Source organism: Scyliorhinus torazame, chromosome 12, assembly GCF_047496885.1.
Source record: "Scyliorhinus torazame isolate Kashiwa2021f chromosome 12, sScyTor2.1, whole genome shotgun sequence".
Classification (NCBI taxonomy): Eukaryota; Metazoa; Chordata; class Chondrichthyes; order Carcharhiniformes; family Scyliorhinidae; genus Scyliorhinus; species Scyliorhinus torazame.
The window spans coordinates 4,669,391-4,813,569 of NC_092718.1; the positions used below are offsets into that span (position 1 = coordinate 4,669,391).

At 48.2% G+C, this 144,179-nt stretch overlaps 2 protein-coding genes across 4 annotated transcripts; one reads left to right on the forward strand and one right to left on the reverse strand.

Moving 5' to 3' along the window:
* Window positions 1-18,080: 18,080 nt before the first annotated feature.
* On the forward strand, window positions 18,081-65,828 carry LOC140387352 (very-long-chain (3R)-3-hydroxyacyl-CoA dehydratase-like). The gene is made up of 11 exons (XM_072470306.1): window positions 18,081-18,300; window positions 33,232-33,274; window positions 37,935-38,008; window positions 38,897-39,065; window positions 51,678-51,728; window positions 53,071-53,181; window positions 56,918-57,045; window positions 57,575-57,687; window positions 63,035-63,141; window positions 63,342-63,473; window positions 64,323-65,828. Exons 1-11 carry the CDS (start codon window positions 18,154-18,156, stop codon window positions 64,397-64,399), a joined length of 1,152 nt encoding a protein of 383 aa, XP_072326407.1. The 5' UTR covers window positions 18,081-18,153; the 3' UTR covers window positions 64,400-65,828.
* Window positions 65,829-68,658: 2,830 nt separating this feature from the next.
* On the reverse strand, window positions 68,659-105,539 carry LOC140387351 (integrator complex subunit 14-like). Of its 3 annotated transcripts, none has more exons than XM_072470303.1 (12): window positions 105,435-105,539; window positions 103,825-104,089; window positions 101,371-101,478; window positions 99,144-99,299; window positions 98,379-98,497; window positions 89,613-89,755; window positions 87,745-87,837; window positions 82,975-83,119; window positions 81,871-82,004; window positions 81,648-81,766; window positions 80,647-80,712; window positions 68,659-77,551 (listed from the first exon to the last, which is right to left on the reverse strand). In XM_072470303.1, exons 2-12 carry the CDS (start codon window positions 104,044-104,046, stop codon window positions 77,300-77,302), a joined length of 1,557 nt encoding a protein of 518 aa, XP_072326404.1. In that variant the 5' UTR covers window positions 104,047-104,089; window positions 105,435-105,539; the 3' UTR covers window positions 68,659-77,299. The 3 variants fall into 3 exon arrangements, with proteins under 3 accessions (XP_072326404.1, XP_072326406.1, XP_072326403.1); XM_072470305.1 differs by lacking the exon at window positions 105,435-105,539 and adding an exon at window positions 105,219-105,340 and having other exon boundaries at window positions 82,975-83,116; XM_072470302.1 differs by lacking the exon at window positions 105,435-105,539 and adding an exon at window positions 105,219-105,340.
* Window positions 105,540-144,179: the final 38,640 nt, after the last annotated feature.

Consider the following 144,179-nt stretch of genomic DNA (forward strand, 5'->3'; position numbering starts at 1 on the left):
CCAAACCCCCTCCCCCACTCACATCCCCCAAACCCCCTCCCCCCCAAACACCTCCCCCTTCCCCCAAACACCTCCCCCCTCCCCCCAAACACCTCCCCCCTCCCCCCAAACACCTCCCCCCCTCCCCCCAAACACCTCCCCCCAAACACCTCCCCCCCCTCCCCCCAAACCTCCCCCCCTCCCCCCAAACACCTCCCCCCCTCCCCCCAAACACCATCCCCCCCTCCCCCCAAACACCTCCCCCCCTCCCCCAAACCCCTCCCCCCCGCCCCCCAAACCACTCCCCCCAAACCCCTCCCCCCAAACCCCTCCCCCTCCCCCCAAACCCCTCCCCCCAAACCCCTCCCCCCCAAACCCCCCTCCCCCAACCCCCCCTCCCCCCAAACACCCCCTACCCTCCCCCCAAACACCCCCCCTCCCTCCCCCCAAACACCCCCCCTCCCCCCCAAACACCCCCACCCAAACACCCCCTCCCCCAACCCAAACACCTCCCCTCCCCAAACCCCAACACCTCCCCCCTCCCCCACACAAACACCCCCTCCCCCACCCAAACACCCCCCACCCCAAACCCCCCCTCCCCCACCCCAAAACCCCCCTCCCTCCCCCAACCCAAACCCCCCTCCCCCCAAACCCCCCCACCTCCCCCCAAACCCCCTCCCCCCAAACCCCCCTCCCCCCAAACCCCCCTCCCCAACCCAAACCCCCCCTCCCCCCAAACACTCCCCCCAACCCAAACCCCACCCAAACCCCCCACCCTCCCCCAACCCCCCCGCCCCCAAACACCTCCCCCACTCCAAACCCCCACCCAAACCCCCCTCCCCCAACCCCCTCCCTCCCCCCAAACACCCCCGCCCCCAAACACCTCCCCCCCAAACACCTCCCCCTCTCCCCCCAAACACCTCCCCCCTCCCCCCTCCCACAAATACCTCCACCCCCTCCCCCAAACACCTCCCCCCTCCCCCCAAACACCTCCCCCCCTCCCCCCAAACACCTCCCCCCCCTCCCCCAAACACCTCCCCCCAAACACCTCCCCCCTCCCCCAAACACCTCCCCCTCCCCCCAAACACCTCCCCCCCTCCCCCCTCCCACAAACACCTCCACCCCCCTCCCCAAACACCTCCCCCCAAACACCTCCCCCCCTCCCCCCAAACACCTCCCCCCCCCCCCAAACACCTCCCCCCTCCCCCAAACACCTCCCCCCTCCCCCAAACACCTCCCCCCCAAACACCTCCCCCTCCCCCCAAACACCTCCCCCCAAACCCCTCCACCCTCCCCCCAAACACCTCCCCCCTCCCCCAAACACCTCCCCCCCTCCCCCCAAATCCTCCCCCCAAACCCCTCCCCCCAAACCCCCCCCAAACACCCCCCTCCCTCCCCCCAAACACCCCCCCTCCCTCCCCCCAAACACCCCCCTCCCTCCCCCAAACACCCCCCTCCCCCACCCAAACACCCCCTCCCCCAACCCAAACACCTCCCCTCCCCAAACCCCAACACCTCCCCCCCCTCCCCCACACAAACACCCCCCTCCCCCACCCAAACACCCCCCTCCCCCACCCCAAACCCCCCCTCCCCCACCCCAAACCCCCCCTCCCTCCCCACCCCAACCCCCTCCCTCCCCCACCCCAAACCCCCCCTTCCTCCCCCACCCCAAACACCCAAACACCCCCCTCCCCAACCCAAACCCCCCCTCCCCACCCCAAACCCCCCCTCCCCACCCCAAACCCCCCTCCCCCACCCCAAACCCCCCCCTCCCCCACCCCAAACTCCCCCTCCCCCACCTAAAACGCCCCCCTCCCCCACCTAACCCCCCCCAACCCAAACCCCCCCTCCCCCAACCCAAACCCCCCTCCCTCCCCAAACCCCCCTTCCCCACCCAAACCCCCCCCTACCCCCCATCCAAACCCCCCTACCCCCCACCCAAACCCCCCCTCCCCCCACCCAAACCCCCCTCCCCAACCCAAACTCCCCCTCCCAACCCAAACACCACCCCCCCTCCCCAACCCAAACCCCCTCCCCCCCCACCCAAACCCCCTCCCCCACTCACATCCCCCAACCCCCCTCCCCAACTCACATCCCCCAACCCCCCTCCCCCCCACTCACATCCCCCAACCCCCCTCCCCCCACTCACATCCCCCAACCCCCCTTCTCCACTCACATCCCCCAACCCCCCCCTCCCCTCACTCACATCCCCCCAAAAAAAACCACTCACATCCCCCAAACCCCCTCCCCCCCACTCACATCCCCCAAACCCCCCTCCCCCAAACCCCCACTTACCCCCCCCAAACCCCCACTTACCCCCCCAAACCCCCACTTACCCCCCAAACCCCCTCTCCCCACTCCCAAACCCCCTCTCCCCACTCCCAAACCCCTCCCCCACTCACATCCCCCAAACCCTCTCCCCCACTCACATCCCCCAAACCCCCTCCCCCCAAACCCACTCACCCCCCCAAACCCCCTCCCCCCAAACCCCCCCTCTCCCAAACTCCCTCCCCCTCCCCCCAAACCCCCTCCCCTCCCCCCAAACCCCCTCCCCTCCCCTCCCCCAAACACCCTCCCCTCCCACCCAAACACCCCACTCACCCCCCAAACCCCCTCCCCCACTCACATCCCCCAAACCCCATCCCCCCCACTCACCACCCCACCCAAACCACCTCCCACACACCCCACTCATCCCCCCACCCAAACCCCCTCCTCCTCCCCCACCCAAACTCCCCACTCACCCCCCCAAACCCCCCTCCCCCCCACCCAAACTCCCTCCCACCACTCACATCCCCCAAACCCCATCCCCCCCAAACCCCCCACTCACCACCCCACCCAAACCCCCTCCCACTCCCCCCCAAGCCCCCCACTTACCCCCCAAACCCCCTCCCCCCCACCCAAACACCCTCACCCCCCACTCATATCCCCCAAACCCCATCCCCCCCAAACTCACCACCCCACCCAAACCCCCTCCCTCTCACCCCCCAAACCCCCTCCCTCTCACCCCCCCAAACCCCCTCCCACTCACCCCCCCAAACCACCTCCCACTCACCCCCCACAAACACCCCCACAAACCCCCTCCCCCCACCCAAACACCCCACTCACCCCTCAAACCCCCTCCCCCACCCAAACCCCCTCACCCCCCACTCACATCCCCCAAACACCATCCCCCCAAACCCCCCACTCACCACCCCACCCAAACCCCCTCCCACTCACCCCCCTCCCCCAAACCTCCTCCCCCCCAAATCCCCCACTTACTCCCCCCAAACCCCCTCCCAGACCCCCTCCCCAATCTCCCCCACAACCTCCCCCCCCCAATCTCCCCCCAAACTCACCCCCCCCAAACTCTGCCCAATCTCAACCCCAAACCTCACCCCCAAACTCACCCCCGAACTCACTCACCCCCCAAACCTCACCCCCCAAAGTCACCCCAACCTCCCCCAAACTCATGACCCCCAAACTCACCCAAACCCACCCAAACTCACCTCCCCCAAACTCACCCCCCCAAACTCAACACCAATCCATCATCGCGCCCCCAAACCCACACACCTCCACGCATAGTCACCTCCCTCCCCCAAAACAAAAAAGGTAATTTGGACATTCTGAATTCTCCCTCAGTGTATCCAAACAGGCGCCGGAATGTGGCGACTGGGGGATTTTCACAGTAACTTCATTGCAGTGTTAATGTAAGCCTGCTTGTGACGCTAATAAAGATTATTATTATTTTGTGCCCATGTTGCTATTGTTCCTTTTATTCCATGAACACTAACTTTGCTGTCATTTTCTAACTTTGTCTGTTGTGTGGCTCGGTATCAAACACTTTGGAAGTCCATTTGGGGCAGCACGGTAGCATTGTGGATAGCACAGTTGCTTCACAGCTCCAGGGTCCCAGGTTCGATTCTGGCTTGGGTTACTGTCTGTGCGGAGTCTGCACATCCTCCCCGTGTGTGCGTGGGTTTCCTCCGGGCGCTCCGGTTTCCTCCCACAGTCCAAAGATGTGCAGGTTAGGTGGATTGGCCATGATAGATTGCCCTTAATGTCCAAAATTGCCCTTAGTGTTGGGTGCGGTTACTGGGTTATGCGGATATGGTGGAGGTGTTGACCTTGGGTAGGGTGCTCTTTCCAAGAGCCGGTGCAGACTCGATGGGCCGAATGGCCTCCTTCTGCACTGTAAATTTTTTTTTTTTAATATTTTATTGAAAATTTTTGGCCAACCATCACAGTACATTGTGTATCCTTTACACAGTAATATAACAATATAAATAACAATAGCCAGTTTTATAAACAAGAAATAAATAATATATAAACAAAAACAAAACTAAATGGCAACTGCCTTGTCCCAGATAAATATTCTCCAAAAATATGTTTTAACAGTCCAATATACAATTATCTATAACAACAACCTATACATATTATACTTATATATTAACATCCCTGAGAATCCCTCTGGTTCCCCCCCGGGCTGCTGCTGCTGTCTTCTTCTTTTCCATTCCCTCTATCTTTCTGTGAGGTATTCGACGAACGGTTGCCACCGCCTGGTGAACCCTTGAGCCGATCCCCTTAGGACGAACTTAATCCGTTCCAGCTTTATAAACCCTGCCATGTCATTTATCCAGGTCTCCACACCCGGGGGCTTGGCTTCCTTCCACATCAACAGTATCCTGCGCCGGGCTACTAGGGATGCAAAGGCCAAAACATCAGCCTCTCTCGCCTCCTGCACTCCCGGCTCTTCTGCAACCCCAAATATAGCCAACCCCCAGCTTGGTTCGACCTGGACCCCCACTACCTTCGAAAGCACCTTTGTCACCCCCACCCAAAACCCCTGTAGTGCCGGACATGACCAGAACATGTGGGTGTGATTCGCTGGGCTTCTCGAGCATCTCGCACACCTATCCTCTATCCCAAAAAATTTACTGAGCCGTGCTCCAGTCATATGCGCCCTGTGTAACACCTTAAATTGTATCAGGCTTAGCCTGGCACACGAGGACGATGAGTTTACCCTACTTAGGCCATCAGCCCACAACCCCTCCTCAATCTCCTCCCCCAGCTCTTCTTCCCATTTCCCTTTCAGCTCGTCTACCATAATCTCCCCCTCGTCTCTCATCTCCCTATATATGTCTGACACCTTACCGTCCCCCACCCATGTCTTTGAGATCACTCTGTCCTGCACCTCCTGCGTCGGGAGCTGCGGGAATTCCCTCACCTGTTGCCTCGTAAAAGCCCTCAGTTGCATATACCGGAATGCATTCCCTTGGGGCAACCCATATTTTTTGGTCAGCGCTCCCAGACCTGCAAAGGTCCCATCTACAAACAGACCTCTCAATTGTGTTACTCCTGCTCTTTGCCATGTTCCAAATCCCCCATCCATTCTCCCCGGAGCAAACCTATGATTATTTCTTATCGGGGACCACACCGAGGCTCCTGTCTTTCCCCTATGCCGTCTCCATTGCCCCCAAATTTTCAGAGTAGCCACCACCACCGGGCTTGTGGTGTATTTCTTCAGTGAGAACGGCAACGGCGCCGTCACCATGGCTTGTAGGCAAGTCCCCCTCCAGGACGCCTTCTCCAATCTCTTCCACGCCGCTCCCTCCTCTTCTCCCATCCACTTACATACCATTGAGATGTTGGCGGCCCAGTAGTACTCGCTCAGGCTCGGTAGCGCCAGCCCCCCCTATCTCTACTACGCTGCAAAAATCCCTTCCTCACTCTCGGGGTCTTCCCGGCCCACACAAAACTCATGATACTCTTCTCAATCCTTTTGAAAAAAGCCTTCGTGATCACCACCGGGAGGCACTGAAACACAAAGAGGAATCTCGGGAGGACCACCATTTTAACCGCTTGTACCCTCCCTGCCAGTGACAGGGATACCATGTCCCATCTCTTGAAGTCCTCCTCCATCTGTTCCACCAACCGCGTTAAGTTTAACCTATGCAATGTACCCCAATTCTTGGCTATCTGGATCCCCAAGTAGCGAAAGTCCCTTGTTACCTTCCTCAGCGGTAAGTCCTCTATTTCTCTGCTCTGCTCCCCTGGATGCACCACAAAACGCTCACTTTTCCCCATGTTCAGCTTATATCCTGAAAATTCTCCAAACTCCCCAAGTATCCGCATTATCTTTGGCATCCCCTCCGCCGGGTCCACCACATACACCAATAAATCGTCCGCGTAAAGAGATACCCGGTGTTCCTCTCCTCCCCTGAGTACTCCCCTCCACTTCCTGGAACCCCTCAATGCTATTGCCAGGGGCTCAATCGCCAGTGCAAACAATAATGGGGACAGAGGACATCCCTGCCTCGTCCCTCTATGGAGCCGAAAATACGCAGACCCCCGTCCATTCGTGACCACGCTCGCCATCGGGGCCCTATACAGCAGCTGTACCCATCTAATATACTCCTCTCCAAAGCCAAATCTCCTCAACACTTCCCACAAATAATCCCACTCCACTCTATCAAATGCTTTCTCGGCATCCATCGCCACCACTATCTCCGCTTCCCCCTCTGGTGGGGGCATCATCGTTACCCCTAGAAGCCTCCGTATATTCGTATTCAGCTGTCTCCCCTTCACAAACCCAGTTTGGTCCTCATGGACTACCCCCGGGACACAATCCTCTATCCTCATTGCCATTACCTTGGCCAGAATCTTAGCGTCTACATTTAGGAGGGAAATAGGTCTATAGGACCCGCATTGCAGCGGGTCTTTTTCCTTCTTTAGGAGAAGCGATATCGTTGCCTCCGACATAGTCGGGGGCAGCTGTCCCCTTTCCTTCGCCTCATTAAAGGTTCTCATCAGTATCGGGGCCAGCAAGTCCATATATTTCCTATAAAATTCGACTGGAAATCCATCCGGTCCCGGAGCCTTCCCCGCCTGCATACTCCTAATTCCTTTCACTACTTCCTCTATCTCGATCTGTGCTCCCAGTCCCACCCTCTCCTGCTCCTCCACCTTAGGAAATTCCAGCCGGTCCAGGAAGCACATCATTCTCTCCTTCCCATCCGGGGGCCGAGCTTCGTATAATCTTTTATAGAATGCCTTGAACACTCCATTCACTCTCTCCGCTCCCCGCTCTATCTCTCCTTCCTCATCCCTCACTCCCCCTATTTCCCTCGCTGCTCCCCTTTTCCTCAATTGATGGGCCAGCAACCTGCTCGCCTTCTCCCCATACTCATACTGTACACCCTGTGCCTTCCTCCACTGTGCTTCTGCAGTACCCGTTGTCAGCAAGTCAAATTCTACGTGTAACCTTTGCCTTTCCCTGTACAGTCCCTTCTCCGGTGCCTCCGCATATTGCCTGTCCACCCTCAGAAGTTCTTGCAGCAACCGTTCCCGTTCCCTACTCTCCTGCTTTCCTTTATGTGCCCTTATTGATATCAGCTCCCCTCTAACCACTGCCTTCAGCGCCTCCCAGACCACTCCCACCTGGACCTCCCCGTTATCATTGAGTTCCAAGTATTTTTCAATGCACCCCCTCACCCTTAGACACACCCCCTCATCTGCCATTAGTCCCATGTCCATTCTCCAGGGTGGACGCCCTTCTGTTTCCTCCCCTATCTCCAAGTCTACCCAATGTGGAGCGTGATCCGAAATGGCTATAGCCGTATACTCCGTCCTCCTCACCTTCGGGATCAACGCCCTTCCCAAAACAAAAAAGTCTATTCGCGAATAAACTTTGTGGACATAGGAGAAAAACGAAAACTCCTTACTCCTAGGTCTGCTAAATCTCCACGGGTCTACTCCTCCCATCTGCTCCATAAAATCTTTAAGCACTTTGGCTGCAGCCGGCCTCCTTCCATTCCTGGACCTCGACCTGTTCAGCCCTGGCTCCAGCACCGTATTAAAATCTCCCCCCATTACCAACTTTCCCACCTCTAGGTCCGGGATGCGTCCTAGCATGCGCCTCATAAAATTGGCATCATCCCAGTTCGGGGCATATACGTTTACCAAGACCACCGCCTCCCCCTGTAATTTGCCACTCACCATCACGTATCTGCCACCGCTATCCGCCACTATGGTCTTTGCCTCAAACATAACCCGCTTCCCCACTAGTATAGCTACCCCCCTGTTTTTCGCATCTAGCCCCGAATGAAACACCTGCCCCACCCATCGTTTGCGTAGTCTAACCTGGTCTATAAGTTTCAAGTGCGTCTCTTGTAACATAACCACATCTGCCTTAAGTTTCTTAAGGTGTGCGAGTACTCGTGCCCTCTTTATCGGCCCGTTCAGCCCTCTCACATTCCACGTGATCAACCGGGTTGGGGGGCTTTTTAACCCCCCCACTTGTCAATTAGCCACCCCCTTTTTCCAGCTCCTCACCCGGTTCACACGCAGCTATGTCCCCCCCAGGCGGTGCCCACCCCACCCCATTCCGGCTCCCCCTCTCCCCAGCAGCAGCAACCCAGTAACTCCCCCCTCCCACCCCCCCCCACCCCCGCTAGATCCCCCACTAGCGTAGTTACACCCCCCATGTTGCTCCCAGAAGTCAGCAAACTCTGGCCGACCTCGGCTTCCCCCCGTGACCTCGGCTCGCACCGTGCGACGCCCCCTCCTTCCTGCTTCCCTATTCCCACCATGATTATCATAGCGCGGGAACAAAGCCCGCGCTTCCCTTTTGGCCCCGCCCCCCATGGCCAACGCCCCATCTCCTCCACCTCCCTTCCTCCCTCCACCACCACCTGTGGAAGAGAGAAAAGTTACCGCATCGCAGGATTAATAACATAAAACTCATCTTTCCCCCCCTTTTTCCCCCCTCTTCGCCCCCCATACTCGCCCCACCACTTTGTTTCAAACGTTCTTTTTTAATAACCCGCTTATTCCAGTTTTTCTTCCACAATAAAAGTCCACCCCTCATCCGCCGTCTCAAAGTAGTGGTGCCTCCCTTGATATGTGACCCACAGTCTTGCCGGTTGCAGCATTCCAAATTTTATCTTCTTTTTGTGAAGCACCGCCTTAGCCCGATTAAAGCTCACCCTCCTTCTCGCCACCTCCGCACTCCAGTCTTGATAAACGCGGATCACCGCGTTCTCCCACCTACTGCTCCGAGTTTTCTTTGCCCATCTAAGGACCATCTCTTTGTCCTTAAAACAGAGGAATCTCACCACTATGGCTCTGGGAATTTCTCCTGCTCTCGGTCCTCGCGCCATCACTCGGTATGCTCCCTCCACCTCCAACGGACCCGCCGGGGCCTCTGCTCCCATTAACGAGTGCAGCATCGTGCTCACATATGCCCCGACGTCCGCTCCCTCCGCACCTTCAGGAAGGCCAAGAATCCTTAGGTTGTTCCTCCTCGCGTTGTTCTCCAGCACCTCCAGTCTTTCCACACATCGTTTATGGTGTACCTCGTGCATCTCCGTCTTCACCACCAGGCCCTGTATATCGTCCTCGTTCTCAGCAGCCTTTGCCTTCACGACCCGAAGCTCCTGCTCCTGGGTCTTTTGCTCATCTTTTAGCCCTTCAATCGCCTGTAATATCGGGGCCAACAGCTCCTTCTTCATTTCCTTTTTAAGTTCTTCCACGCAACATTTCAAAAACTCTTGTTGTTCAGGGCCCCATGTTAAACTGCCACCTTCCGTCGCCATCTTGGTTCTTGCTTGCCTTCCTTGCCGCTGCTCCAAAGGATCCACTGCAATCTGGCCACTTCCCTCTCCTTTTTCCATCCGTTTCCAGGGGGGATTCCCTTCTGGTTTACCGCACAGTGCTTCTAGCCGTTAAAATTGCCGTTGGGGCTCTTATTAAGAGCCCAAAAGTCCGTTCCACCGGGAGCTGCCGAAACGTGCGACTTAGCTGGTCATCGCCGCACCCGGAAGTCCACTGTAAATTCTATGATACCACATCAGCAACATTGTCCTCATCAATCCTCTCTGTTACCTCATCAAAAAACTCCTGCAAGTTAGTTAAACACATCTTGCCCCAGGTCACTGTCCGTGTGGAGTTTGCACATTCTCTCTGTGTCAGCGAGGGTCTCACACCCACATCCCAAAGATGTTCAGGGTAGGCGGATTGTCCACCACTAAATTGCCCCTTAATTGGGAAAAAAAAAAGAATTGAAAAATGAAAATTGCTTATTGGCACAAGTAGGCTTCAAATGAAGTTACTGTGAAAAGCCCCTAGTCGCCACATTCCGGCGCCTGTTCGGGGAGGCTGGTACGGAAATTGAACCGTGCTGCTGGCCTGCCTTGGTCTGCTTTAAGAACCAGCTCTTTAGCCCTGTGCTAAACCAGCCCCTAATTGTGTACTTTAAATTAAAAAACACAACTTTCCTTTAACCAATCTGTGCTGACTGTCATGTGAGAGTACCTTTAAGACATGGATGTTTAAGCAATGTATCTTTAAGAAAACAGTGATGTCAGAGAGTGGGTGGAGCTGGGCTTTAGATCAACCATTTTGCAGTTTTTAGTTTCAATTTGAAAAAGAGCTTGCAGCGTCTGTGTTTGCAGTGAGCTGGATCTCTGCCATGAAAGACTATCTCTGGATCATTTGGGTGATTTAAACTCATAATAGTGAAGCCTTTAACCTGATGTGATTCTGTTTGAAGGTGTTAAGTCTCTTGGAAGTTTGAAGGAACATTTTGAGGAATTATTTTATATTTTTGGAGTTATGTTTGAAGTAAGGGGTGTTAAGAGATCCAATGTTCATTTAAGATGTTAAGTTGAGTTCATGGAATAAATAGTGTTTTGTGTTTAAAAACCCATGTGTCCATAATTGTAATCCCACCCCTAGGGAACAAGCCGTGTGCTAGGAAAAGCAACAGATACATTAAAGGGGAGGTTGGTTGAACTCCATGATACATTTTGGGGTTCTGAAAACGCCTCACTCATAACATGGCTTTCCATAATTAATCTCCATGTGACTATTAATTTTGTCCCAAATTATTGTTTCTAGAATTTTCCCCAGCCAGTGAAGTTAAGCTGACAGGCCTGTAGTTGGTCTTATCATTTTTTGAACAATGGTGTAACCTTTGCAACTCTCCAGTCCTCTGGCACCATTCCCAAGTGTAAGGAAGATCGGAAAATTATGGCCAGTGCCTCCACAATTTCTACTCTCGCTTCCCTCAGTATCTTTGGATACATCTCGCACCTGGTGCCTTGTCAACTTTAAGTATAGTCAGCCTATCTAATACCTCCAGGAGTCTTTATTAATTTTAAGCTCCTCTGGTAAATTGATTACCTTCTCTTCCACCATGACCTGGTTTGTATTTTCTTCTTTGGTAAAGACAGATGCAAGGTATTAATTTAAGATCTCAGCCATTCTGTCTGCCTCCGTGCGTAAATATCCTAATCAGCCCTATTCCAACTTTTACTATCATATTCCTATTTATATGCCTGTAAGAGACTTTGAGATTCTTGTTTTGTTATCTGCCAGTCTCATTCATACTTCCTATTTGCTTCTCTTATTTGCCTTTTCACCTCCCCTCTAAAATTTCTCTACAGCCTAGGTGTCAGTGGTATTATGCAGCTTACGTCAGTCACAATGTGGCAACTAGGGGCAGCACGGTAGCACAGTGGTTAACACTGTTATTTCACAGCTCTAGGGTCCCAGGTTCGATTCCCGGCTTGGGTCACTGTCTGTGCAGAGTCTTCACGTTCTCCCTCTGTTAGCGTGGGTTTCCTCCGGGTGCTCCGGTTTCCTCCCACAAGTCCCAAAAGACGTGCTGTTAGCTGTATTGGACATTCTGAATTCTCCCTCAGTGTACCTGAACAGGCGCCGGAATGTGGCGACTAGGGGATTTTCACATTAACTTCAGTGAAGTGTTAATGTAAGCCTACTTGTGACGCTAATAAAGATTATTATTTCACAGTAACATCATTGCAGTGTTATGTAAGCCTACTTTGACAATAAAGATTATTATTATAAGCACAGTTTATCTTAATGTCTATCTCTTCCATCATCCAGAGAGCTCTGGTTTGTTTGCCATCCCTTTCCTTTGAGGGAATATACTTTTACTGTGCCCAAACTATCTCTGAAGGTAGCCCATTGCTCAGCCACTGCCTTTCCTGCCAACTTTTAATTCCAATCTATTCGCCCCAGATCCATTTTTACCACACGGAAAAGTTGGCTTTCCCCCCATTAATTATTCTAACTCTTAAGTTCCTTTTTCATGGCCAACCTACACCTTATAATACAATGATCACCGTTCCCTAAATGTTCTTCCACTAGTGATCCACTTGGCCCAGGAACCAGCCCCATGCAGTGCCTCCTTTGGCATTGGACTGTAAGTATAATGCTGCAGAAACATTTACTGAACACACTATCTTGCTCCTCTCTGCCCTTAACACTACTACTATCCCAGTTTATATCCAGATAATTAAAGCTCTGCATTATAACTACTCTATAATTCTTGCACCTCACTAATTTCCTTGCAAATTTGTTCCTGTATATTCTTTCCACTAGTTGGTGGTCTGTAGGCTACACCGAGCAATTTGATTGCACCTTTTTTGTTCCTTAGCTCGAGCCACCGTGGGCCTCTCACACCCACAAGCCAAAATGATGTGCAGGGGAGGTGGATTGGCCACGCTAAATTGCCCCTTAATTGGAAAAAAAAATAATTGGGTACTCTGAATTTTTTAAAAACCTGATTTATTAGTTTCTCCCAACTCTGACCCAAACTAATAACTTACTAGTCCCTCCTGTAACACTATCTATCTGTCCCACCTTGGATTTCTTCTCTGGCATTTCCTCCTTGTTCTTACACCCCTGCCAAGTTAGTTTAAACCCTCCCTAACAGCACTAGCAAATCGCCCTGCAAAGAACTCCATCCTGGCACTATTCAAATGAAATCTGTTTGGCCAGCCCCAATGTCCCAGGAATCTAAAGCCCTCCCTCCTGCACCATCATTCCAGTAACATATTCACCTGCTTTATCCTCCTATTTTTATACTCAGCTGCACGTGGTGCTTGGAGTAATCTGGAGATTACGCCAGTAGTAGGTACCGAGTTGGAGAGAATTCTCAGGGACAGGATTTATACCCTGATGCACGATCAATGACCACTAAAGCAAGGTTGTAGTCCAACTGAAGGCTTTAAAAAGCTAGATGTTTCCCCAGCAGCTCAGGTACAGAATGAGGGCTGCTGGGGCAGCACGGGTTCTTATACCCCGCCTAGCAGGGCAAAGCTACCATACATCCTAACCAATAGAAAGCATACAGTTTCCAGCAATGATGCTTCAGCCTATCAGGTACCGTAATATCTATAATACCACATTCACCCCCTGTTAAAAAAAGAGTCCGGCGGGGGTGGTGGCCTGAAACTACAAAACATGGCAACGTGGTAGAATTAGTTATGGAGGTACCGTAATACCTCCGTACAGTGTTTAGTAACTATTTACAATCCTGATAGCTATGTACATTTGATGGTTTACATTTACAGTTTACAGTTTACAATTAAAAATGGAACAATTAGATTATAGTTTACAGTCTACAATTTAAAATGAAGCAATCAGTCGATCGGGGGCTCTGGTCGTCCTCTGTGATCGACAGAGCTTCGGTGGTGACTCCAGTGGAGGCACGGGCGTCTGTGACTCCGGGAGCGATGCTTCGATCTCCATGGCAGCTTCAGCACCCCTAGACGGCGCTGGTGGGGAAAACGGTTGACCTGGGAAGGGAGCGCCTGCGGGGAGCGTCGGTAGGTGGGGGGGGGGGCGGCGGAAGGACCGATCCTCCTCTAAGGTGCTGCGGTGGAGGGGAGGGTGGGACTGGTGGCTGGGATGTGCGTGGGGTTCCGGCGGGCGCCAGGTCCCGTAGGGAGACCGTATCTTGTCGGCCGTCGGGGTACGCCACGTAGGCGTACTGGGGGTTAGCGTGGAGCAGATGGACCCTCTCGACCAACGGGTCTGACTTGTGCGCCTGCACATATGTTCGGAGCAGGATGGGTCCGGGGGCTGCCAGCCAGGTCGGGAGCGAGGTCCTAGAGGAGGACTTCCTGGGGAAGACAAGGAGACGTTCGTGAGGTGTTTGGTTGGTTGTAATACAAAACAGTGACCGGATGGAGTGGGGGGCATCCGGGAGGACTTCCTGCCAGCGGGAGACTGGGAGATTCCTGGACCGTAGGGTCAGTAGGACAGTCTTCCAGACCGTTCCGTTCTCCCTCTCTACCTGTCCGTTACCCCGGGGGTTGTAACTGGTCGTCCTGCTCGAGGCGATGCCCTTGCTGAGCAGGAATTGACGCAGTTCGTCGCTCATAAAGGAAAACCCCCTGTCACTGTGTATGTACGCGGGGAAACCGAACAGTGCAAAGATGCTATGAAGGGCCTTGATGATGGTGGTTGCGGTCATGTCGGGGCAGGGGATGGGGAATGGGAACCGGGGAGAACTCGTCAATCACGTTCAGGAAGTACTTGTTGCGGTCGGTGGAGGGGAGGGGGCCTTTGAAGTCCATGCTGAGGCGTTCAAAGGGTCGGGAAGCCTTTATCAGGTGCGCTTTCTCTGTTGGTAGAAGTGCAGTTTGCACTACGCGTAGATTTGGCAGTCCCTGGTGGCTGTCCTGACCTCCTCGGTGGAGTAGGGCAGGTTGCGGGTCTTGACAAAATGGAAAAACGAGTGACCCCCGGGTGGCAGAGGTCCTCGTGGAGGGCTCGGAGGCGGTCCACTTGTGCGGTGGCACATGTGCCGCGGGATAGGGCATCAGGAGGCTCATTTAGCTTCCCGGGACGATACAAGACCTCGTAGTTATAGGTGGAGAGTTCGATCCTCCACCACAAGATCTTGTCGTTTTTTATCTTGCCCCGCTGTGCATTATCAAACATGAAAGCAACCGACCGTTGGTCCGTGAGGAGAGTGAATCTCCTGCCGGCCAGGTAATGCCTCCAATGTCGCACAGCTTCTACTATGGCCTGGGCCTCCTTTTCGACTGAGGAGTGGCGGATTTCGGAAGCATGGAGGGTACGGGAGAAGAAAGCCACGGGCCTGCCCGCTTGGTTGAGGGTGGCCGCCAGAGCTACGTCAGACGCATCGCTCTCGACCTGGAAGGGGAGGGACTCGTCGATGGCGTGCATCGTGGCCGTTGCAATGTCTGCTTTGATGCGGCTGAAGGCCTGGCGGGATTTAGATATTTCAGTAAGCTCAGGGAAGGTGGTAAAAGAGGGGGAGGGGTGGCATTGTTAGTCAAGGACAGTATTACGGTGGCAGAAAGGACGTTTGATGAGGACTCGTCTACTGAGGTAGTATGGGCTGAGGTTAGAAACAGGAAAGGAGAGGTCACCCTGTTAGGGGTTTTCTATAGGCCTCCGAAATGTTCCAGAGATGTAGAGGAGAGGATTGCAAAGATGATTCTGGATAGGAGCGAAAGCAACAGGGTAGTTGTTATGGGGGATTTTAACTTTCCAAATATTGACTTGGAAATGCTATAATTCGAGTACATTAGATGGGTCCATTTTTGTCCAATGTGTGCAGGAGGGTTTCCTGACACAGTATGTAGATAGGCCAACGAGAGGCGAGGCCATATTGGATTTGGTACTGGGTAATGAACCAGGACAGGTGTTAGATTTGGAGGTAGGTGAGCACTTTGGTGATAGTGACCACAGTTCGATTACGTTTACTTTAGTGATGGAAACGGATAGGTATATACAGCAGGGCAAGGGTTATATCTGGATTCAGTCACACCATCCTGGATTCCGGTTGGCAGCTGCGGAAACGTGTTGGAGCTTGTGAGAGAGTTTTAATGGGCGGCACAGTAGCACAGTGGTTGGAACTATGGCTTCATAGCACCAGGGACCCAGGTTCGATTCCCGGCTTGGGTCACTGTCTGTGCGGAGTCTGCACGTTCTTCCCGTGTCTGTGTTTCCTCCGGGCGCTCCGGTTTCCTCCCACAAGTCCCAAAAGATGTGCTTGTTAGGTGAATTGGATAAGTCCCCAGGGCCTGATGGGATCGACCCCAGAATACTGAAGGAGGCTGGAGAGGAAATTGCTGAGGCCTTGACCGAAATCTTTGGATCCTCACTGTCTTCAGGGGATGTCCTGGAGGACTGGAGAATAGCCAATGTTGTTCCTCTGTTTAAGAAAGGTAGCAAGGATAATCCAGGGAACTACAGGCCGGTGAGCCTTACTTCAGTGGTAGGGAAATTACTGGAGAGAATTCTTCTAGACAGGATCTACTCCCATTTGGAAGCAAATGGACGTATTAGTGAGAGGCAGCATGGTTTTGTGAAGGGGAGGTTGTGTCTCACTAACTTGTTAGAGTTTTTCGAGGAGGTTACTAAGATGATTGATGCAGGTAGGGCAGTGGATGTTGTCTATATGGACTTCAGTAAGGCCTTTGACAAGGTCCCTCATGGTAGACTAGTACAAAAGGTGAAGTCACATGGGATCAGGGGTGAGCTGGCAAGGTGGATACAGAACTGGCTAGGTCATAGAAGGCAGAGAGTAGCAATGGAAGGATGCTTTTCTAATTGGAGGGCTGTGACCAGTGGTGTTCCACAGGGATCAGTGCTGGGACCTTTGCTGTTTGTCGTATATATAAATGATTTGGAGGAAAATGTAACTGGTCTGATTAGTAAGTTTGCAGACGACGTTGGTGGAATTGCGGATAGCGATGAGGACTGTCAGAGGATACAGCAGGATTTAGATTGTTTGGAGACTTGGGCGGAGAGATGGCAGATGGAGTTTAATCCGGACAAATGTGAGGTAATGCATTTTGGAAGGTCTAATGCAGGTAGGGAATATACAGTGAATGGTAGAACCCTCAAGTGTATTGAAAGTCAGAGAGATCTAGGAGTACAGGTCCACAGGTCACTGAAAGGGGCAACACAGGTGGAGAAGGTAGTCAAGAAGGCATACGGCATGCTTGCCTTCATTGGCCGGGGCATTGAGTATCATAGAATTTACAGTGCAGAAGGAGGCCATTCGGCCCATTGAGTCTGCACCGGCTCTTGGAAAGAGCACCCTACCCAAGGACAACACTTACACCCTATCCCAGTAACCCCACCCAACACTAAGGGCAATTTTGGACACTAAGGGCAATTTATCATGGCCAATCCACCTAACCTGCACATCTTTGGACTGTGGGAGGAAACCGGAACACCCGGAGGAAACCCACGCACACTCCGCACAGACAGTGACCCAAGCCGGAATCGAACCTGGGATCCTGGAGCTGTGAAGCAATTGTGCTATCCACAATGCTACCGTGCTGCATTGTATAAGAATTGGCAAGTCATGTTGCAGCTGTATAGAACCTTAGTTAGGCCACACTTGGAGTATGGTGTTCAATTCTGGTCGCCACACTACTAGAAGGATGTGGAGGCTTTAGAGAGGGTGCAGAAGAGATTTACCAGAATGTTGCCTGGTATGGAGGGTATCAGCTATGAGGAGCGGTTGAATAAACTCGGTTTGTTCTCACTGCAACGAAGGAGGTTGAGGGGCGACCTGATAGAGGTCTACAAAATTATGAGGGGCATAGACAGAGTGGATAGTCAGAGGCTTTTCCCCGGGGTAGAGGGGTCAATTACTAGGGGGCATAGGTTTAAGGTGAGAGGGGCAAGGTTTAGAGTAGATGTACGAGGCACGATTTTTACACAGAGGGTAGTGGGTGCCTGGAACTCGCTGCCGGAGGAGGTGGTGGAAGCAGGGACGATAGTGACATTTAAGGGGCATCTTGACAAATATATGAATAGGATGGGAATAGAGGGATACGGACCCAGGAAGTGTAGAACATTGTAGTTTAGTCGGGCAGCATGGTCGGCGCAGGCTTGGAGGGCCGAAGGGCCTGTTCCTGAGCTGTTCATTTCTTTGTTCTTTGTTCTTATTCTGATTCTCCCTCTGTGTACCTGAACAGGCGCCGGAATGTGGCGACTAGGGGATTTTCACAGTAACTTCATTGCAGTGTGAATGTAAACCTACTTGTGACAATAATGAAGATTATAAACGCCGGGCTGTGTCCATGAGAGGATGATAAAGACATCATTCTGTTTATTTGCCAATAATGTTTCACTGGGATTTCCGGAAATGCAACTTTAAATCCGGGAGACTCCAGGGCAGTCCTGGAGGGTTGGGAACCACCCCGGCGTGTGCGCGAATCGCTTCGTGCGCGCGCCGCGGGAGGGGCGGCCCGGGTCACGCGCGCGCTCCGCGGGAGGGGCGGCGCGGGTCGCGCGCACGTCAGCGTGCAGATTGTTCCAGCAAAGGCGCCGAGCCGCCCGCCCGCCGGGAGCTCAGTGAGCGCGAGCCGCAGCTGAGGGAGGCCGGAGCCGGGGATGGAGCAGCAGGGCCGGGAGCAGGCTGAAGGCAGTCCGAGGCCGGGGCCTCCGCGCCGGGAGCCGGGCCGGAGCCTCACTCCCCATGTGTACTGGGCGCAGAGACACCGCGAACTGTACCTGAGGGTGGACCTGAGCGGAGTACAGGTGGGACCGGGATCACCGGGATCGGGGATTGGGAACACCGCGGAGTACAGGTGGGATCGGGAATACGGGGATTGGGAACACCGGGATTGGGAACACTGGGACCGGGAATACTAGAATGGCAACACGGGAACACTGGGACCGGGATCATCGGGAATACCGGGATCGGGAACACCGGGATTGGGAACACTGGGACCGGGATCATCGGGAATACCGGGATCGGGAACACTGGGATCGGGAACACCGGGATCGGGAAAACTGGGACCGGGATCATCGGGAATACCGGGATCGGGAACACTGGGACCGGGATCATCGGGAATACCGGGATCGCGAACACCGGGATTGGGAACACTGGGACCGGGAACACCAGGATTGGGAATGCCGGGATTGGGGGGACCGGGAATGCTTGGACCGGGACCACTGGGACCGGGAACCTCGGGACCACTGGGACCGGTAACCCCAGGATTGGGGGGGACTGGGAATTCTTGGACTGGGAACACCAGGACTGGGACCAGGAAGACCGGGATTGGGAATGCTGGGAATGGGGCTAGGGAATGGGAATGCAAGTATGTTTTTGTTTTTTCATGGAATGTGGATGCCCCTGGTTAGACGAGCATTTATTGCCCACACCCAGTGCCCTTCAGAAGGTGGTGGTGAGCTGCCTTCTGGAACCGCTGCAGCCTTGAGGTGTAGGTATACCCACTGTGCTGTTAGGGAGGGAGTTCCAGGATGTTGCCCCAGTGACAGTGAAGGTGACTTGGAGGGGAACCTCCAGGTGGTGGGGTTCCCAGGTATCTGCTGCGCTTGTCCTTCGAGACCGGAGTGGTCGTGGGTTTGGAAGGTGTTGTTTAAGCAACCTTGTTGAGTTCATAGATTATAGAACTTACAGTGCACAAGGAGGCCATTCAGCCAATCGAGTCTGCACCGGCCACCCTACCCAAGCCCACACCTCCACTCTATCTCCGTAACCCAGTAACCCCACCAAACCTGTTTGGACACTAAGGGCAATTTAGCATGGCCAATCCACCTAACCTGCAAGTCTTTGGACTGCGGGAGGAAACCAGAGCACCCGGAGGAAACCCACACAGACACAGGGAGAATGTCAGACAGTGACTCAAGCCGGGAATCAACCCGCGACCCTGGTGCTGTGAAGCAACAGTGCTACCCACTGTGCTGCCAGGCAAGTGGAGAGTGTTCCATTACACTCCTGACTTGTGCCACTAGATGGTGGGCATGCTTTGGGCAGTCAGAAGATAGTTATTCGCCATAGGATTCCCAGCTCTGACCTGGTCTTGAATCCGCAGTATTTATACGGCTGGTCCAGTTTCGGTGACCCCCAGGAAGCTGATAGTGGGGGATTCAGCAAAGGCTGGGAATGGGGGCTCAATGATTGGGAATGAAGTGTCAGGATTTGGGAATAGGAGCTGTTAGAAGAGGAGTGAGTGAGTTGTAAGGGATGACTTCGGAATGACATTGGAGCAGTTGAGTGGTAAGATTTGAAAAGAGCTGGATCCATCAGTGAACATTCTTGAACTGGTATTAGGTTCATACAGTTTTACAGTGCAAAAAGAGGCCCTTCGGCCCATTCTGTCTGTGCTGGCCGTCAAGCACCTATCTATTCTCATCCTATTTTTCAGCACTTGGTCCGTATTAAAATGAACTATTGGAATGGGGTTAGGAATGAGATGAGAAGTGTCAGAAATTGGGATTGAAAAGGTACCGGAACTGTCAGGTAGTGAATATGGTAAAGAAATGGGAACAATCAAGAATCGAAACATGGACTGGTTAGGATACAGAGGAGGCCATTCAGCTTTGTCTGCGTCACTCTCTGCAAGAGAAACTTGCTCATTCCCAATCTCCTACTTTTTCCCTGTGGAATTGTCAAGATTTGGACATTGTGTGAAGAATGCAAGCAGTCTGGAAATGGACATGCTTTGTAATCATCCTGGATGGTTTGACCGATGCGAATTAAATGATTGGGTTAGAGCTGGTGAGTTGGATTGAAGGAGGGGGCCGAGTTCTGAGGGGGCCGAGTTCTGAGGTGCGACGGGGTTGTATTACTGATAAAATAAAGGAGGCAATTATCCTTGCAGTGTCCGATAGAATTGCAGCTCCAGCTGCAGTTGATGAATAATATATTGTGTGTTGCACAGAGTAAAATAGCTTTACAAGTTGGCAATGTGCATGCCATTTCTGTAATGGTGTGGAGGTGGCTGATGTTTGGGACACTGAATTTGCTGATGACAGATACATTTTGCTTAATGTACAGATGACTAATTTAAGGAAGATTGATGGCATTAAATGGGATTTGGACCCGTTCAGTTGATGAGCTAAGGAATGGGAGATTAATTTTAATCTAAAGTTAATCTGATGCATTTTGGAATATAAAATATGGGACGTAGACAGTGAGAGCCTTCCATTAGTGAATGTGGGAAAAGAGGAAGAGTGACATTATTGAACATTTGCAGGAGGTATCCAGTGAAAAGTATTATTAACGATGCTATCAGACTGGGCTGGACTGGGATGTGTCACCAGGATGTTTGTCTACAAGTCCATTGTGTTTTGGTCCCTATGTTTATCTCTGCTCGTACCTAAATTGTGACCATACACATCATTGTTTGGTCTTCAAATTATTATGTCCAATTCCATACCCTCAAAATGATGCATGAAGAGGGTTTAGAGAACCGTGAGAAGGATTATTAGATATAAGCATCCATAATAATCTTTATTAGTGTCACAAGTAGGCTTACATTAACACTGCAATGAAGTTACTGTGAAAAGTGTCTAGTAATAATCGCTTATTGTCACAAGTAGGCTTCAACAAAGTTACTGTGAAAAGCCCCTAGTCGCCTGTCTGGGGAAGTCGGTACGGGAATTGAACCCGAGCTGCTGGCATTGTTCTGCATTACAAACCAGCTATTTAGCCCACTGCTAAACCAGCCACATTCCTGTGCCTGTTCGGGTACACAAGGGAGAATTTAGAATAACTAATTCACGTAACAGCACGTCTTTCAGGACTTGTGGGAGGAAATCGGAGCACCCGGAGGAAACGCGCGCAGAGACGAGGAGAACCTGCAGACTCCACACAGATAGTGACCCAATTCGGAAATCAAACCTGGGACCCTGGAGCTGTGAAGCCACAGTGCTAACCACTGTGCTACCATGCTGCCCATTATTTGGTTTATTTTAATGAGTTTTATATCCTCTGGTGACAATTGGTTCTTCCATTTAGTTTGGTTACATTTTGTTCCCCCAAAAACTCGAATATCTAGTTCATGAATAACAAATAACAGTCCTATCTGTTGGAAGAGTGAGTGGAAAGTTACATTAACACTGCAATGAAGTTACTGTGAAAAGCGTAACTGGAAGTGCAAATGAGGGTAAATGGGGTTTCATCAGTTCAGAAGCAAGAGCAGTTAGAATGAATTTTGTAAGTAATGTTCGGCATAAAAGTGTGAAAGTTGCTGGAAATTGATTCTAAGAGTTTTTCTACATTTTTAAGACCAGGATGGTTCATAACAAATAGAACTTTATATTAAATAGAACTTTATATTAAAATAAATAATACTGCCTGAGAAACTCAGCCGGTCAGGCGGAATCTGCGGAGAGAGAAACAGAGTTAATCTTTCGAGTCCACATGGCCCTTGAATTTTATATCGTTGCATTTGAATGAAGTCACTGATGGTTTTGTGAGTTCCCTCTGGTCAAACAAGCTGCAAGATGTTAGGGATGAAGCCCATTGTGTTGCTGGAGAGTTTAATCTTTTAACAGTGAAAATTATCCCAAGGTGCTTAACAGCTGTAATTGGACATAAATGCCAAGCCAATGAACGAAAATTACTCTGGTGACCAAAAGCTCGGTCAAAGAGAAAGGTGTAATATCCGGCATGGGACTTGAGGGGTGCCCCCCCCCTCCCCCTCATTTGCGCCTCAAGAAGCACCAGCCTTGGGAGTGGAGCAAGGCCCAGGATGAGACGTTTATTTAAAACAAAGTGAACAGTGGTTGTCGTCTTCGGGGGTGCTGCTGACACGTTTCGATCCTCTGAAGCCATTATTCGCCACGTGATGCATTGTCGTATGGGATTAGGGCAGTACTGCCTCACCGGAGGCGATGGCCGTGATCGTCTAATCGCCTTTGCCTCACGGATGCTGGCTGCGTCTGCGTGAAAAGACGCTCAAATAATCTTTAATAGAGTCACAAGTAGGCTTACATTGACACTGAAATGAAGTTACTGTAAAAATCCAGAAAAGGAAGATATGGTGGTCATGTTTGGAGTGAAGTGATTTAATCCGTGCATCTAATGGCCTCCATTTGTTTATTGTCACGGACCACAAGAAGTTGTTGGGCCTCTTCGTGAGGACAAGGTGATCCCACTGATTATTTCCGCAAGGATCCAGCGCTCTGCCGTCTTATTGGCTGGTTACTAATACTCTTTTGAGCAGTGCCATTGGGCCCAGATTGCGACTGCTGATGCATTGAGCCATAATCCTCTGCAGACCAAATTCGCAGATTCCCCTAACGGTGGATGAAATGGTCTCTGTCCTGAATTTCAAGGACTCCTTGCCTGTTGCGGCATTGCGTATTCGTAACTGGACACAAACCTGGCCGTACCAAGGTGTGGCATCTGGTGCTATATGGTGGCCAGCATTGACAGCTACCAGAGAGTCGAAGGCTTTCTCCTCTAAGTTCTCCGAGCTGACCATAGAAGTCAATATCCCAGGGTTTTTGTTCCGGCGAAGTACCTTCACAACGGACACGCCGGAGAGCCCAAAATGAAGATGCTGCTGACGCGCACGTCTTGTGGCCGAGTTTGGACATGGAAATCGAGACATTGCCTCCACAGTGCCACATCTGTCAATAGCACCAGGGCAGCATGGTAGCATAGTGGTTAGCACTATGGTTTCACAGCGCCAGGGTCCCGGGTTCGATTCCGGGCTTGGGTCACTGTCTGTGCGGAGTCTGCACGTTCTCCCTGTGTCTGCGTGGGTTTCCTCCGGGTGCTCCGGTTTCCTCCCACAAGTCCCGAAAGACGTGCTATTAGGTAATTTGGACATTCTGAATTCTCCCTCTTGTGTACCCGAACAGGCACCAGAATGTGGCGACTAGGGGATTTTCACAGTATCTTCATTATAGCGTTAATGTAAGCCTACCTGTGACAAAGATTATTATTCTACAATAATAGGATGGAGACGATCACCTCCCAGACGATCTTCGAATGAAATGAAATGAAAATTGCGTATTGTCACAAGTAGGCTTCAAATGAAGTTACTGTGAAAAGCCCACGTTCCTGCAGAGGCTGGTATGGGAATTGAACCCGCGCTGCTGGCCTACATGGGTCTGCTTTAAAAGCCAGCTATTTAGCCCTGTGCTAAACCAGCCCCAGAGCCCTGTGCTAAACCAGCCCCAGTCATTGCGCATTTCTTTTTCCAACTGCACTGGTAATTGGGAGATTTTATTTTTAACAGTATGCAAATGAGTATAGAAACTAGAAGCAGGAGGAGGCCATTCGGCCCCTCGAGCCTGCTCCCCCATTCATTGTGATCATGGCTGATCATCAAGTTCGACACCCTGATCTCACACCCCCCCCCCCCCCCCCCCCATATCCCTTGATCCCTTTAGCCCCAAGAGCGAGATCTAATTCCTTGAAATTACACAATGTTCTAACCTCAACTATTTTCTGTGGTAGCGAATTCCACTGATTCCCCGCTCTCTGGGTGAAGAAATTTCTCCTCACCTCAGTTTTAAAAAGTTTACCCTTTATCCTCAAACTATGACCCCTAGTTCTGGACACCCCCACCATCGGGAACATTCTTTCTGAATCTATTGAAACATTGAAATAGCAAAATAACAAAAATTAAAAGGGAAAAAAAAACAGGGATTGACAGGTGGGGGGCAAGTTAAAGTGGTGCATTCGGAATTCGATAAGTGAACCAGTTGCATTTGCTGCATATTTAATTATAGTTCTCGTTATAAATAAAAAGTCATTGTGTTTAAACTTATAAACCTGGTGACTAATTATTAGGCAGCCAAGGGCCAAAGACTTTGGTATTTTTCTAAGAATTAAATTCACTTGTGTCTGCTTCTCAAACACACTTTTTAATGAGTAACGGGAGAAAACATGATTGGTTAGATGAAGTTGGGTAGGAGGAGGATTGTGTGGAACATAATGATGGTGTAAACCATTGCTTCAGAATCCAAAACTGTGACATTGTGTTTCAATAAAAGCAAAACTATTTCTCTTGTGTCCTTACACTTTCAATCCACTTCCAGGACTTCCGACATAACATCTGCAAATCCCTGCCAGAATTCCCTCCGTTTCGGACATGCCCAAAACATATGAACATGGTTGGCCGGGCTACCCCCACACCGCCCACATCTGTCCTCCTCCTCCTCCTCGAAGAACCTACTCATTGGGGCTACCGTCATGTGGGCCCTGTGGACTACCTTGAACTGAAAGAAGCTAAGTCTAGCACAGGACGAGGATGCATTTGCCCTTTTCAAGGCTTTTTCCCACAGTTCAGATTCCAGCTCTCCTCCTAGCTCCTCTTCCCATTTCCTCTTCACCTCTCTGATAGGGGCCCCTTCCCACTCTAACAATTCCCTGTATATGTCCGAAACCTTCCCATCTCCAACCCCTGTTTTTTTTAATATAAATTTAGAGTACCCAATTCATTTTTTTCCAATTAAGGGGCAATTTAGCATGCTCAATCCACCTACCTTGCACATCTTTGGGTTGTGGGAGTGAAACCCACGCAAACACGGGGAGAATGTGCAAACTCCACACGGACAGTGACCCAGAGCCGGGATCGAACCTGGGACCTCGGTGCCGTGAGACTGCAGTGCTACCACTGCGCCACCGTGCTGCCCCAACCCCTGTTTTTGACAGTACTTTATCCTGTAGTCCCCTCGGGGAGGCGAGGAAAGCTTGGGGCCTGTCTCCGTACAAAGTCCCGCACTTGAAGATACCGAAACCTGTTCCCACCTGGCAAATCAAACTCCTCCTCTAATGTGTCCAAGAACGGAAATCCCTCCTGGATGAATAGATCCCCAAACCTCTCAATCCCTACCCCCTGCCGTACCTTAAAGCCCCCATCCAGCCCCCCCCCCCCCCCGACAAACCGGTGATTGTCACAGATCGGTGACCACACTGACTCGTATGCTGTCTCCATTGCCCCCACACCCTCGGGGCTGCCATCACCACAGGACTTGTGGAGTACCGAGCCGGCGAGAATGCCAGGGGTGCCATCAGTAAAGCCTTTGCAGGATGTTGCCTCCATCCGCTCCCAGACCGACCCCTCCCCCACTACCCACTTCCTGACCATCGATATGTTGGCAGCCCAGTAATAGTTAATAAAGCTCAGGAGAGCCAATCCCCCTTCCCCGCGGGCCCGTTCCAGGAGTGTCCTCTTTACTCTTGGGGTTTTACCCGCCCATAGAAATGAAATGAAATGATAATCGCTTATTGTCACAAGTAGGCTTCAAATGAAGTTACTGTGAAAAGCCCCTAGTCGCCACGTTCCGGCGCCTGTTCAGGGAGACTGGTACGGAAATTAAACCGTGCTGCTGGCCTGCCTGGGTCTGCATTAAAAGCCAGCTCTTTAGCTTTGTACCTCTATATCGCCACATTCATACTTCTGAAAAAAGCCTTTGGGACAAAGATCGGGAGAGACTAAAAAGAAAAGCAGTCTCGGAAGGACAGTCATCTTCACCGTCTGAACCCTCCCCACCAGCGTCAGTGGGAGCATGTCCCTTCTCATTTGATCCACTACTTTGCCCAAATGTAACTTGTGAAGCTGCCCCCAATCCTTGGCCACTTGAATCCCCAGATACCTAAAACTCTTCCCAACCACTTTAAAAGGTAGCTCCTTCAGCCTCCTTTCCTGCCCCCGTGCTTGAATCACAAACATCTAGCTTTTTTCCATATTTAACTTATAGCCTGAAAATCGCCCAAATTCTCCTAATACCTCCATGATTTCGGTCATCCCCCCCCTCCCAAGAATTATCTAATTAATCCCACTTTCCTGCTGTTTCCCACCAGTCCTGCAAATGTTTCCATAGAACCATAGAATAGAACCATAGAATACCTACAGTGCAGAAGGAAGCCATTCGGCATTTCAAGTCCGCACTGGCCCTGCACCCTACCAGGGCACACTCGACTGCCCTATCCTCGTAACCCCACCTAACCTACCGGTCAATTTTATCATGGCCAATCCATCTAACCTGCACATCTTTGGACTGTGGGAGGAAACCAGAGCACCCGGAGGAAACCCACACAGACACGGGGAGAAAGTGCAAACTCCACACAGACAGCCACCCGAGGCTGGAATTCAACCCGGGTCCCTGGCGCTGTGAGGCAGCAGTGCTAACCACTGTGCCACCATGTCGCCTGTTTCCATTTCAATTAATTTTGCTGTTTGTTCCCTTTTGAAAGTTACATTTGAATCTGTTTCTACCTCCCTTTCAGGCAACATATTCCACATCATAACAGTTCATACATTAATTGAAATGACAGCACAATTTCCTATATCTCCCTCATGACACATGGTTGTCCAATGCTAACCCTTTAGAAGTCAGCATGAGAAATGGGACTGTCACTACACTGATGGTGTTACGTACAACCCTGCCTCAGCCCCAAAACTTCATGTTTCACGCTGTCTCAGTGGGTGAATCGTATCAGCTACTGGGTACAAGAGTTTGGCTACTGAAAAGAGAGAGAGAGCAAAGTAATGTTCCACTTTGCAGGTAACTTTCAGTATTTGATTGCTGGTGTGCTATGTAAATTGTCTTTTTGCTCAGTATTTTACATTGTCATTGTGGGTGATGTTTTTGAGATACAAGAAGCCATAACCCTTTCGCACTCACGCCAAAAACCTCACAAGGCTGAAGCTGAGAGCTCTTGTTAATGCATAGTTTTCTGAAGCTCTTAAGATAGGAAAATGCGATTATTTTTGACCTGTTATAATATGGAATGTGTTGCCTGAAAGGGAGGTAGAAACCGATTCTAATGTAACTTTCAAAACGGAACAGGATAAAGAATTGAAAGGAAAACATTTGCAGGACTGTTGGGAAACAGCAGGAATTTGGGTTTAATTAGATCATTCTTTAACACAACCAGCACAGATTAAATGGACCAAATGGCCTTCTGTGCCAAATGATTCTTGTATGGATTAGTACTTCCAATGTAAAGAGGATCTTCTTGGTGAAAGACCTCCTGTTACTGGGAAAAATGTTGCATTGAATTCCTTGTCTTGAGCTCCACTAAAGGTTTGGAAACAGCCAGTTTCCAAACCTCAGCGACAGGTTCATCAGCAAAAGATCATTTATTTCCTTTGCGTCGTTCTGTTGTCAAACTTGTAACTGGTAGATTTTGAGTGTAACGAGTAGAAATAATCCTTTTCGTACCTCCAAAAATCCCTGACTTGAAAATAGAAAGTTCATCAGCGATAGTTAGCAGAGGTGTGGATACCTATACTTGTCAATCCTTTCAGTATTTGATGTTCAGTTCATTCAAAAGGAACATGAGTTGTGAAAATAATTTCACTCTCACAGTTGGAGGCAGGGTTTGCAAGTTATGGAAATCAGATCCTGCTCAGCAACACTTGCAGACAGTGCAAGTATTATATGTTTTTTCATTTGATTGCCATAGACTGAGCGTACAGTTATAGGAGTGGTGAAATATGCAAAGATAATTTTAATGGGAGACTGAACACTGGCAAAGAGTTTCGGCTTCGGGAAGAATTAGCGAACTGGCCTCCAACTGAACTCAAAATTGTGCTTGTTTTCAAGAGTTTCTGCTCCATTAGTATTAGTAAAGAAATGGTTTTGGGGAAATTACTGTGATTGAAGGTGGACAGAACTCCAGGGCCTGATAATCGTCATCTGAGAGTACTTATGGAAGTGGTCCTAGAAATAGTAGATCCATTGGTGGTAATTTTCCAAAATTCTTTGGACTCTGGAGTGGTTCCTACAGATTGGAGGGTAGCGAATGTGACCCAGCTCTTCAAAAAGGGAGGTAAGTAGAAAACGGGGAGTGCAGCAAAGATTTAGACCAGTGAGCCTAACGTCAGTAGTGGGAAGTTGCTGAAGTCCATTATCAAGGATTTCATAGCACAGCATTTGGAAAGCAGTGATATAATCAGGCAAAGTCAACATAAGAACTAGGAGCAGGAGTCGGCCATCTGGCCCCTCGAGCCTGCTCCACCATTCAATGAGATCATGGCTGATCTTTTTGTGGACTCAGCTCCACTTTCTGGCCCGAACACCGTAACCCTTAATCCCTTTATTCTTCAAAAAACTATCTATCTTTATCTTAAAATTAATGAAGGAGCCTGAAGTGCTTCACTGGGCAAGGAATTCCATAGATTCACAACCCTTCGGGTGAAGAAGTTTGGATTTACGAAAGGAAAATCATGCTTGACAAATCTACAAGAATTCTTTGAAGATGTAACTAGTAGGGTTGACCAGCGAGAACCGGTGGATGTGGTTTATTTAGACCTTCAGAAGGCCTTCGACAAGGTCTCACATAGCAGATTAATATGTAAAGTTAAAGCGCATGGGGTTGTTGGTAGTGACTTGGATATGGATAAAAAGCTGGTTAGCAGACAGGAAGCAAAAAGTTGAAATAAATGGGTCTTTGTCTGATTGGTAGGCAGTGACTACTGGGGTAACGCAGGGATCTTTGCTGGGACCCCAACTGTTCACATATATTAATGATTTGGACAAGGGAACTAAATGCATGATCTCCAAATTTGTGGGTGGGAGGGTGAGCTGTGAGGAGGATGCAGAGATGCTTCAGCGGGATTTGGACAGGCTGAGTGAGTGGGCATATGCATGGCAGACACAGTATAATGTGGATAGATGCGAGGTTATCCACTTTAGTAGCAAAAATAGGAAAGCTGATTATTATTTGAGTGGGTGTAAATTGAAAGAGGCGGATACTCAGCAAGACCTTGGCATCCTTGTGCATCAGGCACTGAAAGTAAGCGCGCAGGTACAGCAGTCAGTAAAGAAGGCAAATGATATGTTGGCCTTCATAGCGAGAGGATTTGAGTCTAGGAATAGGGATGTTTTACGGCAATTGTATCGGGCATTGGTGAGGCCACACCTGGAGTATTGTGTGCAGCTTTGGTGTCCTTACCTGAGGAAGGATGTTCTTGCTGTGGAGGGAGTGCAGCGAAGGTTTACCAGGCTGATTCCTGGGATGGCGAGACTGTCATACAAGGAGAGACTAAATCAGTTAGGATTATATTCATTGGAATTTAGAAGCGTGAGAGGGGATCTCATAGAAATGTATAAAATTCTAACAGGATTAGACATGGTAGATACAGAAAGAATGTTCCGGGGAGAGGGGGGGGGGTGCGGAGAATCAGATCATGGATGATCAGCCATGATCATAAAGGGACGAATGGCCTCCTCCTATTTTTATGTTTCTATACTCTGTTTAGATAATTTTTTGTTCTAATTAAGGGGTAATTTAGTGTGGCCAATCCACCTACCCTGCACATCTTTGGGTTGTGGGGATGTGACCCACGTATGTTCAGATCATTAATGTACACCTCAAACAGCAAGGACCCAGCACCAATCCCTGTGGTATCCCACTGGACAAGTGTTTCCAGACAGAAAAACAATCTTCGACCATTACCCTCCGCCTCCTGCCACAAAGCCAATTTTGGATCCAATTTGGAAAATTGCCCTGGATCCCATGGGCTCTTACCACCTTGACCAGTTTCCCAGGAAAGACCTTACGTTTAATATTAAGAGCCTCATTGAAGGACTGCAAAGGAGGGCAATTTTAGCAGAAAGTCATGGTAATCATTTTGAACTGAGGGTGTGGCCAGTTTTATTATATACTATCCTTTTTAAACCAACATAAAAGATAAAACAGGGACGCAATTCGCACGGACATAACCGGTGCATGAAATTCCCTGATGTCGGCGCTAATTTGACCAATTTTGGACCAATTGCTCTGGAAATATCAGCGTATTCCGATGGAAACTGAGCCCCCCGTGTTTAAAATAATGCAATGTATTATAGTAAATGCATATATTCAGGGCTGACAGAAGGACAGTTTTGTGGATTAAAGTAAGGATAGGCATATTCCATAGACTGGAAATCTGGACAGTGGGGAGAAACTAGGTACTTCCCATCGGAAAAGGAGGAACAAGCAGGAAAAGTCACCCAGGCTCATACTTGCGTTGCTGTGAAATGGGGTGAATTTTTATTATATTTCATATAAATTTAGATAGTGGAATTTATTAAAGTTGGGTTCAGCTGAATGACTTTATCTCTGTGCATGATCCACATACTAGGCTGGATCCTCCATCTAGCTAGGGGATTTTCACAGTAACTTCATTGCGGTGTTAATGTAAGCCTACTTGTGACAATAATAAAAGTTATTATAGCTCCAATGTGTCACTAAATTCTCTGGAAACGATTGATGTGTGGGTGGCTGATCTTCGAAATTTCAAAGTGTGAATTGCGAAGGTGAAGGATAAGCAGGCTAATTCATTATCTACGATGGTTAAATAACGGAAGGGTGTTTCAGAGAACAGACTTGAGTCTCAACGTCAACATCTGTGACATGAAAGATTAATTTTTGGTCGAAAGGTCTGCCCTAGCTGCTCAGTTTTAGTTTAGCATTTACAGATTCTCTGTCTGGATTCAGTCCAGTAATTGATCTAAAATTGTTTTACCCAAATATTTATTCTGAAACTAATTGTATAAGAAAAATATTTTAATTGCTTGCAGACAAATTCTACCTTTATTGTTTTACATGCCATTTCAATTTTTTGTCTTAGATCTTATGCTCCCCACTCACCTTTGTCCCCCTCCAAGATGAGCAGGAATGCAGACACCTTGTAATGGCATTGTAAACCTTATTGAGTAGCATTGGCATGTTGCTGGTCCTGATCTGATTTACAGAAATATTGCTTTAAATGTTTTTGTTTGTTGCTTGTACATTTGTAATTTATTTATTTTTTCTGTTAAAGAACATCAATTGATTTTGAGACTAAACTTGCTCAGAATATAAAAACAGACAGTAAAAGTTTCTACAAATATTTAAAACAAAAAACAGTGGCTAAGGTAAATATTGGTTCTTTAGAGGATGAGAAGGGAGATTTAATAATGGGAGATGAGGAAATGGCTGAGGAACTGAACAGGTTTTTTGGGTCGGTTTTCACAGTGGAAGACACAAATAACATGCCAGTGACTGATGGAAATGAGGCTATGCCAGCTGAGGACCTTGAGAGGATTGTTATCACTAAGGAAGTGGTGATGGGCAAGCTAATGAGGCGAAAGGTAGACAAGTCTCCTGGCCCTGATGGAATGCATCCCAGAGTGCTAAAAGAGATGGCTAGGGATATTGCAAATGCACTAGTGATAATTTATCAAAATTCACTAGACTCTGGGGTCTTGGATTGGAAATTAGCAAAGGTGACACCACTGTTTAAAAAAGGAGGTCGGCAGAAAGGGGGTAATTATAGGCCAGTTAGCTTAACTTCGGTAGTAGGGAAGATGCTGGAATCTATCATCAAGGAAGAAATAGCGAGGCATCTGGGTGGAAATTGTCCCATTGGGCAGACGCAGTTGTGGGTTCATAAAGGGCAGGTCATGCCTAACTAATTTAGTGGAATTTTTTGAGGGCATTACCAGTGCGGTAGATAACGGGGAGCCAATGGATGTGGTATATCTGGATTTCCAGAAAGCTTTTGACAAGGTGCCACACAAAAAATTGCTGCATAAGATAAAGATGCATGGCATTAAGGGTAAAGTAGTAGCACGAATAGAGGATTGGTTAATTAATAGAAAGCAAAGAGTGGGGATTAATGGGTGTTTCTCTGGTTGGCAATCAGTAGCTAGTGGTGTCCCTCAGGGATCAGTGTTGGGCCCACAATTGTTCACAATTTACAGAGATGATTTGGAGTTGGGGTCCAAGGGCAATGTGTCCAAGTTTGCAGACGACACTAAGATGAGTGGTAAAGCAAAAAGTGCAAATACTGGAAGTCTGCAGAGGGATTTGGATAGGTTAAGTGAATGGGCTAGGGTCTGGCAGATGGAATACAATGTTGACAAATGTGAGGTTATCCATTTTGGTAGGAATAATAGCAAAAGGAATTATTATTTAAATGATAAAATATTAAAACATGCCGCTGTGCAGAGAGACCTGGGTGTGCTAGTGCATGAGTCGCAAAAAGTTGGTTAACAGGTGATTAAGAAGGCAAATGGAATTCATTGCTAGAGGGATGGAGTTTAAGACTGGGGAGGTTATGCTGCAATTGTATAAGGTGTTAGTGAGGCCACACCTGGAGTATTGTGTTCAGTTTTGGTCTCCTTACCTGAGAAAGGACGTACTGGCGCTGGAGGATGTGCAGAGGAGGTTCACTAGGTTAATCCCAGAGTTGAAGGGGTTGGATTACGAGGAGAGGTTGAGTAGACTGGGACTGTACTCATTGGAATTTAGAAGGATGCGGGGGGATCTTATAGAGACGTATACAATTATGAAGGGAATAGATAGGATAGATGCGGGCAGGTTGTTTCCACTGGCGGGTGAAAGCAGAACTACGGGGCATAGCCTCAAAATAAGGGGAATTAGATTTAGGACTGAGCTTAGGAGGAACTTCTTCACCCAAAGGGTTGTGAATCTATGGAATTCCTTGCCCAGTGAAGCACTTGAGGCTCCTTCATTAAATGTTTTCAAGATAAAGATAGATAGTTTTTTGAAGAATAAAGGGATTAAGGGTTATGGTTTTCGGGCCGGAAAGTGGAGCTGAGTCCAAAAAAGTTCAGCCATGATCTCATTGAATGGCGGAGCAGGCTCGAGGGGCCAGATGGCCGACTCCTGCTCCTCGTTCTTATGTTCTTATGAATTGCAAGCAGAGTAGACCTGAGAAAATCCTGTCCGTTTAACTGGTGACTTGTTCTCTCTTTCAACAGAAACCTGATATCAAGATCACTGAAAACACCCTCTCATTCAGAGGTAAGATTGTAATGCTCATCTTTTTCTGTTGTGTAAACAGAAGTCAAAACTCAAATGGTTGGATTATAAACTAATTTGTTTCCTGATCAAAGAAAAACAATGGCACTGTTTTGTAACATTTCCGATGGGTGCTGGTGTTTAGCTGCTGACAGGATCTTGTTGTAAACAAATTGTTCTGATAAACTGAGATCAAACTCGGGTCCTCAATGCCGTAGACAGCAGTGCTAACCACCGTGCCGCCCCAACATCGTGTACAACTGTAGCGTAGCTTGCCTGCTTTTAGATTCCATTCTGCTTTTAATAAATGACAACATTCCATTTATCTTCCAAATCAGCTGCAAAAGATCGAATATAGTCTTCAGGTGAAGTGAGATTAGAGGATCAGGTTGAGTGTGGAGTAGATGTCACATTCTGTCCTTATTTTCGTGTAATATACTTTTGTTTGAAATTAGTTAAATTGCAAAGTTTAGTGCAACAGGCTGAGAAACTGAAATGCAAATAGTCAGGGGGGGATCAGGCCTTTACAAGAGGGCAGCAGAGTGGAGCTGCTGATTGGCTGTTGCGGGAAAATTTGCATCAGTGCATTGCGGTCACTGTATCCAGAACGTGTACCTGAGCAAGACACCCTCCGTGTTCAAGTGAAGGCAAGCATCCAGCAGAGGGCAGCAGAGTGGAGCTGCTGATTGGCTGTTGCGGGGATAATTTGCATCAGTGCATTGCGATCACTGTATCTAGAATGTGGTTTGTGGAGGAGCTGTTGTCAAGTGACAGTTAAACCCCAAACAGTTCTTCAGTGTTTCCCTCCCTACCTCCTCTAACCAAAAAAACCCCAATCACTGTAAGGATCCCGACCCAGTAAAGATCAAGAGGGAGACTCGAGGGCAGGTAGAAGTGGAAAGAAGTTGAAACGTGACGTCACAACCTGCAGGTAAGTGATTGGCTGGTGACTGGTAAATAGTTTTTCTTTTCCCTGAGGTGATCTCGTGTGGGGTGCAGTTGTTGCTGAGTGAGTGCTTGCTGAGAAGGGGAGTAAATTAAAAAAAAAAACTTATTGTTGGGAGTTTCCAGCTGAATCCGGTCAGAGTGAGGACAGAGTGACTGCTGGGTAAGTCGTAAAGATGTAAATTGTTTGCGCGTGTTTTCAGAATCCTTAAGGGGGAGGGGGAACAGTCACAAGTCGTGGTACACGTCGGTACCAACGACATAGGTAAGCGAAGGGATGGGGATTTAAAACCGGAATTTAGGGAGCTAGGGTGGAAGCTGAGAGCCAGGACAAACCATGTTGTCATCTTTGTTTTTTTGCCGGTGTCATGTGCTAGCGAGGTGAGGAACAGGGAGAGAGTGCAGATAAACACGTGGCTGCAGGGATGGTGTAGGAGGGAGTGTTTCAGTTACGTGGATAATTGGAGCACATTCTGGGGAAGGTGGGACCTGTACAGACAGGACGGTTTGCACCTGAACCAGAGGGGCACCAATATCCTGGGAGGGAAATTTGCTACGGCTCTTCGGCGGGGGGTGGGGGTGTTTAAACTAATTTGTAATGGGGATGGGAAAACGAGCTGTCGTCCAGAAGCCAGTGTTGAGAGTAGTGAGGTACTGAGGGTATCAAGGTCGCAGGAGTGTACCGGCAGACAGAAAGGTGGGTTGAAGTGTGTCTACTTCAATGCAAGGAGCATCCGGAATAAGGTAGGTGAACTTGGAGCGTGGATTGGTACTTGGGACTACGATGTTGTGGCTGTTACGGAGACATGGTTAGAACAGGGACAGGAATGGTTGTTGGAAGTTCCGGGGTATAGATGTTTCAGTAAGAGTAGGGAAGGTGGTAAAAGAGGTGGAGGAGTAGCATTGTTAATCAAGGATAGTTTAACGGCTGCAGAAAGGCGGTTCGAAGGGGATCTGCCTACTGAGGTAATATGGGCCGAAGTTAGAAATAGGAAAGGAGCGGTCACGTTGTTAGGAGTTTTCTATTGGCCCCCAAATAGTAATAGAGATGTGGAGGAAGAAATTGCAAAACAGATTATGGATAGGTGTGGAGGTCACAGGGTAGTTGTCTTGGATGACTTTAACTTTCCAAATATTGATTGGAACCTCTATAGGTCGAACAGTTCGGATGGGGTGGTTTTTGTACAGTGTGTGCAGGATGGTTCCTGACACAATATGTGGGAAGGCCGACAAGAGGAGGGGCCACATTGGATTTGGTACTGGGTAATGAACTAGGCCAAGTGTTAGATTTGTTTGTGGGAGACCACAATTCGGTGTCTTTCACTATTACAATGGAGAGGGATAGGGCCATACGGCAGGCAAGGTTTATAATTGGGAGAGGGGTAATTATGATGCGATTAGGCAAGAATTAGGGAGCATAAGATGGGAACAGAAACTATCAGGGAAAGGCACAAATGAAAAATGGAGCTTGTTCAAGGAACAAATACTGCGTGTCCTTGATAGGTATGTCCCTGTCAGGCAGGGAGGAAATGGCCGTGTGAGGGAACCATGGTTCACAAAAGAGGTTGAATGTCTTGTCAAGAGGAAAAAGGAAGAGTATGTAAGGATGAGAAAACAAGGTTCAGTAGGGTCGCTTGAGGGTTACAAGGTAGCAAGGAATGAGCTGAAAAAAGGGTTTAGGAGAGCTCGGAGAGGGCATGAGAAGTCCTTGGCGGGTCGGATCAAGGAAAACCCCAAGGCTTTTTACTCTTATGTGAGAAATAACAGAATAACCAGGGTGAGGTTAGGGCCGGTGAAGGACAGTAGTGGGAACTTGTGCATGGAGTCAGAAGAAATAGGAGAGGCGTTGAATGAATACTTTTCTTCAGTGTTCACCAAGGAGAGGGGCCATGTTTTTGAGGATGAGCGTGTGATACATGCGGGTAGGCTGGAGGAAGTAGATGTTCTGAGGACGGATGTATTAGCAATTTTGAAAAACCTTAGGGGCGACAAGTCCCCTGGGCCAGATGGGATATATCCAAGGATTCTTTGGGAGGCAAGGGATGAGATTGCAGAGCCTTGGCTTTGATCTTTGGGTCCTCACTGTCCACGGGGATAGTGCCAGAGGACTGGAGAGTGGCGAATGTTGTTCCTCTGTTCAAGAAAGGGAATAGGAATAACCCTGGTAATTATAGGCCGGTTAGTCTTACTTCGGTGGTCGGTAAGTTAATGGAAAAGGTCCTGAAGGATAGGATTTATGACCATTTGGAAAGATGCAGCTTAATCCGGGATAGTCAACACGGATTCATGAAGGGTAAGTCTTGCCTCACAAATTTGATTGAATTCTTTGAGGAGGTAACTAAGTGTGTAGATGAAGGTAGAGCAGTTGAGGTCGTATACATGGATTTTAGTAAGGCGTTTTATAAGGTTCCCCATGGTCGGCTTATGAAGAAAGTAAGGTGGTGTGGGATAGAGGGAAATTTGGCCAATTGGGTAAGTATCTGGCTATCACATAGAAGACAGAGGGTGGTGGTTGTGGATGGAAAATTTTCAGACTGGAGACCAGTTACCAGCGGTGTACCACAGGGATCAGTGCTGGGTCCTCTGCTATTTGTGATTTTTATCAATGACTTGGAGGAGGGGGTTGAAGGGTGGGTCAGTAAATGGATGAGGTGGAGGGCTGTTGTAGGCTGCAAAGAGACATTGATAGGATGCAGAGCTGGGCTGAAAAGTGGCAGATGGAGTTTAACCCTGATAAGTGCGAGGTGATTCATTTTGGTAGAAAAAATTTGAATGCGGATTACAGGGTCAACGGCAGGGTTCTGAGGAATGTGGAGGAACAGGGAGATCTTGGGTTCATGTCCACAGATCTCTTAAGATTGCCACTCAAGTGGATAGAGCCGTGAAGAAGGCCTATAGTGTGTTAGCGTTTATTAACGGGGTATGAGTTTAAGAGCTGCGGGGTTATGCTGCAACTGTACATGACCCTGCGGAGACCAGATTTGGAGTATTGTGTGCAGTTTTGGTCACCTCATTATAGGAAGGATGTGGAAGCATTGGAAAGGGTGCAAAGGAGATTTACCAGGATGCTGCCTGGTTTGCAGGATAGGTCTTATCAGGAAAGGTTGAGGGAGCTAGGGCTTTTCTCTTTGGAGCGGAGGAGGATGAGAGGTGACTTAATAATAGTTTATAAGATAATGAGGGGGATAGATAGAGTGGACGTTCAGAGACTGTTTCCTCAGGTGGATGTAGCTGTTACAAGGGGGCATAACTATAAGGTTCGGGGTAGGAGATATAGGAGGGATGTCCGAGGTAGGTTCTTTACTCAGAGAGTGGTTAGGGTGTGGAATGGACTGCCTGCTGTGATAGTGGAGTCGGACACTTTAGGAACTTTCAAGCAGTTATTGGATAGGCACATGGAGCACACCAGAATGACAGGGAGTGGGATAGCTTGATCTTGGTTTTGGACAATGCTCGGTACAACATCGAGGGCCGAAGGGTCTGTTCTGTGCTGTACTGTTCTATGTTGTATGTATACAAATTTAAGCCAGCAGCATATAGGTACCTCTTTAGATTCACTGATAACAGCATAGACAGTGCCCAGTATAGTAATTTCTACTGATCCAAGACTGAAATATATAATTTCTCGACCCTGACAAAGGTATTTGAATACAGGTGTGATGTCTAATGTGTTATATAATGTCAGATATTTTCTAATGTGCTTCGTATCCACCTTCAGCACATGGCCATGGTGCAAAAGGGGACAATGCATACGAATTCCGCCTTACATTTTTGGAACCAGTAGATCCTGAGGTATGTCACTAATTTCTGATACTTTACCACTAACTGTGATTGCATTTCAGTGACAAATCAAATGAAAGTTGACTATTTCCAATTGATTTTAACTGTTACAGCAGGGAGACATTTAAGACCTTTAGAAAATTATTTCCTCCTCCTAGTTGTAGCCAGAAATGCATGCTACCATTCTAGTGTCCAGAGCTGGGGCTCCACGGAAGCTCATTGCTAGACCTGTTGATCTGCTGCTTATTGTGGAGGACCTACTCCAGAGCGGAAGATCATGTAGTCATGAGATTTATAGGCAACCTTTCAGAAATGATGGCCTTATTCACAGTTGCCATTATCCAACCTGGATTGTAATGTAGTCAGTATAAACATCACGATTCGTGTTTGGAACTGTTAAAATATTGCTAATAATCTAGATCTAGTTCAGTACATGTTTTTGCTCATGGATCATTGCACAAACCTAGTTCCCGAGGTTAAGTCAGAATGTGAACTGGAATTACATAAAAGACAGTTGATGTCGTGGTAACGGACTGCCAACCCTGAAGGAAATTAGTGAACCAGCTTTCAAAACAGTTATCGAGACTTTTTGTTTGTTCTGTTTTGTGAAACCCCACAAATTAATAGTTGCTGGATATGCGATGACTGACCAATCGCTGTGCATTACAAATTCACATTCAGGACGCTGTGGTGATTCTCAAACGGCACAATCGTTGTGGTTTCTGTAATCGGTTTATCCTATCAGGGACAGTTAAGCTCTTTTTTGCTATTTTCTTTCTTTCTTTTGCTTCTGCTGTATAAATGTATTTCAATAAATATATCTTGTAGTTTTAACTCAAAAATGAAGCAAATAGACTTGCTGGCAGGAAATTTACACCAAAACTTGTTGTGTGTTTATAGCCCGTGTTCAGGGCCACGGAAAGACAGGTAACTATCACAGTGAAGAAATCGGAGAACAGATGGTGGGACAGGCTTACCAAACAAGAAAAGAAGCCAATATTCTTGGTTCCTGATTTTGACCGTTGGCAGGACGAGTCTGACGCTGAAATGGAACTCCAGGCAAAGGCAAGTTCAGTGAGGAGGCTCTACCAGTGGTATTGGGTTAAAGAATTGCCCTTTCCTTTCTCTACTTCTGCTTCAAAACCACTCGCTGTTTGAGAATTCATTTTTTTTTTTTTGTTAAATATTTTATTGAAAATTTTTGGTCAACCAACACAGTACATTGTGCATCCTTTACACAATATTATAACAACACAAATAACAATGACCTATTTTATAAACAAAAAATGAATAAATAATAAATAACAAAAATGAAAACTAGCCCTAATTGGCAACTGCCTTGTCACAAGTAACACTCTCCAAAAATATAATTTAACAGTCCAATATATAATTATCTGTAGCAACGATCTATACATACTATACAGTATATGTTAACAACCCTGAGAGTCCTTCTGGTTCCTCCTCCCCCCCCCCCCCGATCCTGGGCTGCTGCTGCTGCCTTCTTTTTCCCATTCCGTCTATCTTTCTGCGAGGTATTCGACGAACGGTTGCCACCGCCTGGTGAACCCTTGAGCCGACCCCCTTAGGACGAACTTAATCCGCTCTAGCTTTATAAACCCCGCCATGTCATTTATCCAGGTCTCCACCCCCGGGGGCTTGGCTTCTTTCCACATTAGCAATATCCTGCGCCGGGCTACTAGGGACGCAAAGGCCAAAACATCGGCCTCTCTCGCCTCCTGCACTCCCGGCTCTTGTGCAACCCCAAATATAGCCAACCCCCAGCTTGGTTCGACCCGGACTCCTACTACTTTTGAAAGCACCTTTGTCACCCCCATCCAAAACCCCTGTAGTGCCGGGCATGGCCAAAACATATGGGTATGATTCGCTGGGCTTCTCGAGCACCTCGCACACCTATCCTCCACCCCAAAAAATTTACTGAGCCGTGCTCCAGTCATATGTGCCCTGTGTAATACCTTAAACTGAATCAGGCTTAGCCTGGCACACGAGGACGACGAGTTTACCCTGCTTAGGGCATCTGCCCACAGCCCCTCCTCGATCTCCTCCCCCAGCTCTTCTTCCCATTTCCCTTTTAGTTCATCTACCATAGTCTCCCCTTCGTCCCTCATTTCCCTATATATATCTGACACCTTACCATCCCCCACCCATGTCTTTGAGATCACTCTGTCCTGCACCTCTTGTGTCGGGAGCTGCGGGAATTCCCTCACCTGTTGCCTCGCAAAAGCCCTCAGTTGCATATACCTGAATGCATTCCCTTGGGGCAACCCATATTTCTCGGTCAGCGCTCCCAGACTCGCGAACTTCCCATCCACAAACAGATCTTTCAGTTGCGTTATTCCTGCTCTTTGCCACATTCCATATCCCCCATCCATTCCCCCCGGGGCAAACCTATGGTTGTTTCTTATCGGGGACCCCCCCAAGGCTCCAGTCTTTCCCCTATGCCGTCTCCACTGTCCCCAAATCTTCAGTGTAGCCACCACCACCGGGCTTGTGGTGTAGTTCCTCGGTGAGAACGGCAATGGGGCTGTCACCATAGCCTGTAGGCTAGTCCCCCTACAGGACGCCCTCTCTAATCTCTTCCACGCCGCTCCCTCCTCCTCTCCCATCCACTTACTCACCATTGAAATATTAGCGGCCCAATAATACTCACTTAGGCTCGGTAGTGCCAGCCCCCCCCTATCCCTGCTACGCTGTAAGAATCCCTTCCTCACTCTCGGGGTCTTCCCGGCCCACACAAAACCCATGATGCTCTTTTCAATCCTTTTAAAAAAAGCCTTCGTAATCACCACCGGGAGGCACTGAAACACAAAGAGGAATCTCGGGAGGACCACCATCTTAACCGCCTGCACCCTCCCTGCCATTGACAGGGATACCATATCCCATCTCTTGAAATCCTCCTCCATCTGTTCCACCAACCGCGTTAAATTTAACCTATGCAATGTGCCCCAATTCTTAGCTATCTGGATCCCCAGGTAACGAAAGTCCCTTGTTACCTTCCTCAACGGTAGGTCCTCTATTTCTCTACTCTGCTCCCCTGGATGCATCACAAACAACTCACTTTTCCCCATGTTCAATTTATACCCTGAAAAATCCCCAAACTCCCCAAGTATCCGCATTATTTCTGGCATCCCCTCCGCCGGGTCCGCCACGTATAGTAGCAAATCGTCCGCATACAAAGATACCCGGTGCTCTTCTCCTCCCCTAAGTACTCCCCTCCACTTCTTGGAACCCCTCAACGCTATCGCCAGGGGCTCAATCGCCAGTGCAAACAATAATGGGGACAGAGGGCATCCCTGCCTTGTCCCTCTATGGAGCCGAAAATATGCAGATCCCCGTCCATTCGTGACCACGCTCGCCACTGGGGCCCTATACAACAGCTGCACCCATCTAACATACCCCTCTCCAAAACCAAATCTCCTCAACACCTCCCACAAATAATCCCACTCCACTCTATCAAATGCTTTCTCGGCATCCATCGCCACTACTATCTCCGTTTCTCCCTCTGGTGGGGCCATCATCATTACCCCTAACAACCTCCGTATATTCGTGTTCAGCTGTCTCCCCTTCACAAACCCAGTTTGGTCCTCGTGGACCACCCCCGGGACACATTCCTCTATTCTCATTGCCATTACCTTGGCCAGGACCTTGGCATCTACATTTAGGAGGGAAATAGGTCTATAGGACCCGCATTGTAGCGGGTCCTTATCCTTCTTTAAGAGAAGCGATATCGTTGCTTCAGACATAGTCGGGGGCAGTTGTCCCCTTTCCTTTGCCTCATTAAAGGTCCTCGTCAGTACCGGGGCGAGCAAGTCCACATATTTTCTATAGAATTCGACTGGGAATCCATCCGGTCCCGGGGCCTTTCCCGCCTGCATGCTCCTAATTCCTTTCACCACTTCTTCTACCTCAATCTGTGCTCCCAGTCCCACCCTTTCCTGCTCTTCCACCTTGGGAAATTCCAGCCGATCCAAGAAGCCCATCATTCTCTCCCTCCCATCCGGGGGTTGAGCTTCATATAATTTTTTATAAAATGTCTTGAACACTCCATTCACTCTCTCCGCTCCCTGCTCCATCTCTCCTTCCTCATCCCTCACTCCCCCTATTTCCCTCGCTGCTCCCCTTTTCCTCAATTGGTGTGCCAGCAACCTGCTCGCCCTCTCCCCATATTCGTACTGTACACCCTGTGCCTTCCTCCATTGTGCCTCTGCAGTGCCTGTAGTCAGCAAGTCAAATTCTACATGTAGCCTTTGCCTTTCCCTGTACAGTCCCTCCCCCGGTGCTTCCGCATATTGTCTGTCCACCCTCAAAAGTTCTTGCAGCAACCGCTCCCGTTCCTTACTCGCCTGCTTCCCTTTATGTGCCCTTATTGATATCAGCTCCCCTCTAACCACCGCCTTCAACGCCTCCCAGACCACTCCCACCTGGACCTCCCCATTATCATTGAGTTCCAAGTACTTTTCAATGCACCCCCTCACCCTTAGACACACCCCCTCATCTGCCATTAGTCCCATGTCCATTCTCCAGGGTGGGCGCCCTCCTGTTTCCTCCCCTATCTCCAAGTCCACCCAGTGTGGAGCGTGATCCGAAATGGCTATAGCCGTATACTCCGTTCCCCTCACCTTCGGGATCAATGCCCTACCCAGCACAAAAAAGTCTATTCGCGAGTAGACTTTATGGACATAGGAGAAAAACGAGAACTCCTTACTCCTAGGTCTGCTAAATCTCCACGGGTCTACACCTCCCATCTGCTCCATAAAATCTTTAAGTACCTTGGCTGCTGCCGGCCTCCTTCCAGTCCTGGACTTCGACCTATCCAGCCCTGGTTCCAACACCGTATTAAAATCTCCCCCCATTATCAGCTTTCCCATCTCTAGGTCCGGAATGCGTCCTAGCATCCGCCTCATAAAATTGGCATCATCCCAGTTCGGGCATATACGTTTACCAAAACCACCGTCTCCCCCTGTAGTTTGCCACTCACCATCACGTATCTGCCCCCGTTATCCGCCACTATAGTCTTTGCCTCGAACATTACCCGCTTCCCCACTAATATAGCCACCCCCCTGTTTTTCGCATCTAGCCCCGAATGGAACACCTGCCCCACCCATCCTTTGCGTAGCTCTAACCTGGTCTATCAGTTTCAGGTGCGTTTCCTGTAACATAACCACATCTGCCTTAAGTTTCTTAAGGTGTGCGAGTACCCGTGCCCTCTTTATCGGCCCGTTCAGCCCTCTCACGTTCCACGTGATCAGCCGAGTTGGGGGGCTTCCTACCCCCCCCTTGTCGATTAGCCATCACCTTTTTCCAGCTCCTCACCCGGTTCCCACGCAGCTGTATCTCCCCCAGGCGGTGCCCCCCGGCCCATCCTCTCCCATACCAGCTCCCCCCTCTCCCCAGTAGCAGCAACCCAGTAATTCCCCCCTCCCACCCCGCCCGCTAGATCCCCCGCTAGCGTAATTACTCCCCCCATGTTGCTCCCAGAAGTCAGCAAACTCTGGCTGACCTCGGCTTCCCCCCGTGACCTCGGCTCGCACCGTGCGACGCCCCCTCCTTCCTGCTTCTCTATTCCCGCCATGATTATCATAGCGCGGGAACCAAGCCCGCGCTTCTCCCTTGGCCCCGCCCCCAATGGCCAACGCCCCATCTCCTCCACCTCCCCTCCTCCCCCCATCCCCACCTGTGGGAGAGAGAAAAGTTACCACATCGCAGGATTAGCACATAAAACCCCTCTTTGCCCCCCACATTCGCCCCACCACTTTGTTCGAACGTTCTTTTTAATAACCCGCTCATTCCAGTTTTTCTTCCACAATAAAAGTCCACGCTTCATCCGCCGTCTCAAAGTAGTGGTGCCTCTCTCGATATGTGACCCACAGTCTTGCCGGTTGCAGCATTCCAAATTTTATCTTCTTTTTATGAAGCACCGCCTTGGCCCGATTAAAGCTCGCCCTCCTTCTCGCCACCTCCGCACTCCAGTCTTGATAAACGCGGATCACCGCGTTCTCCCATTTACTACTCCGAGTTTTCTTCGCCCATCTAAGGACCATTTCTCTATCCTTAAAACGGAGGAATCTCACCACTATGGCTCTAGGAATTTCTCCTGCTCTCGGTCCTCGCGCCATCACTCGGTATGCTCCCTCCACCTCCAACGGACCTGCCGGGGCCTCCGCTCCCATTAACGAGTGCAGCATCGTGCTCACATATGCCCCGACGTCCGCTCCCTCCACACCTTCAGGAAGACCAAGAATCCTCAGGTTGTTCCTCCTTGCGTTGTTTTCCAGTGCCTCCAACCTTTCCACACATCGTTTCTGATGTGCCTCCTGCGTCTCCGTCTTCACCACCAGGCCCTGTATATCGTCCTCATTCTCGGCTGCCTTTGCCTTCACGACCTGAAGCTCCCGCTCCTGGGTCTTTTGTTCCTCCTTTAGCCCTTCGATCGCCTGTATTATCGGGGCCAACAGCTCTTTCTTCATTTCCTTTTTGATCTCTTCCACACAGCATTTCAAGAACTCTTGTTGTTCAGGGCCCCATGTTAAACTGCCACCTTCCGACGCCATCTTGGTTTTTGCTTGCCTGCCTTGCCGCTGTTCTAAAGGATCCACTGCAATCTGGCCACTTCCCTCTCCTTTTTCCATCCGTATCCAGGGGGGATTCCCTTCTGGTTTACCGCACAGTGTTTTTAGCCGTCAAAATTGCCGTTGGGGCTCCTATCAAGAGCCCAAAAGTACGTTTCACAGGGAGCTGCCGAAACGTGCGACTCAGCTGGTCATCGCCGCACCCGGAAGTCCCTGTTTGAGAATTCATGTTGAACATTCTCTATCAAACCTAGTTTTCGTCCATAGCGCAAAGGGAGGCATGATGGCACAGCGGTTAGCACTGCTGCCTCACAGCGCCAGGGCCCCAGGTCGATTCTGACCTTGGGTCACTGTCTGTGTGGAGTCTGCACGTTCTCCCCGTGTCTGTGTGAGTTTCCACCGGGTTCTCCGGTTTCCTCCCACAGTTCAAAAATGCATAGGTTAGGTGGATTGGCTGTGCTAAATTGCCCTTTGTGTCCAAAAGGTTAGGTGGGGTTACGGGGATAGGGCGGGGAACTGGGCCTAGGTTAGAGGGTTCTTTTGGAGGGCCAGTGCAGACTCAATGGGCCAAATGGCTTCTTTCTGCACTGTAGAATTCAATGATTCTAAACCTGATTACATTATTGCCAAGTAACCACCAAATTGACATTGTTAATAAAACACGCCATCTGGACAACGGATGTGAAACTGGCAATAGTCTGATGTAGTTCACAGAATTATAGTGCAGAAGAGGCCCTTCAGCCAATCGAGTCTGCACCGCTGCATGAAAGACACCTGACCTGTCCGCCTATAGCCAAGTTCAGTACAACACTTAAATAAAATCATACAACACAATTAACCAACATTACACAATGGGAGAAAGAGACTAACAAGCAAAATGCACAGATTAACTTTAACCCCAAAAACTAAACTCAATCCCCGATGAGCTGACGGTAACTAGCTCCTTAAAAAGTAAATCAACGGCTGCCATCTTAGGTCAAACCCTGCTACCGACCTTCTAATAGTGAACTTAACCTTCTCCAAATGTAAAAAAGACATGAGGTCACCCAACCAGGCTGAGGCACGAGGCGGATTAGGAGATCTCCACCCAAGTAGATCTTGCCTCCAGGTTATCAAAGAGATGAAGGAGAACATCTGCGTTCACCCAGAGTCTGATACCCCAGAAATGACCACCAGCGGACATGGATCCAAATCGGCATTGCGTATCTTCGACAAGGTGTTGAAGAAAGAGACCCAGAATCTGTCCAACTTGGGGCCAGACCAGGGCATACGAGTGTGGTTAGCCAGCCCCCGAGGGCAGCTCTCACACTTGTCCTCCACCCCAGAGAAAAATCCACTCGGCCTCGCTTTTGCCAGATGCGCTCTATGGACCACCTTGAACTGAGTCAAACTTAGCCGAGCACCGAAGACGTGTGATTGACCCTGCGAAGGACCTCGCTCCACATCTCACCATCCAGAATGGGACTCAGTTGACCCTCCCATTTCATCCTCACCTCACTCAATGGAGCTGACTCCGCTGAGTGGGTATGGTCATATATGTCAGAAATAGTCCCCCCTCCCTCCCAGTCAGACCCGGACAAAGATAAAATCCCCTTGAACAGGGAAGAGCGTGGTGCCGAGGGAAAGCCTTGCACAAACAATCGTGAATCTGAAAATACCTGAAAAGACTGGAACCAGACAATTGGAATTTCTCCACTAACTGCTTAAAACTGACAAACCTCCCCTCCACAAACAGGACTCGAAACCCTTCCCCTCCCATGACTTAAAGATTGGGTCCAAACCAGCTGGCAGGAAAAGGTGGTTGTTGCAGATGGGGGCTAGCCAATACAGGAACAGAGCTTAAAATGCTGCCTGAACTGCTTCCAAATTCTCAGAATGGACACCACCTCTGGAATCAGGGAACAGAGAGTCATAAATGTTTACAGCAAGGAAACAGGCCCTTCGGCCCAGCTTGTCCATGCGCCCAGTTTCTATCACTAAGCTAGTCCCATTTGCCCGCATTTGGCCCATATCCCCCTATACCCACCCTGCCCATGTAACTGGCTTACTGCTTTTTAAAAGACAAAATTGTACCCGCCTCTACCACTGCCTCTGGCAGCTCATTCCAGATGTTCATCACCCTCTGTGTCAAGAGATTTCCCCTCTGGTCTCTTTTGTATCTCTCCCCTCTCACCTTAAACCTATGCCCTCTAGTTCTAGACTCCTCTACCTTTGGGAAAATATGTTGACTATCTATCTTATCTACACTTATTATTTTATAGCTTTGACAAAGAGTCATCAGACTCGAAACGTTAGCTCTTTTTTCTCCCTACAGATGCTGCCAGACTTGCTGAGATTTTCCAGCATTTTCTTTTTCATTATTTTATAGACCTCTATAAGATCAACCCTAAGCCTCCTACGCTCCAGGGGAAAATGTCCCAGCCTCTCCTTATAACTCAGACCATCAAGTCCTGGTAGCATCCTGGTAAATCCCTTCTGTACTTTTTTCAGTTTAACAATATCCTTCCGATAATAGGGTGACCAGAACTGAACATAGTATTCCATGTGTGGTCTTTCACATGGAATATGTGGCTTCACAAATGCCTCCGTCTCTTCCACCATCTCAAAATAAAAGTCTTTGGAGTTGTAGGTCACCCTCAACTTAGCTGGGTACACTATGCCGAACCACACCCCGCTGTTATACAGTGCCGCCTTCACTTGGCCGAAGGCCACCCGTCTCCTCGCCAGCTCCACAGCAAAGTCCTGGTAAATACGTATACCAGCTCCAGGCCACTGCACCTCCCCCTTCTGCTTTGCCCAACTCAGGACCTTCTCCTTCACGCAGTACCTACGGAAACAAATAATCACTGCTCTTGGTGGCTCATTCGCCTTTGGTATAGCCCTCCACGCCTTATGATCCAGTTCATACCAAGGGGAATCTTCTCCCTCCCCCAACAGCTCCTCCAACATCCTGGCAAAATACTCCGTCGGCCTGGGGAGCTCCACCCCTCCGGGCAGGCCCACGATCCTCAGATTTTGCCGCCTAGATCTGTTTTCCAGGTCCTCCACTTTGGCTCACAGACCCTTGTTGGCATCCATCACGCTCTGCAGCACCTCACCCATCGAGGTGACTTGATCACTGTGTTATGACAAGGCCTCTTCCACTTCCTTCAGTGCCTCACCCTGCTCCCGCACCTCAGCCGATGCTCTCGATACCACCGCCCTCACGGGGGCAATCGCCCCCTCCACCTGCACTTTCAACGCTAACATCATCTCTTTCCTCATCACCTCCACGTGCTTTGCGAACTGTTGTTCAAGTTCCCCAACCATCACCTTGGTCAGCTTTTCTGCCGTGAACAGTGTGGCCCCGCCCAGCCTCTGTCTTCCTTCTAGTTGCTGAGCCGACCCTTCCACTCAACGGCGAACCTTTGGGTTTTGGACATCGTTCTTCCTGCCCCTGGGACCGGGCATTTAATTCTAAAAAAATCAAGCCTCGAGCAGCAGCCGTCCAACATGCGCCCTCCTCCAACATGCTGCCACCGGAAGAAATTAATTGTGGTTAATACATATTGTTTTGCAAGTGTTTATTCCATCTTTCATCTTGCTTTAAATGATCCAACACTGCTGACCCAAGTGAGTAACTTGTTTCGGGAGGTAAATGATCCAACACTGCTGACCAAAGTGGGTAACCTGTTTTGGGAGGTAATCCAGTGTGAGAAGATAATTTAAAAAAACCATTTAGAGTACCCAATTGATTTTTCCCAATTAAGGGACAATTTAGCGTGGCCAATCCACCTACCCTGCACATTTGTGGGTTGTGGGGGTAAGACCCACACAGACACGGGTAGAATGTGCAAATTCCACACAGACAGTGACCTGGAACCTTAGTGCTGTGAGGCAGCCGTGCTAACCACTGCGCCACCATGCCTCCCAGTACTGGCTGCCTTTGCTAACCTGTCCAGGTGGCCATTCTTTGGTCGGCTATTTGATTATTGGATGTACCAGTACTTTGTGTTTAAGCACAGATTTTAATGTTTTTTTATGATTGACGTTAGCTGACAGTGCAGGTCACACAGCGAGCCTGGTCTGTGCCACTCAGTACTACACTCCTATTGTGTAGCCTTAGAAGTATTTATCTTTTATTTAAATTAAAAGGCTGATGACCTTTATTCCATGATTGTCTGACAAAGATTCTGCTGAGGTGCAGGAGAGCACTCGGTGAGGTTCCTGTAATATCACCCTTCTTTCCATACTGCTTATTCCATGGACATTTCTCCAAATTGTACCTTTTAACCATTTTACAGAGTCCCAGATTTGTTGCATTGCAGAGGAAGGCCAATCGGCCCATCATCTCTGCACTGGCTCTCCGAATGAGCATCACCTAGAACCCTTTCCCCTGCACCCTCTCAGTCCTCCACATACATCCTATTGAGATAAGTCTAAATCCCTTTTGCAGTACATTCCAGACCCTAACCACTTGCTGCATGAAAATGTCCAGACCTCGCATGGTTACCTCTATCAAATCTCCTCAGCCGCCTTCTCTGCAAGGAGAACAGTCCCAACCTCTCCAATCTATCCTCATAACTGAAGTTCCTCATCACTGGAACCATTCTTGTAAATCTTTCTGTACTCTCTCCAATGCCTTTACATCCAGTGCGACATCCAGAACTCAACACACTACTCCAACTGAGGCTGAACTAATGACTCATTAAGTTCAGCATAACCTCCTCGCTCTTGTGCTCTATGCCCCTATTAATAAAGCCCGGGATACTGTTTGCCATATTAACTGCTCTCTCCACCTGTGCTGCCACCTTCAATATCGATGCACAGATACACCCAGGTCCCTCTGCCCCTGCCGCCCATTTAGAATTGTACTCTTGATTTTATATTCTTGCCACATTCTTCCTACAATGTTTCTTCACATTGAACTTCATCTGCCACCTGTGGCCCACTCCACCAACTTGTCAATGTCCTTTTGAAGTTCGGCACAATCATCCTCAGTTCACAATGCTTCCAAGTTTTGCATCATCTGCAAACTTTGAAATTGTGCCCTGCACTCCAATGTTTAGGTGATTAATATATATATCAGGAAAAGCAAGGGCTCCAACACTGACCCCCTGGGTAACTCCAGCAAGAAAAACATCCCGCAATCAGCGCTACTTGTTTCCTGTTGCTGATCTATTTCTGTATCCATGTTGCTTATTCCAGGAACCATATCTGAGTTTGCAAGTCTGTTATGTGGCACTGTTGGAAGTCCATGTATACCACATCAACAGCATTGCCTTCATAAACCCACTCTGTTACCCTTTCAAAAAACTCCAGCAAATTAATTAATCATGAATTTCTTTTAAGAAATCCACACTGGCTTTCAAAAGACCAAAGAAAAGTACAGCACAGGAACAGGCCCTTCTGCCCCCCAAGCCCGTGCCGACCATGCTGCCCGACTAAACTAAAATCTTCTACACTTCCGGGGTCTATATCCCTCTATTCCCACCCTATTCATGTATTTGTCAAGATGCCCCTTAAACGTCACTATTGTCCCTGCTTCCACCACCTCCTCCGGCAGCGGGTTCCAGGCATCCACTATCCTCTGTGTAAAAAAACTTGCCTCTAAACCTTGCCCCTCACAACGTAAACCAATGTCCCCTAGTAATTGACCCCTCTACCCCGGGGAAAAGTCTCTGACTATCCACCCTGCCTATGCCCCTCATCATTTTGTAGACCTCTATCAGGTCGCCCCTCAACCTCCTTCGTTCCAGTGAGAACAAACCTAGTTTATTCAACCTCTCCTCGTAGCTACTGCCCTCCATACCAGGTAACATCCTGGTAAATCTTTTCTGCACCCTCTCTAAAGCCTCCACATCCTTCTGGTCGTATGGCGACCAGAATTGAACACTATACTCCAAGTGTGGCCTAACTAAGGTTCTATACAGCTGCAACATGACTTGCCAATTCTTATACTCAATGCTCCGACCAATGAAGGCAAGCATACCGTATGCCTTCTTGACTACCTTCTCCACCTGTGTTGCCCCTTTCAGTGATTTGTGGACCTGTACACCTAGATCTCTCTGACTATCAATACTCTGGAGGGTTCTACCATTCACTGTATATTCCCTACCTGTATTAGACCTTCCAAAATGCATTACCTCACATTTGTCCGGATTAAACTCCATCTGCCATCTCTCTGCCCAAGTCTCCAAACGATCTAAATCCTGCTGTATCCTCTGACAGTCCTCATCGCTATTCGCAATTCCACCAACCTTTGTGTTGTCCGTTTCCTTAATTAACCCACGTTTGTCCGTGTGATTAATAACTTTGTTCTGGATCACTGTTTCTAGAAATTTCCCCACCTTGACGTTAAACTGACTGACCTGTAATGGCTGATCTTTTACACCCTTTTTTGAACAGGCGTGTAATGTTGCAATTCTCCCGTCCTCTAGGACCTCGCCAAGTCTAAGGGAGACTGAACAATTATGGCCAGTACCTCTGGAATTTCCACTCTCTTTCAGCACCCTTGGGTGCCTCTTATCCGACCTGCTGCCTGATCAACTTTAAATACAGATAATCTATCCAATACCTCCTCCTGTTCAATGTTCAATCCATCTAGTGTCTGACTTACTTTCTCTTTTACCATGGCTTGGATTGCATCATCTTCCTTGGTAAGGCAGATGCAATGTATTCATTCATTCAATATCTCAGTCATGTCCTCTACCTCCATATGTAAATCTCCTTTTAGGTCCCTTATTGGCCCTACTCATATAGACATATCAATAGTAAAGGCGTGATAAAAAGAAGACTTTGGCATTTCCTTTTATGCTGACTGCCAGTCTCTTTTCATACTCCCTCTTTGCTTCTTTTTTTTGCCTCTTCATTTCTCCTCTGAACCTCCTATGGTCAGCTTGCTTTTCAATTATATTGTCTACCTGACACCTGTCAGAAACACACTTTTTCTTATTTACCTTAATTTCTATCTCTTTTGTCATCCAGGGAGCTCTGGATTTGTTTGCGCTATCTTTCCCTGAACGAACAGGAGTAGTATCTTCGAATAAACTGGATGATATTTTGGGACTATAACTATAGTAATTCTACACTTGCTCTGCTTCATTGGTAGGAAGAAGAGAAAGAAATTAATAGAATAAGTTTGGAATCAAGAATTCAGGAGAATTGTAAGTACAGGGATTCCATTGTAATGCTAGATAGTCAAATAAAACCAGAGACCACAAGAAGTGTCAATAAACAACGTTCTTGGACAGTCTGTGAACATCAGACCCTGTTATATAAAAGTAGTGTTAAACTATTTTCAATATTTTTGTGTGTTTTTCTGTTGGCAACAACGTTGTAACATATCACTGTTTGAATTGAGATGGAGGGGTGGGACTCACTCCAGATGAGGACTAAGCAATGTTTTATAAAGATTTGGCATAACTTCCTTCCTTTTGTATTAATAAGGATCATGTATGCTTAACAATGACAGTGGTGCTGGTGCTGTGATTGTGACAGCAACAGAGTGCCATGTGCCTCTGCATATTTTTATATTTTTCTAAACTGAGTGAGTAGATTCCTGACTTTGCTTCCTGGTTAGTGGAGGGTTTCTTGTGCCACACAAGACTGGCTCATTTTCTGTATTTTCCACTTTACATGGCCCAGGGTTGGATGGTGGAAAATGGGACTGGTTTGATTAAAGGATTGAAATTAACCGTAATTATTCTGAAGTCCTTTTAGCTTGTGTGGGATCAGATAATTACAGTGAATTGTTTCTAAGTGAGATAATTTAGGCTCAATTTAAGTACAATTACACAGGGCCTGTTTTAGCACCCAGTATCGTAGAATTCCGACAGTGCAGAAGGAGGCCATTCGGCCCATCGAGTGCACCAACCCTCTGAAAGAGAAATATTGTGTGATATGTACCAATGATGCACCTTTGTGCCTATAATTCCCTACGTGTTGATCCCGCTAGCTCCAATGGGGGAGAGTGCCTGCCTGGAAAGAGAACCTGAGAATGAATGACCCTGGAGTCACTCTTCAAAGTGACTTGGAAGAGAGCTTCATGGTCAGGGAAGAGGGTAGCCATTGTCCTCTTGGGAATGCACCAAGGCACAGAGGGACCGACTTAGAAAATAACCTAAAGGAGAGTGGGAGGAAAGTAATCCATTTGATTAAAATTGCCAAATGCTTTGAAGTACACAAGCATAACCCACATCATCAAATCCAGTTTGTTCAAAATGATGACGCTGCAATTACGCCCAGAATAGGTGTTCCTCATTGTGTCGTACAGCATGACTAGTTGGCAGAATGAGCCTTAGCAATCTGGCCAGAGAGACCAGCCCTATTTATTTGCGTATTTATTCACTGCTTTGTTCTGATTATATTTAATGGACCTGAAGGTTTGGGAAAGCTTGTTTTTAATACTGTTGTATGTTTCATATCTCATGTTCTTAACTGAGGTAATTAAAATGGGGACAATTTTCTTTCCAGCAGCATTAACTTTTTTTTTTTCCTTCACAAAAGCGTATGTCACCATGAGGAAAGGTTATTTATTTATGTACAACCTGGTACAATTCCTGGGTTTCTCCTGGATCTTTGTCAATATGACAGTGCGACTCTTTGTGTTGGGACAAGGTAAGTGACTAAGTAATCTGTAAAGTAGTGTGAAATGTGGCAGCCTGCCTCTGTCACTCTCAATTCCTTCTTATAATGAATCTTCTTTTGCTGTTAGGAGACAGTTGATTGTTAGATTAATTTCTTAGGATTGCGAATGTATCCGATGCAAGGTAGCACACGTGGATAGCACTGTGGCTTCACAGCGCCAGGGTCCCAGGTTCGATTCCCCGCTGGGTCACTGTGCGAAGTCTACACGTTCTCCCCGTGTCTGCGTGGGTTTCCTCCGGGTGCTACGGTTTCCTCCCACAGTCCAAAGACGTGCAGGTTAGGTCGATTGGCCATGAAGAGCTCTTGCGTGACTGCTTAGAGACAGTGGACTGGTCCATATTTAAGAACTCAGCGACCAACTTAAATGAGTATGCCACCACCGTCACAGACTTCATCAGCAAATGTGTGGATGACTGCGTGCCAAAGAAAGCAGTACGTGCGTTCCCCAACCGGAAACCATGGCTCAATCGTGAGATTGACTCCCTACTGAAGGATAGATCTGAGGCGTTCAAGGCAGATGACCCTGACCTATACAAGAAATCCAGGTACGACCTCCGCAAAGCCATCCGGAATGCCAAGAGAGAATATCAAACCAAGCTAGAGTCACAGACAGACTCTCGGCGGTTGTGGCAAGGACTAAACAACATAACGGGCTACAAAGCGAAGCCGAACAGTATCTCTGGCAGCAGCGCACCCCTCCCCGATGAACTCAATGCATTCTATGCTCGGTTCGAGCAGGTAACCAACAATCTGCTGGCGAGTGCCCCAGCAGCCCATAATTCACCCATACCCACCATCACAGCTTCCGAAGTCAGATTGGCCTTCCTGAAAGTGAACCCTCGGAAGGCGACGGGCCCAGACGGGGATCCCTGGTCGTGCACTCCGAGCCTGTGCGGACCAGCTGGCAGAGGTATTCACGGACATCTTTAACCTGTCCCTACTCCACTCCGAGGTCCCCACCTGCTTCAAGAAGACCACCATCATACCGGTACCAAAGAAGAACCAGGCAACATGCCTCAATGACTACCGACCAGTGGCCCTGACTTCAGTCGTAATGAAGTGCTTCGAGAGGTTGATCATGAAGCGCATCTCCTCCATACTCCCAGAACGCCTTGATCCACTGCAATTCGCATACCACTGCAACCGGTCCACATCAGACACCATTTCCCTGGCCCTAAACTCATCCCTAGAGCATCTCGAAAACAAGGACTCCTACATTAGACTCCTATTTATTGACTACAGCTCTGCCTTCAACACCATAATCCCAGCCAAGCTCATATCAAAGCTCCAAAACCTAGGACTTGGCTCCCCACTCTGCAACTGGATCCTCGATTTTCTGACCAACCGACCACAATCAGTAAGAATGAACAATATTCCTCCACAATAGTCCTCAACACCGGTGCCCCGCAAGGCTGCGTACTTAGCCCCCTACTCTACTCCCTGTACACATACGACTGCGTGGCAAAACTTGGTTCCAACTCCATCTACAAGTTTGCTGACGATACGACCATAGTGGGCCGGATCTAACGATGAGTCGGAATACAGGAGGGAGATAGAGAACCTAGTGGAGTGGTGTAGCGACAACAATCTCTCCCTCAATGCCAGCAATACTAAAGAGCTGGTCATTGACTTCAGGAAGCAAAGTACTGTCCACACCCCTGTCAGCATCAACGGGGCCGAGGTGGAGATGGTTAGCAGTTTCAAATTCCTAGGGGTGCACATCTCCAAACATCTGTCCTGATCCACCCACGTCGACGCTACCACCAAGAAAGCACAACAGCGCCTACATTTCCTCAGGAAGCTAAGGAAATTCGGCATGTCCACATTGACTCTTACCAACTTTTACAGATGCACCATAGAAAGCATCCTATCGGGCTGCATCACAGCCTGGTATGGCAACTGCTCGGCCCAGGACCGCAATCAAACAAACCTGCCTCCCATCCATTGACTCCATCTACACCTCCCGCTGCCTGGGGAAAGCGGGCAGTATAATCAAAGAACCCTCCCACCCGGCTTACTCACTCTTCCAACTTCTTGCATCGGGCAGGAGATACAGAAGTCTGAGAACACGCACGAAGAGACTCAAAAACAGCTTCTTCCCCACTGTCACCAGACTCCTAAATGACCCTCTTATGGACTGACCTCATTAACACTATACCCTGTATGCTTCATCCGATGCCGGTGCTTATGTAGTTACATTGTATATGTTGTGTTGCCCTATTATGTATTTTCTTTTATTCCCTTTTCTTCTCATGTACTTAATGATCTGTTGAGCTGCTCGCAGAGAAATATTTTTCACTGTACCTCGGTACACGTGACAATAAACAAATCCAATCCAATCCAATGCTCAATTGCCCTTAGTGTCCAAAAAGGTTAGATGGGGTTATTGGGTTACGGGGATTGGGTGGAAGTGAGGGCTTAAGTGGGTCGATGCAAACTCGATGGGCTGAATGGCCTCCTTCTGCACTGTATGTTCTGTGTTCTATGTGATTCTGAAGACAATTCAAATCTGCCACTTCATGGTTAGACCAGTGTTACAGTGTCAGTCCCTGACCAGTGTTGTGGGTTTGAACATTGGGACTTTTTTTAAAAAAGCAGAACGTGTCGTTGTAAAAACAAAATCTCCACAATTTCTGCAGTGTCAAAGAACCTGAATGTAGAGATGCCTGAGGAAGGAGCTGCGCGCCGAAAGCTAGTGATTCGGTACACACCTGTTGGCCTTTAACCTGGTGTAAGACTTCTTACTGTCAGTACCTGAAAACAGCTGGCTTTCCAGCTTGGAAATCTTATTCAGTAACTTGACCAAGAAAATAATATAACAAAACTTGCCTCGAAGTGGAGCGGTTATAAAAGGGCTGGGAAACTTGCATGTTGAATGTTAAAAACAAGATCATTTGGAAATGTTGATAGATCAACTCCTGAATGTAAGGGTAGCACGGTGGCGGAATTGGTTAGTCCTGCTGCTTCACGGTGCCGAGGCCCCAGGTTCGATCCCGGTTGTGGGGTCACTGTCCGTGTGGAGTTTGCACATTCTCCCCGTGTTTGCGTGGGTTCCACAACCCAAAGATGTGCAGGGTGGGTGGATTGGCCACGCTAAATTACCCCTCAATTGGAAAAAATTAATTGGGTACTTTAAATTTTAAAAAACAAACTCCTGAATATGGCTACATTCCTCCAGGCAAGTGGTGCACATTTCATTCATCACAGTCCTGGCTGGAACTGTAGAAATTGTGGAGAGACATTACTGAATCAAGAGGCGAGCTTCTCATTGTAGAAAACCCAGCAGCTGACTGGCTCTTCTAGCCACAGTGTAAATCAATTTGAGCAGATCCTCTTTTAGCTGGTGGTGATTCCTGGATGTTGCTTGTGCAATTTGTTCCTGACGTAAGGCAGCAGCTAAAATGAAGGGGCTCCACAACACTGAAAATATATGAAATTTGTGACTCCTTGCACTCCACCCCCTCCACCTTTTGCTTAGACAAGGTTTAAGTATCACTACACTCTGCAGCACAAATCCATCTCATCATACCAAATCCTTCTGGGGATTTTGTGCAGTAGTATGGTGGAATGGGTTTGCTTAATCCATTTTTACATGGATTGGATGTGCATTTAAGCTGCAGTGTGGGTATGTTTAATGTGAAGTTGTCAGAACTGGCATTACAGTTGCCCTTGCTAATGATTATATTTCATTTGTGTCTATCTACAGATTCTTTATTTGATACTTTCCATGCCGTTGGTGATGTGATAAATTTTTGTCAGATGTTTGCTATTTTGGAGGTTATAAATCCATTGCTGGGTTTGGTGAAGACAGGACTGGTGCCAGCAGTAATCCAGGTACAGTACTGTCCTCGAGTCAGCACAGGTTGAGTGGGTAAAGGGGAAGGAGTGTAAAGGCAAGGCAAATCACACACCTTTTTTGATTGGAGAATGTTTTTTTGTGAAAAAATATAGCCCTAGTCCTGTTCTTGTATAGCCTGTATGACATTGTCTTTGTGTTCTGAGAAACTGGGATGTAAATAAAACTGAGCTTGGGTATTGCTGAAAATAGAGACGTGCTGTTGAAGCTTTTCATCTTGCACTCCTCAGGACAGACACAAGAATAGCGAAAGGGAGCAACAATTTATACTGCATGAGAAAAAGGTGCTGATTGGCTGCAAGTTGGCAACAATCCCAAGTGTGGAAAGAGTGACAATAACAATTTAAGATGATCAATTAAGCTTGCAATGTGGCTCACCTTATGTTTGCTAGCTGCTAATTATATTCATATTCAGGGTTTAGCTCAGTTGGCTGGACAGCTGCTTCGTGATGCAGAGACAAGGCCGGCACGCTGCTACTTATGATGTGGATATATTTGTTTTAACAGGTAATTGGGAGGAATATGATTCTGTTTGTGGTGATTGGAAGCCAGGAGGAAATGCAGAGTAAGGCAGCAGTGTTCGTTGTTTTTTACCTGTGGAGCATCATTGACATTTTCCGGTTTGTAGCTCTTTCTATCTTGAGTTTGATTTTCAGTGTGTTGGTCATCTAAAAAACCTGGTTTTCGGATCATTCCCAGTGTCAACTTAACACAAGCAAAACACTCTGCTAGCAGACTCCGAGAGGAACATTATGGGCAAAAGATCAGACCACTAATTCAATCGGATCAATAAGATCCAAAAAATAAATCATTTCGTTGAACACCTTATTAAAATGTCATTAGATGTCATACAATGAATTACTTTTAGAATACATTACAGCTCGGGTTGCCATTCTGCCCAATTTTGGCTGTGCCCGCTATTCCACTGGAGCTTTCTTTTCTAATCCCATTCTCCTGGACCCTTTTATGTTCTCGCTCTTCAACGAAACCTTTATAATTTGTGTCAGAGCCTCAATAGCCACTTTTGGTGAAGCATCTTAGTGCCTTAACCAGCTACTAAAATGTGTGAGACCAGGTGGTGCAGTGGTTAGCACTGCTGCCTCACGGCGCTGAGGTCCCAGGTTTGATCCCGGGTCACTGTCCGTGTGGAGTTTGCACATTCTCCCCGTGTCTGCGTGGGTCTCACCCCACAACTCAAAGATGTGCAGGGTAGGTGGATTGGACACGATAAATTGCCCCTCAATTGGCAAAAAAAAAGAAATTGGTACTCTAAAATGTTTTAAAATTGTGCGAGACCAACCTGCTGCAATAATTCAGTATCACTCCTCTTTCCCCCATGTTAGCCTTGATTAGGGACTTGAGTGAAGAGCGTGAAGTGAAATGTTGCACTTGTACCTACCACTGGATAAAACAACATAAAACACATTCAAATGGGTCATATCGGCTTCAATACTTTTTGAACTGCAATCACTGGTAAAGGGGTGGCACAGTGGTTAGCACTGCTGCCTCACAGTGCCAGGGACTCTGGTTCAATTCCGGCTTTGGGTGACTGGAGTTTGCACGTTCTCCCCGTGTCTGCGTGGGTTTCCTCTGGATGCTCCGGTTTTCTCCCACAGTCCAAGGATGTGCAGGTTAGGTGGATTGGCCATGCTTGAATGCCCTTTAAGAGTGCAGGTTTTGGTTGGGTTACAGGGTTAGGGCAAGGGAGTGGGCTTAGGTCGGGTCAATGCAGACTTGATAGGTCGAATTGCCTCCTTCTGCACTGCAGAGATTGTATGTGTAAACTGATACTTGGCCACCTCTAGGGTATTTCGGTCATGTAACCTTTTAGTTTATGAGTGGGTCTTACAGCTCTTACAGCAGCACTAAATGCAAACTAAAATAGTTTGGCAAAAAGGATAAATCCATTCCAACCTTTTTTTTCATGGTGGTGGCTCTCACTTTGCCTAATTCACATTTTAGCAACCATGTAAACTAGGCTACTTCGCTCTACTGATGATTTTCTGCCAACCCTTAACTGCACAGTAACCACCAGGTGAAGGAACTTTGAACATAAGAATGAGGAGCAGGAGTAAGCCATTCAGCCATTATGGCTAATCTCCTCTTGGCCTCATCTCCACCTTCACATCCGCTCTCCATAACCCTTCATCCTCGCTCTCCATAACCCTTCATCCTCGCTCTCCAAAACCCTTCATCCTCGCTCTCCATAATCCTTCATCCTCGCTCTCCATGACCCTTCATCCTCGCTCTCCATGACCCTTCATCCACGCTCTCCATAACCCTTCATCCCTGCTCTCCATAACCCTTCATCCCCGCTCTCCATAACCCTTCATCCTCGCTCTCCATGACCCTTCATCCACGCTCTCCATAACCCTTCATCCCTGCTCTCCATAATCCTTCATCCCCGCTCTCCATAACCCTTCATCCTCGCTCTCCATAATCCTTCATCCTCGCTCTCCATAATCCTTCATCCTCGCTCTCCATAATCCTTCATCCTCGCTCTCCATGACCCTTCATCCTCGCTCTCCATGACCCTTCATCCACGCTCTCCATAACCCTTCATCCCTGCTCTCCATAACCCTTCATCCCCGCTCTCCATAACCCTTCATCCTCGCTCTCCATAATCCTTCATCCTCGCTCTCTATGACCCTTCATCCTCGCTCTCCATGACCCTTCATCCACGCTCTCCATAACCCTTCATCCCTGCTCTCCATAACCCTTCATCCCCGCTCTCCATAACCCTTCATCCTCGCTCTCCATAACCCTTCATCCTCGCTCTCCATGACCCTTCATCCCCACTCTCCATGACCCTTCATCCACGCTCTCCATAACCCTTCATCCCTGCTCTCCATAACCCTCCATCCCCGCTCTCCATAACCCTTCATCCCCGCTCTCCATAACCCTTCATCCTCGCTCTCCATGACCCTTCATCCTCGCTCTCCATGACCCTTCATCCTCGCTCTCCATGACCCTTCATCCCCACTCTCCATAACCCTTCATCCCCGCTCTCCATAACCCTTCATCCTCGCTCTCCATGACCCTTCATCCACGCTCTCCATAACCCTTCATCCCTGCTCTCCATAATCCTTCATCCCCGCTCTCCATAACCCTTCATCCTCGCTCTCCATAATCCTTCATCCTCGCTCTCCATAACCCTTCATCCTCGCTCTCCATAACCCTTCATCCTCGCTCTCCATAACCCTTCATCCTCGCTCTCCATAACCCTCCATCCCCGCTCTCCATAACCCTCCATCCCCGCTCTCCATAACCCTTCATCCTCGCTCTCCATAACCCTTCATCCTCGCTCTCCATAACCCTTCATCCTCGCTCTCCATAACCCTTCATCCTCGCTCTCCATGACCCTTCATCCTCGCTCTCCATGACCCTTCATCCTCGCTCTCCATGACCCTTCATCCTCGCTCTCCATGACCCTTCACTCCATGACCCTTCATCCCGATATTAATTAAAAACCTATACATCTCCTTAAATGTATTTAGTGTTCCGGAGTCTGCTGCACTCTGCGGTAGAGAATTCCACAGATTCATGACACTTTGAGTGAAGTAATTATCCTCATTTATCCCCACTCTCTGCTTTCTATAGGTTAGCCAATCTTTCTCAGCTAATATATTGCCCCCAATCCCATGGGATATTATCTATTGTGTGGCACCTCCAGATATACTACAGGATCCCCATTATCCACTGTGCATGTTACACCTTCAAAGAATTCGAGCAAATTCATCGAACACTATTTTGCCTTCATAAAACAATGCTGACTCTGATAGATTGCATTTTGACTTTCCAAATGTCCAGTGACTACTTCCTTAATAATGGATTTCAACAGTTTTCCAACGACAGGTGTTAAACTAATTGGTCTATAATTTACTGCTTTTTGCCTTTCTCCTTTTTTGAACAAGGACATTACATTAGCCTTTTCCCAACTAGAATCCTTCCAGAATCCAGAGAATTTTGGAATATTATAACCAATGCCTTCACTATCTCTGTTGCCATTTCCTTTAAGATCCCAGGATGTAGGCTATCCGACCCTGGGGACTTGTCTTCCTTTAATCCCAATACCTGGCTCAGTACCTTTTCCCTAGTGATGATTGTTTTAAGTTCCTCCTTTTCAACAACCTCTACATTATCTGTTACTATTGGAATGGTTCTAGTGTCCTCCACTGTGAAAACAGGCAAAATATTGTCATTTCTGTGTTACAAAGAACAAAGAACAAAGAAATGTACAGCACAGGAACAGGCCCTTCGGCCCTCCAAGCCCGTGCTGACCATACTGCCCGACTAAACTACAATCTTCTACACTTCCTGGGTCCGTATCCTTCTATTCCCATCCTATTCATATATTTGTCAAGATGCCCCTTAAATGTCCCTATCGTCCCTGCCTCCACTACCTCCTCCGGTAGTGAGTTCCAGGCACCCACTACCCTCTGCGTAAAAAACTTGCCTCGTACATCTACTCTAAACTTTGCCCCTCTCACCTTAAACCTATGCCCCCTAGTAATTGACCCCTCTACCCTGGGGAAAAGCCTCTGACTATCCACTCTGTCTATGCCCCTCATAATTTTGTATACCTCTATCAGGTCGCCCCTCAACCTCCTTCGTTCCAGTGAAGTTCCCCATTATTCACTCCCCAGTCTTATTGCTTCTCGGCCTTCTGGCTAAGATCAAGCCCAAGAGTTGCAGTGTTAATGTAAGCCAACTTATGACAGATATATTTTTAAAAATATGAGATGCAGTCCCTGTTCTTGACAGCTTGGATCTTATATGCCTCTTTTGTGGAGACCATGAATTGGCTTCAATTTGAATTGGTTTTTGGAGCAAGCAATGAGATGGATTAAGGGTTTGCCCTGTCCACTCTGCACATAGGCAAAAAAATTATACTCCCAGTCTTGTCCTCTAAGGGACCAATGTTGACTTTAGCTGCTACTCTTCCTTTTTATATACTTGTGGAATCTTTTACTATCCGTTTTTATATTTTGGGGTAGATTTCTTTGATAATTTATTTTTATTGCTTTTTTTAGTAACACTTTATTGATCTTTAATAGTTTCCCAATCCTCCAGGCTGCCACTGACCTTTGCGATATGATATGCCTTAGATTTTGCCTTGAATTCCTTGCTTAGCCACAGATGCATTTTCCCCCTCTTACAATCTATCTTTTTTTTCTTCCTCTCTGGAATATATTTTAGTTGGGAGGAATTGACTATCTCTTTACGTGTCTGCCACTGATCATCAACTGTCCTATCTTTTGGTCTTTTTCCCAGTCCACTAGGCCCAAGTCTGTCGTCATGCCTATGGAATTACCTTGGTTTAACACCAAAACACAAATGTGGGACTCAAGTTTATTGCCCCCAAACTGAGTTTCAAATTCAAGCATGCAATGATCACTCTTCCATAGAGTATCCTTTACTACAAGATCATTAATTAATCCCATCACATTACACAATACTAAATGAAACAGCCTGCTTCCTGATTGGTTCGACAACATATTGTTCCAAGAAACAATCTCTAATACAGCCTATGAACTCTCCCTCGAGCCTACCCGTGCCAATTTGATTAATCCAGCCTATGTGCAAATTAAAATCGCCAATGATTACCGTTGTTCCTTTCTTACAAGCCCCCAGTATTTCCTGGTTTATACTGTGCCTTACTGTGGAGCTATTATTAGGGGACCTATAGATTACTCCCACCCGGGACTACTTTCCCTTGCTATTTCTTACTTCTACCCGGACTGATTCTACATCTTGATCTCCTGTGCTAATATAATTTCTCACTATGGCACTGACCCCCTCCTTTACTAACAAATGACGGAGCACTTACTGTAAGAATGGGACACATTTCACTGACTGATGGAGCAGCATTTAGCTTTAAAATCTGTATTGTCGTTGGACTGTATATTAATGGTATCTGCTACGTTGAGGAAATGTACATAAAGCATTGTTTTGTTATTGAAATAGGTACCCATATTACATGCTGTCCTGTATAGACACAGAGTGGAGAATGCTGACCTGGATCAGATATACCATTTGGATTCCTCTCTATCCACTCGGAGTCATTGCTGAAGGTTGGTTCTGAAATTTGTACATACTTTACATTATTGACAGAATCTGAAACCACTAGAATAACAGTTTGTACATATATCATGCTCTTTGGGAGAAATGTGAAGTTGGTTTATCTTGCCGAATTCCTCTATATATCTAGCAGTTTGTGTTTCTTCATAGCTTCACATGTACTAACTACAACTCGTATTCCTCTCCTTCACAGCGGTGTGTGTGGTTCAGTCTATTGCTTATTTTGATGAAACTGGAAGATTTAGTATTCTACTGCCCAACCCGTTCAACATTTCATTCAGTTTCTCCTACTTCTTGCGAGGTTACCTTATTGTTATGTTCTTAGGTGAGTTCCATCTCTCGTCTCTGGAGCACTCTGGTCTAATGGTCTAATTGCTCTAATTTTTGTTCAGTCTCTTCCTTATTATCAACACAGGGAATATGCTGCTGTAAAAGTTTTGTGTGTCAGATAAACTCAGGGACTAAAGGAGACTAATGGCTAAGAGTCAGAGTGTCGAGGTGCAATGACCTCCCTCACTGGAACTCTGTTCTCTACACACATTGTTACATCACCAGGGCTCAATGGAGGGCAGTTTTAGAATAACCCGTAGAGACAAAATATTATAGGAAGTGATTTAAAGCTGATAGTGATTGTAAGACAGCAATGTTATTGCAGTTGTTTAGTGATTTTTAAAATAAATTTACAGTACCCAATTCATTTTTCCAATTAAGGGGAAATTTAGCGCGGCCAATCCTCCTAACCTGCACATCTTTGGGTTGTGGGGGCGAAACCCACGCAGACACGGGGAGAATGTGCAAACTCCACACGGACAGTGACCCAGGGTCAAGATCGAACCTGGGACCTTGGTGCTGTGAGGCAGCAGTGCTAACCACTGTGCCACCTGCACTTGTTTAGTGTTATTGAAAGATTTGGTGATGTCCCAAATGGTATCAGACCCATGTTCTTTGGTTGAAATGGTGTGGGGATTATTCTGTTTGCCTTTTGTTGAAACAATTGTCGAGTCATTCTCGCATGTGCTTTCAAGTTTCCCTTCTGGCATTTGAACAACTCTGCATTTGCCAACAGCCGTGCCCTTAACACAGGTTAGACACAGAGAGGTTGTTTTCCCTGGCTGCGGAATCTAGACATCTGAATCCGATATGATTATGATGGGATTCTCTCTTTTTTTTCTAGGTTTGTTCATTAATTTCCGACACCTCTACAAACAAAGTAACAAGCGCCTCCGCCCAAAGAAACGCAAGCTGCGCTAGAAGGGATGTGTCTTTATTTCTTGAGTTGGAGAACCACCTCAAATATTTTAATTAAATGTAAACTTACTGCCTTTATATAAACACTGTACTTTTTTGGAGGTGAGAAAAGTCAACGGCAAAGTGTCAATAAACCTTCACTAATCTCCTACCGTATCCCACCGTCGCAAGTGTAGCCATTTGCACCTCATCGGTCAGCCTTGCTGAGGAGAATTTCGCAATAACCAAGCACACTCCTGGGTACCGATGGAAATATTCACTTTGTCTTTTCCCCTCATAAATGTACATGTTTGAAGAAATGCACACTCTTGTGGAAGGAAAATTGATGCATAACAAGTTATCCAGCACCCTTGGTAAAAGTGTATTTTTTTCCAATTCAGCAGAGTAATTTTATAAAGTGAAATTGGTTTTATGTTGCGATATAACTTTGATTTATCCAACGTGACTGAGCAATGAATGGGCGTCTCCAAACAATCAGTGGGCATTATTTTTTTTAAAATTTAGAGTACCCAATTCATTTTTTCCAGTTAAGGGGCAACTTAGTGTGGCCAATCCACCTACGCTGCACATCTTTGGGTTGTGGGGGCGAAACCCACGCAAACACGGGGAGAATGTGCAAACTCCACACAGACAGTGACCCAGAGCCGGGATCGAACCTGGGACCTCAGTGCCGTGAGGCAGCAGGGCTAACTCACTGTGCCACCGTGCCGCCCTATCAGTGGACATTATTAGACAGATTAATAATGTTGCTGTTTCTCAGGCTTTCTGGAATTAAGAAAATTATTTTTAAATTGGGTAGTTTAAGCTCCATTACCCTCCACCATGTATTATTTTGTGTGAGAGCAGGAGCAATGTTTCAGCACTCTGCTGCTTTCTTATAACCAGCACAAGGTGGACATTCCATCCATTAGACCCCTTCTCCAATGGAGAATTGCAATACAGACTCCGAGGCGAGTTCCTTGGTTCAGTTACACCCACTGAACCACCCTGCAGTCATGCTCATGAATGTTAATGTAACAAAGATGACGACCAAACACATTTAATGAGAATGGGGTACTTTAATGTAAATTATGAAGCTTTAATCCAGTGTGAGATGGTCAGCGATAACTGCAAGAGTGAAGCTGTTGGGCTGGGTTGTCTCGCTGTGTTAAACCTCCCAAGGTTGGATCATTGCCATTCACACCAAGATATCTGATCACTTAAATATATGCAAGCTGTTGAATTTTCATTCTTTTTGTGTTTTTTAATGTAGACAATTGCAATGAATTTGGAAGAACCAAGTGGCTTAGATCAGAATATTCCCAGTTTTGTTCAAGGTTTTAAAGTGTAATGGAATGAACAGGCTTTCCTGAGACAGTTAGAGATGGGGAGCTGCTGTTTTCATTAGAAAGGACTCACTGTGATTTGAATAAATTGTGAACATTAGTGAAAACCGGTGGTCATAATTTAGTTTATCTCCATATGAGGTTTAAATGTCCTGTAAGACTTGGTTGTTGCAACTTCTCTCAGTGTCCATGTGTCCCCACCTAATGTCCCCATCCGGTGCTCTAATGTTCCACTTTTACAAATTGTAAATCCCATGCCATTTAAGGTGAATTGAAATGTGATAAATTGCACTGTTCCTTGGCGGGGGAGGGTACTCTCTGGTGTAGATTATTTGGGCAATAATGGACAAGTTTAAACAAATTCAAATAATGTCACAAACAAGATCAACAGTTTGTTTAAATGCATAAATTAATCTACTGCATTCACATTGGATTCCAGAGCTTTAACCAGTGTTTTAAGGATCACAAACCGTAATTTCAACCATTTAAGTTAAAACCATCCAAGTTAATGGAAAATTGGTGCCTTGTTTGTCAATTTTGTGTTTCGTTGCATTGTCACTGAGATTTCTGTCTGCACACTTTAATTATTTTTACATATAGTAAGATTATTAAAAACAATACACCGAACTGTAAAATATCAGGAGAATAATGGGCACTGTTGGGATGATTTCAAGCTTCTGTTTGATCCAACGGTTCAGGTAAGGGGCTGTTTAGCATAGGGCTAAATCGCTGGCTTTGAAAGCAGACCAAGGCAGGCCAGCAGCACGGTTCAATTCCCGTACCAGCCTCCCCGAACAGGTGCCGGAATGTGGCAACTAGGGGCTTTTCACGGTAACTTCATTTGAAGCCTACTTGTGACAATAAGCGATTTTCAAAGGCGTGAGATCAACACCTCTAAATCAGCCTGTGTGGCTGGGATCATCGAGTCATGATGGCTGAATGTCCTTGTGTGCTGTGCTGGCTCTGTAGAGGATACAGGCAGTGCCATCCCCTTTCCCTGCTTCTATCCCTTGAGCTCTGCAAGTTTGTTTCTCCCAGGTGCCTATCCAATTTCCTCTTCATTGATCATCTCAACTACTGTCATGGGCAGCACGTTCCAGGTCATTAAGAAAGGGTAAAGCAGTTCTTCCTTCCTTTGCCCAAAACCTAGTATCTGTTTCTAATTCTCGTACTATTAGCTAATCTACATCTTTTTGTGTACTCTATCTAAACCGGTCATACTCTTTTATCATAGAATTTACAGTGCAGAAGGAGGCCATTCGGCCCATCAAGTTTGCACCGGCTCTTGGAAAGAGCACCCTACCCAAGGTCAACACCTCCACCCTATCCCCATAACCCAGTAACCCCACCCAACACTAAGGGCAATTTTGGACACCAAGGGCAACTTATCATGGCCAATCCACCTAACCTGCACATCTTTGGACTGTGGGAGGAAACCGGAGCACCCGGAGGAAACCCACGCAGACACGGGGAGGATGTGCAGACTCCGCACAGACAGTGACCCAGCGGGGAATCGAACCTGGGACCCTGGAGCTGTGAAGCAATTGTGCTATACACGATGCTACCATGCTGCCCTATCCGATTTTACATCTCTATCCGATCTCCTCGATTTCCTTTGCTCCAAGGAGAACAATCCCAGCTTCTCCAACCCTAACCTTGTAACTAAAATCCTTCAACTTTGAAACCATTCCGGTAAATTTCTGCTGCATCCTCAAGAGCCTTCATCTCCTTCATCAGTATGGTCACCAAAACTGGATGCAATACTTCACAATTTGGTCGAACCAGAGCTTTATAAAAGGTTCAGCACATCTATCCTGCCTTTGTATTCAATACCTCTCTTTAGAAGACCAGGATTCCATATACTTTGTTAACTACTCTCTCTGTATATCCTACCACATTCAAAGATCTATGAACATGAATCCCATGTCCCTCTGGCCTTGCACACTCTCTTTAGAACTGTCCCATTAAGTCTATATTGCCTCTCCCTATCCCTTTTGCCAAAACGTATTACCCACTCTTAAGTTGCATCTGCCACTTCTTTGCCCATTCTGCTAGTCTATCTGTGCTGTTACAGTCAATTTATTGATTGATTAATATCATCAATTTATATCAGTCAATTGGTATCATCCTTGCTGTTAGCCACACCTCCAGTTTCATATTTTCAGCAAATTTTACTCCCTTTTCCAATATGCTCACACAAACCCTTGGAAAACACTCTTGTCATCCTCCAGTCTGTAAGGCAACCATTTACAAGCACTCACTGTTCTGCCCTTGAACTGGATTTTTTAAATCCAGCCTGATAACTCGTTGTACATCTTTCTGGCAAAGGCAGAAGCTGGAGCCAGTCTGCCTTCAACATAGGTTTCAGGTTTATTCACAAAACCCTGGATAACAAACATAGACTACTTTTCCTTCCAGTTTCTCTTCTCTTTCCCCCCCCACCAGGTGGAAACTGGTTGATATATATGTTACCTAACGTTTCTCCAACTAGTATCAGCTACTCTTAATCACAACTAGAGCATGCATTCATTTGGTACAGTATTTACAAAGTTAACAGCTGATATTGACCCTCCCCATTCCACAAAGCTTTTAAGAGTTACGATGGTTTATTGGTGTATATTAGAACTTATGCTTTGATTATATTATTGAATCACATGAACTGAACTGCCACTGTATAACATCACTTGAACTGAACTGATAATCAATTTTATATATTAAAATTATAATTCAATTGAATATAAAGGAGTGCCAGAAATTCTGATACCCATGAACTCTTTGCACAATGTCCTTAAACCGGGATTGAATAACTAGTTTAAATTCCATCCAGTTAGTCATTCTTTGTAAGTGGCTGCTTTTGTCTTTACTTATTGTTACATGATGGGTTGGAGGAAACTGTGTGAGTAGGATAAAGAAAGAATTAGTCCAAAGATAAATGTCATTGAGTAACAGGTCATTTAATATTGCAGTTTAGAATAGATTTCTAATATTACAAAGTATTTACAGAACAGAAACTGACCCTTTGGCCCAATAGATCTAGTCAGGCCAAATTCCTTTCACCGTACTTCATCTTGACCTATCAAATCCTTTTATTCCTTTCTCCTGTTTAGCTAACTTCTGCTTAAATGCATCTACATCTCGACTACTTCCTGTGGGAATGAGTTCCACATTCTGACCCAGTTCTGGGTAAAGAAGTTTCTCCTGAATTCCCTATTGGATTTATTAGTCACTATCTTGCATCAGTTGAAACATGTGTATGCCCACTGTCTATCCCAGCATGATCTGTCACCACGCAGTCTTCTGCTTTTCTAGAGGAAATAGCCCCAGTGTATTTACTCCTTTCTGATGAGTATAACCCCTCAGTTCAGATCATTGTAGAAAATCTTTATTGCATCTTCTCCAGTGCATTTATATCTTTTAATTACAGACACTACAACTAATCGTAGCACTCCAACAGTCTAACCAAGGACCTATATGAATTGAGTGTAACTGTTGTGCTTTTCAATTCTTTGCCTTGAGAAATTAACTCCAGTACCGTGCTTAATTTAGAGCCTTATTACGTTTTAGCAATTTGGTAAAATGAATGGTCGACATACAAGAGTAATTTGCATTTCTGTAAGTGCCTTTAAAGAAAGAAAATGCTCCAAGGCACTTACAGAAATTGATAATGACCAAAGAAACTAGGCCACGTGACTAAAGGCTCGATCAGAAAAGTAGATTTTAGGAAACATTAAGCCAGGAAAGATTGAGAGGTTTAGGAAAGTTAGAGCGATGGGAAAAGGACAAGGCAATGGAGCAAAGTGAACTCGAGAATGAGAATTTTAAAGTTAAGGTGTTGGTAAACTGGAAGTCTGTGTTGATCAGCAGACATGGGTGTGGATTGAACAGGACCTGGATTAGGATACAGGTAACAGACTGGAGCTCACTCAAAACTATGTATTCTGCACAAATGTAGATTATAGATACAATTTTTAATTGGATAAAGTGCAATACCGATTTCACTAAAAGTTACACATGGTACAGAATCTGGCACCAAGAGTGTCATTTCCAACACTGCTCCAAACATCAGTGGCTCAACTTGAGTGAGTATAAAACACATAGAAAGGCCCTCCTAGATTTTTCCCCCTACACAGGTACCATAACCTTTTTGGAAGGCATGTCCATGTACACTAGAACTCAATGTAGGCCTGTTGGTAGTGATGCTCTGTAATGATCTGAAGACTAGCAAATTCTACCTTGCTCCTTGTATTCTCTGTATTGACTGACAATTGTAAAGCAGAGATTGATATGATAGGAGAGCTGCATCTAGCTGCTTGGTACATTACTGGAATGTTATTTTGGTTTTACATGGTTGAACTTTCATAAATGATTCGACAAAATTTGTTTTAAATGAGAAATATTATAGCATGCTGAAGAGGAACAGATGACTGGGTCTATAGTTTCCATTGTTGCTCACCATGTCTGAGTCTATTGTAGGCAAATTAATTGGCAGAAGCATTATGTAGTCTGATATCCATCTCAGATAATAGAGGCAGATTGGACGCTCAAAGGCAGTTTAAACCTTGGCCCTGAATTTGCTGTAAAATTTTAATTTAGAAAGGCAATGGGTAAAGGACAATTGTACTTAACTAACTGAACATTTTGCAGAAATTGCAAGAGGGCTGCTCTTACATATGTATATAGATATGATTTAGATGTGCACAGGAGTAGTTTGCTGATGATGCTAAATGAAGGAGCAGAGCAAACACCGAAAGTGCCTGGAGGTTAGAGAAATGGGCTCATTGGTGCAGGTCTATAAAAGACTGGCAAAATAAACAGGAAAGAAATGATGCACCAAATGATAAAATTAACAATGTAGATACAGACAGCAGTAAGGATGGAGAAATAAACTTTCCGAAAGAAGGAAGATTATTCAGGGAGGTTATTGAAAAGGCAAATTAAACTCTGGCCTTTTTATGTCAGAATTATTGATGATAAAAAGCAGGGACTGTTGGATTGGTGGAGGATCGTGGTTCAGGCCCAGCTGAATGTGTTCTGTACAACTCTTCACCCGATTCCAGGAATATGATAGAACAAAGTTTCACTAAAAATTAGAGATTAATTTGTTTTTCTGAATCATTGGGTCGTTTCCATCACTGCTAAGGACAGATTCATTTTCTGGTGCTATTTCTTGGGAGAAGACAGAAGTGTAGTCCTTCCCCACAGTGTTGAAGAGTGTTGATGCTACTACAATGGGAGACTGACCCAGCACACCTAAGGAATAGCAAGAGGTACGTATCCAAGTTAGAATGGTGTCCATGTTGGAGGTGAAAGCTAGATTGGGTTACTTTGCTCAAATAAAGGTTGGGAATTGATGAGTTTATCAAGATTAGGCGGGGAGGAAATATGGCAGTTTAGTGATTGTTACTGGATTAGTAATCCAGAGGTGTGGAGTACTGATCCAGACATTCACTTTCAAATCCTACCATGGCAGCTGGGAATTTGAATTATTAAATAAAATATGGCATAAATAGCAAGTATGGTGACCATAGAACTACCAAAAAGGACGTTTAGGGGAGCTCGGTGAACAGGACCAAGAATACTAAAAGGAATAAAACGGGAAGTAAAAACATTAATGGTAAGCGACGCGGCAGGTTGTTACATGAAGATATGGGTTCAACGACGAGGAAAATTAGGAGAAAAGTTAAGAGGAAATATAACTTGGGAGAGGTTAACGATCGAGGTGTTAAGATTCAGAACAGAGGTTAAAAAAAAAAGCCAACATAAGTGTACTTTACCTGAATGCTCGTAGTATTCGGAATAAGATAAATTAGTTGATGGCGCAAATCATCGTGAATGACTATGATTTAGTGGCCATTACTGAAACATGGTTAAAGGATGGTCACGACTGGGAGTTAAATATCCGAGGGTATCAAACTATTCGGAAGGACAGAGTGGATGGTAAGGGAGGTGGTGGAGCTCTGTTATTTAAGGATGACATCGGTGCTATGGAGGATAAGGTTGAATCCATTTGGGTGGAAATCAGGAATAGTAAGGCGAAAAAGTCACTGATAGGAGTAGTCTATTGGCCACCAAATAGTAACATTATGGTGGGGCAGGCAATAAACAAAGAAATAACTGATGCATGTAGAAATGGTACAGCAGTTATCATGGGGGATTTTAATCTACATGTCGATTGGTTTAACCAGGTGGGTCAAGGCAGCCTTGAGGAGGAGTTTATAGAACAGTATGTAATGGAACCTACGAGGAACCAAGTGGTCCTAGACCTGGTCCTGTGTAATGAGACAGGATTGATTCAGGATCTCATAGTTAGGGATCCTCTCGAAAGGAGTGATCACAATATGGTGGAATTTAAAATACAGATGGAGGGTGAGAAGGTAAAATCAAACACTAGTGTTTTGTGCTTAAACAAAGGAGATTACAATGGGATGAGAGAAGAACTAGCTAAGGTAGACTGGGAGCAAAAACTTTATGGTGGAACAGTGGAGAACCCTCAAAGCGATTTTTCACAGTACTCAGCAAAGGTTTATACCAACAAAAAGGAAGGACGGTAGAAAGAGGGAAAATCGACCGTGGATATCTAAGGAAATAAAGGAGAGTATCAAATTGAAAGAAAAAGTGTACAAAGTAGCAAAAATGAGTGGGAGACTAGAGGACTGGGAAATCTTTAGGGGGCAACAGAAAGCTACTAAAAAAGCTATAAAGAAGAGTAAGATAGATTGAGAGTAAATTTGCTCAGAATATAAAAACAGTAAAAGTTTCTACAAATATATAAAACAAAAAAAGTGTGGCTAAGGTAAATATTGGTCCTTTAGAGGATGAGAAGGGAGATTTAATAATGGGAGATGAGGAAATGGCTGAGGAACTGAACAGGTTTTTTCGGTCGGTCTTCACAGTGGAAGACACAAATAACATGCCAGTGACTGATGGAAATGAGGCTATGACAGGTGAGGACCTTGAGAGATTGTTATCACTAAGGAGGTAGTGATGGGCATGCTAATGGGGCTAAAGGTAGACAAGTCTCCTGGCCCTGATGGAATGCATCCCAGAGTGCTAAAAGAGATGGCTAGGGAAATTGCAAATGCACTAGTGATAATTTACCAAACTTCACTGGACTCTGGGGTGGTCCCGGTGGATTGGAAATTAGCAAACGTGACACCACTGTTTAAAAAAGGAGGTAGGCAGAAAGCGGGTAATTATAGGCCAGTGAGCTTAACTTCGGTAGTAGTGAAGATGCTGGAATCTATCAAGGAAGAAATAGCGAGGCATCTGGATGGAAATTGTCCCATTGGGCAGACGCAGCATGGGTTCATAAAGGGCAGGTCGTGCCTAACTAATTTAGTGGAATTTTTTGAGGACCTTACCAGTGCGGTAGATAATGGGGAACCAATGGATGTGGTATATCTGGATTTCCAGAAAGCCTTTGACAAGGTGCCACACAAAAGGTTTCTGCATAAGATAAAGATGCATGGCATTAAGGGGAAAGTAGCATGGACAGAGGATTGGTTAATTAATAGAAAGCAAAGAGTGGGGATTAATGGGTGTTTCTCTGGTTGGCAATCAGTAGCTAGTGGTGTCCCTCAGGGATCAGTGTTGGGCCCACAATTGTTCACAATTTACATAGATGATTTGGAGTTGGGGACCAAGGGCAATGTGGCTAAGTCTGCAGACGGCACTAAGATGAGCGGTAAAGCAAAAAGTGCAGAGGATACTGGAAGTCTTCAGAGGGATTTGGATAGGCTAGGGTCTGGCAGATGGAATACAATGTTGACAAATGTGAGGTTATCCAATTTGGTTTGAATAACAGCAGAAGGGATTATTTAAATGAGAAAATATTAAAACATGCTGCTGTGCAGAGACCTGGGTGTGCTAGTGCATGAGTCGCAAAAAGTTGGTTTACAGGTGCATCAGGTGATTAAGAAGGCAAATGACATTTTGTCCTTCATTGCTAGAGGGATGGAGTTTAAGACTAGGGAGGTTATGCTGCAATTGTATAAGGTGTTAGTGAGGCCACACCTGGAGTATTCTGTTCAGTGTTGGTCTCCTTACTTGAGAAAGGACGTACTGGCACTGGAGGGTGTGCAGAGGAGATTCACTAGGTTAATCCCAGAGCTGAAGGGGTTGGATTACGAGGAGAGGTTGAGTAGACGGACTGTACTCGTTAGAATTTAGAAGGATGGGGGGGGGATCTTATAGAAACATATGAAATTATGAAGGGATTAGATAGGATAGATGCGGGCAGGTTGTTTCCACTGGCGGGTGAAAGCAGAACTAGGGGGCATAGTCTCAAAATAAGGGGAAGTAGATTTAGGACTGAGTTTAGGAGGAACTTCTTCACCCAAAGGGTTGTGAATCTATGGAATTCCTTGCCCAGTGAAGCACTTGAGGCTCCTTCATTAAATGTTTTTAAGATAAAGATAGTTTTTTGAAGAATAAAGGGATTAAGGGTTGTGGTGTTCGGGCCGGAAAGTAGAGCTGAGTCCACAAAAGATCAGCCATGATCTCATTGAATGGTGGAGCAGGCCCGAGGGGCCAGGTGGCCGACTCCTGCTCCTCGTTCTTATGTTAGTGAACCTGGTTCACTATGTACCTTTAGGGAAGGAAATCTGTCATCCTTACCCGGTCTGACCTACATGTGACTCCAGATTCTCAGCAATGTGGCTGATTTTTAACTGTCCTCTGAAATGGCTACACAGTTGTTTCCAAGAAGGAAGTTAAGAACCAACAAAGGATAATAATCCAAATACCAAAGGAATTAAAAATGATGAAAGTTTGGTTCAGGGGTTAATAAGATAAACATCCAACAGTATCATAGAATGGAGTGGGGAAGTTGGAAGAATTTCCCCCCTCCAGAGGGTTAGTGGGATACGGAATATGGTACTATTCATCAAAGTTTTCGAAGTGTGGTGGTGGGAGGGTTGTGGAGCGATTGGTCGTGGTGGTCCTGATTGTGGGAGAAATGCACAAAGGCTGCTACTGGCATTTTTATTGAGAATTGTAAATTAAAAAATGAGGCGGTGTGCAGTCCTCTGGCCTTAAGCAGCAGCTGTGAGCAGGTCACGTGCCCTGCACGTACTTTGCGTCAAGCACCCCGTATGCAAGTGCTTTTGCTGCCAAATCACACAGGAGAGCTTCTTCCTTTTTCTAGCTTCTGGCAAGGCGAGGACTGAAACGGAATCATTTTATTTCAAGAAAGAGACGGCCAAAGACACAAATAGGCAGTAAACCGACCGGCCAGGATCTCTCTGAATCTGGAGAGAGCTGCTCAGGAGAGTCCAGCGTAGGGCTAGTGTTAGCTCTGTACAAGAGCTCCAAGGCCTCTGGTTAACAGCCTACAAAGAAGAAACTTAACTTGGGAACAAAGCAGTTTAAAGATGATTTCTTGAGGTGTGGTTCTGTCAACTGTGCCAATGCAAATAAGGATGCAAAGCCCACGTGCGTTATATGCAGAGAAGTTCTGGCAAATGAGAGGAGACGGTTTAGTTTGTGAAAGATGAGTGGTGGGTGAAAAATTCCATTTGAGGTTGAGACCCCAGTTGAGTCCAACAAAGAGACTAAGCTGCTGTACCTGACCTGCAACAGCACATGTAAAAACATGCCAAAAGCCTACAAGACTGTCAGCATTCTGGAGTAGCATCTCACAGGAGAATCCAGTACGGAGTAAAACAAGCATTTTGTTGCTATTACCCTTCATGATGGCCTACATGGGAGGTTGGATTTTCTGTTTGCACAAAAATGAAGACTGCACAAAGGATGCAAAGCCCATGCGTGTTATATGCAGAGATGTACTGGCAAATGCGAGATGGTTTATAATTTGAAAGATAAGCGGTGGGTGAAAAATTCCTTTTGAGGTTGAAGTCTGCACCTGGTATGCACAATGCCCTCCTGTGAAGCTGATTGGAGAATGTGAGGACCAAGCAGGCTGCCTTTTGCATGAAAAGTAAGCAAACATGGCGTGGGACACGAAGGCCAGCTGGCTGGCAAAGTGGGTCCCACGAAAAACTTTGAAAAACACTAAATGACAAAGCATAGATTGTGTCATTCTAAAGGGTGCTGCCTCAGTGTTTGAAACATGTCACAGCTTGACAGGGAAGGAAACTGCAAAGGTTTTTGTTGTTGATGGTGATAAGATAGCAATCAAAAATGACAGTTTGATTAGTCAGCAAGAACATGTTTCCGTAAACTTAATCAGAGTTAACATCTACAAGATACTTACTCTGTAACTGGCAATGAAATCAACCCCAACAAAATTGCAACTGTCAGCAAGCAGTTTAAAAATAGTTCACTTTTTTAAAACCTTCAGTTACTGAAGCCGTTGTAAATTAAAAGAAACTAACCACCACTGGAATAGCAATGGTCTAGATTTCAAACACATCCCCAATATACCTGTCATGCTTCCGCCGAAGTTGATCACAGGTTTATCTTTGCTATTGCAGCTTTGGGTATGATCCAATGCAGCATGATAGCACTATGGCTTCACAGCGGTAGGGTCCCAGGTTCGATTCCCGGCTTGGGTCACTGTGTGTGTCGAGTCTGCACGTTCTCCCCGTGTCTGCGTGGGTTTCCTCCCGGGTGCTCCGGTTTCCTCCCACAAGTCCCGAAAGACGTGCTGTTAGGTAATTTGGACATTTTGAATTCTCCGTGTACCTGAACAGGCGCTGGAGTGTGGCAACTAGGGGCTTTTCACAGTAACTTCATTACAGTGTTAATGTAAGCCTACTTCTGACAATAAAGATTATTATTAATTAGTTTCCTGCTCTACAGTCTACATTACTAAGAGATTGCAGAGTTCTGGATCGTAGTCTGCTCCACAAATATTTCCTGAATTAATTCAAATTTAGAATTTTAAGTGCCTGCTTAACTTTGGATGCATTCTTGTAAATGCTATTTTAATAACTTGAGGCTTTTATTTTTTTTACTCCCTTTCGACACAAATGAGAAGATACTTTCAGATATGTAATGAATATTGTAATATTCATAAGTCTACACATAACTGAAAATGGTTGAGTTTTTGTAACAGCTGTGGACAAGTCAACACTCAAACTAGTTGCCTAGTGAATCACATTAGGGATTAGGTATCGCTCCTGTATGATTTTCACATCTTTCTCTTTATTCTGCCTAAGTTAAGAGTTGGGTTAAGTAGCTACACACACAGTGCTAAATGGTGGCAGTTTCAATCCCAAATGTGAACGGTCAGAGTCACACCTGGACCCAAACACGGACTCCTCTACAACCAGGTACAACACCCGGACATGAGCCAACGCAGGATTGGTCTGGACTGTAACTGGAGAAGGATTAGTTGAGAAAGTACAAGAACTGCACCATACCACATCCTTATGTGCAGTGAAAAGGCAAAGAAATGGAGATTTTAATCTTCACTAAGAGTAACCAAAAAGCCAGAGCTTATTAAAAAATAGATCATGTAAAAAAGATTTTCTTTTGGTGCAGGTAGATTTTGTAGCATTTGTTTTTTAACAGCCTCATGTCCCTTGCTGTAACCTTGTGCACAGCACTTCCAGCAGAACAATGGTTTTAAAAAGCAAGGTCCTCAAAAGTGAACCAAATATAGTCTCGGTTGTAATCATAGCCTGTCAGCACTACTGCTGGAGAAGTCTGTCTGCAGAGGGGCAATGTTGTGCTCGTATGCTGCATACTCTGAGTTGCCAGTACTGGCTAACTTTAGTTGCTGGGCGGCATGGGAGAGTTGAAATGCAGCATCGGGATGGGCTGTGTCTGGAAGGAGTGTGCATTCACGGTCCAGCATATCCGCCACACCTTTCAGTAGGTCCAGAAATCCAAACGCGAGGGCTGCCTTTCTCAGCCGATTCAGTTCCTGCGGAAGGGAAAAGGCGCAGGGTGAAGGATAGTTTGCTTTTAGAATGTGAAACATGTTCATCAATGTGAATGCTAAGAAATAGAGTGTCAGAAACCCTCAGGCAAAGGGCAGCACAGGACATGGCATGCTGCTCCTATCTGCCTTAATGTGACTAAACCCTTTAATGTAAGACAATTTCCACTCCTCATATCAGTCTCGCAACAAAGCTGTAAATTATTGGCATTTGCCAGTGGTGTTTGGTGCTGTGCTCCATCATTTAATAGAAACTGGATTAAAATGCTTCTAATCATATTTCACAAAGACCCTTTCATCCCTTAGAAAGAGGAAATGCTAATTCCAATTGACTTCAGCTTCAATTTGGATCCCAGACACGAAAGAAGAGGGAGCTAAGCCGGCACTTTCCCCCAGGTCCCAGAGATGGTTTTCATCAAAAAGCTCCTAACAGGGAGGGAGGTACCAAGGGTGGAGACTGGAGGTTACAGGTGGGGGAATTCACTCCGTCAAGATTAGAGGAGGCGGAGGGGAACTGAAAATGAGGACAAAGACCCGATGTCTAAATAATCTAGATGTCTTTAGGATGGCAACACTCTGATAACCGGCGATATTAGAATTTCCAGATGCTGCAGGATGAGCTAGAAAGATAACCGTGGCAATACTGGGCGTGGCTGCAGACTGTGTCAGCAACTGCTGGACCTTCTGTGTATACCCAATGGTTTCGCTTTTAGTATTCATTCAAGAATGTGGGCAGCATGGTAGCCTTGTGGATAGCACAATTGCTTCACAGCTCCAGGGTCCCAGGTTCGATTCCGGCTTGGGTCACTGTCTGTGCGGAGTCTGCACATCCTCCCCGTGTGTGCGTGGGTTTCCTCCGGATGCTCCGGTTTCCTCCCACAGTCCAAAGATGTGCGGGTTAGGTGGATTGGCCATGATAAATTGCCCTTAGTGTCGGGTGGGGTTACTGGGTTATGGGGATAGGGTGGCGGTGTTGACCTTGGGTAGGGTGCTCTTTCCAAGAGCCGGTGCAGACTAGATGGGCCGAATGGCCTCCTTCTGCACTGTAAATTCTATGAAAAAATCTATGAAATCAATGTGGGTGTCGTTGACCCAGCATTTGTTGTCCGTCCGTAGACAAGGCGGTGGTGAGCTGCCTTCTTGAATCGCTACAAACACAGTGCTGTTGGGGAGGAAATTCCAGGATTTTGAACAAGCGACAGTGAAGGAACAGCAATGTATTTTCAAGTCAGGGCTGTGAGTGGTAAATTTATTTAGGAAGAGCATAGGAAAGTTCGGCGATAACTGTTCAAAATTTCAATTACTCTTTTGACATTTTAATCATTTCAAGAGGAGTAAAATTTGTCCTAAGTGCGGAACTGTTTCATTACTGAATCCATTACTGAAAGGATGCAAACTGCCTTTATATCATGTCAGCTGCTTAAAGATTGTCTCTCCAATGTCACACTTTGTCAAGGATCACGAGCCAAATGGTATATTCCAGATTAGTCAGGTAAAAAATTAACCATCATATTTTCCCCATTTGGTTGCAACTGAGCAGCACAGTTGCTTCACAGCTCCAGGGTGCCGGGTTTGAATCCCGGCTTGGAGTTTGCACATTCTCCCCGTGTGTGCGTGGGTTTCCTCCGGGTGCTCCGGTTTCCTCCCACAGTCCAAAGATGTGCGGGTTAGATCAGGCATTGTCAAACTCGGGGGCGCGACCCGCGGGTGGGTCGCAGAGCTCCCGATCGCGCAAATCTGCGCGCAACAGCCGGCTGCAAGCGGCCTTCAAAATGGCCACCATCATGTAAAACAAATACGGCCGCACTGCGCACGCGTGTCCGATCATCAGTGCGCAGGCGCAGTGCGGCCGCTTTTTTAAAAAAAACGGTTGCAGCTTTTTGTTTTACAGGTTCGGGAGGGGGATTTATTTGATAAAATTTTACAGGAAAAAAATGCAGAACTTTGGACAGATGGAGACTCCATACTTTCCGACACCGGAAGGCTTCACCTTCATCCAACAGGTTCCATTGGAGGAATGTGTACGAGGGCCAAAGGGACACAAAACCATTTCCTCCATTTTTGTCAGCAGCAAACAAGGTAAGGGAAAATGGTGGGTCGCGCAGGTCGGCCGGAGTGGGTCGCGAAGGTCGGCCGGCGTGGGTCGCGAAGGTCGGCCGGCGTGGGTCGCGAAGGTCGGCCGGCGTGGGTCGCGAAGGTCGGCCGGCGTGGGGCGCGAAGGTCGGCCGGCGTGGGGCGCGAAGGTCGGCCGGCGTGGGGCGCGAAGGTCGGCCGGCGTGGGGCGCGAAGGTCGGCCGGCGTGGGGCGCGAAGGTCGGCCGGCGTGGGGCGCGAAGGTCGGCCGGCGTGGGGCGCGAAGGTCGGCCGGCGTGGGGCGCGAAGGTCGGCCGGCGTGGGGCGCGCAGGTCGGCCGGCGTGGGGCGCGCAGGTCGGCCGGCGTGGGGCGCGCAGGTCGGCCGGCGTGGGGCGGGCAGGTCGGCCGGCGTGGGTCGCGCAGGTCGGCCGGCGTGGGGCGCGCAGGTCGGCCGGCGTGGGGCGCGCAGGTCGGCCGGCGTGGGGCGCGCAGGTCGGCCGGCGTGGGGCGCGCAGGTCGGCCGGCGTGGGGCGCGCAGGTCGGCCGGCGTGGGGCGCGCAGGTCGGCCGGCGTGGGGCGCGCAGGTCGGCCGGCGTGGGGCGCGCAGGTCGGCCGGCGTGGGGCGCGCAGGTCGGCCGGCGTGGGGCGCGCAGGTCGGCCGGCGTGGGGCGCGCAGGTCGGCCGGCGTGGGGCGCGCAGGTTGGTAAAAATGAGTCCCCGGAAAAAAAGTTTGAAGAACTCTGGGTTAGATGGATTGACCAGGCTAAATTGCCCTTAAGAGTCCATCAAGGTTAGGTGGGGTTACTGGGATAGGGTGTTCTTTACAAGGGCCGGTGCAGACTCGATGGGTCGAATGGCCTCCTTCTGCACAGTAAATTTTATGGCTCTATGATCAATAACATTGTACAAAGAACACACTCTCTTTAATCTCCGATTTGATTGCCTACACACTGCTTTTTATTTCATTCATTTGCTGATGCAAATTCACCGAGGATCAATGCATTTACCTTGTAGAATGTCTGTGTTTTTTCTGGAAGTTTCCGAGCATTTCTTAAAATCTTCTGAACATCGGTCTAAAGTCAAAAGAGAAACCATTAGATGGTCTTTAAAGGCTACATTCTCCTTTGAATATGTTAAGAACTTATTTGGTCGACGAAAGTATCCACCATCCAGCTGCTGAATGCTGTCATTTCACTGTGTGGTCCTGTAAAGGTTAGAAATGACAGCAACACTACAAACATCAGCCACTCCTTCGTTTATGCTGCAAAGTACAGAACCACAAAGTGAGACAGACCATCTTAGGGTAATTAGTGTCGGGACAGATATTTACTATTTAATTCTGATGCATGGATGAAGCAGCATGTTTCAAACACACTGAGCAGGAAGTAAAATAAACCGGGCAGCACAGTGGTTAGCACTGCTGCCTCACGGCGCTGAGGTCCCAGGTTCGATCCCAGGTCCGGGTCACTGTCCGTGTGGAGTTTGCACATTCTCCCCGTGTCTGCGTGGGTCTCACCCCCACAACCCAAAGATGTGCAGGCTAGATGGATTGGCCACACTAAATTGCCACTTAATTGGAAAAAATTAATTGGGTACACTAAATTTAAAAAAAGTAAAATAAACCACCTATACAATTAATAAAAATGTCGGGGGAGGTGGTGGAAGCAGGGACGATAGTGACGTTTTAAGGGCTTCTTGACACCTACATGAACAAGATGGGAATAGAGGGATACGGGCCCCGGAAGTGTAGAAAGTTTTAGGTTAGATGGGCAGCATGGTTGGCGCAGGCTTGGAGGGCCGAAGGGCCTGTTCCTGTGCTGTATTTTTCTTTGTTTTTGTTCTTAATTCATTCTGCTCTAAGGGGCAACTTATGGTACTGATCGGATTGACTGAAATTCTTAAAATGAGCTTCTGTCCGTTCTCCACACTGTCCAGTTATCAATCGGTGCAGTGAGACAAGGAGCTTGAACAGTCAGGCTAACATCACAATGCTTAGTAGCTGCCATACCTGCAATCCACTGGGTTTAATCCACACAGTCACATTCTGAGCATAACTGCGCTTTGTCCTTGGCTGGAGGGGAAAGGGGCTTTTGCTGTCATCCTCACCATAGGGATTTTCCTCAGCGTCTGAAATTAACCAAAATGGAATTTTACAGTTAGAAACAAACATGGTGGTTGGGTACAAGATGTGTTGAAAACCATTTTCACAGAAAATCCAAGTTCAAACTCACCCAAGATGGGCCCTAATTGCGACATCTTTCCAAGCCAAGGAAGCGGCTCTGGACCAGGCTCAAACAAGGACATCATCAGATTAGATTTCTTTTTGCTGTCAGCCTGGGAGTACAGCATTCCGTACCAGTCTGGTCTGATCAAAGCAGCAAGTATATTACAAACATTACCATGAAACCAGCAGATTAATGAACCGCATTTCCCAGCTTCAACACCGTATATAGAGGATGGGGAAATTGAGACAAAACGGGTGGAGGGTTCGGTGCGCAAAGCTTTCCATTTTAGACACTCAATTTCTTATTACATTGCCCAGCAACTCAACAATGATACAACCACTGAGCTTCTCGCGAGGAAGTTGTACTGACCTTTCAGCTTTATAAAGTGAGGAATGTCAATTTTCAGAATCGATCCCTTTGTTTATGGAAAGTAGACGGGAACAGTCAGTGTAAGGTGTGAAGTGGAGCTGGAAAACATTAGTATCCCCAAACTATTCAGCTTTTTACCGAGGGTATTTGTGCACTCGGATCTTACAGGTGCTCAGGTGTCTAGTCTGGAAACAATTCTCAGGCTTTCCTGAGGCTGTTGCTGATCGATCGGCCAATTGGCTCGAGTTGCTGAAAGGAGGCCAAACTCTCTCCGTATTAAGCAAGAACGGAAAGCAGCTCAGTGTAGGCAGGATACAAGACTGATTAACACAGTGTCATCCTCTACACCTTACCCAGCACCCAGAGAAGGGAAGGAATTACCAATGTGACATCCTTCCATGACACTGGAGGACAGGGTGGAGGTGCACACAGCTTTGACAGAAGGTCATCTGGACTCGAAACGTGAGCTCTTTTCTCGCCCTACAGATGCTGCCAGACCTGCTGTGATTTTCCAGCATTTTCTTTTTGGTTTCAGATTGCAGCATCTGCAGTAATTTGCCATTATCCTGAACGTGGCCTTTGAATGTATGAAGCGTCATTATGGTTTGTGAATAATAATTTGTTACTAATGTTTCGGATTTTTTTTGCCAATCCTTCTCAGTATGAATTAGAGACAGAGAGCGGGTGTTTTACAAAAGACACTTGGCTAATTTCAGAGCTGGTTAGTGTACAGCTTCTCACCCGAGTAGCACGATAGCCACCATCCCTTCCACTTTGAGGCTTCCATGCAGCAAGACACAAAACGATGGCATCTTTCCAGCAATTTGAGAAGCAGAGGTCTCATCTTCGGTTTCTTCAGGTAACCCGCTCCCCAGGTCATCACCTTCTACCAAAAGAAAACAAACGTTTAGTGTCAGCACATTCACCCTCTGCTCCCCATCAGCAGCAACACCACACTCTCACCCTCACACAAGGACACTTCAATCTTGCAGGACATCACCTTCTATAAACCTCTCCTGTTACATTCCCACCTTCACAAAACTGGCAGAAGGCAAATCCTGGGTTCATATAGGGATGCAGTGAGATGGAAGCTAACTTCATTGAAGCCTACTTGTGACAATAAGTGATTATTTTTATCTGCGGTGCAATGAGTGGGATACTATCCGCTGTCTGCCTCGTGTGGCCAAATCGATTTCTTTCCCAAATGCTGCACTTAACCAAATCAGAAATAGCTGCCTCTCATTCTGTCTTCTTGATGCTTTTGAAATCATCCAGCCAGTAATGAACAGCCAGAACAATCGAACATCAAATCACCCGGGAATGAAAGGCTGACCCATCAGCCCAATGTCAGCAGGTTCAGCTTCACACAACTCGCCTTTGTCACATAGAAGAGAAACAGTTTGTATTTATCACATTTTTCACACCAAGGTGTCCAAAAGCACTTTGCAGCCAGTTACATTTTTATATGAAGAGGCAGCACGGTGACGCAGTGGTTAGCACTGCTGCCTCAAGGCGCCGAGGACCCGGGTTCGATCCCGGCCCACTGTCGGTGTGGAGTTTGCACATCCTCCCAGTGTCTGCCTGGGTCTCACCCCCACAACCCAATGATGCGCAGGGTACAAAGAACAAAAAAATGTACAGCACAGGAACAGGCCCTTCGGCCCTCCAAGCCCGTGCCGACCATACTGCCCGACTAAACTACAATCTTCTACACTTCCTGGGTCCGTATCCTTCTATTCCCATCCTATTCATATATTTGTCAAGATGCCCCTTAAATGTCCCTATCGTCCCTGCTTCCACCACCTCCTCCGGTAGTGAGTTCCAGGTACCCACTACCCTCTGCGTAAAAAACTTGCCTCGTACATCTACTCTAAACCTTGCCCCTCTCACCTTAAACCTATGCCCCCTAGTAATTGACCCCTCTACCCTGGGGAAAAGCCTCTGACTATCCACTCTGTCTATGCCCCTCATAATTTTGTATACCTCTATCAGGTCGCCCCTCAACCTCCTTCGTTCCAGTGAGAACAAACCGAGTTTATTCAACCGCTCCTCATAGCTTATGCCCTCCATACCAGGCAACATTCTGGTAAATCTCTTCTGCACCCTCTCTAAAGCCTCCACATCCTTCTGGTAGTGTGGCGACCAGAATTGAACACTATACTCCAAGTGTGGCCTAACTAAGGTTCTATACAGCTGCAGCATGACTTGCCAATTCTTATACTCAATGCCCCGGCCAATGAAGGCAAGCATGCCGTATGCCTTCTTGACTACCTTCTCCACCTGTGTTGCCCCTTTCAATGACCTGTGGACCTGTACTCCTAGATCTCTTTGACTTTCAATACTCTTGAGGGTTCTACCATTCACTGTATATTCCCTACCTGCATTAGACCTTCCAAAATGCATTACCTCACATTTGTCCGGATTAAACTCCATCTGCCATCTCTCCGCCCAAGTCTCCAGACAATCTAAATCCTGCTGTATCCTCAGACAGTCCTCATCGCTATCCGCAATTCCACCAACCTTTGTGTCATCTGCAAACTTACTAATCAGACCAGTTACATTTTCCTCCAAATCATTTATATATACTACAAAGAGCAAAGGTCCCAGCACTGATCCCTGTGGAACACCACTGGTCACAGCCCTCCAATTAGAAAAGCATCCCTCCATTGCTACCCTCTGCCTTCTATGGCCTAGCCAGTTCTGTATCCACCTTGCCAGTTCACCCCTGATCCCGTGTGACTTCACCTTTTGTACTAGTCTACCATGAGGGACCTTGTCAAAGGCCTTACTGAAGTCCATATAGACAACATCTACTGCCCTACCTGCATCAATCATCTTAGTGACCTCCTCGAAAAACTCTATCAAGTTAGTGAGACACGACCTCCCCTTCACAAAACCGTGCTGCCTCTCACTAATACGTCCATTTGCTTCCAAATGGGAGTAGATCCTGTCTCTAAGAATTCTCTCCAGTAATTTCCCTACCACTGACGTAAGGCTCACCGGCCTGTAGTTCCCGGGATTATCCTTGCTACCCTTCTTAAACAGAGGAACAACATTGGCTATTCTCCAGTCCTCCGGGACATCCCCTGAAGACAGCGAGGATCCAAAGATTTCTGTCAAGGCCTCAGCAATTTCCTCTCCAGCCTCCTTCAGTATTCTGGGGTAGATCCCATCAGGCCCTGGGGACTTATCTACCTTAATATTTTTTAAGACACCCAACACCTCGTCTTTTTGGATCACAATGTGACCCAGGCTATCTACAGCCCCTTCTCCAGACTCAACATCTACCAATTCCTTCTTTTTGGTGAATACTGATGCAAAGTATTCATTTAGTACCTTGCCCATTTCCTCTGGCTCCACACATAGATTCCCTTGCCTATCCTTCAGTGGGCCAACCCTTTCCCTGGCTACCCTCTTGCTTTTTATGTACGTGTAAAAAGCCTTGGGATTTTCCTTAACCCTATTTGCTAATGACTTTTCGTGACCCCTTCTAGCCCTCCTGACTCCTTGCTTAAGTTCCTTCCTACTTTCCTTATATGCCACACAGGCTTTGTCTGTTCCCAGCCTTTCAGCCCTGACAAATGCCTCCTTTTTCTTTTTGACGAGGCCTACAATATCACTCGTCATCCAAGGTTCCCGAAAATTGCCGTATTTATCTTTCTTCCTCACAGGAACATGCCGGTCCTGTATTCCTTTCAACTGACACTTGAAAGCCTCCCACATGTCAGATGTTGATTTGCCCTCAAACATCCGCCCCCAATCTATGTTCTTCAGTTCCCGCCTAATATTGTTATAATTAGCCTTCCCCCAATTTAGCACATTCATCCTCGGACCACTCTTATCCTTGTCCACCAGTACTTTAAAACTTACTGAATTGTGGTCACTGTTACCGAAATGCTCCCCTACTGAAACATCTACCACCTGGCCGGGCTCATTCCCCAATACCAGGTCCAGTACCGCCCCTTCCCTAGTTGGACTGTTTACATATTGTTTTAAGAAGCCCTCCTGGATGCTCCTTACAAACTCCGCCCCGTCTAAGCCCCTGGCACTAAGTGAGTCCCAGTCAATATTGGGGAAGTTGAAGTCTCCCATCACCACAACCCTGTTGTTTTTACTCTTTTCCAAAATCTGTCTACCTATCTGCTCCTCTATCTCCCGCTGGCTGTTGGGAGGCCTGTAGTATACCCCCAACATTGTGACTGCACCCTTCTTATTCCTGATCTCTACCCATATAGCCTCACTGCCCTCTGAGGTGTCCTCTCGCAGTATAGCTGTGATATTCTCCCGAACAAGTTGCGCAACTCCACCTCCCCTTTTACATCCCCCTCTATCCCGCCTGAAACATCTAAATCCTGGAACGTTTAGCTGCCAATCCTGCCCTTCCCTCAACCAGGTCTCTGTAATGGAAAATATATATTTAAGAGTGATCAATTCATTTTTTCCAATTAAGGAGCAATTTAGTGTAGCCAATCCACCTACCCTGTACATCTTTGGGTTGTGGGGGTGAAATCCGCGCAAACGCGGGGAGAATGTGCAAACTGCACACGGACAATGACCCAGAGCTGGGATTGAACCTGGCACCTCGGCGCCGTGAGGCATCAGTGCTAACCTACTGCGCTACCCATGGACCCCATGGGTAGGTGGATTGGCCACGTTAAATTGTCCGTTAATTGGAAAATAAAGACTAGAATACTGTAAATTTAAAAAAAAACATTTTTATATGAATGGAGTCACTCTTGGAGTGTAGTAAACACAGCAACCAAGTTGTGCACAGCAAGATCCCAGAACCAGCAATGTGATCATGGCCAGAAGCTTTAGTGATGTTGATTGAGGGATAAATATTGGCTAGGATACCAGAACTCACTGCTCTTTTCTGTAAAGTGACGTGGGATCTTTTATATTCCTCTGAAAGGGCAGATGCCTCATTTGAAAGATGGGTGAAATGAAAATCGCTGATTGTCACAAGTAGGCCTCAAATAAAGTTACTGTGAAAAGCCCCTAGTCGCCACATTCCGGCGCCTGTTTGGGGAGGCTGTTACGGGAATCGAACCGTGCTGCTGGCCTGCCTGGGTCTGCTTTCAAAGCCAGCGATTTAGCCCCGTGCTAAACAGCCCTGTTGGTGCCACCAACAGTGCAGCATTCCCCCAGTGCTTCACTGGGGTGTCAACCCAAACCTTCTGCCTCAGGTGCAAGGGGGCTGGCTGACACTTTGAATGGACTCCAGGCAGAGTAATGTCTCTTTGTCAAAGCTTTGGCAAAGAGTCATTGGACTCGAAACGTTCGCTTTTTTCTCTCCCTACAGATGCTGCCAGACCTGCTGAGATTTTCCAGCATTTTCTCTTTCGTTTCAGATTGCAGCATCCGCAGTAATTTGCTTTTATCCAGAGTAATGTCTCACAGTGCGAACTCTACTGGCCCCATTCACAGTGCCCACAGCTCACTGATAGTCAGGTACTGTGTGACTGACACTCGCAAGATGCCAAGTAATATCCAAAAGGATCGGGGTCTCACCTTTATTCAACGCTATGGGTAAAACCAAGTGACGAGAAAGCACAGGCGGACTGGCGATATCAGCAATCTTTATAAATCCCACTATATCCAGTTCTGCGAAAGAAAAACACAATCAAATCAAAGATAAAATCACATCAGGTTCTCCCCCTGCCTCCCAAACCTGGACTATAACCTGCAGCATAAAGTTCATTGGTGCAGAGCTAAGACTGGTTTGTTAACAGGAGTTTGTAACTGGGTTAGTCAGAAAATAAACAGGTCTTGCTGGTGCATGTCCCCAACAATCACCAACCGAAGCAACACTCCCCTGCCTGGAGTGTGACCAGCCTCCCAACAATCACCAGGTCGAAGCAACACTCCCCTGCCTGGAGTGTGACCAGCCTCCCAACAATCACCAGGTCGAAGCAACACTCCCCTGCCTGGAGTATGACTAATCTCAATGCAGTGATGCATTTTCTGTTTGCAACAAGGAGCATATAGTGTGAGAACATTTCATCCTAAGCACCTGCTGGAGGTTCCCAATTATCAACACACAGTATCAACATGTTCACCCTGCCAGTTATAAGGCCAACTGGGAATTCAGGAGAAACATTTTTACCCAGAGAGTGGTAGAGAATACAGCAGGGTGTGGTTGAGAAGAATAGCAGAGGTGCAGTGAAAGCTGGATAAGCACGAGGGAGACCGGAATTGAAGGGTATATAGGCAGGATGAGATGAAGTAGGGTTGGAGTAAACGCCCATGTAGCATAAACACCAGCATTGGCCACTTGGCTCAAACAGCCAGTGTCTGTGCTGTGGAATCCCACGTCACTCTGTGACGCAACCTCATGTACCCTCCCCACCCCACCACTAAATCCAAGAGGCCAAAAAAAGCAACAGTCATTTTCAGCAAGAACTCTGGGAAAATCCTTTCTAAAACAAACACACGCATCTTATGATGTGACAGGAGCAGACATAAAGCCCTCGCTTTCCATATTTCCCAAGAATATCAGAGGAGGCCATTAAGCCTATGCCCCATTCGGTGGAAAATTTCCAACCAGCCCCATTCCCCGGCTCCTTCCCCACAGTCCTGCAAGTTTCAACCCGTCAAATATTCATCCAATATTCTTTTGAAAGATGGTGTCAAGCATGATCTGGACCAGGTGAGGACATCAGACCTCCTTCCCTCAAGGACATTTCGTCATATTTCTAGATTTAAAAGCCAATTTCAAATTCTCACCAGTCTTGTTGGGATTTGAGCTCACATTCTCTAGGTAACACAAGGCTAACACTCGATACGACAGAGTGGTGGCAACCCAGTCCTCAGTGAATATAAACTGAATGGTTCACAGTGACACACTCTCGTGACACCAACTTAAATGTATCACTCAGACATTCCAAGATGTGGAGAAGCTCGTGCTGGACTGGGGTGGGCACAGCAAGAAGTCTCCCAACACCAAATCAAAGGCCAACAGGTTTGTTTGAAATCACTAGCTTTCGGAGCACTGCTCCTTCCTCAGGTTACCATTGGCCAGAAACCAGAAACTGAAGTCTTCACCTGATGAAGGAACAACACTCCGATAGCTTATGATTTCAAATAAACCTGTTGGACCTTAACCTGGTGTTGTGAGACTTCTTACTGTGCTCAGACATACTAGGCAGAGAGCTGGTTCCACATCAATCACATATTCTTTCAGAACAGGGTTAGGGAAAAGGAAGCTGTGCTCTGCTCATACCATGACTAAACTTCAGAATCCTGGCACTAACATGTAAAGTAGCAAGGTTTTTGATTCCCTCTTATCAATATTCTGCAAAGATTCACACAAAGAATCAAAAGCTAAACCAAGGGAAGAGTCTGCCCAGCAACAGGCAGATTTACCTGAACACACTCACCTGTGTTGATAGTTTTTGGAACAGGCTCCAATTCTTCGTCAATAATAACAGGTTCTGGTCTTGGAAACATTTGCATGTCAGACACCAGGTGACCACATTTTAACACAGCGTGGAAAGGAGAGTATGCTTGGTCAATCAGCTTGCTGCAACGCCAAAGAAAGTCACAACAATGAAATCGGAGGTGTATACTGGAGATGTTCTACTCATCAAAACCTACCTGGATATTTAATATTCTCTAATATCTATCCTGGATATTTAATACTGTCTACTATCTCCACCTTTATTTCTTTAAAAAAAAAATTCCAATTAAGGGGCAATTTAGTGGCCAACCCATCTACCCTGCCCATCTTTGGGTTGTGGGGGTGAGACCCACAGAGACATGGGGAGAATGTACAAATACCGCACGGACAGTGACCCGGGGCTGGGATCGAACCCGGGTCCTCAGCTCCACAGGCAGCAGTGCTAACCACTGTGCCGCCAGGGTCCTCGGCGGCGTGAGGCAGCAGTGTTAACCACTGTGCCGCCAGGGTCCTCAGCGCCATGAAGCAGCAGTGCTAACCACTGTGCCGCCCGGGTCCTCGGCGGCGTGAGGCAGCAGTGCTAACCACCGTGCCACCCCACCATTAATTATGTTTCATTCTCCCATGAATTCTCCGGAATTGCCAACTTCCTATTGCTGAGGAAATCCTCCCAAAGACACAATGTGGCTTTAGACCTTCCAGAGGAACATCTGACATGGGTCTTTTTGCCAGAACATCAGGAACTGCTCATTGTATTCATCATCCTGACCAAAGCACCTGACTGAGGAAATTGCAAGGCTCTGTGGATTGAGCTCCAAGAAACTTCACTACAATTCTGCAGCTGCTTCATGATGATGTGACAGCAACTGTCTGGAGTGTGAGATCTGAAACAGCTGCCATCAAAATCGGGGCCGGTATGGAGCTGGCCTGAGAGGCAGCCCCCATACCATTCACAATCGACCAGACAGTGGCTATTCATAGAACCATAGAATTTACAGTGCAGAAGGTTCATCTCATCAAAGGTCAACTGCGAGGCTTTTCCCCAGGGTAGAGGGGTCAATTACTAGGGGGCATAGGTTTAAGGTGAGAGGGGCAAGGTTTAGAGTAGATGTACGAGGCAAGTTTTTTTACGCAGAGGGTAGTGGGTGCCTGGAACCCGCTACCGGAGGAGGTGGTGGAAGCAGGGACGATAGTGACATTTAAGGGGCATCTTGACAAATATATGAATAGGATGGGAATAGAGGGATACGGACCCAGGAAGTGTAGGAGATTGTAGTTTAGTCGGGCAGCATGGTCGGCACGGGCTTGGAGGGCCGAAGGGCCTGTTCCTGTGCTGTACATTTCTTTGTTCTTTGCCCTCTGGTGTCAGTATTAAATCCCAACTGGATGGAAAATTCTATAATCTCAGTCAAACCTAAACTGACTACCATAGATATATGTGATGTACAGTTTGTGGATGGCTGCAGTGTCATTGCCCACTCTGCACCACATTTGCAAGCCACCCTCGATCGCTTCAAGAAACTCGGCCTGTCCTTGAATGCTGCCAAAACAATCTGGCCAACCAAATCTTCTAGCTCCAATATACGTTGAAGGAGACACTCTGGAATATATTGAACACGTCCCGTACCTCAACACCCACCATTGAAGAGGAGATCCAACATCAGATCTGCTGTGCAAGTTCAGCTTTCTCAAACAACCCAGCAAGTTCTCAAACAAAGTGCTGGTGCACAGAGCAGGTGTCGTCACTACACTCCCATACTGCAGTGTAATCTGGACTGTGTATCAGTGACACTTAACAGGAGAGAAATTCCACCAGCAATGTCTCTGCCACATCCTCCGAAATCAGTGGAAGAACTGTCAGACACTAGTGTGCTTTTAAAAACTAGCTCCACAAACATTCGGGCAAAACTCCTGTAAAATCAACTTGGATGGACTGGACACTGTGTCCGGGTGGCCAAAAAGTGTCTCCCCCTTCAGGTCCTGTTGTCTCAACTCTCAATTGGTCAGCGTTCCGGGGAAGTACAAAAGAAATTCAAAGACAGTTGAAACTCTCCCTGAAGCGTAGTGACATTGACATTAATGGCTGTGAGGAACTTGCCACCAATTGTTCAAAATGACAACAATTTGTCAATCAAGCTGCACCCTGTTATGAGTCCAAATGCCTCAATAGCAGTGGAGAAACAAAGAAGAGTATGCAAATCCTAGACAGAAAATACCCGATTCTGAGAAAGACTGTTTTTACAGCCTGTTTCCTGTGAGAGTCCAGAGCTGCACAGAATGAGTCCATGACTTCAAAGTAATTCTAGATCAGAGAAAGAGTCGTTTGTTGTTGTAATGCCAGGGCACAAGGGGCAGGAGGGTGAGGGGCAGGGAGTGTTGTGTTGGGCGCTCTGGATCCGTGGAACACATACAGGTCACCAACACTTGAAATAGTGCAACACTATTTTGAGTCATTAACAGTTTAACATACGCTGACTGTGGGTTAACACGATATTAGATTGAACTAAAGACCTTTGCCTTGTCCTAACCAGTCGATGCACTCAGCACATGGTGAATGTCTGTGTTGCAGGCTGTGAGCTCTGTCCTCCTAGCTAGCTGCAACTCGAATGAGCGGGAACTCTGATGTCCCCTGTCTTTATAGTGCGTGTGCTCTAACTGGTGATTGGCTGCGGTGTTGATTGGTCCCACTGTGTGTCCATCAGTGTGTGTCTGCACCATGATATACTGGTGTATATTATGCCATCCCCCCCTTTTATAAAAGAATGTATATGTGTGGCAATAAATAGTGTATAGTGAGAATGTCCCTAACTACATGTGTGCGAAAGACATATTTACAGGACTATGTACATGAGAACTAAACTATTTACATGGGAAGGTGCCTGGTGCAGAAAAACAGTGTGTCACAAGAATAACGAGATGAACACTATATACAAACCACGTAAACGATTAAACGGAAGCACAGAACAAATCAGAAAGTCCATAAGCCCACAAAGTTCACAAATTAAGTCTCTGAGGTGGGCGACGAATTCTGGTTGACCGCCTCAAGGGTGGGTCGGGAGCCGCCGGCTGAGGAGCGGGCTGGACTGCGTCAGAGTGAGGAGGATGCAGAGTGACCGGGATCTCTGCATAGTCCAGGGCAGGGTCAGCAGGATGGCGAGGCGACAGTGGAGGATCACGTAGCGAGCATGGAACGAGACGAAGGGTGCGTCGATTGCGGCGCAGAATGGAGCCATCCGGTAGACGAACCAGGAACGAGCGGGGGGCCACCTGCCGAAGGACAACAGCGGTTGCAGACCAGCCACCATCTGGAAGGTGGATGCGGACGTTGTCATCTGGAGCCAGAGCAGGGAGATCAGCTGCATGGGAGTCATGAGCCGCCTTGTGCTGTGCACGAGCCAGCTGCATCCGGCGAAGGACCGGAACGTGGTCGAGGTCTGGGGCGTGGATGGATGGCACCGTCGTCCTCAGGGTACGACCCATGAGCAACTGGGCTGGCGACAGGCCAGTGGATAGTGGGGCAGAGCGATAGGCCAGCAAGGCAAGGTAGAAATCGGACCCAGCATCGGCAGCCTTGCAGAGGAGCCATTTGACTATATGGACTCCCTTCTCCGCTTTGCCGTTGGATTGGGGGTACAGGAGACTGGATGTCACATGGGCAAAATGTACCACCTGGCAAAGTTGGAACATTCCTGGCTTGCGAAGCAGGGGCCATTGTCCGACAAAACCGTGAGTGGGATGGCGTGTCGAGCAAAGGTGTCCTTACAGGCACGGATGACTGCAGACGACGTGATGTCGTGCATCCGTATCACCTCCGGGTAATTTGAAAAGTAGTCCACGATCAGGACATAGTCTCTACCCAGCGTGTGGAACAGGTCGATGCCCACCTTGGTCCAAGGTGATGTGACCAACTCATGGGGCTGCAGGGTCTCACGTGGTTGGGCCGGCTGGAAGCGCTGACAAGTGGGGCAGTTGAGCACTGTGTTGGCTATGTCGTCATTGATGCCGGGCCAGTACACTGCCAATCGGGCCCGTCGGCAGCACTTTTCCACGCCAAGGTGGCCCTCGTGTAGCTGTTCCAGGACGAGCTGGCGCATGCTATGCGGGATGACAATGCGGTCCAGTTTCAGAAGAACCCCTTCTACTACCGCCAGATCATCTCTGACATTATAGAACTGAGGGCATTGGCCCTTGAGCCACCCGTCCGTTAGGTGGCGCATGACACGCTGTAGCAAGGGGTCAGCCGCCGTCTCGCGGCGAATTTGGACGAGGCGTTCATCCGTGGCCGGTAGATTGGAGGCCACGAAGGCCACATGGGCGTCAACCTGGCAGACGAATCCCGCTGGGTCACACGGGGTGTTGACTGCCCTGGAGAGAGCGTCGGCAATGATGAGTTCTTTGCCTGGGGTGTATACCAGCTGGAAGCTGTATCGCCGGAGCTTGAGCAGAATACGCTGGAGGCGAGGCGTCATGTCGTTCAAGTCTTTCTGTATTATATCGACCAGCGGGCGATGGTCGGTCTCGACGGTGAATTGAGGAAGTCCGTACACATAATCGTGAAACTTAACCACATCGGTCAGAAGGCCCAGGCGCTCCTTTTCTATCTGCACGTAGCGCTGCTCCGTGGGGGTCATGGCGCGTGACGCATATGCAACGGGGGCCCATGATGAGGGCTCATCGTGTTGCAGGAGCACTGCCCCAATGCCGGATTGGCTGGCATCGGTAGAATTTTTGGTCTCTTTTGCTGGATCAAAGAAAGTTAAGACCGGGGCCGTGGTGAGTTTGGTTCTGAGTTCTCTCCATTCGCCCTCGTGGGCAGGGAGCCATTGGAAGTCTGTCGTCTTCCTGACCAGGTGCCTGAGAGCCGTGGTATGAGAGGCGAGGTTAGGGATGAACTTCCCTAAAAAGTTGACCATGCCCAGAAATCGGAGGGCCACCTTCTTGACCTCTGGCGTTTTCATGGCAGTGATAGCAGCCACCGTGTCCGCATCTGGCCGCACACCCAACTGGGAGATGTGGTCCCCGAGGAACTTGAGTTCCGTCTGACCAAAAGAGCATTTGGCCCTGTTGAGGCGGATGCCCTGCTCACGTATACATTTGAATACGCGTTGGAGGCGACTGACATGCTCCTGCGGGGTGGTGGACCATAGACGCGAACACCTTCAATGCCTTCCATCATTTGTTCCATAATTCTATGGAACACTTCTGAAGCAGATATGATCCCAAACGGCATCCTGTTGTAACAATATCTGCCAAAGGGGGTATTAAATGCACACAGTTTCCTGCTGGATTTGTCGAGCTGGATTTGCCAGAATCCTTTTGAGGCGTCGAGTTTGGTGAAGAGCTTGGCGCAAGCCATCTCGCATGCGATCTCTTCGCGCTTGGGAATTGGATAATGCTCCCTCATGATACTGCGATTTAGATCCTTGGGATCAATGCAAATTCTCAATTCGCCGGAAGGCTTTTTTACACATACCATGGAACTGACCCAGTCGGTTGGTTCCGTAACTCTGGAGATCACTCCTTGGTCCTGCAGCTGCTGCTTGAGGGGTGCTGGGACACTGCGAGGTGCGTGCACCACAGGCGTGGCATTCTGTTTCAATAAGATCTTGTAGGTATATGGGAGCGTGGCCATGCCTTCGAAGACACCGTGGTGCTGGTTGATGATGGCGTCGAGTTGCGCCCTGAAGTCGGTGTCCTGAAAGGCAGACGTGTCATCAGGAAAGAGAGACTGAACACTCTGAACTAGGTTCAACAGCTTGCATGCCTGCACGCCAAGCAGGGAGGCTTTCGAGGAGCCCACGATTTCTAAAGAAAAGATGGCTTTGCGTGACCTGTGCGTCACTTCAAGTTGGCACGAGCCGCTGGCATCAATGGCATTGCCATTGTAATCCAATAGCTGGCAGGCTGATGGGAGGATGGCTGGTTTGACACAAAGGCTTTGGAAGTCAGGCCGCGCAATGAGATTGGCGGAGGCACCAGTGTCCAGGCGGAATCGTATTTGGGACCAGTTGACCGTCAGGGTGGCACACCACTCATCGTCTGGATCGATGCTGTATACCGACAGCGGCTGGTGTCTTTGCTTCGGGAGCACCCTGTTTTTTGTCACGATACCGACTCGAAAAGGTGTTTTCGGGTCCTCGGTGTCACTGCTGTGTGGGAGGTCCGCATTGGACTCGGTGACCGTGGGATGAATTGCCCGGACATTCCTGCGAGGCTGGCTGAAGCGATACGAATTGGCAGGCTGAGCTGCTCGGCATAAGGCAGCATAGTGGCCAAGTCTGCCACATCTTAGGCATCGTCGAGATTTGGCGTTTTAAATGGGCGGAGCCACAGTGGCCGCACTTCGTAGCGTCAGCACGTTCGCTGCACCACCGCGCATGCGCGGCCGCTCTTGGTGCGCGACTGCGCATTACGTTCTTCAAAGTCGCCGTCCCCTCTTTTGGTGTGCACAAGCGCGGGAGTCCCCGAAAAACGCGCAAAACGGCCGCCCTCATCCAGGCTGAGGCCCTGGAGTTGCTCAATTGCTTGGACCCGTTCCGCCTCGTGGGGACCTTGCCGCGCCGTTTCAGCCGCTTGGATGTGGGAATACCGACTCGTGGCGTTTTTGTGTAGGACACAGGTCTCAATGGCGGTCGCTAGGGTGAGCTGCTTTACTTTGAGGAGCTGCTGTCATAGAGGATCCGACTGAACACCGAAAACGATCTGGTCGCGTGTCATGGAGTCGGAGGTGGGCCCGTAGCTGCGAGACTGTGCAAGGATGCGGAGGTGGGTGAGAAAGGATTGGAAAGATTCATCCTTACCCTGCAAACGCTGCTGGAACACGTAGCCCTCAAAACTTTCATTCACCTCTACGCTGCAGTGTGTCAAACTTGAGGAGGACCGTCTTGAACTTTGTTTTATCTTCATCATCCGCAAAGGTGAGAGAATTGAAAATGTGGATGGCATGGCCGTGGAGAGGAGGAGAGCGATCTTCCTGGTATTCAAGGCGTCCTCCCTGTCTGTGGCTTCAAGGTAGAGCTGGAAGCGCTGTTTGAATACCTTCCAGTTGGCCCCTCGGTTGCCGCGATGCGGAGCGGCGGCGGCGGGCTGATGTTGTCCATCGCAGGATGACGGAATGCTGGTGGAAGGCAGATCACTTGCAGGTAGGTCTAAGAAGTGCTAATATCCCTCAACTCCTGGTATCATGTTGTGTTGGGCGCTCTGGATCCGTGGAAGACATACAGGTCATCAACACTTGAAATAGTGCAACACTATTTTATTGAGCCATTAACAGTTTAACATACTCTCACTGTGGGTTAACACGATACGAGCTTTAACTAAAGACCTTTGCCTTGTCCTAACCAGTCGATGCACTCAGCACATGGTGAATGTCTGTGTTACAGGCTGTGAGCTCTGTGCTCCGAGCTGGCTGCTACTCGAATGAGCGGGAACTCTGATGTCCCCTGTCTTTATAGTGCGTGTGCTCTCACTGGTGATTGGCTGCGGTGTTGTGTGTGTTGATTGGTCCCACTGTGTGTCCATCAGTGTGTATGTCTGCACCATGATATACTGGTGTATATTATGAGGGGCAGGGGGGGGTTGAGGGGCAGGGGGGGTTGAGGGGCGGGGGGGTTGAGGGGCGGGGGGGGGGCCGAGGGGCGGGGGGGGGGCCGAGGGGCGGGGGGGGGGGCCGAGGGGCGGGGGGGGGCCGAGGGGCGGGGGCCGAGGGGCGGGGGGGGGGGCCGAGGGGCGGGGGGGGGCCGAGGGGCGGGGGCCGAGCGGCGGGGGGGGGGGCCGAGGGGCGGGGGGGGGGGCCGAGGGGCGGGGGGGGGGCCGAGGGGCGGGGGGGGGGCCGAGGGGCGGGCCGAGGGGCGGGGGGGCCGAGGGCGGGGGGGGCCGAGGGGCGGGAGGCCGAGGGGCGGGAGGGGCGGGGGGCCGAGGGGCGGGAGGGGCGGGGGGCCGAGGGCCCGAGGGGCGGGGGGCCAAGGGGCGGGGGGGCCGAGGGGCGGGGGGGGGGGGGCGAGGGGCGGGGGGCGGGGGGGGGGGCGAGGGGCGGGGGGGGGGGGGCGAGGGGCGGGGGGCGGGGGGGGGGGGCGAGGGGCGGGGGGGGCCGAGGGGCGGGGGGGCCGAGGGGCGGGGGGGGGCCGAGGGGCGGGGGGCCGAGGGTCGGGGGGCCGAGGGTCGGGGGGCTGAGGGCCGAGGGGCGGGGGGGGGCCGAGGCCGAGGGGGCCGAGGGCCGAGGGGCGGGGGGGCCGAGGGGCGGGGGGGGGCCGAGGGGGGGGGGGGGGGGGGGGCCGAGGGGCGGCGAGGGGCGGGGGGGGGGGCCGAGGGGCGGGGCCGAGGGGCGGGGGGGGGGGCGCGGGGGGGGGGGCCGAGGGGCGGGGGGGGGCCGAGGGGCGAGGGGCAGGAGGGCGAGGGGCAGGAGGGCGAGGGGCAGGAGGGCGAGGGGCAGGAGGGCGAGGGGCAGGGGGGCGAGGGGCAGGGGGGCGAGGGGCAGGGGGGCGAGGGGCAGGGGGGCGAGGGGCAGGGGGGCGAGGGGCAGGGGGGCGAGGGTCAGGGGGGCGTGGGGCAGGGGGGCGAGGGGCAGGGGGCAGGGCAAACACCATTCTGCTGTGTATTCCAAGCATGATACTTTGTTATTTTGAGCTGGAATGTATCACAGACTGTGGCTCATGCAAATCTCCACATGAACATAACCCCCTTAAAGTGATGATACAGACATCGTGGCAAATAAGCAATCTGTGTCACATTCACAGCAATGACATACCCAAACATGGACTGCACATTTTTCAGACAGAGCGGACCATCAATAGTGAAGATCTGTCCTTCGCCATTATTTAAATCTATCAGACGTTCCAGAATGTCCAGTGTGTCCGTGGTCTGCAGCTGGAAAAAATTAACTTGAATCAGCAGACCATCAGTCTGTAAAACACCAACTGGCTCTCACACAGCTTTCCACTTGTTACAGCCACAAATTACACTGTGCCTCACTCCTCACACTCTCCATCCCTCTCACTCCTCACACTCTCCATCCCTCTCACTCCTCACACTCTCCATCCCTCTCACTCCTCACACTCTCCATCCCTCTCACTCCTCACACTCTCCATCCCTCTCACTCCTCACACTCTCCATCCCTCTCACTCCTTACACTCTCCATCCCTCTCACTCCTCACACTCTCCATCCCTCTCACTCCTCACACTCTCCATCCCTCTCACTCCTCACACTCTCCATCCCTCTCACTCCAGCCTCACTGTTGGAGTTACGTGTATGCGCACAGCCAAGATAGATGTTTTGATCCAATTATCACTGGTGGAGCATAATCTCCTCCCTCTGGTATCAGTTACCATTACAATCAGATGAATTTCGGACAGTACCAAGTTAATTTTCTAATAAATAGTTATATTAACGCACACACAGAATGCAAGGACAGAAGAACATTGGGATAAACCAGCCAGTGCAGAGAGCAGCCAGTATTCTGGGGGATTTGCTACTGAAAGCAAAGGTCCAATTTTCTTGGGAGATGTGTCGTACCTCTTCTAAGTTAGCGATGCACATAACATACAACTTTGATGGAAAAGAGAAGGGAAGTGGGAACTTTGACTCCTCGGAGCGCTGACTGAGGACAGAGAGGGAATGTCGCAGTGATCCTCGGCCTATTCCCAAACTCCCATCCGTTACAAGGATCACCTGAAAAAGAGAAAACGTTTCAATTCTAGCCAATGCCATTGTGTGAATGTGCTGCAACAAGCGGTTGGGGCAGCACATGGCGAATGAATTCAGTTCTCATTGTAACATTCGCTCACTTTGAAGATAATCCATATTTTTACAGCCAGGACCGAAATGTTCATCAACCACCTTATCCACAGGCTCAGAACCAGGAGCCCGAGGAACCCTGATCTCGTCACGAGGAGCTGAACAGATGGGAACCTGAGCTGCACTTTCATGCCAGGAATTTGTATTTATTTATTTTTTTAAATTATTTTTATTCAGGTTTTTATCAAAACAAAATTGTTACATAACCATTAACAACATTTAACAAAACAAGGTGAATGTTAACATTATTTAAAAAAAGTAAGTGAACATTCCCCCCCCCCCTGACCTTTACTGCTCTCCTAGAAAGTCGAGGAACGGCTGCCGCCTCCGTGAGAACCCGCCATGGACCCTCTCAAGTCAAACTTTATTTTCTCGAGAATGAGAAACCCAGCCATGTCACCAACCCAGGTCTCCACACTCGGGGGGTTCGAGTCCCTCCACATTAAAAGGATCCGTCTCCGGGCTACCAGGGAGGCAAAGGCCAAAACCTTGGCCTCTTTCGTTTCCTGCACTCCCGGGTCGTCTGACACACCAAAGATCGCAACCTCTGGACTCGGCACCACCCGCGTGTTTAGGATCTTGGACATTGCCTTAGCGAATCCCTGCCAGAATCCTTTGAGAGCCGGACATGCCCAGAACATATGGACATGGTTCCCTGGGCTTCCCGCACATCTATCCTCAACCCCAAAGAACTTGCTTATTCTCGCTGCCGTCATGTGTGCCCGATGGACCACCTTAAACTGAATTAAGTTAAACCTGGCACATGATGAGGCGGAATTAACCCTGTTTAGGACATCAGCCCACAGGCCTGCATCCAGCTCCCCGCCTAGCTCCTCCTCCCACTTGCCCTTAAGTTCCACCACTGGGACTTCTTCCGCCTCCTGTAGTTCATGGTAGATGTCCGACACCTTCCCTTACCCAGGTGCCGGGGACCATCCTGTCCTGTATCCTACGTGGGGGTAGCAACGGAAATGCCACCACCTGTTCTTTTAGAAAGGCACGTACCTGAAGGTATCTGAAGGCATTTCCAGGGGGCAGATTAAATTTCTCCTCCAGATCATCTCTGACATTATAGAACCCTACTTGACCCTAAAGTCTCCATAGTGGGGTTTGAACCAACATCCTCTGGTTCAGAAGCGAGAAAGCCGCTTTCACCTTGGGGGTCCAGTGAATTCTCTGTAAATTCACAGTAATAGCAAGCAGCCAATATTTCAGAGAAAGAGAGAGAGCAACACAACTGCCTCTTTCAGAGTCCATGAGCTTTCTGCTGGGTCCTCTGAAAAATACCCACCTGGCAGGAACCAATCGCTGTCTGTTGCTGGGCAGAATACTGTCCCTGGCCAATCCATTGGCCACCAACCAACGAATCAAACCAAATCCCTCCAATCTCTCAGGTGCCATCAAGTCTGGGTTCTACTGTTCAAAATATAAAACCTGCTATGGCACAATATACTGTTTTGCAACTTTTGAGTTCCTCACTCAATCTGCTCGACATAAAGGTATGTCTCCATTAAAGCTCCATGGACCAAAAACAATAACAAAAAAATAAAAGAAATATGAAATAAAGGAATAAACAGGGAGGGCCCTTACACATCAAAGCAATCAACTGCAAACAAGGATTCACTTGGCAAATTAAACCTTTGACAAAGACACCACTGTTCACAAACGGATGTGTTCCAAATATGGACTTCCCACATATTCAGCACTAATACTATACGTTCTCCAGCTCCCGCTTCATACCTTTGAGGGGGGGGTGGGGAAAGAGACCTTAACCAATCCCAAAATCCATTGACAATGAGAACAGCTAATTTCAAAAATTACACCCAAACAGAACAGCAAAAGACACCCAAACAGAACAGCAAAAGTCAAAACAACACGCCAGAGAAATAGACTCAGGAGATGGGACAGTTGAATCTAAACTCTGAGCTAGCAGATGTCCAGTTACCTGACAGGGGATGCAGACACCCCACTCATCCTGCACAATGTTGCTGATCCCTGAAAGTGCAGATTCCAGGCAGGTCTTGTCATAGTCATCGACAGTGCTCAACGCTTCCTGGGAAAGATGAAATGTAATTGAGTGAAAGCTGCTGTGAGCATCACACTGAAGGCTTCAAACCTCAAAGAACAGCAATAACTTGAACTGCTATAGTGCCGTTTACATAATGAAATATAACAAGGTGTTTCACCAAAGCAGTATAGTAATTGGACAGCGAAACACAGGAGATATTAGGGCAGATTAACCTTGGTCTAAGAAATTGGTTTTACAAAGCACCTTAAAGCTGAATCATAACACAGAAGAAGCCACTCAGCCAGTTGATGCTGTACCACCAGCAGCTAATCTGGTCCCACAGCCCCGCCCCACCCCCCACGCCCCACCCACTCCTACTCTCCCACCCCACCCACTCTTACTCTCCCACCCCACCCACTCTTACTCTCCCACCCCACCCACTCCTACTCTCCCACCCCACCCACTCCTACTCTCCCACCCCACCCACTCCTACTCTCCCACCCCACCCACTCCTACTCTCCCACCCCACCCACTCCTACTCTCCCACCCCACCCACCCCTACTCTCCCACCCCACCCCACCACTCCCATCCCTCCCCCGCCCCACCCACTCTCCCGCCCCAACACTCCCCCGCCCCACCCACTCTCCCGCCCCACCCACTCTCCCGCCCCACCCACTCTCCCGCCCTACCCACTCTCCCGCCCTACCCACCCCTGCAATTTTTCTTCTTTTCAGCTGCTTCCCCAATTCCCTTCTGAAAGCCACGATTGAATCTGCCTCGACCACTCACAGACAGTGCATTCCGGATCCTAACCACTCGCTGTGTGAATCCATCTCCACCACACTCACAGACAGTGCATTCCGGATCCTAACCACTCGCTGTGTGAATCTGCCTCCACCACACTCACAGACAGAACATTCCAGATCCTAACCACTCGCTGTGTTAATCTATCTCCACCACACTCACAGACAGTACATTCCAGATCCTAACCACTCGCTGTGTGAATCTGCCTCCACCACACTCTCAGACAGTACATTCCAGATCCTAACCACTCGCTGTGTGAATCTGTCTCCACCACACTCACAGACAGAACATTCCAGACCCTAACCACTCGCTGTGTGAATCTGTCTCCACCACACTCACATACAGAACATTCCAGATCCTAACAATTCACTGTGTGAATGTGCCCCCACCACACTCTCGAATAGAACATTCCAGATCCTAACCACTCCTGTGTGAATCTGATTGCCATGGCAGGGTTATGTGGTGTCGTGGTCACTGTTCTGAAGGCTGGGGAGTTTGCTGCAAACAATGGTTTGTTTGAGGTTGCGCGGTTGTTTGAAGGCAAGTAGTGGGGGTGTGGGGATGACCTTGGCAAGATGTTCATCTTCACCGATGACGTGTTGAAGGCTGCGAAGATGATGTCGTAGTTTCAACGCAGAATCGCCGAGCAGAAACTTGTAGCCAAGTTCCGCACACATTAATACGGCCTCAGCCGGGACCTTGGATTCATGTCGCATTACATTCACCCCCGACCATCTGGCCTGGGCTTGCGAAATCCTACCAACTGTCCTGGCTTGAGACAATTCACACCTCTTTAACCTGGGATTACCCCTCTCTCTGGATCTGTAAAGACTTAATTACCTGCAAATGCTCGCATTCAAAGTATTGTCTGCATCTTTGAATCTGTCTATATATATGTTTCTGGAACATACCTCTTCATTCACCTGAGGAAGGAGCAGTGCTCCGAAAGCTAGTGATTTGAAATAAACCTGTTGGACTTTAACCTGGTGTTGTAAGACTTCTTACTGTGCTCACCCCGGTCCAACGCTGGCATCTCCACATCATTATAAATATACAGATGGAATAGTGTCACTAACACACAGCAAACCTCCAACTTTCTCTGCTGAAAACACCAATTATTGTAGTTACTGCTTTGAACAACATGTTCTTCAGATGTGGCCATGGCAGTAAATGTCAGTAGGTTATTCAATCATGGGGGTGTGCATGATTCTATCCACGTCTGAGGTTCAGTGACAGGTGATTTCCTGCTCTGGCCACCTGATAGCGGTCAGGAGCAGGAATCCTGGTTAAAATCTAATGACCCAGCGTCAGCCGGACTGAGATAACTAACGTGGCGCAGACCGTGTGGTCTGTACAGTTTAGCAATACTCACGGCAGTTCCTTAATCCACTTCCACGTTCTTACCTTACCAGATAGCACAAATCATTAATACAATTAATACAAATCATTCATCCTGAAATAACTGATTAAAGTTTATCTAAATGTATTTTTGTTAAATCCACTTTTATTATGGCTGTCTGCAATTTTCTAATCATCTTCCTTTTTAAACTTGTCACAAATTGCTGACTGAGAAAGAGGAGTCCCTACCTGCAGAGTGTTGTAGTCCCTGGTGAAGGGCACCATTAGCTCCCAGAGTGAGGAGAAAGCAACGAGACAGGTGAACTCCAGTTTGTAATTGGTTGCCATGTGTTCAAACAGCATGCTGAGCCCATGGGCAGCCAGGTGCTTGCGCTGGTATTCCTCCGTGCCCTCCAGAGAGACAAGGCGCGTCATGGAGAGGGAAACATCTAATAAGACCACAGTCGGCATGGCTGGCGCTCACCTCCACTTCAAACACGAATAAACGGATTTGCTGTAATCAAACAAAGAACATTCTTGTGAAATATACTGCTGTCCGAGGGATCCAAGTGGCAACCAATTCAACCCCAGCACTTGACTCTTGGACCCAGTAGCCAAGTACCAACTGAGCACTGGCCACAAGTCCCATGTCTAAGGTACAAATAATGTGTGCTCACAGTGACACAGACACGGGAATGTAGGAATGAGTCATCCAATTTGCTGCTGTTTCGAATAAAACCTCCATTAAACTTGCTGCCACCACCAAACTCCCAGAGTTAATAATAATCTTTATTAGTGTCACAAGTAGGCTTACATTCACACTGCAATGAAGTTACTGTGAAAATCCCCAAGTCGCCACATTCCGGCACCTGTTCAGGTACACAGAGGGAGAATTCAGAATGTCCAATTCACCTAACAGCACGTCTTTCGGGACTTGTGGGAGGAAACCGGAGCACCCGGAGGAAACCCACGCAGACACGGGGAGAATGTGCAGACTAAACATAGGCAGCATGGTAGCACAAGTAGCTAGCACTGTGGCTTCACAGCGCCAGGGTCCCAGGTTCGATTCCCCGCTGGGTCGCTGCCTGTGCGGAGCCTGCACGTTCTCCCCGTATCTGCGTGGGTTTCCTCCGGGTGCTCCGGTTTCCTCCCACAGTCCAAAGACATGCAGGTTAGGAGGATTGGCCATGATAAATTGCCCTTACTGACCAAAAAGGTTAGATGAGGTTATTGGGTTACGGGGATAGGGTGGAAGTGAGGGCTTAAGTGGGTTGATGCAGACTCGATGGGCCGAATGGCCTCCTTCTGCATTGTATGTTCTATGTTCCACACAGACAGTGACCCAAGCCGGGAATCGAACCCGAGACCCTGGAGCTGTGAAACTGCAGTGCTATCCACTGTGCTACCGTGCTGCTGCCCAAGACGGAAGGTCCATCCCCAAACTTCCCAGTTGAATGATATAATAATCACTTATTGTCACAAGTAGGCTTCAATGAAGTTACTGCGAAAAGCCCCTAGTCACCACATTCCGGCACCTGTTCGGGGAGGCCGATTTGAACCCGCGCTGCTGGCCTTGTCTGCATTACAAGCCAGCTGTTTAGCCCACTGTGCTAAACCAGCCCCATATAATAGTAATAACAAACCTGCTGAGTAACCCCATCAATTCATCAACTAGAATGATGCCGGAGGCTATTCAGCCCATCTTGTTGGTGCTGGTTGTGAAAGGTCCATTTAGACCCAATCCTCCCCCCCCCCCCCCCCCCCGGAGCTCTGCGATGGGGAAGCGGCAGAGGGACAGATGTCGGGTATTGTCCCGCCCCCGACCCCAAACAAAACCCTCCTCCCGCCGCACCACCTACCCCAGCCCCAGGCTGTGCGGCCTACAGCCCGAGGAACCTCAGGCCTCGCCTCCCAGTCCGCCGCCCCCCGCTCCGGTCCTCCCGCTCCGGTCCTCCCAGTCCGCCGCCTCCCGCTCCGGTCCTCCCAGTCCGCCGCCTCCCGCTCCGGTCCTCCCAGTCCGCCGCCTCCCGCTCCGGCCGCTTAAACTCCCCCCAACAAACGTTCCGGAGACACTCCGCTCCCAAAGCCCAGCCTGCGCTCCGGGGCAGCTGACAGACTGGGCAACAGCAACCACTGAGTGATAGATAATAGACCCTGGAAACAACTCAATAACACAGCTATATAATATAACTCAACAATATAACTACATAATACAACTAATAACTATATAAATAACTATATCATATAATTAAATAGTATAACTATAATATAACTGGATAACTTTATAAATAACTAAATAACTATATAAATAACTATATAATATAACTAAATAACTAGAAATATCTATAACATAACTAAATAATAAAACAATATAATATAACTGTAGAACTATATAAATAACTATATAATATAACTAACTATATAATGTAACTAAATAACTAAGTTCGATTCCCGGCTTGGGTCAGTGTCTGTGCGGAGTCTGCACGTTCTCCCTGTGTCTGCGTGGGTTTCCTCCGGGTGCTCCGGTTTCCTCCCACAAATCCCGAAAAACTTACTTGTTAGGTTAATTGGACATTCTAAATTCTTCCTCCGTGAACCTGAACAGGCGCCGGAATGTGGCGACTGGGGGCTTTTCGCAGTAACTTCATTGCACTGTTAATGTAAGCCTACTTGTGACAATAAAGATTATATTATAATCACTACAGTTTCACTTTCTATCAATGTTAATCTCCCGATAAAATCCTCTTCCTACTTCTCTGATAACCGTACTAACCTTTTAAAACTTAGTTATAACACTAACATTATCTATCGTATGTGCAATGGTTTTCATGTCTGGAACGATCTGACTGGACTGTCCGCAGTGCTTTTCACTGTACCTCGGTACACGTGACAATAAATATCAATCAAAGTTACTCTGCATCTCCCACCATGTCTAATTGGCTCTAACTCCATGCCAATGTCAATATTTTCCCCTTTCAGTGACTCTCTTTTGCATTGCAAGTATCTTTTCTCCTGGGTTTCTCCTAATGGATGACTCTTTTTCCTGTTTTTCCCTTATTACCAGGAATTTATTTGTTTTCCTAGTTTCTCTTTCTGATCCTATCAGTTCCGATCACTCCCCCTCTCATTCGTTTCTCTCCTTTTTCCCTGTTCCCAAGCAACTCTTTCAATTTTCTCTGTGCGTCTCTCTCCGACAATTTTGCTTTTCTTCCACCAGCATCATGTCAGTCTCAGATGTCAAAGTAGAATTAGAGTTACAAAGGTATGTGGGAGCTTGACATGGTGAAGCAGTGTTGTAGACATAGAGAGATGGAAGTTAGCCTGTTCCCTTTTGCTGATATAGTTAAAAACTCAACCAGGGAGTGCTTCAAAATCTGCCTGCCCCATTTTAACTATCTTTCACCTTATGATAAGATGTCGAACAACACCAGGTTAAAGTCCAACAGGTGTATTTGGAATCACTAGCTTTTGGAGCGCAGCTCCTTCATCAGAGGGGTACCAATATCCTGGGGTGGGAATTTGCTAATGCTCTTCGGGAGGGTTTAAACTAATTCAGCAGGGGCTTGGCAACCTGAATTGTAGCTCCAGTATACAGGAGGTTGAGAGTAGTGAGGTCATGAGTAACGTTTCAAAGTTGCAGGAGTGTACCGGCAGGCAGGAAGGTGGTTTAAAGTGTGTCTTCTTCAATGCCAGGAGCATCCGGAATAAGGTGGGTGAACTTGCAGCATGGGTTGGTACCTGGGACTTCGATGTTGTGGCCATTTCAGAGACATCGATAGAGCAGGGACAGGAATGGTTGTTGCAGCTGCCGGGGTTTAGATATTTCAGTAAGCTCAGGGTAGGTGGTAAAAGAGGACGAGGGGTGGCATTGTTAGTCAAGGACAGTATTACGGTGGCAGAAAGGACGTTTGATGAGGACTCGTCTACTGAGGTAGTGTGGGCTGAGGTTAGAAACAGGAAAGGAGAGGTCACTGTGTTAGGGGTTTTCTATCGGCCTCCAAAAATTTCCAGAGATGTAGTGGAAAGGATTGCAAAGATGATTCTGGATAGGAGCGAAAGCAACAGGGTAGTTGTTATGGGGGACTTTAACTTTCCAAATATTGACCGGAAACGCTATAGTTCGAGTACTTTAGATGGGTCCGTTTTTGTCCAATGTGTGCAGGAGGGTTTCCTGACACAGTATGTAGATAGACCAACGAGAGGCGAGGCCATATTGGATTTGGTACTGGGTAATGAACCAGGACAGGTGTTAGATTTGGAAGTAGGTGAGCACTTTGGTGATAGTGACTACAATTCGATTACGTTTACTTTAGTGATGGAAATGGATAGGTATATACCGCAGGGCAAGAGTTATATCTGGGGAAAGGCAATTATGATGTGATGAGGCAAGACTTAGGATGCATCGGATGGAGAGGAAAACTGCAGGGGATGGGCACAATGGAAATGTGGAGCTTATTCAAGGAACAGCTACTGTGTGTCCTTGATAAGTATGTACCTGTCAGGCAGGGAGGAAGTGGTCGAGCAAGGGAACCGTGGTTTACTAAAGCAGTCGAAACACTTATCAAGAGGAAGAAGGAGGCTTATGTAAAGATGAGACATGAAGGTTCAGTTAGGGCGCTCGAGAGTTACAAGTTAGCAAGGAAGGATCTAAAGAGAGAGCTAAGAAGAGCCAGGAGGGGACATGAGAAGTCTTTAGCAGGTAGGATCAAGGATAACCCTAAAGCTTTCTATAGATATGTCAGGAATAACAGAATGACTAGGGTAAGAGTAGGGCCAGTCAAGGACAGTAGTGGGAAGTTGTGCTTGGAGTCCGAGGAGATAGGAGAGGTGCGAATGAATATTTTTTGTCAGTATTCACACAGGAAAAAGACAATGTTGTCGAGGGGAGTACTCATCCCCATTCTCCTGCCTTCTCCCCATAACCCCTGATCCCCTTAGCTGCTATCTCCCCTCTGTCCAACATCCACTTCAAACTTGCGATGTCTATCCTTAACCTTTTCTCATTCACACTTTTTGTAGAGTGCACATTTTCCCACAGGGATTTATTGTCAATGTGACACTCAATGGGTATATTACCCAAATCCCCTAATCCCAAAATGTCTGTCAATAGCTGGGATATATAAAAGGCCATATCCACCGCCTCTACAAGGCTTAACATCTCAGCGGCCAAAGTGCTTTTGACTACTCTCCTTATTTTCTTTGTTTCCCACACAAGAGGGCAACATTTACCATTGTTCCCCAAAAGGAAAATTATAAAACCTCCTGCGCTTGAAACCCCATCACATAAATTTGCATAGGACGCATCACTAGAAACTGAGTTTTAAGAGCCTAAGACCACCTAAAACTGGGGACCTCAAACTCACTCCTGCATTTTTAATTTGGCCAACGCTTTATTTGCTCTTATTATGTCTTCCACTTTCGAATCATTCATGTTTGTACTCGACTCTAAGACATCAAAACTCACATCCGGTCTAGTCTGTCTACCTCACCAATTCAGTTGCCCAATTAAACTTCGCAGTTGCTCTTTTTCCACCTTTGAAACCATTGCGTCTTCTTGTAAAATTCGGCCACGACTAATTGCTATTGGACTGATGCTTTCCAAATAGGATTGCTGACGTAAAGTTGCCCCTAACTCAGTCTGTCCAATTTCCAGTCCAATATATTTAAATGCACTGGAAGCCTGACTTCCAACCCTGAATTCTTTCCTCAAACCAGAGATTACAATAGCTTCGAAATCACTAGTCCCACTCCACAAAAATCATCGACATGCATCATAAAGATGCCAGAAAAATTTCCTTTATAGTGCCAGTAAAACATTGCCGGATCTGTTTTCAACTAGCAACAGCCTAACTTTAACAACATTTTTAAAGAATAATAAATTTAGAGTCCCAATTCATTTTTTCCAATTAAGGGGCAATTTAGTGTGGCCAATCCACCTAGCCTGCGCATCTTTGGGTTGTGGGGGCGAAACCCACGCAAACACGGGAGAATGTGCAAACTCCACACGGACAGTGACCCAGAGCCGGGATCGAACCCGGGACCTCAGCGCCGTGCAGGGCTAACCACTGAGCCGCCGTGCTGCCTACTTTAACAAAACTGACCTCACGAAAAATACCAGACCCTAGATGCATCATTTAATTCATATACACATTTCTTCAACTTCCAAAGTATCCCTTCTGTGTTAGCTGCCTCTTTAGGATGGATTTATCTCTGAAGCTGATGCTCCTGCAAAAAGGCAGCTTTTATATCTATAGATTTTCATTCCCATGCCTTTGTGGCTAATAGAGCCAAGAAAATATCAAAAATAACCTTTCCTACCATAGGCGAATCGACCCTTAAACCCTGACTTCTACGTTTTCTTCAAACCTTATAAGGCCTGGCCTTTGCCTTATAAGTTCCATACGGAAGAATCTTTTCCATGCAAATCCATCTGTGGGGTAGAGCTCTTTGTCCCCTATCTGGTCCTTGAGGGGCTGGTTTAGCACAGTGGGCTAAACAGCTGCCAGCAGCAGGGGTTCAATTCCCGTACCGGCCTCGCCGAACAGGCGCCGGAATGTGGCGACTAGGGGCCTTTCACAGTTACTTCATTGAAGCCTACTTGTGACAATAAGCGATTATTGTTATTCTGTGTATACCCCAAATTCACTCCACCTATGCAGGTCTTGCTGTTTGGCATCTTTGATAACTTTTTCATCTAATTTATTGGAGGCCATCAAAATCTCATGAGCATGTGGGCTTCTACTCCTAGTAGCATTTGTAGTTTTACCCATGTTCCGAGACCTTGACAAACTACGTCCCCTCTCCCGCCTGGTATCTCATTCTGTACTGCTACTGCTTGATCTTTCCCTTCTGCTGTGGGATGTCCTTTCAATAGTTCTCGACCTTTTCCTGTGAACCTGTTCACTATCCGATGTACTATCTGAACTGGCACTGCATTTCTGTGCCCTCCATTTTTGAACTTCGTATTCCCAATCCATTGTCTTGACTCCCTCCCCTGAATGCTGTACATTCAACCAGTGTTTATACTTTCCAGTGGCCTTCCCTGCTCTACTAATAACAGTTGCATCCTTCCATTGACTAGACCCTTCAGGCAAGTATGTCACTTTTGTACCAACTTTTGGCAATTGTCTTTTCGGGAAAATTGCCTGTTCGCATTCATCAGAAGTATTGTGTTCCTCTACAGATGTCTATATCAGTTAACTGGTCCTAATAGTTCTGTAACACGTGCGTACGAGATGACCCTGGTTCCTCATCATGTCCGTCTGCTCTGTCTAAATTTGAAAATTTATAATCTGGACCCATTATCCTTGATGAATGTACCCTAATAGTCTGATTGTCATGTTGCAAAACAATTGTTTTGGCAGCTATGCCTATGATCTTCCCTGGGCCTTTCCATTCATTAAAATTGTCTCTCTTATAGTATACTATGTCTCCTTGCTGAAAAACGGTATTTGATGGCCGTACGTTATGCCTTAAAGCTCTGTGAATTCTTTCAGAGACTTCTGCTTCCAAAAATGCTTGTCTACTGCTATGTAATGCATTTAAATGCTCAGCAAAGGCAGAGCTAATTGTAGTGCCTTCCCAAGCTGGAGGCTGGTCATCCAAAATGGACGGAATTTTAGAATTTCTACCAAACACTAATTGATAGGGACTATAGCCCCAACCATCTGCAATGAATTCTTTGCATGTACCGCCCATGCTCAGGCTGAATTTAACTTACAATTTGGTCTATCTGCCAAAATTATCCGGAGCATGTCATCTAGCACAGCATGGCTTCTTTCACACACACCATCACTAAATGGGCTTTCCGCAGCTGTATTCATAACTGTGATATTCATGTTTTCACACATATGCCTCAACTCATCATTAGCAAATTCTCCTGTCTGTACGGAATTTTGCCGGTGGGCCCATTCCTGTCCCTATCCATTTTTCCATGATCTGATCCAGGATTACTCTCTTTTCTTTACTTCATAATTGATTGACTAAATTTGGTCGCTAAATCTACAAAATAAATATCATAGAATAGAATTTACAATGCAGAAGGAGGCCAGTCAGCCCATTGAGTCTGCACCGGCCCTTGCACTCTACTCAAGCCCACACCTCCACCCTATCCCCGTAACCCAGTAACCCCACTTAACCTTTTTGGACACTAAGGGCAATTTAGCATGGCCAATCCACCTAACACACACACCTTTGGACTGTGGGAGGAAACGGGAGCGCCCGGAGGAAACCCACGCAGACACGGGGAGAACGTTCAGACTCCGCACAGGCAGTGACCCAAGCCGGGAATCAAACCTGGGACCTTGGAGCTGTGAAGCAACTGTGCTAACCACTGTGCTGCCGTGCTGTCCCCACTGTGCTACCATGATGCCTACTGTAGCTTTATCCCAGATCATAAGGTCCATGACCACAATGTTGTTAAATTTCCTGGCCAAAGATAGGGTTACTATTGGTCGTGATGGTGTCCTTTTGTACTTCCTACAAACCTCACAGCGACCTGCTCTATCAGCTTAGTATATCCTTCAACCCTTACCCCGCATCCTTTAATACATTTTTCAATGGGCCCCTATTAGGGAGGTGAATAGGAAGTGGAAAGAGGGGCTGGGAGGAGAGCTGGAAATTGAACTGTGGAAAAAAGCCTTGAAGAGAGTCAATTTCATAGAATTTACAGTGCAGAAGGAGGCCATTCAGCCCATCGAGTCTGCACCGGCTCTTGGAAAGAGCACCCTACCCAAGCCCACACCTCCACCCTATCCCCATAACCCAGTAACCCCACCCAACACTAAGGGCAATTTTGGACACTAAGGACAATTTAACATGGCCAATCCACCTAACCTGCACATCTTTGGACTGTGGGAGGAAACCGGAGCACCCGGAGGAAACCCACGCACACACGGGGAGGACGTACAGACTCCGCACAGACAGTGACCCAAGCCGGGAATCGAACCTGGGACCCTGGAGCTGTGAAGCAATTGTGCTATCCACTATGCTACCGTGCTGCCCCAAATTCATCCTCGTCAGGTGCTAAACGTAGCTTTTCCCAGTTCAAGGTGGTCCACAGGGCTCTCATGACGGTAGCCCGGATGAGTAGGTTCTTTGAGGAGGTGGAGGACAGATGTGGGCGGTGTGGGGGTAGCCCGGCAAATCATGTACATATGTTTTGGGCATGTCCAGAATTGAGGGGATTCTGGCAGGGATTCGCGGATGTTATGTCAGAGGTCCTGGAAGGGAGGGAACTCCGAGTCCAGAACTGGCAATATTTGGGGTATTGGAAGATCCGGGGGTCAAGGGGGGGTGGGAGGCCAATGTCCTATCTGCCCGGAGATGGATTTTGCTGGGATGGAGGGACTCGGAGCCCCCGAAGGCAGGAGTGTGGGTCAGCGATATGGCTGGGTTTCTCAGTCTGGAAAAAAATCAAGTTCGCTTTGAGAGGATCAATTCAGGGGTTCGGCCAGAGATGGCAACCGTTCACCGATTTCTTCAAAGAAAATTGAATGTCAGCAGTAAGGGGTGGAAAGGGAAGGGGGGAGGAAAACAGGAGGCATGGCAATGTTAGATAAGGACAGGGAGCTTAGTATACGGGTAATTAGGGGATAGGGCAGGGGTAGTAGGGGACGTTGTTTACTGTTTTTTGTTTTTTAGGTGTTTTGCGTGTGTGGCCCGCACGGTTGTTTAAGAAATATTAAGGTGTTAAACTGTGAAAATTACAAATATTTTCTAAAAAAAAAAAATTTCAGCTTCCGAGGGGCGGATGTGCAAATTGCCTACGCAGTTTTACTACAACAAGCTTTTTATCAGCTAAAGTCCCATTTCCAGCTGCCCATAGCACATCCTTAACAACTGCATCTGAAGTATTATTTGTCAGTAATGGAATACAATAGTGTCCCGACTGTGTAAATTGTAAGTCCACTGTCTTTCCAAAAACTGTTGCCTTATCCTGTTCCATATCCAGTTTCATGTGTGCTGTCTTCATCGACGGTCTGCTCAGAAGCAAAGGTATCTCACTTGATACAACATCCGTGCTAATGAAATGATTCACTCCGGCAATATTGCAAGGGATCAACACTCTTTTCAGCGACTTCAGAGTATTATCATCCCCAAACCTGAAACTTGTGGAACTTTCAAATTCCTTAACCTTGTTACGATTGTCAGCATTCAAGGAGTTCAAGTAACATTTTTTTTTTTTTGAAATATATTTTATTGAAGTTTTTCAAACAAAGATTTTCCGTTTTTACAACTTAATAAAGGAATATACATTAAACGTTATTTAAATAATATATTAAACTAACAACAGATGGAAAAAGAAATAAACAAAAAGCAAATATCAACAACTAACTAAGAAAAAGCAAGAACACGGAATAATCCCCCCCCCCCCCCCCCCCCCCTGGGTTGCTGCTGCTGTCTTTTCTGTTTTTCCATTATCGTTCCGCGAGATAGTCAAGGAACGGTTGCCACCGCCTGGTGAACCCCTGAGCCGATCCTCTTAACGCATATTTTATTCGTTCCAGTCTTATGAACCCTGCCATGTCGTTTATCCAGGCCTCCACTCCCGGGGGCTTCGCTTCTTTCCACATAAGTAGAATCCTTCGCCGGGCTACTAGGGACGCAAAGGCCAAGACGTCGGCCTCTTTCGCCTCCTGCACTCCCGGCTCTTCTGCAACCCCAAATATAGCCAACCCCCAGCTTGGTATGACCCGGACCCCCACCACCTTTGAGATCACTCTTGCCACACCCTCCCAGAACTCATGCAGTGCCGAACATGACCAGAACATGTGGGTGTGGTTCGCCGAGCTTCCCGAGCACCTCCCACACCTGTCCTCCACCCCAAAAAACCTGCTCAGTCTTGCTCCCGTCATATGCGCTCTGTGTAGAACCTTAAATTGAATCAGGCTAAGCCTGGCACACGAGGACGAGGAATTTACCCTACTTAGGGCATCTGCCCACAGCCCCTCCTCAATCTCTTCCCCCAGCTCCTCTTCCCATTTTCCCTTCAGCTCCTCTACCATCGCCTCCCCCTCGTCTCTCATCTCCCTGTATATTTCGGACACTTTACCTTCTCCAACCCATGCCCCCGAAATCACTCTATCCTGGACCCCTTGCGTCGGGAGCCGTGGAAATTCCCTCACCTGTTGCCTCGTAAATGCCCTCAATTGCATGTATCGGAAAGCATTCCCTGGTGGCAACTTATATTTTACTTCCAATGCTCCCAAACTCGCAAACGTCCCGTCCACAAACAGGTCCTTCAGCTTCCTAATTCCTGCTCGCTGCCAACATTGAAATCCCCCATCTATCCTCCCCAGGACGAACCTGTGGTTATTCCTTATCGGGGAACACACCGAGGCACCCGTCACTCCCCTATGTCGTCTCCACTGCCCCCAGATCTTCAAGGTCGCCACCACCGCTGGGTTTGTGGTGTACCTTTTCGGGGAGAACGGTAGTGGCGCTGTCGCCAGCGCTTTTAGCCTCGTTCCCTTACAGGACGCCGTCTCCAACCTTTTCCATGCCGCACCTTCTTCTTCCCTCATCCACTTACAGACCATCGACACATTGGCGGCCCAACAGTAGTTACTCAGACTCGGCAGTGCCAATCCCACTCTGTCCCTACTGTGCTGCAGGAACCCCCTCTTTACCCTCGGGGTCTTTCCCGCCCACACAAAGCTCATAATACTCCTGTCTATTTTTTTGAAGAAGGCCTTTGTAATCAGGATGGGGAGGCACTGAAACACGAAAAGGAACCTCGGGAGGACCACCATTTTAACCGCCTGTACTCTGCCCGCCAATGACAGGGGCACCATATTCCACCTCTTAACGTCCTCCACCGTCTGCTCTACCAATCGCGTCAGGTTAAGTTTATGTAGGGTTCCCCAGTTCCTGGCCATCTGAATCCCCAGGTATCGAAAATTCCTTGCTACACTCCTCAGCGGCAGAGCATCTATCCCCCTGCCCTGTTCCCCGGGGTGCATCACAAAAAGTTCACTCTTTCCCATGTTTAATTTGTATCCCGAGAACTCTCCAAACTCCCTGAGTATCTGCATTACCTCTGGCATCCCCTCTACCGGGTCCGCCACATATAGCAGCAAATCGTCTGCATATAGTGACACTCGATTTTTCTCTCCCCCTCTAAGCACTCCCCTCCACTTCTTAGAGTCCCTCAGCGCTATGGCCAATGGTTCAATTGCCAACGCGAACAGTAACGGGGACAGGGGGCACCCTTGGCCAGCAGTTTGGGGTCTACGTTTAGGAGGGAGATGGGCCTGTATGACCCGCACTGCAGCGGGTCTTTGTCTCGTTTCAGGATTAGCGATATCGTCGCCTCCGACATTGTCGGGGGTATTGTCCCCCTTTCCTTAGCCTCATTAAAGGTTCTCGCCAAAAGCGGGCCCAACAGGTCCATATATTTCCTATAAGATTCCACTGGGAACCCGTCTGGTCCCGGGGCCTTCCCTGCTTGCATGCTCCCGATTCTTTTGATCACCTCATCCACCTCAATCTGCCCCCCCAGACCTGCTACCTCCTGCCCCTCCACCCTCGGGAACTCTAGCTGATCCAAAAAGTGTATCATTCCCTCTTTCCCCTCCGGGGGTTGGGACTTGTACAGCCTCTCATAGAATGTCTTGAACACCTCGTTCACTTTCCCTGCTCTCTGCTCCATCTTTCCCGTTTCGTCCCTAACTCCTCCAATCTCTCTCGCCGCCCCCCCTTCCGAAGTTGTTGGGCCAGCAGCCGGCTCGCCTTTTCCCCATATTCATATTGTATCCCCTGTGCCTTCCTCCACTGTGTCTCTGCCTTTCCCATGGTCAGCAGGTCAAACTCCATCTGTAATCTTCGTCTTTCCCTGTATAGCCCTTCGTCTGGGGCCTCCGCATACTTCCTATCCACCCTCAAAATTTCCCCTACTAATCTCTCTCTTTCTTTACCCTCTTGTTCATATTGTGGGCTCTGATGGAAATCAGCTCTCCTCTAACCACTTCAGCGCTTCCCATACTACTCCCACCTGGACCTCCCCATCGTCATTGACCTCCAGGTATCTTTCGATACATCCCCTCACCCTTCCGCATACCCCCTCGTCCGCCAGTAGTCCCATGTTTAATCGCCAGAGTGGGCACTGGTCCCTTTCCTCTCCTAGTTCCAGCTCCACCCAATGCGGGGCGTGATCTGAAACGGCTATGGCCGAGTACTCCGTTCCTGCCACCTTCGGGATCAGTGCCCTTCCCAAAACAAAAAAGTCTATCCGGGAATATACCTTGTGGACGTGGGAGAAAAAGGAAAACTCTTTACCCATCGGTCTGGCGAATCTCCACGGATCTACTCCCCTCATTTGCTCCATAAATCCCTTAAGCACCTTGGCCGCTGCCGGCCTTCTCCCGGTCCTGGATCTGGACCGGTCCAGCCCTGGGTCCAGCACCGTGTTAAAGTCCTCCCCCATTAACACGTTTCCCACCTCCAGGTCCGGGATACGTCCCAGCATTCGCTTCATGAATCCCGCGTCATCCCAGTTCGGGGCATATACGTTCACCAGCACAACCGCCTCACCCTGCAATCTGCCACTCACCATCACATATCTGCCCCCACTATCCACCACTATGGTCTTAGCCTCGAACGCTACACGTTTCCCCACCAGTATTGCCACCCCTCTGTTTTTTGCGTCCAACCCTGAGTGGAATACCTGTCCCACCCATCCTTTCCTTAGTCTAACCTGATCCGCCAACTTCAGGTGCGTCTCCTGGAGCATGACTACGTCCGCCTTCAGTCTCTTTAAGTGCGCAAACACCCTTGCCCTCTTAATCGGCCCATTTAAACCTCTCACATTCCACGTGATCAGCTGGGTTGGGGGGCCATTTACCCCCCCCCCCCTCGTCGACTAGCCATCCCCTTTTTTGAACCATCTCCTCACCCTGGTCTCACGCACCCATCTGTCCCCCAGACGGCGCCCTCCCGTCCCGACCACCTCGTCTCGTATCAGCTCCCCCTTACCCTCAGCAGCAGCAACCCAGTTAATCCCCCCCCCCTAGATCCCCCTCTAGCTTGATTACTCCCCCCATATTGCTTCCGGAAGTCAGCTAACTCTGGCTGACCTCGGCTTCCCCCGTTCATCCTTTGACCTCCCTGAGTGTGAGGCTCACTTCCTTCCTGCGCCCTTTTTCCCGCCATAGTTTCCATAGTGCGGGAAAATACCCGCGCCTTCCTCTCGGCCCCGCCCCTAATGGCGCAGTTCCCTCATTTCCCTTCCCTGTCCCCTTTTCCACCGGCGCCCACATTTCTTCATGTCCCCCACATCGGGGGAGAAAAATGCCCCGTCCAACATTATTATACATTAGCCCTCCCCTCTCCCCACTTTATATTTCTGTGCCACCACCTCGCTACCCCTCTCCGGGCGTCAATTTCTCAAGTCTAATCCAATTTCTCTTCCTGAATAAATGTCCATGCCTCCTCCGCCGTCTCGAAGTAGTGGTGTTTGCCCTGATGTGTGACCCACAATCTCGCCGGCTGCAGCATCCCAAATTTGACTTTCTTCCTATGGAGCACCGCCTTGGCCCGGTTGAAACTCGCCCTCCTTCTCGCCACCTCCGCGCTCCAGTCCTGATACACCCGTATCACCGCATTCTCCCATTTGCTACTCCGTGCCTTCTTGGCCCAGCTCAGGACCATCTCTCTGCCCATGTAGCGATGGAACTTCACCACTATTGCTCTTGGTGTTTCCCCTGTCTTTGGTCTTCTCACGAGGACCTGGTACGCTCCCTCCACTTTCAGGGGGCCCGTTGGGGCCTCAGCTCCCATTAGAGTGTGGAGCATCGTACTCACATACGCCCCAGCATCAGCTCCCTCTGTTCCTTCGGGGAGACCTAGAATCCGTAGGTTTTTCCTCCTCGAGCTGTTCTCCAGGGCTTCCAGCCTTTCTATGCACCTCTTGTGTAGTGCCTCGTGTGTCCCCGTTTTTACCACCAGGCCCTGTATCTCATCTTCATTCTCGGCTGCCTTTGTCTTCACTCCACGGAGCTCCATCGCCTGGACCTCTTGTGTTTCCTTTAGTCCCTCGATTGCCAGTAGCATCGGTGCCAGCACCTCTTTCTTAAGCTCCTCCACACATCGTCGGAGAAACTCCTGCTGGTCCGGGCCCCATACCATCTGGGCTCCCTCGGCCGCTATCTTGCTTCTCCCTTCTCTTCTCTGCCGCTGCTCCAAAGATTCTCCGCAATCTTTGGAGCAGGCTTGGGGCGGCACGGTAGCATGGTGGTTAGCACAATTGCTTCACAGCTCCAGGGTCCCAGGTTCGATTCCCCGCTGGGTCACTGTCTGTGCGGAGTTTACATGTTCTCCCCGTGTCTGCGTGGGTTTCCTCCGGGTGCTCCGGTTTCCTCCCACAGTCCAAAGATGTGCAGGTTAGGTGGATTGGTCGTGCTAAATTGCCCTTAGTGTCCAAAATTGCCCTTAGTGCTGGGTGGGGTTACTGGGTTATGGGGATAGGGTGGAGGTGTGGACTTGGGTAGGGTGCTCTTTCCAAGAGCCGGTGCAGACTCGATGGGCCGAATGGCCTCCTTCTGCTCTGTAAATTCTAAATTCTATGAAATTCTATCTGGCCACTACTGTCGCTCCTTTCCATCCACACCCGGGGGGACTCCTTCCTTTGTCACCTCACACTGGGTTTGGCTGCAAAAAATTTCCATTGGGGCTCCCGATAAGAGCCCAAAGGTCCGTTGAAACGGGAGGTGCCGAAACGTGCGGCTTAGCTGGTCATCGCCGCAACCGGAAGCCCCAAGTAACATTTTAACCAGTCCATTCCACACGCAGTAGATGTGCAGCCACTGTCCAATACAGCACAGTTGAAGGATTCTGCAACCAACACCCTCATTACCGGCGTAAAACTGCTTGTCAATAGGACAATGCCTTCTTTCTGGTCACTATCTTTTTCCTCTTCCGACTCTTCCATGTCATGTGTAGTTTCAAACTCTCTATTATAACGTGTTGGACAGTTGAAAGCATTGAGAGTCACATGGAAAACATTGATTCATTATGCCCTGGGCATTTCTGGGGTTCATTTTCCTTTTACCATTCTCCATGTCCCTCCTCCTGTTATAGGTTATAAATGGGTTTCTGTCCTCCTAATTTCCGGGTCCCGATCTCCTTCCATACTCTCGAACCTGTTTGTAGCCATACGATCTCGCCATCCTGTCAGTAGTGTATCTTCCATAGTCTGCTTCATTGCTTACTGACCCATTTATGTCATAAGTGCCAGAGAAATTGAATGTTTCCCCAGAAACCTCTTTAAGGCCTCTATCATCTGATCGAATATCATCTGATCGAATATGGTATCATTATCCACAAACTTAACTCCTGTCAAAACCAGGAGCCTATCCATATTTGTCACTCTAGCACAGTCCAGTAACTTAAATGCCAACACGGACTGTGGAAATTCCAGGCGGTGTTTGTGCAGTCTGCTAAATTCCCTGATATAGCCCTCAATAAAGATATCCTCTGTTTTCCAAAATCTATCAAATTCCGACCAGGCTTCATACGCACTTACGAAGTTAGAAGAAGGTGGGCACCCCAATCATTGAGGATGGGGATTTAGGAACATAGGACTTAGGAGCAGAAGTAGGCCATTCAGGGCAGCACGGTAGCGCAGTGGTTAGCACTGCTGCCTCACGGCGCCGAGGTCCCAGGTTCGATCCCGGCCCCGGCTCACTGTCCGTGTGGAGTTTGCACATTCTCCCCGTGTTTGCGTGGGTTTCACCCCCACAACCCAAAGATGTGCAGGGCAGGTGGATTGAACACGCTAAATTGCCCCTTAATAAAAAAGAAGAAAAAGTCGGCCATGCGGCCCTTCGAGCTTGCTCCACCATTCATGACTGATCCGATTGTGGTGTGAACTGTATTTTCCAATCCCAATAACTATTGACCTTGTCTATCATTAATCTATTTCACTCTGTCTTGAATAAATTCAATGACCAGTCTCTGCAGCTTTCTGGGAAAAAGATTGTGGTTCCTTCTCCTCCAGTGACTTGTTTAATTGTCCAGCGTCATTTGCAACTGGATGTGGCAGACAGCAGAACTTAGATCCCATCCATTGATCGTGGGATCACTTAGCTCTGCCTCTAACTTGCTGATTCTGTTGTTTGGAACGCAGGGAAGGGGCTCAGAAGGGAAGGGGGGAGAATAGAAAAGCAATAGTTGTAGGAGATTCAATGGTTAGGGGAATAGATAGGAGATTCTGTGGTCGCGAGCGAGACTCCCGGAAGGTATGTTGCCTCCCGGGTGCCTGGGCCAGGGATGTCTCGGATCAGGTCTTCAGGATCCTTAAGGAGGAGGGGGAGCAGCCAGAAGTCGTGGTGCACAGTGGTACCAACGACGTAGGTAGGAAAAGGGGTGTGGAGGTAATAACAAGTTTAGGGAGTTAGGCTGGAAGTTAAAAGCCAGGACAGACAGAGTTGTCATCTCTGGTTTGTTGCTGGTGCCACGTGATAGTCCCTTTGTTCAAAAAGGGGAGCAGAGACAACCCCGGCAACTATAGACCGGTGAGCCTCACGTCTGTAGTGGGTAAAGTCTTGGAGGGGATTATAAGAGACAAGATTTATAATCATCTAGATAGGAATAATATGATCAGGGATAGTCAGCATGGCTTTGTGAAGGGTAGGTCATGCCTCACAAACCTTATCGAGTTCTTTGAGAAGGTGACTGAACAGGTAGACGAGGGTAGAGCAGTTGATGTGGTGTATATGGATTTCAGCAAAGCGTTTGATAAGGTTCCCCACGGTAGGCTATTGCAGAAAATACGGAGGCTGGGGATTGAGGGTGATTTAGAGATGTGGATCAGAAATTGGCTAGCTGAAAGAAGACAGAGGGTGGTGGTTGATGGGAAATGTTCAGAATGGAGTTCTGTCACAAGTGGAGTACCACAAGGATCTGTTCTGGGGCCGTTGCTGTTTGTCATTTTTATCAATGACCTAGAGGAAGGCGCAGAAGGGTGGGTGAGTAAATTTGCAGACGATACTAAAGTCGGTGGTGTTGTCGATAGTGTGGAAGGAAGTAGCAGGTTACAGAGGGATATAGATAAGCTGCAGTGCTGGGCTGAGAGGTGGCAAATGGAGTTTAATGTAGAGAAGTGTGAGGTGATTCACTTTGGAAGGAAAAACAGGAATGTGGAATATTTGGCTAATGGTAAAGTTCTTGAAAGTGTGGATGAGCAGAGGGATCTAGGTGTCCATGTACATAGATCCCTGAAAGTTGCCACCCAGGTTGATAGGGTGGTGAAGAAGGCCTATGGAGTGTTGGCCTTTATTGGTAGAGGGATTGAGTTCCGGAGTCAGGAGGTCATGTTGCAGCTGTACAGAACTCTGGTACGGCCGCATTTGGAGTATTGCGTACAGTTCTGGTCACCGCATTATAGGAAGGACGTGGAGGCTTTGGAACGGGTGCAGAGGAGATTTACCAGGATGTTGCCTGGTATGGAGGGAAAATCTTATGAGGAAAAGCTGATGGACTTGAGGTTGTTTTCGTTAGAGAGAAGAAGGTTAAGAGGAGACTTAATAGAGGCATACAAAATGATCAGAGGGATAGATAGGGTGGACAGTGAGAGCCTTCTCCCGCGGATGGAAATGGCTAGCACGAGGGGACATAGCCTTAAACTGAGGGGTAATAGATATAGGACAGAGGTCAGGGGTAGGTTCTTTACGCAAAGAGTAGTGAGGCCGTGGAATGCCCTACCTGCTACAGTAGTGAACTCGCCAACATTGAGGGCATTTAAAAGTTTATTGGATAAACATATGGATGATAATGGTATAGTGTAGGTTAGATGGCTTTTGTTTCGGTGCAACATCGTGGGCCGAAGGGCCTGTACTGCGCTGTATTGTTCTATGTTCTATGTTCTATGTTCTATAGCGAGGCTAGGAATAGGGAGAGAGTGCAGCTGAACACGTGGCTGCAGGAATGGTGTAGGAGGGAGGGCTTCAGGTATTTGGATAATTGGAGCGCATTCTGGGGAAGGTGGGACCTGTACAAGCAGGACGGGTTGCATCTGAACCAGGGGGGCACCAATATCCTGGGAGGGAGGTTTTCTAGTACTCTTCGGGAGGGTTTAAACTAATTTGGCAGGGGAATGGGAACCGGATTTGTAGTCCAGCAACTAAGGTAGCCGATATTCAGGACGCCAAAGCGTGTAATGAGGCAGTGGGGAAGGGAACACTGACAAAGGAGAGTACTTGCAGGCACGGAGATGGGTTGAAGTGTGTATACTTCAACGCAAGAAGCATCAGGAATAAGGTGGGTGAACTTAAGGCATGGATCGGTACTTGGGACTACGATATGGTGGCCATCACGGAAACTTGGATAGAAGAGGGGCAGAAATGGTTGTTGGAGGTCCCTGGTTATAGATGTTTCAATAAGATTAGGGAGGGTGGTAAAAGAGGTGGGGGGGGCATTGTTAATTAGAGGTAGTATAACAGCTGCAGAAAGGCAGTTCGAGGAGTATCAGCCTACTGAGGTAGTATGGGTTGAAGTCAGAAATAGGAAAGGAGCAGTCACCTTGTTGGGAGTTTTCTATAGGCCCCCCAATAGTAGCAGAGATGTGGAGGAACAGATTGGGAAACAGATTTTGGAAAGGTGCAGAAGTCACAGGGTAGTAGTCATGGGTGACTTTAACTTCCCAAACATTGAGTGGAAACTCTTTAGATCAAATAGTTTGGATGGGGTGGTGTTTGTGCAGTGTGTCCAGGAAGCTTTTCTTTTTTTTTAAATAAATATTTTATTGAAAATTTTTGGTCAACCAACACAGTACATTGTGCATCCTTTACACAATATTATAACAACACAAATAACAATGACCTATTTTATAAACAAAAAATGAATAAATAATAAATAACATAAATGAATACTAACCCTAATTGGCAACTGCCTTATCACAAGTAACACTCTCCAAAAATATAATTTAACAGTCCAATATATAATTATCTGTCGCAACGACCTATACATATTATACAGTATATATTAACAACCCTGAGAGTCCTTCTGGTTCCTCCTCCCCCACTTCCCCCCGATCCTGGGCTGCTGCTGCTGCCTTCTTTTTTCCATTCCATCTATCTTTCTGCGAGGTATTCGACGAACGGTTGCCACCGCCTGGTGAACCCTTGAGCCGACCCCCTTAGAACGAACTTAATCCGCTCTAGCTTTATAAACCCTGCCATGTCATTTATCCAGGTCTCCACCCCCGGGGGCTTGGCTTCTTTCCACATTAGCAATATCCTGCGCCGGGCTACTAGGGACGCAAAGGCCAAAACATCGGCCTCTCTCGTCTCCTGCACTCCCGGCTCTTGTGCAACCCCAGATATAACCAACCCCCAGCTTGGTTCGACACGGACCCCCACTACTTTTGAAAGCACCTTTGTCACCCCCATCCAAAACCCCTGTAGTGCCGGGCATGACCAAAACATATGGGTATGATTCGCTGGGCTTCTCGAGCACCTCGCACACCTATCCTCCACCCCAAAAAATTTACTGAGCCGTGCTCCAGTCATATGCGCCCTGTGTAATACCTTAAACTGAATCAGGCTTAGCCTGGCACACGAGGACGACGAGTTTACCCTGCTTAGGGCATCTGCCCACAGCCCCTCCTCGATCTCCTCCCCCAGCTCTTCTTCCCATTTCCCTTTTAGTTCATCTACCATAGTCTCCCCTTCGTCCCTCATTTCCCTATATATATCTGACACCTTACCATCCCCCACCCATGTCTTTGAGATCACTCTGTCCTGCACCTCTTGTGTCGGGAGCTGCGGGAATTCCCTCACCTGTTGCCTCGCAAAAGCCCTCAGTTGCATATACCTGAATGCATTCCCTTGGGGCAACCCATATTTCTCGGTCAGCGCTCCCAGACTCGCGAACTTCCCATCCACAAACAGATCTTTCAGTTGCGTTATTCCTGCTCTTTGCCACATTCCATATCCCCCATCCATTCCCCCCGGGGCAAACCTATGGTTGTTTCTTATCGGGGACCCCCCCAAGGCTCCAGTCTTTCCCCTATGCCGTCTCCACTGTCCCCAAATCTTCAGTGTAGCCACCACCACCGGGCTTGTGGTGTAGTTCCTCGGTGAGAACGGCAATGGGGCTGTCACCATAGCCTGTAGGCTAGTCCCCCTACAGGACGCCCTCTCTAATCTCTTCCACGCCGCTCCCTCCTCCTCTCCCATCCACTTACTCACCATTGAAATATTAGCGGCCCAATAATACTCACTTAGGCTCGGTAGTGCCAGCCCCCCCCTCTCCCTGCTACGCTGTAAGAATCCCTTCCTCACTCTCGGGGTCTTCCCGGCCCACACAAAACCCATGACGCTCTTTTCAATCCTTTTTAAAAAAGCCTTCGTGATCACCACCGGGAGGCACTGAAACACAAAGAGGAATCTCGGGAGGACCACCATCTTAACCGCCTGCACCCTCCCTGCCAGTGACAGGGATACCATATCCCATCTCTTGAAATCTTCCTCCATCTGTTCCACCAACCGCGTTAAATTTAACCTATGCAATGTGCCCCAATTCTTGGCTATCTGGATCCTCAGGTAACGAAAGTCCCTTGTTACCTTCCTCAACGGTAGGTCCTCTATTTCTCTACTCTGCTCCCCTGGATGCACCACAAACAACTCACTTTTCCCCATGTTCAATTTATACCCTGAAAACTCCCCAAACTCCCCAAGTATCCGCATTATTTCTGGCATCCCCTCCGCCGGGTCTGCCACGTATAGTAGCAAATCGTCCGCATACAAAGATACCCGGTGTTCTTCTCCTCCTCTAAGTACTCCCCTCCACTTCTTGGAACCCCTCAACGCTATCGCCAGGGGCTCAATCGCCAGTGCAAACAATAATGGGGACAGAGGGCATCCCTGCCTTGTCCCTCTATGGAGCCGAAAATATGCAGATCCCCGTCCATTCGTGACCACGCTCGCCATCGGGGCCCTATACAACAGCTGCACCCATCTAACATACCCCTCTCCAAAACCAAATCTCCTCAACACCTCCCACAAATAATCCCACTCCACTCTATCAAATGCTTTCTCGGCATCCATCGCCACTACTATCTCCGTTTCCCCCTCTGGTGGGGCCATCATCATTACCCCTAACAGCCTCCGTATATTCGTGTTCCGCTGTCTCCCCTTCACAAACCCAGTTTGGTCCTCGTGGACCACCCCCGGGACACATTCCTCTATTCTCATTGCCATTACCTTGGCCAGGATCTTGGCATCTACATTTAGGAGGGAAATAGGTCTATAGGACCCGCATTGTAGCGGGTCCTTTTCCTTCTTTAAGAGAAGCGATATCGTTGCTTCAGACATAGTCGGGGGCAGTTGTTCCCTTTCCTTTGCCTCATTAAAGGTCCTCGTCAATACCGGGGCGAGCAAGTCCACATATTTTCTATAGAATTCGACTGGGAATCCATCCGGTCCCGGGGCCTTTCCCGCCTGCATGCTCCTAATTCCTTTCACCACTTCTTCTACCTCGATCTGTGCTCCCAGTCCCACCCTTTCCTGCTCTTCCACCTTGGGAAATTCCAGCCGATCCAAGAAGCCCATCATTCTCTCCCCCCATCCGGGGGTTGAGCTTCATATAATTTTTTATAAAATGTCTTGAACACTCCATTCACTCTCTCCGCTCCCCGCTCCATCTCTCCTTCCTCATCCCTCACTCCCCCTATTTCCCTCGCTGCTCCCCTTTTCCTCAATTGGTGTGCCAGCAACCTGCTCGCCTTCTCCCCATATTCGTACTGTACACCCTGTGCCTCCCTCCATTGTGCCTCTGCAGTGCCCGTAGTCAGCAAGTCAAATTCTACATGTAGCCTTTGCCTTTCTCTGTACAGTCCCTCCTCCGGTGCTTCCGCATATTGTCTGTCCACCCTCAAAAGTTCTTGCAGCAACCGCTCCCGTTCCTTACTCTCCTGCTTCCCTTTATGTGCCCTTATTGATATCAGCTCCCCTCTAACCACTGCCTTCAGCGCCTCCCAGGCCACTCCCACCTGGACCTCCCCATTATCATTGAGTTCCAAGTACTTTTCAATGCACCCCCTCACCCTTAGACACACCCCCTCATCTGCCATTAGTCCCATGTCCATTCTCCAGGGTGGGCGCCCTCCTGTTTCCTCCCCTATCTCCAAGTCCACCCAGTGTGGAGCGTGATCCGAAATGGCTATAGCCGTATACTCCGTTCCCCTCACCTTCGGGATCAATGCCCTACCCAGCACAAAAAAGTCTATTCGCGAGTAGACTTTATGGACATAGGAGAAAAACGAGAACTCCTTACTCCTAGGTCTGCTAAATCTCCACGGGTCTACACCTCCCATCTGCTCCATAAAATCTTTAAGTACCTTGGCTGCTGCCGGCCTCCTTCCAGTCCTGGACTTCGACCTATCCAGCCCTGGTTCCAACACCGTATTAAAATCTCCCCCCATTATCAGCTTTCCCATCTCTAGGTCCAGAATGCGTCCTAGCATCCGCCTCATAAAATTGGCATCATCCCAGTTCGGGGCATATACGTTTACCAAAACCACCGTCTCCCCCTGTAGTTTGCCACTCACCATCACGTATCTGCCCCCGTTATCCGCCACTATAGTCTTTGCCTCGAACATTACCCGCTTCCCCACTAATATAGCCACCCCCCTGTTTTTCGCATCTAGCCCCGAATGGAACACCTGCCCCACCCATCCTTTGCGTAGCCTAACCTGGTCTATCAGTTTCAGGTGCGTTTCCTGTAACATAACCACATCTGCCTTAAGTTTCTTAAGGTGTGCGAGTACCCGTGCCCTCTTTATCGGCCCGTTCAGCCCTCTCACATTCCACGTGATCAGCCGGGTTGGGGGGCTTCCTACCGCCCCCCCCCCCCCCCCCCCCCCGCCCCCCCTGTCGATTAGCCATCCCCTTTTTCCAGCTCCTCACCCGGTTCTCAGGCAGCTGTATCTCCCCCAGGCGGTGCCCCCCCGCCCATCCCCTCCCATACCAGCTCCCCCCTCTCCCCAGCAGCAGCAACCCAGTAATTCCCCCTCCCACCCCCCCCGCTAGATCCCCCGCTAGCGTAATTACTCCCCCCATGTTGCTCCCAGAAGTCAGCAAACTCTGGCTGACCTCGGCTTCCCCCCGTGACCTCGGCTCGCACCGTGCGACGCCCCCTCCTTCCTGCTTCTCTATTCCCGCCATAATTATCATAGCGCGGGAACCAAGCCCGCGCTTCTCCCTTGGCCCCGCCCCCAATGGCCAACGCCCCATCTCCTCCACCTCCCCTCCTCCCCCCATCACCACCTGTGGAAGAGAGAAAAGTTACCACATCGCAGGATTAGTACATAAAACTCCTCTTTCCCCCCTTTTTAACCCCCCTCTTCGCCCCCCACATTCGCCCCACCACTTTGTTCAAATGTTCTTTTTAATAACCCGCTCATTCCAGTTTTTCTTCCACAATAAAAGTCCACGCTTCATCCGCCGTCTCAAAGTAGCGGTGCCTCCCTCAATATGTGACCCACAGTCTTGCCGGTTGCAGCATTCCAAATTTTATCTTCTTTTTATGAAGCACCGCCTTGGCCCGATTAAAGCTCGCCCTCCTTCTCGCCACCTCCGCACTCCAGTCTTGATAAACGCGGATCACCGCGTTCTCCCATTTACTGCTCCGAGTTTTCTTTGCCCATCTAAGGACCATTTCTCTATCCTTAAAACGGAGGAATCTCACCACTATGGCTCTGGGAATTTCTCCTGCTCTCGGTCCTCGCGCCATCACTCGGTATGCTCCCTCCACCTCCAACGGACCCGCCGGGGCCTCCGCTCCCATTAACGAGTGCAGCATCGTGCTCACATATGCCCCGACGTCCGCTCCCTCCACACCTTCAGGAAGACCAAGAATCCTCAGGTTGTTCCTCCTTGCGTTGTTTTCCAGTGCCTCCAACCTTTCCACACATTGTTTCTGATGTGCCTCATGCGTCTCCGTCTTCACCACCAGGCCCTGTATGTCGTCCTCATTCTCGGCTGCCTTTGCCTTCACGACCCGAAGCTCCCGCTCTGGGTCTTTTGTTCCTCCTTTAGCCCTTCGATCGCCTGTAGTATCGGGGCCAACAGCTCTTTCTTCATTTCCTTTTTGAGCTCTTCCACACAGCATTTCAAGAACTCTTGTTGTTCAGGGCCCCATGTTAAACTGCCACCTTCCGACGCCATCTTGGTTTTTGCTTGCCTTCCATGCCGCTGTTCTAAAGGATCCACTGCAATCCGGCCACTTTCTCCTCCTTTTTCCATCCGTATCCAGGGGGGATTCCCTTCTGGTTTACCGCACAGTGTTTTTAGCCGTCAAAATTGCCGTTGGGGCTCCTATCAAGAGCCCAAAAGTCCGTTTCACCGGGAGCTGCCGAAACGTGCGACTCAGCTGGTCATCGCCGCACCCGGAAGTCCAGGAAGCTTTTCTAACACAGTATGTAGATTGTCCGACCAGAGGTGGGGCCATATTGGATTTAGTACTTGGTAATGAACCAGGGCAAGTGATAGATTTGTTAGTGGGGGAGCATTTTGGAGATAGTGACCACAATTCTGTGACTTTCACTTTAGTAATGGAGAGGGATAGGTGCGTGCAACAGGGCAAGGTTTACAATTGGGGGAAGGGTAAATACGATGTTGTCAGACAAGAATTGAAGTGCATAAGTTGGGAACATAGGCTGGCAGGGAAGGACACAAGTGAAATGTGGAACTTGTTCAAGGAACAGGTACTGGGTGTCCTTGATATGTATGTCCCTGTCAGGCAGGGAAGAGATGGTCGAGTGAGAGAACCATGGTTGACAAGAGAGGTTGAATGTCTTGTTAAGAGGAAAAAGGAGACTTATGTAAGGCTGAGGAAACAAGGTTCAGACAGGGCATTGGAGGGATACAAGATAGCCAGGAGGGAACTGAAGAAAGGGATTAGGAGAGCTAAGAGAGGGCATGAACAATCTTTGGCGGGTAGGATCAAGGAAAACCCCAGGGCCTTTTACACATATGTGAAAAATATGAGAATGACTAGAGTGAGGGTAGGTCCAATCATGGACAGTAGCGGGAGATTGTGTATTGAGTCTGAAGAGATAGAAGAGGTCTTGAACGAGTACTTTTCTTCTGTATTTACAAATGAGAGGGGCCATATTGTTGGAGAGGACAGTGTGAAACAGACTGGTAAGCTCGAGGAAATACTTGTTAGGAAGGAAGATGTGTTGGGCATTTTGAAAAACTTGAGGATAGACAAGTCCCCCGGGCCTGACGGGATATATCCAAGGATTCTATGGGAAGCAAGAGATGAAATTGCAGAGGCGTTGGCAATGATCTTTTCGTCCTCACTGTCAACAGGGCTGGTACCAGGGGATTGGAGAGTGGCGAATGTCGTGCCCCTGTTCAAAAAAGGGACTAGGGATAACCCTGGGAATTACAGGCCAGTTAGTCTTACTTTGGTGGTAGGCAAATTAATGGAAAGGGTACTGAAGGATAGGATTTCTGAGCATCTGGAAAGACACTGCTTGATTAGGGATAGTCAGCACGGATTTGTGAGGGGTAGGTCTTGCCTTACAAGTCTTATTGAATTCTTTGAGGATGTGACCAAGCATGTGGATGAAGGTAAAGCAGTGGATGTAGTGTACATGGATTTTAGTAAGGCATTTGATAAGGTTCCCCATGGTAGGCTTCGGCAGAAAGTAAGGAGGCATGGGATAGTGGGAAATTTGGCCAGTTGGATAACGAACTGGCTAACCGATAGAAGTCAGAGAGTGGTGGTGGATGGCAAATTCAGCCTGGATCCCAGTTACCAGTGGCGTACCGCAGGGATCAGTTCTGGGTCCTCTGCTGTTTGTGATTTTCATTAATGACTTGGATGAGGGAGTTGAAGCGTGGGTCAGTAAATTTGCAGACGATACGAAGATTGGTGGAGTTGTGGATAGTGAGGAGGGCTGTTGTCGGCTGCAAAGAGACATAGATAGGATGCAGAGCTGGGCTGAGAAGTGGCAGATGGAGTTTAACCCTGAAAAGTGTGAGGTTGTCCATTTTGGAAGGACAAATATGAATGTGGAATACAGGGTTAACGGTAGAGTTCTTGGCAATGTGGAGGAGCAGAGAGATCTTGGGGTCTATGTTCATACATCTTTGAAAGTTGCCACTCAAGTGGATAGAGCTGTGAAGAAGGCCTATGGTGTGCTAGCGTTCATTAACAGAGGGATTGAATTTAAGAGCCGTGAGGTGATGATGCAGCTGTACAAAACTTTGGTAAGGCCACATTTGGAGTACTGTGTACAGTTCTGGTCGCCTCATTTTAGGAAGGATGTGGAAGCTTTGGAAAAGGTGCAAAGAAGATTCACCAGGATGTTGCCTGGAATGGAGAGTAGGTCTTACGAGGAAAGGTTGAGGGTGCTAGCCTTTTCTCATTAGAACGGAGAAGGATGAGGGGCGACTTGATAGAGGTTTATAAGATGATCAGTGGAATAGATAGAGTAGACAGTCAGGGAGTTTTTCCCCGGGTGGAACAAACCATTACAAGGGGACATAAATTTAAGGTGAATGGTGGAAGATATAGGGGGGATGTCAGAGGTAGGTTCTTTACCCAGAGAGTAGTGGGGGCATGGAATGCACTGCCTGTGGAAATAGTTGAGTCAGAAACATTAGGGACCTTCAAGCAGCTATTGGATAGGTACATGGATTACGGTAAAATGATATAGTGTAGATTTATTTGTTCTTAAGGGCAGCACGGTAGCATTGTGGATAGCACAATTGCTTCACAGCTCCAGGATCCCAGGTTCGATCCCGGCTTGGGTCACTGTCTGTGCGGAGTCTGCACATCCTCCCCGTGTCTGCGTGGGTTTCCTCCGGGTGCTCCGGTTTCCTCCCACAGTCCAAAGATGTGCAGGTGAGGTGGATTGGCCAATGATAAATTGCCCTTAGTGTCCAAAATTGCCCTTAGTGTTGGGTGGAGGTGTTAACTTTGGGTAGGGTGCTCTTTCCAAGAGCTGGTGCAGACTCAATGGGCCGAACGGCCTCCTTCTGCACTGTAAATTCAATGATGATCTATGATTAATCTAGGACAAAGGTTCGGCACAACATCGTGGGCCGAAGGGCCTGTTCTGTGCTGTATTTTTCTATGTTCTAAGTAGTCCTGTGTTGTTGCTTCATTTTTAGATTTGTCCTTTAGGACCCGGCAGCTCAGCCTGTGGTGATACTACCGAGCCATTCTTGGTGATGGGCATTTACATCCCTCACCTGGAGCACATCCCTCACCTGGAGCACATCCCTCACCTGGAGCACATCCCTCACCTGGAGCACATTCTGTGCCCTTGCCACCCTCAGTGCTTCTTTTTTTTAACTTTATTCGTTCTTGGGATGTGGGCTTTGCAGGCAAGGCCAGCATTTGTTGCCCCCATCCCTAGTTGACCTTAAACTGAGTGGCAGTTTTTAAGAGTCAACCCCATTGCTGTGGGTCTGGAGTCACGTGTAGGCCAGACCGGGTAAGGGCGGCAGATTTCCTTCCCGAAAGGACATTAGTGAGCCAGGTGGGTTTTTACAACAATCGACAATGGTCTCATGGTCATCATTAGACTTTTAATTAAAAACAGAAAATACTCAACAACCTCAACAGGTCTGACAGCATCTGTGGGAGAAAAGCAGTTGACGTTTGGAGTCTGGATGACCCTTTGTCAAAGCTAGCTGACTCAAAGTACTAACTCCCTTCTCTCTCCACAGAGGCTGTCAGACCTGCTGAGATTATCCAATATTTTGTGTTTTTGTTTCAGATTCCAGCATCCCCAATAATTTCCTTTTATATTAGACTTTTAATTTCAGATTTTTATTGAATTCAAATTTCACCGTCTGCCGTGGGGGGATTTGAACCCAGGTCCCCAGCACATTACTCTGGGTCTCTGGATTACTCGTCCAGTGACAATACCACTAGCCCACCACCTCCTCCATGTGATGTTGAACCTGGAGAAGTACTGATTCATCAGCTGGGGGTTGGCATGTGGTAATCAGCAGGAGGTTTCCTTTTCCATTTTCGGCCTGGCGTCGTAAGATTTCACGGGGCCCAGAGCCAATGTTGAGGGCTCTCAAGGAAGCTCCTTACCACCTGTATACCAATGTACAGCCACCTCTGCCTAGTCTGTGCTGCTGGTGAGACAGGGCATACCCAGGAATAGTGATGGTGGTGTCTGTAAGGCTGTTGTTTGACTCGCCTGTGAGACAGCTCTCCCGAGCCCCCAGACCTGGGGAAATCTGCAAGTGAGAAATCGGACATCTGGGGCTGGATTCTCTGTCGGCAGGTTCCTCCGCTTCGCCGACAGCGCACTCACGCCAGCGGATTTCCCGACGGCGTGGGGGTGCCCACAATGGGAAGCCCCATTGGCTGGCTGCCGAGACGGAGAATCCCGCTGCCGGCGGGGGCGCGCCGCACCAGAAAAGGGGTGCAGCAGGACGGAGAATCCCGCCCCAGAAGTAATCCTGAGGCTGGTGACACCTTAACACAGCCTGTGGTGCAACGGTGGCATGGCCGGGCGCCTGAGTGATTGCGTGGAATCTTGAATGCATGTGGCAATCTGGGGCAGAGAAACACCAAACGGAGAAGATGAAATCCTGAATGTGGATCCTCGGTGAAGGCAGCCGAGAGAAAGTGCGTGTGGGAGATGATTCAAAGGTGGGTTTTTTTCGAGAGTGGTGTTTGGAAAAACTCGTGTGAAAGTCAGAGTTCCAGTGAGATCAGTTTGCTCACAATGTGACAGACATCGAGGAATCTGGTGAGAAATACACAGAAGTTGTTTTGGGTGGCACTTGTCACTTGGTTTCAGAGTGTGGTGAGTCTGACCACAGTTGGCCTGTTGGTTGACATGGACTGTGTACCTACTGAGAATATCATAGTATAAGATATATTTTGTAACTTGTGTTATCCTTAAAAATCTGTCTACATCTGTGAAGATATAGGTGGAATGAAGGAGTAGTGTATTGTAATGAATCTTTTCATGTTTACTAAATGTTGTTCTTTTGTTAAAAGTTCATTGGCTCCTGTGACTCTGTTCATCCATGAACCTAAACAGAAAGATAAGAAGTTAGGAATAAAAACAGAAACTGCTGGATATTCGGTGCAGAGAGACGAGTCTTGTGGACTTGGAACGTTGATATATTTTCCTGCTGAACATTTGCAGCAGTTTCGAATGAAGATGTTCAAATTAGATATCCAGATCTTTACATGTATTCAATAATTTCAAACAAACTCGATCTAATTAGAGGCAAGTGACAAAGTCATTAACAATGAAACTGAAAGAGATTGAAATGTGGTGGAATTTCAGAAGTTAATGTACAATATTTTGGACTATGTCCAAAGATGTGCATTCCAAAGGTGGGTTGCGTGCTCTTTCAGAGACGCAGTGCAGGCTCGATGGGCCGAATGGCCTCCTTCTGCACTGTAGGAAATCTGTGGATCTTGTTTTGTGCCCACCCCTTACCCAACAGCCCCCCCCCACACACACCCCTCCCTCACACACACTCCTCCCCTCCCCTACCTCCCCTCCTGCCCATAAATCCTCCCTGCCACAATTCTTCTCCCTCCCCACACATACACAAGCCCTCCACCCCACAACCCCAACACACACCCCCACTCCCCCACACATACATCCTTACCCACACACACATGCACCCTCCCACGCCCCTCACCCACACACACCCCTCCCCCACCACACCCTCCCATGCCCCCTCCCCACACCGACCTTCACCCACACACAGACCCTCCCCTCCACACCCCTCCCCTCCAAACACAAAATCTCCTCCTCCACAACCCCCTCCCACACACGTCCTTCCCCCAAACTCCCTCACACACACACACTCCTTCCCCTTCCACACACACCCTCCCCCACCACAACCCCCTCACCCCTCCCCTACACCCCCTCCCGCCCGTGCCTCCTTCCCCATAATCTTCCTCCCTCCCACACACGCACCCTACCCTTCGTGCAAGCCCTCCTCCTCCTCAACCCACACACATACCATCCCCCACATACACCCTCCCCACCACACATGCATACACCCTCTCAGACACAAACACTCCCCCACATACATACACCCACCCACACACACATACTACATCCTCAAACTCCCTCCCCACACACACAAACCACTCCCACCCAACACACACACACAGACCGCCCCACCCGCCCACACACACAAACCACTCCCACCCACACACCCACCCACACACACACACCCACACACACACAGACCCCCCCCACCCTTCCACACACACAAACCACTCCCACACACACACACACCCACACACACACAAACCCCCCCACCCTTCCACACACACAAACCACTCCCACACTCCCCTCCCACACACACCGTTCATCTCCCCCCCCCCCCCCCCCCCACACACTCTCCCCCCATACCCTGTCCCAAAAACACACACACACTTCCAAACCCCCCTCCTCACACACCCCAGCCCCCGGTTCTGTGATGAGTCATAACCTTTGCCCAGGTTACTGGGAATCACATACATCTGATTAGAAGGTGTAAACATTCATGATGATATTTTATAACATTAGTCCAACAGTACTGTCGCTAAATGGAATTTAATAAACTATAATCGGAGCAGCGGGATTGTTTTCTGTGAAACAAAATGTGAACATTTCTTTATTGGAGCTGAGATTAGAGTTTGGTTGGTGTGAAAGCTGCTCTAATCGCTGCAGCTTTATTCTGCTTCTTGGCAACGTCCTTCACACTGACCCGGAGCAGTGACAGCGAAAGGGAGACCAGGAAAACTAGCATCCTCATCTCAGCCCCTCACCGACCCCCATCTCAGCCCCTCCCCAACCCTCATCTCAGCCCCTCACCGACCCCCATCTCAGCCCCTCCCCAACCCTCATCTCAGCCCCTCCCCAACCCTCATCTCAGCCCCTCCCCAACCCTCATCTCAGCCCCTCACTGACCCCCATCTCAGCCCCTCCCCAACCCTCATCTCAGCCCCTCACTGACCCCCATCTCAGCCCCTCCCCAACCCTCATCTCAGCCCCTCACTGACCCCCATCTCAGCCCCTCCCCAACCCTCATCTCAGCCCCTCACCAACCCTCATCTCAGCCCCTCCCCAACCCTCATCTCAGCCCCTCACCGACCCCCATCTCAGCCCCTCCCCAACCCTCATCTCAGCCCCTCACCGACCCCCATCTCAGCCCCTCCCCAACCCTCATCTCAGCCCCTCACCGACCCCCATCTCAGCCCCTCACCGACCCCCATCTCAGCCCCTCACCGACCCTCATCTCAGCCCCTCACCAACCCTCATCTCAGCCCCTCCCCAACCCCCATCTCAGCCCCTCACCAACCCCCATCTCAGCCCCTCCCCAACCCCCACAGGAGCAGAAGAAAACCCGCCACTCCCACTCGAGGAGCAGGTCCCAGGTAAGAGCGATCAGCGACGAAATCTAGAAACCTTTAGGAGGCTAATTCCAGGTTTAGCGATGTGATCATTTATTCAACATTTGTAATAACTTGGGGCTTTAAAAATCTAACTCAATATCTCAATGTTTTAACGACATCTGGTGGAGGGTTTAATTTGCTCCATTAGTCGTGGCCAAGGTAAATTAATTCTGTTTCCAATTCAGGATGTGTTTCTTTCTATAGAAAAGCCGGCTGAGGAATTCAGGCCTTTGTTGTATGAGGGACCCTCAGTTTGCTGCATCAGTTAGAGTCAGATATTGGGGTATTTTGTTTGAGGCGAGAGGGAGCTCACTGGGCAGATCTGATTAAAGTTTGTCACTTCATTGATTGATTGATATTTATTGTCACATGGACCGAAATACAGTGAAAAGTAAATTTCTGCGGCCGAGGTAACGTACACAGTAGACAAAAAGAATAATCGACAGAGAACAGTGACAAATACTCAGTGCCTTTAATCTTCTTAAAAAGAGCGGCTGATGTCGCTGATTGTTAAGCAGGTATTAGGGTAACTCTCACTGATGCAGGGGGGCAGGTCGAGTGACCGATATCACTTTATAGTCAGGACCATTTGTATTTATCTCAATAATTCCTGTGTTTTTCCCCCTGGTCTTATTATGGTTTCCTGTTTGTTTTTACTTTTCCTTCCACAGGTTAGAGAGGAGACCACTGCCCAACTGGCCATGGGGGGACTGTAACAAGTACCCAGAATCGCCCCACTGAACAGAACACTTTCAGCAATTTGAAGATAAACAGCAAAGAAACAAATTACCCTCAAAAGGCAGAACCCAAAATCCGTTCATAGAAAGTTAAACAACAAAGTCTTTAACAACATTCTACTTCTATTCAAAGGCAACCTCATCCCTTCCCGCAGACAGACATGTATCTGAGACGGAAGAGAAAGTTATCCCGGGACCGGATTCTCTTCCTGATTTCAGGGCTGCTCATTTGCTCCGTTTATCAAATCTTCACCGGAAATCTCCAACACTCTACACCGCGAAGAGCACCAAGTGAGATTGGCTCAAGTCACCAATCCATCTCCATGCAAGGCAGGAAGCTACTGCAAGCCAAAAGTGACATCAGAACGCAGACCAGCACCCCCCCAACCGGGCCCCCCCCAACCGGGACCCCCACAACTGGGACCCCCACAACCGGGACCCCCCCAACTGGGGTGCCCACAACCAGGATCCCTGCAGTCAAGATCCACACAACCTGGACCCCCACAACCTGGACCCCCACATCCAGGACCCCCACAATTGGGGTCCCCAGGACCCCCACCGCCAGGACCCCCACACTCGGGGCCCCCAGGACCCCCGCAATCCACCCTAACACCATCAGCAGCTCCAACATCAGCAGCAGCGGGGCGAGAACCGCAGCCACAGGGACACCTCGGTTAAGGGGCTGCATTAGAGTGGGAAATGAGATTATCCCGGCTCCCACAACCGTGCCCCCAGTGCTGGGAGGCAGCAGCACCGAGATGGGGGTGATAGAACCCCCGCTGGGCCACTCGAAGGGTGAATATCCTGTTGACTTGTTCTCAGTGGAGCAGCGCAGGCAGGGCTGGGTACTCCTGCACGTGCTGGGGATGGTCTACATGTTCATCGCCTTGGCTCTGGTGTGTGATGAATTCTTTGTTCCATCTTTAGGGGAGATCATCGAGACTTTTGACATTTCGGACGATGTGGCGGGGGCCACGTTCATGGCGGCAGGGGGGTCTGCCCCTGAACTCTTCACCTCGCTCATCGGAGTCTTCATTTCCCACAGTAACGTGGGCATTGGCACCATTGTGGGATCTGCTGTGTTCAACATCCTGTTTGTGATCGGAATGTGCGCCATCTTCTCCAGGGAAATGCTGCACCTGACCTGGTGGCCCCTGTTCAGGGATGTCTCCTTCTACATTCTGGACCTGATCCTGTTGATCATATTCTTCCTGGACAATATGATCGAGTGGTGGGAGAGTGTCCTCTTGCTCTCTGGCTACATCACCTACGTCTGCTTCATGAAATTTAACAGACAAATTGAGCGGTGGTTCAAGAGCAACATCATAACCAATAACAATGTGGTTAAAGTCATGTCGATGATCAACCCAGTCAAGGTCAGTCAGTTTGTATTTCCCCCTTTCAATCCCGTTCCAGCTCCGCATCTTCATTTTGAGATTAAAGTGAAGGCTTCACTGGTTGAACTCCGGGTACACTCGCAATTTCAGTTCAATAAGGACACATTGCACCCATAGTAACCCGTCGTGCCCACATTTAACTATCCCGTGTCAACTTAGCAAAATAAGAAGTCTTACAACACCAGGTTAAAGTCCAACAGGTTTGTTTCGATGTCACTAGCTTTCGGAGCACTGCTCCTTCCTCAGGTGAATGAAGAGGAAGGAGCCACGCTCCGAAAGCTAGTGATTCGAAACAAACCTGTTGGACTTTAACGTGGTGTTGTAAGACTTCTTACTGTGCTCACCCCAGTCCAATGCCGGCATCTCCACTTAGCAAAACAAATCCCATCAAATCTTATCCAAAATAAAAAGGTGAGTAAGGGTATTAAAGAGAGAGAGAGAGTGTGTGTGTGTAAGGGTGTTTAAGAGAGTGTGTGAGAGTATTTGAGAGTGTGTGTGTGTGTAAGGGTGTTTGAGAGAGTGTGTGTGAGAGTATTTGAGAGTGTGTGTGTAAGGGTGTTTAAGAGAGTGTGTGTAAGAGTATTTGAGAGAGTGTGGGTGTAAGGGTGTTTGAGAGAGTGTGTGTGAGAGTATTTGAGAGTGTGTGTGTGTGTAAGGGTGTTTGAGAGAGAGTGTGTGAGAGTATTTGAGAGAGTGTGTGTGTGTAAGGGTGTTTGAGAGAGTGTGTGTGTGAGAGTTTTTGAGAGTGTGTGGGTGTGTACGGGTGTTTGAGAGAGTGTGTGTGAGTATTTGAGAGTGTGTGTGCATGTATAGGTGTTTGAGAGAGTGTGTGTGAGTATTTGAGAGTGTGTGTGTGTAAGGGTGTTTGAGAGAGTGTGAGTGTGTATGTGTGAGTATTTGAGAGTGTGTGTGCATGTAAGGGTGTTTTAGAGAGTGTGTGAGAGAGTATTTGAGAGTGTGTGTGTAAGGGTGTTTAAGAGAGTGTGTGTAAGAGTATTTGAGAGTGTGTATGTATGGGGGGATCTTATTGAAACTTACAGGATACTGCGAGGCCTGGATAGAGTGGGCATGGAGAGGATGTTTCCACTTGTAGGAAAAACTAGAACCAGAGGACACAATCTCAGACTAAAGGGCCGACCCTTTAAAACTGAGATGAGGAGGAATTTCTTCAGCCAGAGGGTGGTGAATCTGTGGAACTCTTTGCCGCAGAAGGCTGTGGAGGCCAAATCACTGAGTGTCTTTAAGACAGAGATAGATCGGTTCCTGATTAATAAGGGGATCAGGGGTTATGGGGAGAAGGCAGGAGAATGGGGATGAGAAAAATATCAGCCATGATTGAATGGCGGAGCAGACTCGATGGGCCGAGTGGCCTAATTCTGCTCCTATGCCTTATGGTCTTTTGGTCTTATTTGAGGGTGTGTGTGTATGTAAGGGTGTTTGAGAGAATGTGTGTGTGTGAGTATTTGAGAGAGTGTGTGTGAGGGTTGGAATGATATGTATAATACAAGTGTAGTAAAGGGTTAACAACAGAAACTATGTGTAACTCAACACCAGATGGCGTTACTAAGTTATTGTATATAAGGCAGCATCTCTCAGAACTCAGGGAGAAGATGATGATGAGAAACTGATGAGAAAGCAGAGGGAGATTTCATTGTAGAAACATAGCACGAGGTTGAGTTACTGTGTAGTTTAATAGTTAGAGAGAATATTGATTACTGTACCACAGATTCAATATTATTAGTTTATTATCTGTTACTTAGTCAAGTGTGCAAACCTAGTCAAGTTTAATATTGTAAAATAAATTTGTTTTGATTTAAACGTCTTATTTTTATATTCTTTGTCACCACAAAGAATGTGTGTGTGTGAGGGTGTGTGTGTGTGTGAGGGTGTGTGTGTGTGTGAGGGTGTATGTGTGTGTGAGGGTGTGTGTGTGTGTGAGGGTGTATGTGTGTGTGAGGGTGTGTGTGTGTGAGGGAGTGTGTGAGGGTGTGTGTGTGTGTGTGTGTGAGGGTGTGTGTGTGTGAGGGTGTGTGTGTGTGAGGGTGTGTGTGTGTGTGATGGTGTGTGTGTGTGAGGGTCTGTGTGTGTGACGGTGTGTGACGTGGTGTGTGTGACGGTGTGTGTGTGTGTGTGAGGGTGTCTGTGAGTGTGTGTGTGTGTGACGGTGTGTGTGTGATGGTGTGTGTGAGGATGTGTGTGAGGGTGTGTGTGTGAGGGTGTGTGTGTGTGTGTGTGACGGGGTGTGTGTGTGTGTGACGGTGTGGGTGTGAGGTTGTGTGTGAGGGTGTGCGTGTGAGGGTGTGTGTGTGTGAGTGTGTATGTGTGATGATGTGTGTGTATGAGGGTGTGTGTGTATGAGGGTGTGTGTGTGTGAGGGTGTGTGTGTGTGTGTGAGGGTGTGTGTGTGTGTGAGGGTGTGTGTGTGTGAGTGTGTATGTGTGATGATGTGTGTGTATGAGGGTGTGTGTGTATGAAGGTGTGTGTGTGTGTGTGTGACGGTGTGTGTGAGTGTTTGTGTGTGACGGTGTGTGTGAGTGTTTGTGTGTGAGTGTTTGTGTGTGTGTGTATGTGTGAGGGTGTGTGTGTGTGACGGTGTGTGTGAGTGTGTATGTGTGACGGTGTGTGTATGAGGGTGTGTGTGTGTGAGTGTGTGTGTGAGGGTGTGTGTGTGTGTGTGTGTGTGTGTGAGTGAAAGAAACTTAGCAACTGACCTTTTGGGCAGTTGATGGCCTCACGGGTACTAAATGATTAAATAAATCTGTGTGACTGGTGGGTGTTTACAGCAGCATTGTTGTGTAGAATGTATGATGTATGATGCTCCAGTTATCCAGTAATTGTCCTGTATTTGCTTTGGAGGAGCTGATGTTTTTGTTCCATTGCTCTCGTCTGTAGTTGGGGGAGCTGCTGCTGTAGGTTTGTGCTGTAGATACAGCGGGCGTGATGGAGGTGGGTATTCACTAAGTCCAGGGGTGTCCATTCTTGTGACCATTTCTGGATCAAGGTTGTGATGAGATTCAGAAGCAAGTGGTCTGGAGGAACCAAACTGACCAGTAGTGAGCAGATTGTTGCAGAAGATATTGAAGCCCCAATTCCCTCCATTACCTGGTGAGCTGGATCAATGAGTGAGTTTAAACAAAATTCAATCCACCTTTTAGCAACATTTTAGTTGAATAACGGCCTGGTCACTGTGATCTGGCTTTTTGATATCACTTTATTGGCAGCCAATTGGATTTAGCAAAGATCTTTTCAGTGAATCTTTTGTTCAGTTTGAAAGGGTCGGTGTTATAACCTGCCTGCTTACCATTGGCTGGGGACTAGTGACAATCCCACAATCCTGTGGGAGTATGAGCTTCCCCAATGAGGGGGGGGGGGGGGGGGGGGCGGAGAAACCATTAGTAAACTCCTAGTATAAATAAAGCTGGCCAGTTTAGGAACCAGCAGGAAGGAGTGTGCAGCAAGGGAAGTTGCTGCTGCTGTTATATATATATATATATATATATGTTATTGTAAATAAATGTTATTACTTTGTATCCTTAAAACTCGTGCTGGATTCTTTGTGGCCCTCACAAAAGATGGAAAGTTAGACAGTGTGTTAGCCAGTGTGTTAGACAGTGTGTTAAACAGTGTGTTAGACAGTGCAGTTAGACAGTGTGTTAGACAGTGTGTTAAACAGTGCAGTTAGACAGTGTGTTAGCCAGGGCAGTTAGACAGTGTGTTAGACAGTGCAGTTAGACAGTGTGTTAGCCAGGGCAGTTAGACAGTGTGTTAGCCAGAGTGTTAGACAGTGCAGTTAGACAGTGTGTTAGACAGTGTGTTAGCCAGTGCAGTTAGACAGTGTGTTAGCCAGTGTGTTAGCCAGTGCAGTTAGACAGTGTGTTAGACAGTGCAGTTAGACAGTGTGTTAGACAGTGTGTTAGCCAGGGCAGTTAGACAGTGTGTTAGACAGTGCAGTTAGACAGTGTGTTAGCCAGTGCAGTTAGACAGTGTGTTAGCCAGTGTGTTAGCCAGTGCAGTTAGACAGTGTGTTAGACAGTGCAGTTAGACAGTGTGTTAGCCAGTGCAGTTAGACAGTGTGTTAAACAGTGCAGTTAGACAGTGTGTTAGACAGTGTGTTAGACAGTGCAGTTAGACAGTGTGTTAGACAGTGTGTTAGCCAGGGCAGTTAGACAGTGTGTTAAACAGTGCAGTTAGACAGTGTGTTAGCCAGTGCAGTTAGACAGTGTGTTAGCCAGTGTGTTAGCCAGTGCAGTTAGACAGTGTGTTAGCCAGTGCAGTTAGACAGTGTGTTAGCCAGTGTGTTAGCCAGTGCAGTTAGCCAGTGTGTTAGACAGTGCAGTTAGCCAGTGTGTTAGCCAGTGTGTTAGCCAGTGTGTTAGACAGTGCAGTTAGACAGTGCAGTTAGACAGTGTGTTAGACAGTGTGTTAGCCAGGGCAGTTAGACAGTGTGTTAAACAGTGCAGTTAGACAGTGTGTTAGCCAGTGCAGTTAGACAGTGTGTTAGCCAGTGTGTTAGCCAGTGCAGTTAGACAGTGTGTTAGACAGTGTGTTAGACAGTGCAGTTAGACAGTGCAGTTAGACAGTGTGTTAGACAGTGTGTTAGCCAGGGCAGTTAGACAGTGTGTTAGACAGTGTGTTAGACAGTGTGTTAAACTGTGCAGTTAGACAGTGTGTTAGACAGTGTGTTAGCCAGGGCAGTTAGACAGTGTGTTAGACAGTGTGTTAGACAGTGCAGTTAGACAGTGCAGTTAGACAGTGTGTTAGACAGTGTGTTAGCCAGGGCAGTTAGACAGTGCAGTTAGACAGTGTGTTAGACAGTGTGTTAGCCAGTGCAGTTAGACAGTGTGTTAGCCAGTGCAGTTAGACAGTGTGTTAGCCAGTGTGTTAAACAGTGCAGTTAGACAGTGTGTTAATCAGTGCAGTTAGACAGTGTGTTAGCCAGGGCAGTTAGACAGTGTGTTAGACAGTGCAGTTAGACAGTGTGTTAGCCAGTGCAGTTAGCCAGTGTGTTAGACAGTGTGTTAGCCAGTGCAGTTAGACAGTGTGTTAGACAGTGCAGTTAGCCAGTGTGTTAGACAGTGCAGTTAGACAGTGTGTTAGACAGTGCAGTTAGACAGTGTGTTAGACAGTGTGTTAGACAGGGCAGTTAGACAGTGTGTTAGACAGTGCAGTTAGACAGTGTGTTAGCCAGTGCAGTTAGACAGTGTGTTAGCCAGTGTGTTAGACAGTGTGTTAGCCAGTGCAGTTAGACAGTGTGTTAGACAGTGCAGTTAGCCAGTGTGTTAGCCAGTGCAGTTAGACAGTGTGTTAGCCAGTGCAGTTAGACAGTGTGTTAGACAGTGTGTTAGCCAGTGCAGTTAGACAGTGTGTTAGCCAGTGCAGTTAGACAGTGTGTTAGCCAGTGCAGTTAGACAGTGTGTTAGACAGTGTGTTAGACAGTGTGTTAGACAGTGCAGTTAGCCAGTGTGTTAGCCAGTGCAGTTAGACAGTGTGTTAGCCAGTGCAGTTAGACAGTGTGTTAGACAGTGTGTTAGCCAGTGCAGTTAGACAGTGTAGTTAGCCAGTGCAGTTAGCCAGCGTGTTAGCCAGTGTGTTAGCCAGTGCAGTTAGACAGTGTGTTAGCCAGTGTGTTAGCCAGTGCAGTTAGACAGTGTGTTAGCCAGGGCAGTTAGACAGTGTGTTAAACTGTGCAGTTAGACAGTGCAGTTAGACAGTGTGTTAAACAGTCCAGTTAAACAGTGCAGTTAGACAGTGTGATGGACAGTGTGTTAGCCAGGGCAGTTAGACAGTGTGATGGACAGTGTGTTAGCCAGTATGTTAAACAGTCCAGTTAAACAGTGCAGTTAGACAGTGTGATGGACAGTGCAGTTAGCCAGTGCAGTTAGACAGTGTGTTAGCCAGGGCAGTTAGACAGTGTGTTAGACAGTGTGTTAAACAGTGCAGTTAGACAGTGTGTTAGCCAGTGTGTTAAACAGTGCAGTTAGACAGTGCAGTTAGACAGTGTGTTAGCCAGTGCAGTTAGTCAGTGTGTTAGACAGTGTGTTAGACAGTGTGTTAAACAGTGCAGTTAGACAGTGTG

Bases quoted from the DNA above. Each gene is read 5' to 3' on its own strand.
- LOC140387352 (XM_072470306.1), top strand. From the start codon at position 18,154: ATGGAGCAGCAGGGCCGGGAGCAGGCTGAAGGCAGTCCGAGGCCGGGG. The intron at 38,009-38,896 runs GTATGTCACTAA...GTGTGTTTATAG, and splicing joins TGGAACCAGTAGATCCTGAG to CCCGTGTTCAGGGCCACGGA. The intron at 57,688-63,034 runs GTTTGTAGCTCT...TTATTGAAATAG, and splicing joins AGCATCATTGACATTTTCCG to GTACCCATATTACATGCTGT.
- LOC140387351 (XM_072470303.1), bottom strand. From the start codon at position 104,046: ATGCCGACTGTGGTCTTATTAGATGTTTCCCTCTCCATGACGCGCCTT. The intron at 83,120-87,744 runs GTGAGACCCCGA...TTCTTTTGGTAG, and splicing joins ACCCATAGCGTTGAATAAAG to AAGGTGATGACCTGGGGAGC. The intron at 77,552-80,646 runs GTAAATGCATTG...TCCCTTCCGCAG, and splicing joins AAACACAGACATTCTACAAG to GAACTGAATCGGCTGAGAAA.